This window comes from Schistocerca nitens, chromosome 8, assembly GCF_023898315.1.
Source record: "Schistocerca nitens isolate TAMUIC-IGC-003100 chromosome 8, iqSchNite1.1, whole genome shotgun sequence".
NCBI classification, from domain to species: Eukaryota; Metazoa; Arthropoda; class Insecta; order Orthoptera; family Acrididae; genus Schistocerca; species Schistocerca nitens.
The window spans coordinates 618,873,693-619,017,871 of NC_064621.1; the positions used below are offsets into that span (position 1 = coordinate 618,873,693).

A 144,179-nucleotide genomic window follows, 5' to 3' on the forward strand; every position below is an offset into this window, starting at 1 on the left:
AGAGTAACAAGGTCTTTGCATGCCCTGTGGCCTAATATGATGCGCTGTTCTACATAATGATTTCGCCGTGCTAGTTGCAGCAAAATTTCTGGCACATTACTTTTGTTTCGAGCAACCTAGGTCCTACACAGCTGACGCTGGACAACACTGATGGTCATTAACATTACAACATCTTAAAGATGGCAAACTGGGATTATCTCTGCAGCATGCTTGGATACGTAAATGATTAGTGTTACACTGCAACAACACAAACCAGGTAAGAGTGATGTCATCTACATGTATACTAATACATATGTGTTGTTTCCACAAATCTCGTGATGTTCTTCACCGATTTATTTAATGGTTTTACACTCGGGCGGATCCATGCTACATTTTTTCTTAAATAGGGTTTCTGTTTAAATCGACTGCCAGTAAGAAAATACTATGTCATGCTCTGATCTTAAAATATGCGTCCACGTTTTCTTCCTCGCAGTCTGTTGTAACTACCATAACCGGACATTTGAACTATTAGACACAGTCTGGGGATCGACAACGTTCCAGTAAACCACTACGCAGTCTCAATGCTTTGACACGCTTTTGGCTATCACAGCTACGAGAAGTAATGTCACTGAAACGGCGACGCTCATGACAGGCTTGGCAACTGTAGACGTCGCTGTCACGTGTACTGGCTACCAATAATCGCAGGCGATTTAGTCAATAATTCTAAGCGAATTTAGTTCCCATTCATGCTTTCGTTTGCGATAAAAATGCTCAAGAACAGGAATTTAAGCACCTTGTAATTGACTAAAGATCAGAGTGTTTTTTGTATGGTCAGTTGTATGTTACCCTTTCATGAACTGGTACTTCAAGAAACACACACAGAATCAGAAAAAGGAAAAATTTCTATATTATGAAGTTTTGTTATTATTATATTGTGTACAAAAAAATTAAAAAAGCCTTAAAAACAACAAAAAATAGAAACGAAAACAAAGGAGTCTCTTTCATCAGTATTTTATACGCCTTTTTATAATTTAAAGTTCCACGACCTCAAAGGGGGTGTAGTCGCAACGAGATGCCAAAATCTGTGTCCAGACACAATTCGCAATTCAAATACATGTTTAGCAACTGGGAAGCATTGACGGGTTCGCTAGTTTAGTGTGTAAATTCAATTATACTGGACTGTTACAAGAATGCAAGCAACAGTGAATGGCAATGGATGAGCTTTTACAGGGCAGAGGTCGGGGAAAGATGTAACAAGGAACGTTGTATAAACCTCTAAAGACTAAAAAAAGTAAGATTGGTCCTGATTTAGGAAATGTGAGAATAGAACTCTCGAAATATGAAGGTGAAAAGGTAGTAAAATATTCGGGTGTAGTTTTGAACAAAATATAAGAAGACGATAAATAGACCCTACCTAGAGAGTGGAACATGTCTTTTATTTGTAACATATACTTGAAGTACAAAGACAAACAGGATACAGTGGTGCGCATAAAATTGTGTTATGAGAAATGCATATTGCTGCAGAGCATCTAAAAATTAGACTAAAATTGTCAGTGTGTTATAAATAAAAACAACGATGTGCTAGCAGACGGCATTTCCCGACGTAAGCGAGTAATCAGCCGAAAAATCACCGCCACTTATGATGCTTTAGCTCAATAAAGCGAAACGCGTCTGGTGAAAAAAATCACCCATTTTTGTAGTTGCAACGACGGATCAAAAATACCCTCATGAATTATTAAGCAACTACGGAGACTATGGCCACATAAATGAAGAAGCTATAAAAAGACAGGCAAGAAGACTTGTTGCAATTATAAGTGCTTTAGTGTTGATAACTTCAACAGCAAAAATTTGTTCTCTATATTCTCAAGGAAAATGTTGAATGGTATGTGATAAATTCCGCAGAGCCACAACGTACATCACCTTTGGATAACACCCACTGCCTTTGCTTATCCGTGGTACAGAACAGAGGTAGTAGCAGAGGAATGCACGTGACTTTTCAGGATTTGGAGAAAGATTGCAAAAAAATCCTAAATATCTGAAACTGCATCAACTATGAAGGGACTAAAAGTACGGGATGAATGGATTGATACAGTTATGAGGATGCTCGAAGAGGTAGAAGCAAAAGTAAAGATGGTAAGCGGAGTAATAGAAATCTCTAAAATCACTAAAGGTCTTAAGCAAGGTTTCAGCCCATCCCTATCACTTTTTGTCACACACACGGATGAAGCGTTGACGGGATGGTACAGAAATGCTCATGAAATGTCTGTGGGACAGGATAAAATGCTTTCACTACCCTTCGCAGATGACCAAATAATGTTCCCAAACTTCAAAAAAGAAATGGAAAGCATGCTGGATAAATTGGACAAGAAATACGGAAGATGGGGTGTAAAAACTAATCTCGAAAAGAAACATAGTAGTTAGACCGAATCATAGGTAATGTTTGACTCCAAAGAATATAACCGTGGCCTTATCCGCGAGCAACTCCTGCCAGTGGAGGCTTCTCACTCGTGGTGTGCCATCTTGCGGAAAATAGAAAAGGAGAGAGAGAGAGAGGGTGATAAATACGCGCGTATGATAAACGGGTTTATACCTCCTCTGTGTTATCACGGATGACGTGTCACTGATCTCATTTCTACTAAGATTACAGTACACCCGAGGTGCCAATTTGCTTCCACCGCCCTGAGTGGAAGGCGTAAGTTCTAAAAATGTACTCAATCTGCGGTCTTCCATAGTAGTTGTCCCCCGTGCACAAAACAGCACGTAGGACGCGAATCCGTTAATTTGAGGCTGTAACTCTTAGGGAGGAACAAATATCTTAGAAATGATTACACTACTGGCTATTAAAATTGCTACAGCACGAAGATGACGTGCTACAGACGCGAAATTTAACCGGCAGGAAAGAGATGCTATGATATGCAAATGATTAGCTTTTCAGAGCATTCACACATGGTTGCCTCCGGTGGCCACACCTACAACGTGCTTACATGAGGAAAGTTTCCAAATGGCGCGCACATTCTCCATTCTGCATCACAGACAGGAGCGCCTGCAAAGGTGTACTCAACGACGAACCTAGGGGCGCGAATGGCAAAACGTCATTATTTCGGATGAATCCAGGTTCTGTTTACAGCATCATGATGGTCGCATCAGTGTTTGGCGACATCGCTGTGTACGCATATTGGAAGCGTGTATTCGTTATCGCCATACTGGCGTATCACTCACCGTGATGGTATGGGGTGCCATTGGTTACACGTCTCGGTCACCTCTTGTTGGCACTGCCGGCACTTTGAACAGTGGACGTTACATTTCAGATGTGTTACGGCCCGTGGCTCTACCCTTCATTCGATCCCTGCGAAACCCTACATTTCAGCAGGATAATGCACGACCGCATATTGCAGGTCCTGTGCGGGCCTTTCTTGGATACAGAAAATGTCGACTGCTGTTCTGGCAAGCACATTCTCCAGATCTCTCACCAACTGAAAACGTCTGGTCAATGGTGGCCGAGCAACTGGCTTTCACAATACGCCAGTCACTACTCTTGATGAACTGTGGTATCGTGTGGAAGCTGCATGGGCAGCTGTACCTGTACACGCCATCCAAGCTCTGTTTGACTCAATGCACAGGCGTATCAAGGCAGTTATTACGGCCAGAGGTGCTTGATCTGGGTACTGATTTCTCAGGATCTATGCACCCAAATTACATGAAAATGTAATTACATGTCAGTTTTAGTATAATATATTTGTCCAATGAATACCCGTTTATCATCTGCATTTCTTCTTGGTGTAGCAATTTTAATGGCCAGTAGGGTAAATCTCCAATTTGTTTATATTGGACGCCAGTCACTTTTTATAAGCAGAACGCGAGGAACTGCACGATTACAGTCCACTTTAGAGTCACAAATAATTTCCATTCTTCAACAACCTAATTAACTACGTATTTCCGTAATTACTATCACACTGTTCTGAACTACATATCGAAATAACCAAATATTTCTAATGAAGTCTTAATCTGATGCCAAACCGCGGCAGAAAACATGTATGTCCTCTGACAGCCGAACCACTAAAGATCACAGTCGAACCACTTCGCCCACCATTCAAGTTAGGCTTGATCGGCCGTGCGGTTCTAGGCCCTACAGTCTGGAGCCGCGTGACCGCTACGGTCGCAGGTTCGAATCCTGCCTCGGGCATGGATGTGTGCGATGTCCTTAGGTTAGTTAGGTTTACGTAGTTCTACGTTCTAGGGGACTGATGACCACAGCAGTTAAGTCCCATAGTGCTCAGAGCCATTTTTTTTAGGCGTGATCCGAAGATCTCCGAAATGCTTCGTCTGCCTTTTCGTGTAGCACATGTTCATTATTGTGCAGGTTATTAACACTGTTGGTGTAATGGAATGATAGCAAGCTATGGAGAGATGCTTTAATATGAAATGCAAGCATATACACTGTTTCGTTTTTCGAATATTAATTATAGATGTTTACCATTTTGGCGTCCAACTTCCGAATGCAGCAGCCAATCGTGGAGAAGGACCACTAGTTAGGCAATCTTTCTCACGATCCCCGTACCGACCAAACCGTCTGTCATCGCTACGTGACACTACATTACGTCATCTTGTCACTGCTATCTTCTCAGCTGCATTAAGAAGAGCTTCTTGTACCTGAATATCATGGCTGTAAAACCAGGAATATTACAGTCTATAGTTATACAGCGTCAGGAAGCAAGTGCATCAAGAAGTGAGACTGAAGTCGATGTGTACGGAATGAAGGAACGGGAGGGTCTAAAAAGCGACGTCTGAAATAAATTTTTGTTGGTTGTAGACGAAAACAGCAAGTGGTCCGCGCACGGTCGTGCATAAATTGCCCTACATTATTGCGTCCCTTTCTGTAACAACTTATTGAAAGAAACAGAACTGTAAGAAATCCCGCACTTACATGCCTTACATAGGGATATAAAAAACATGAAATGAATACATTTTCGCCGGCCGGGGTGGCCGAGCAGTTCTAGGCGCTGGAACCGCGCGACAGCTACTGTTGGAGGTTCGACTCCTGCCTCGCGCATGGATGTGTGTGATGTCCTTAGGTTAGTTAGGTTTAAGTAGTTCTAAGTTCTAGCTAACACTTGGTTCAAGAATCACAAACGAAGTTTGTATACCTGGAAGAATCCTGGAGATACTAAAAGGTATCAGATAGATTATATAATGGTAAGACAGAGATTTAGGAACCAGGTTTTAAATTGTAAGACATTTCCAGGGGCAGATGTGGATTCTGACCACAATCTATTGGTTATGAACTGCAGATTGAAACTGAAGAAACTGCAAAAAGGTGGGAATTTATGGAGATGGGACCTGGATAAACTGAAAGAACCAGAGGTTGTAGAGAGTTTCAGGGAGAGCATAAGGGAACAATTGACAGGAATGGAGGAAAGAAATGCAGTAGAAGAAGAATGAGTAGCTCTGAGGGATGAAGTAGTGAAGGCAGCAGAGGATAAGTAGGTAAAAAGACGAGGGCTAATAGAAATCCGTGGGTAACAGAAGAAATATTGAATTTAATTGATGAAAGAAGAAAATATAAAAATGCCGTAAATGAAGCAGGCAAAAAGGAATACATACGTCTCATAAATGAGATCGACAGGAAGTGCAAAATGGCTAAGCAGAGATGGCTAGAGGACAAATGTAAGGATGTAGAGGCTTGTCTCACTATGGGTAAGACAGATACTGCCTACAGGAAAATTAAAGAGACCTTTGGAGAGAAGAGAACCACTTGCATGAATATCAAGAGCTCAGATGGCAACCCAGTTCTAAACAAAGAAGGGAAGGCAGAAAGGTGGAAGGAGTATATAGAGGGTTTATACAAGGGCGATGTACTTGAGGACAATATTATGGAAATGGAAGATGATGTAGATGAAGATGAAATGGGAGATAAGATACTGCGTGAAGAGTTTGACAGAGTACTGAAAGACCTGAGTCGAAACAAGGCCCCGGGAGTAGACAACATTCCATTAGAACTACTGATGGCCTTGAGAGAGCCAGTCATGACAAAACTCTACCATCTGGTGAGCAAGATGTATGAGACAGGCGAAATACCCACATACTTCAAGAAGAATATAATAATTCCAATCCCAAAGAAAGCAGGTGTTGACAGTTGTGAAAATTACCGAACTATCAGTTTAATAAGTCACAGCTGCAAAATACTAACACGAATTCTTTACAGACGAATGGAAAAACTGGTAGAAGCTGACCTCGGGGAAGATCAGTTTCGATTCCGTAGAAATGTTGGAACACGTGGGCAATACTAACGTTACGACTTATCTTAGAAGAAAGATTAAGAAAAGGCAAACCTACGTTTCTAGCATTTGTAGACTTAGAGAAAGCTTTTGACAACGTTAACTGGAATACCCTCTTTCAAATTCTGAAGGTGGCAGGGGTAAAATACAAGGAGCGAAAGGCTATTTACAATTTGTACAGAAACCAGGTGGCAGTTATAAGAGTCGAGGGGCATGAAGGGGAAGCAGTGGTTGGGAAAGGAGTGAGACAGGGTTGTAGCCTCTCCCCGATGTTATTCAATCTGTATATTGAGCAAGCAGTAAAGGAAACAAAAGAAAAATTCGGAGTAGGTATTAAAATTCATGGAGAAGAAGTAAAAACTTTGAGGTTCGCCGATGACATTGTAATTCTGTCAGAGACAGCAAAGGACTTGGAAGAGCAGTTGAACGGAATGGACAGTGTCTTGAAAGGAGGATATAAGATGAACATCAACAAAAGCAAAACGAGGATAATGGAATGTAGTCAAATTAAATCGGGTGATGCTGAGGGGATTAGATTAGGAAATGAGACACTTAAAGTAGTAAAGGAGTTTTGCTATTTGGGGAGTAAAATAACTGATGATGGTCGAAGTAGAGAGGATATAAAATGTAGACTGGCAATGGCAAGGAAATCGTTTCTGAAGAAGAGAACATTTGTTAACATCTAGTATAGATTTAAGTGTTAGGAAGTCGTTTCTGAAAGTATTTGTATGGAGTGTAGCCATGTATGGAAGTGAAACATGGACGATAACCAGTTTGGACAAGAAGAGAATAGAAGCTTTCGAAATGTGGTGCTACAGAAGAATGCTGAAGATTAGGTGGGTAGATCACGTAACTAATGAGGAGGTATTGAATAGGATTGGGGAGAAGAGAAGTTTGTGGCACAACTTGACTAGAAGAAGGGATCGGTTGGTAGGACATGTTTTGTGGCATCAAGGGATCACAAATTTAGCATTGGAGGGCAGCGTGGAGGGTAAAAATCGTAGAGGGAGACCAAGAGAACAATACACTAAGCAGATTCAGAAGGATGTAGATTGCAGTAGGTACTGGGAGATGAAGGAGCTTGCACAGCATAGAGTAGCATGGAGAGCTGCATCAAACCAGTCTCCGGACTGAAGACCACAACAACAACAACAAGTTCTAGGGGACTGATGACCTCAGATGTTAAGTCACATAGTGCTCAGAGCCATTTTTTGATTACAAGTGTGATTTACTGATATGATAAGTACATTGCGCAACACAATTAAATGATCACTTTTTCGGAACTCTGTGATGATCTTAGAAGTTAAGTCCCATAGTGCTCAGAGCCATTTGAATCAATAGATTTTCAACTGCCAAGATCACTAAAATCATAGTGAATAAAACCGTCCGCACTGGCTGTGAAAATACTTTTATTAAAACGTAACGACCCGTTTCGCTTCAGTGGAGGCGCATCTTCTGGTGACAGGTAATTTTTTTATTTTTTTGAACGGTTATTGTGTATCTTCACGTGATGAGTCATTTTTTAATTATTTTTTTAACTTTTATGGCGAGGCAGTGCGCGTGCCGACACCCAAGTCCTCCGTTCATCGTCAAGACTAAACCAAAGTAACACCGTAAACGGTTGTCTGTGATTATAGTGACTGGGATCGCGCAGCGCCATGCCCTGGGTTTAATCACAGATACCACTTTTGGTGTGCTATTGGTTTAATGTTTATGATAAACGATGGGGCTTGACTCCCTAAGCAGTCACTTTGCAGTGCCAAGACTGTTTAAAAAATAAAAAGAAACCTGTTAGCGGAAGATGCATCTCCAGTGATGCGAAACCTGTCGTGAGTTTTCAATAACAGTATTTTAACAACCACAGCGGAATATTTTATTCACCATTTGGATCTTTGGCACCGGTTGCCTCACCTCTAAAATAATATCGCTAAAATCATTTACTTGTATAGATTAACAGTTTCGGCAACTCTCTGTTGCCATATTCGGATCTGTGTTTACAACATTACACAGTCTTCTCCTTCAGTACAGTAAGTTTTGTTACACAATTTATGTCGATGAGCAATACTAGAAGTCAGCCTGTCAATTTAAAAAAAAAATAGTTATGTTCAGTCATGCTGCTGAGATGATTACAAGTAGTGATGAATTTGAGTACTTTTAATCCGCGCAATAACATGCGTGTGTATAGGGGTTATTTTAAAATTGACCTGCCGACTTCTGTTCTAGCTCACTATACCAACATGGACATATATGGTATACTGCCACTTACTGTACTGAAGAAGAAGACTGTACTGAAGGAGAAGAATTACGTGAACTTAGATCCGAAGATGCAACAGAGAATTGCTGGAATCGGTAATCTATATGAATAAAAGATTTTAGGGAGCTTGGCAATTTGAAAATTTGTTCAGTTCATAGTGCTACAGATAGCCCCCTGCGACTGACTATCTCAAAGGTGAGCAAGAAATAATATAAAAGCAATGTGTCGTGAAAGAATGGGATCTTTTAATGTTGTTTCTGGTGAAGGTTTCAAAGAACTAGGCGAAGAACTAATACATCTAGGTGTACATAATACAAAGTCAGCGGTTCACATGCCATAAAACATCCCTCTACTGTATGTAGACATTTCGAACACTAGGCTAATGCAATTCGAAACAGCGTAATGGTATAACGGAACTTATTAACAAAACACGTACTGCGACAGTTGACATATGAACGGATTTGCGCAATCAGGTGCGTTATTTGACGGTTACAGCCCATTAATCAAGCAAAGACTGGTCTCTTGTGGCTAATAATTTATTTACAACCAAATCCCCGGAAGTTGAGAAGAAAATACGAGGACGTGTTGAAAAACAATGCCTCCGAATATTTTGTTCTGTTCACAATATCACTTGAGGTACTAACCGCATGCGTATTACCCAGCAGAGTTTCCTGCTTTGCTGGCGAAGGTTGCAACCGTATACTGTTAGAGGGCTCAAAACATGCTGAAACGTGGCGGCGTGTAACGTAACTATGTGCTGGGGGGGGGGGGGTGAAAAACTCTCCGAAATCTGAGAGCATGAATTCGAAGAGTTCGTTAAGAGATGGATGGAGCACCTTCTCTTTCAGCACGGCAATGCTATACCACACACGAGCCTTGTGACATATGCAGCAATTCGTCGCCTTGGGTTCACTGCCGCCGATCATCCTCATGTGGTCCCGGCTTGTCCCCATCAGATTTTCATTTGTTTCCAAAATTAAATAACAGCTTCAAGGAATTCACTTTGCTAGTGCTGATGCTGTGCAAGAAAGGGTGAGATTGTGGATCCTTCAAGGAAGTCAGACATTCTACAGTGACGGTATCAACAAACTGGTCTCTCTTTGGGAGAAATGTGTTCGTCGCCAGGATTATTACGTAATAAATATGTAGACGTGAAGAACAAAGATGTAGAATGTTAAAAAAAGTTGGTTTTATTTTAAATACTTAAGAATTTTCACATAAGAAATTCGGAGGCACTACTTTTCAGCAGGCCATCGTATTATGAAAGAGAGAGGAAAGAGAATGGATGATTCGAATATTTCGCCGGGCATGTTGCAGTGGACAAATTTTGTTTATTTCTGTGCCAAGGATACGCACACAATAAAAGCTTCGGAAAAACCACGAAAGACTTCTTTGTGCTACACATTGCATTAACACAATGCTTAGCAACAATTTTCGATGAAAATAGGTTCTTGTTGAATGATGCCCCGAAAATTGTAGCAACAATAAATACCGCGAAAACCTTTAGACGGTCCACGAAGAAAAGTGGTCTCTTCTCGTCTCTGAATTCATCCCTGAAACAAGATTTCAGCAGTAGTTGGAACAGGTTGTATATGATGCTTGAGTCTTTACACACTCAGTGTAACGAAGTTGGTACTTCACTAACGGAAGGAATTCCACACACAGCTTGCAGTGATACAATAATGAGTTTGCGTGAAGATATATGATTTTCCTGGGAACGTTTTAAGTGGTCGACGATGAATTATGCGGCGTATTCGAAAAATAAGGTCCGATTAGGTGTAAATGGAAATCATTGTGAAAATCCGATGGAACTTTGCACAGACGTGTTGGGCAGTGTTTTTAGTGTGCATCTCGATCTCTTCACGTTGTTCTTTTCAGTTCAGAGCGCAAAGTGATCACATAGGAACGCCTAAACACTCAGTGTTCGATCCAAGTATTTGGATCTGGTGAGAGATTTCGCCTGAAGCTATGCAGCCCACATAAGACAAAAGTCATGTGTTTCTTTCTTCAACCAAAATTTTCAGTCGCATTCTGCAGGGACAATGAAGACGCTCCTTTAGCGTTTTCGATGGGAAGAGTTTAATCGCCCACAATACAACCCTTAACTGGTTCGGTCATCTCTGTTTAGATGAACCGCTGGCTACGAAGACAACATTTTGGCACAAACAACGAAAGGCAGACCAGCCTAGAGAACTGGCAGAAAGCAGCCTCCTGGAAAGTTTTAACATCGCCACGACAAAAGTCTAAGACTGAGCGTCGACTATTTAGAGAGGTAGATGGGATGTGTGGCTAACTGTTGCGAATAAAAAAATTTTTATTTTGAGTAGGGTTTTCAGTTCGCGACCGAACGGACCTTACTTTCCGAACAGCCCTCGCAGAACGTGAAAAAGAATGAAAAACCTGCAGTGTTGATGACATTGAGTGCGACGTTAGTCAAATTACTACTGTTACAAGTACAGATTCATTATGATACGAGGAAAAGATAGATTTTTAGTTAATTAGCGTAAATGTTGTATACTAGCGTGTATATATATATATATATATATATATATATATATATATATATATATATATATATATATATATATATATATATTAACAGAGACATTAGGAATTAAAAATAGAGTCCGGGCTTTTCTGTGAGACAAGATATCAGTTACTTCCAACATAAAATTGCTTCGTCCCTTTGGTTCTCTTTCTGTGATCTCAGTATATTTGACATAGATGAAAAACAGGAAATTCTTAGCTGAGTTCGGTAAATATGTGCACACTGTACAGGTAAAACGTTCAACCATTAAATTAATCGTTTTTTGATTTCCGTACCTCAATCGGTGAAAACGGCACCCTCATAGGATCACTTTGTAGTCCTTCTACATGTCTGTCTGTCTGTCCTACTGTTCACAGCCCCTTTTCTCAGGAACTCGTAGACGTACCAAACTGATTATTCCGTACTTTGTGGGCAGTTTTCCAACACAATAGCAATAACATGCCTGAACTTGTGCTCGTCCAGCGTCTTTGACAAATGCTGTTGGCAGGTTGAGTTTTCGGCCGCCTGTGTTGGTGATTTGTATTCACAGTTTACGCACTGCTGGGTTCGAACTGGAGACATTTCTACTATTAGTCATAGACACTATCCATAGACTACGGTGACACTTGCTCTTACTTTATTATCTTGGTTTGCGTTCTGTATGGGGGCTGACCGAGAATAATGTGAAGCCGTCGGCACACGGACCGTGCTGTCGAACAGCAACGTTGCGACTTGTGCACACGGTACGTGGGCCCCAAAGTGGTATACGCGATCGCAACGCGCTCCACCGGCAGTTTTGCGATATTTCTAGTTCGTAAATCACACTTTTTACTCAATGGGCGCGCGTAAAACTCCCACGTTCGCTCTATTAAAATGCGCATTTTCTCCACTGGCCACATGCTACTCACGTTGTTCTACTTGTAATATACTTCAATATCGATGTACATGTTTCAAGACAAAAAGGAAAGTACCACGCCCAACCAATAAGGACACGAGCTCATAAAATTTCCATTACAAACAGTGCGACACAAATTTGCAATAGTTCTCCACATAAGATAAACATTATTCTATCATTCCCACATTTTAGTAAAGCCCTACGGTCATTCTTACTTGATCACTATTTCTACCCAGTAGCAGAATCTTTACAACATGTGAATTACGAAACTTTAAAGAAAAAGGAACAAGATATCTTTATACAAGTAGCGCAGGCTGTCCCGTAGAATAAGCCCATCGAAGAAACTCACTCCTCAAAAAAAAAGGTAAAATTCTATTTACGAATATTGTAGTATATATTTACATTAAACTAATAGTAAAACATCAGAACTGATTAAAAACACGAATGTTAGGAAAAAAATATTTAGAAGTGGTGAGACGCGAACCGCCACTATATCACGCATGTCGTCGTCCATCATTAACGCTCCTCACTTCTGTTTTTTATATATAAATTTGTTCGGTACTCTTCGTTTCGCTTGGTCTGGGCGGATGTCACATTACATCCGTTGAAGTTGATCGTTGATTCCTTTACTCAGTTTTTTTATTATACAGGACAATCGGCCCTCTGACAGAACACGCTGAGCTTCCAAGCCGGCTGCTGATGTTTCTCATTATTTTATTGCAACGAATCACACAGTTAACAACGGGTTTTCGATTGATTCTCAATTTTCTGGTGCTCAGAAACGGCATATATACGTATAGGCTTGAACTGAATGCCAATATGGCACCTCAGAGCTCTGTGCTGAAGGGAGCTGGTGTGAATGTGACGTAGGTGGCGTTGTGCCACCTGATTGGTCAACGCTCAGAAGCACGCTCAGAATATCTGACATGCCAGATATTGCTCTGCACGTTTGGAAAGACTCCCGAACGTGCTTTTTCCACGCTATGACGTCAGAAACTCGGCACCCTCAACACTCAAAGTTCGGATGCACGGTCCTTGTGCCGACGCCTTAGGCTCAGAAACGGAGGGGTCATTTCGTGAACTTCGAGTAGGCCGTTCGTCGGTTGTCTCAGAATTATGACACATTCATTCCTCTGCATATATCTCATTACAGAAAATGTTGTCGACAATATTAACTCACTCAGAAGAATCTGCAACATTAACTCATTGAACACTAGACGGGAAAAACGATTTGAACTTGGTCAACACTTTCTCAAGCATTGTACAGAACGGTATGCATTTTTCATCAGGTTTCACTTTCATGACGCTTCGGCAGAACTGAAAAAACTGTGTGATAATTTCAAGTTTTCAAATCCGATTCGAAAGTTTTCCTATTCTGTAGAGAAGATCTTCGCAGGAGTTGAGAATTTTTCTGTTTAATGCATTGTTTGCTGATATAATCTGCCTTCTCATGGTTTATTAACTTTTTAACTCTTTGTTGATAAATTTTCTGATCAGAATTCTGTAATCTACGTACAGACTTGTAAGATTCCTCGGAACATGATGAATAAACAAACAATGTGTATTATAAATAAAAAAGAAACCGATCATATCCGATTTCAAGAAGACTGGTGAACATTCACAGCAGATGACGTCGGAAGAGTATTATAGAGTAATAGTATGAAGTGATACGAAATCACGTGAAGTAAGTTGACTATTAGGGTAGATGAACTGAAGATTTATTCGAAGGAATCTGTAGAAGCGTAGTCTGTCTCTATTGGAAATACTAATTTCGAAATTAAACATCTCGACAGCTGAGATCGAAACGTTATGCTTATTGCGAAAACTGTGCGAATTTTATACAGAAGTTTCGAAGCAGTTCCAAAGGCTACTAAGAAATGGCGCTGTATTCACAAAAGGCAGTGTCTTGCCTATAAATAATGTGCCGTAGTTCAGAACCGTCTGTTCCACACCTGAAACGTGAAAGGAGGTTAGCGTACCGAAGTAAGAGGTTGATATCACGTATTCCATTGAACAACATGTTTTTCTGGTACACGAATACCACAGTTTAGAACACAGTCCTATGGGAACAAAGCGCAATTTTCAGTACCATTTAATGTTTCGGAAGGATCCGATGCGAAAACCATTCGCAAGGTTTTCTGCCAAGTTCCAAACGACAGCGATCTTGGCTGATGGTCGAAAGACAAATGTTGGCCCCAAGCAAATTGTAGTTACTCTCGAAAGTGTCGGCATAGTTTCTGGAATGATTCAGCGCAATCCGAGGATGTACGTCTGAGGACTTGCAGCAGAAACTTGATTAAAGCGTTCCAGCACGCAGAAAACACTGAGATAGAACTTGCGCATGTTCCCATTCAGAAACCAAAGCCACCAGGACATACTTGCATGATATACACGACAAAGGGCTGACTCTGGGATCGAAATTCTCAAAGCAATCGATAATGAAGGATTCAGTGTTCGCTGCATCCGGTGAACTGGGCGTAGGTACCCTAAGGCAACTTAATACGCTGCTGAGCAGTAGGGCTTGCCCATGAGCCAGGAAAGTAGCGTTCACAGCTGAAAACATGCACAATCTTTTATTTAAATAAAGTCAACAACTTATCACATCAGTAACACAGCTTTTAAAAACAAGTAAGAAATTAAGCAACTCGTGAAGTATTAACAAGGAAATGTGATCAGCAATTGACATCTTAAGCAATTATGAAACTAAGCAATTTGTCTAATGTTAACAGGTATTTGAAGTCACCAAAGCTGCATATTAATAATCAGAATCTTAACATTAACAAAATTTTGCAATTGACATTTAAACATAATATCTCCAACGACTGCAGTAGGATTGGTTACATAAGCAATGTATCACGTCCGAAGCTCACACGTGTTCAGAATCAGGACAAGTTATATTGCTACAATTCTTCTTCTTCTGTAGTGGTCAATCCAAGGATTGGTTTGCAACAGCTACAATGGCAGCTTGTCTCCATTCTGTGCGTCTTTCAGCTTTTCTTTTCATTTCTTTATAGGTGTCACATCCCACATCTTTCACGATTTGATCCATGTACCTCAGTCTTGGTCTTCCTCTTGGTCTTTTTCCCTCGACATATCCCTCTATGATTGTGTTCAGGAGTCCTTTATGCCTTAATAGATGGCCTGTAAATTGCACACTTCTTTTAACAATGAAACTCCAGAAGCTTCTCTTCTCACCTGCTCTTGCCAGAACCACTTCGTTTGTGACCTTGTCGATCCATTTTATTTTGAGCATGCGTCCATAGCACCACATTTCAAAAGAATTTAGCTTCTGCTGTTCCTCTGTCCCGAGAGTCCATGTTTCACACCTATAGCATGCCACACTCCACACATATGATTTCTAAAATCTTTTCCTGGTCTCAAGGCTGATGCTCTTAGATGTTAATACGTTTTTCTTCTTGTTAAAAGCTACAGTTCAGCACCACCATAAGGGGGATAACCCAACGAGTGTACTGGTGGATGGGGCAGGTCTCGTACAACGTGAACCACAACAGACTAATAACTAACCCCAGAAAACTATCAGCAGTGCACTGTTTTACAAAGCACGTCATATACTTCATTGTTTTACCATTTAAGAGTCAAACATAAATAAGTAAACAAACATCTACCCAACCAATGAATATGGTGATAAGCAATGAAGCATTTAACAACTGGCTAGCAAACTGGTTACAGAAATCAGAAAACCAATAAGGTTTTCGTGCCCCCAACATTAATTGGCAGACCGTTAGTTGTACTAATTATGCTGCGGGAACAGTCATTACACCTTATTTTGAAATGGAAGAAAATATAGCCATAATTAAGGAATCTGGCAGCTCTTACTAACATAACTTTCAAATAGATAAGCAACCGAAACCAAGGTTGGTTTACCAGGAAGCGCGTAACAATTACAGTGGACAAGCGCATTTTTATTTTAGCAAAACTTAACATAGAAAATCGCTTTGCTGGTCGAGTAACAACCCGACCAAAATGTTTTACAAATACTTAACTGAAATGATTACAGTGAAAAGATGCTCTGATGAAATTAGACGAACCCCACTAAAATGTCTTGCAAATACTTAACTAAACTGATTTCAGTGAAAGGCACTCTGATTAAGCTAGATTTCACTCTATTTAAGAGGAAGAACAACACACAGTTCAGCCCCGAACGATGCCCACGGTAAACCGCCGCAAATGTAACCAATTTAAACAGGCAGTTCTGATTAATATAGCTCCGCTATACCTGTAACACAGACCACTCAACCCCCACAAATTTCATAAAGAGTTTCGACTAATGTCTGTAATGAAACAGAGTTGCATCCATTAAAGTAAACTTCAGTTCTTTCAGAGTGAAACTCCATAAACAGCTAACATAGCATACCTTCTGGAAAGGAGAAACTAGACACAGCACTTGGACTTTAACAAAACAAGCTGCAGAAGCCACAGAAAGAGTCTCGCCAACATTTCTGATGAACCGTCAGCGAAGTGGCACTCAAAGTCTCCTCATGCTCGACACAGGCAAATTTCCACAGTCCCATTGACACCACAGCCAACCAACAATACCGTCTTCACAGGATGTGGTCTGTACTCTACAAAAGCTGTTTATTATCAGCTCAAGAGAGCGGAGGTAAACCGGCCTCGAGTCCCGAAAGTGCTCCTGCCAATGCGGCCTGCCAGTTCTGTCAACCTTCGTGCCGGTCACCACAAAAGATCGAGCTCCGCTACCGCGATCTAGCGATCGATTAATCGATGCGAGCCGGCACGGATCATCTGTTTCTCAGATGAAGCACACTTCCAGCTGAATGTATTCGTGAACAAACAAAACTGCTGACTTTGTGGCTCCAAAAATTGCCATTTTTGTGAAGCGCAACGTGTACTCTCTCTGTCTGCGCTACGGTATCCAGCAGAGGTACTATTATTGATTCATTTTTCGTGTGAGAAACGACCAGTAGTGAACGTTAAGTAGCAGTTTCTGAACAATTTCTCGCCTCAAGGCTGGAGTTAGAATATCGACCAGGCACCGAGTGGTTCATGCAAGATGGTGTCAAACCGCTTCGCAACGAACACATTTTGCTGCCTTTATGAATACTTCGGGAATAGAGACATTTCGCGAAATTTACTGGCACAGGGGTGGATCAGACTCCATACAGGTATATGCCCGAACTGGCTCCCAGCGACTACCCTTTGTGAGCACATTGAAAGACACTGTCCACCGGAACCATCCAACTACGCTGGATGAGCTTCGATCGGCGGTATTTGTGGCATCTGAATCCATTTTCGTTTCGACACTACAGAATGTGAAGTTCATTTGCCCATCTCAGCACTGCGGGTAGTGACATTTCGAACAGATTGTGATGTGATTGCAAAGTCTGGTTGCAAATGACTAATACAGAACCAGGTCCACAGCATACTGCAAGATCTGGTAGCATCTTTACGAACTTCTATACAAAATTCTTATGCCTCTCACAATAAACATGCCTGTTGTTGCCCTCGTCTATCGGTCTTAGTGTTCGAGATATTTAATTTTGAAATCAGGGACTCGCTCGCTGGACATCCTATAGCATACGAGACGGTTTGAGGTCAATACTAGATTATTTCTCCGACGTTTGTATTCCTTATCAACTAGGCATGGCAGATATCGAACGAATTCACAGACGCACTCCAATCATCATAACACGACTATGTAGCCGACACGAAAGAGTAAGAGAAATACTCGCGGAACTTAAATAGGAATCCTTGGGAGAAAGGCGACGTAGTTCTCGTGACGGCGTTTGGGTAAATTTAGAGTACCCATATCCGACGACGTCTGTGCGGCACTTTCACTGTAACCAACCAATGTATCGAATAGGTATAATCATAAAGAGATAAGAGGGAGGAGTGGGACGCGTACAGGGGGTAACAGACGGCCATTTGTCCGTCTCTCATTACACGAATAGAATAGGAAAGAATATTGATAATGTTGGTCCGAAGCACCATTCCCCACGCACTGCACAGTAACTTACGGGGTACTTACGTGCCTATTCATTAGGCACGGGGTACATAGCGTCACAGCATTATTTTTCACTCCTTCCTATTCGATTCGAGCATTGATCGTGGAAAGGAAGATTGTCGCTGTCCCTTCTGTATTAACCTGACTTCCTGTAATTGTAGCGTGGTGCTCAATGAGCAGAAACATGCTGGAGGCAGTTGTAGGTTTTTGAAACGTTTTTCTATGTGAGCTCTCGCAATTTTAAGAACTATCCATGTTACGTAACGTCTTTCTTGTAACGTCTTCACTGCAGTATGATGAATATTTCAGTGACACTTTCACGGTGACTAAGGAGATCCGTGAAGTATATTGCAGCTATTCTAAGAATCCTCTCTACTCCTTCCGCTAATCCAAGGTAGCAAGTCACAGACGGATGAATAAGGAGAACTGATCGACCTAATTTTTAACAAGTGACTGCTTTCCAGCATTATTTACACTTCCCTATGATAATCCAACGAAATGTTAGACATATGATTCCTACGTAGCAGTTTCATCCTACATCACCGAGGAACAAGACATCTACATATCTCAAAGTTCTGAATGATTGCACTGACTGACCGCCGATAGCGAAGTTAAGCGGCATGATGTCTTATTACCTATTGATGAGCGCTATAATGCACCTGTTTTTGTGTAGGAACATTTGCTAAAGTTCATACGAGGCACTGTTATTCTGGTAGTCTCTTTGAATTTCTAAGGCTCTCACATCCTTTTTCCCAACTGCGCTATCTGATCATATTTCTGACGGATGTGTCCACCTTCCGCCTTTAAGAAATTCTCTGAAACTTCTTCATTAAACTGAGACATATGTTTGATGCTAACTCATTTGTTTGCAGATGAATACTCGTTTTATCTACGTTAGTTCGCAACTTTCTCCTCCTTTATTGTTACGTGCTCTAGCAATGTGCATCAAAGTTATCACGAATTCCTTTACTGTATCAAAATTATGGCTTCAAATTTTCACGTAAACTAAACTCTACCCTGTTACTCGGCCGTACTTACCTCTTTCTTTGGTTTACTCTAACCACACATTATGTGGAACTCTGTCTAGCACATCAGGAAAGTCGAAAAACATAGCATTGCTAGTGTTGACTGAGGTACATGCTTTTCCAGTACAACAGTTACTCCACTAGAAAGGGAAAACCATGCAGAGACGATACTTTCACACAGATAACACAAGGGAGATGAGAATTTAGCCTGGAAACTCGCCTACCATTTATGAATAATGAAAAAGCGTCTGACAGAATTCACAGACATACGCTAATTGCTATAACGTAAAGAATAGGAATTCCTTAACATCTAGCACAAGCCGCAAAAAGCCGGTATCTGAATACCAAATTAGAATTGACATGCGTGATTACAAACGAAACAGGTATTAAGACAAAGGTTACCTTGTATCCCGCATAATTCACTATCTACACTGAAGAGTCAAAGGAACAGGTACATCTGCCTAATATCGTGAACACGCAGAGGTGCCGCAACCCGACGTGGCATGAACTCGACTGATGTCCGAAGCTGTGCTGGAGGGAACTGACACCGTGAATACCGTAGGGTTGTCCACAAATCCGTAAGAGTACGACGGTGTGGAGATCTTTTCTGAACAGCGACTTGCAAGGCATCCCAGATATGCTGAATAATGTTCATTTCTGGGAAGTATGGTGGCCAGCGGAAGTGCTTACACTCAGAAGAATGTTTCTAGCAATTATGGACTTTTGGGGTGTCATATTATCCTGCTGGAATATCCAAGTCCATCGGAATGCACAATGGACATGAACAGATGGATATAATCAGACAGGATGCTTATGACGTGTCACCTGTCAGAGTCATATCTAGACATATCAGGGGTCCCGTATAACTGCAACTGCACACGCCCCAAACCGTTACAGAGCCTCCACAAGCCAGAACAATCCCCTGCTGACACGCAGGGTTCATGGACACATAAGGCTGTCTCCATACCCGTACACGTCCATCCGCTCGATACAATATGGGACGACATGTCCCCAGTCATCAACAGTCCAACGTCGGTGTTGACGGGCCCTGTGTCATGCAGTCATCAAGGGTACACGGATCCGAAAGCCCATATCGATCATGTTTCGATGAATGGTTAGCACGCTGACATTTGTGGACAGCCTAGCACTGAAATCTGCAAAATGGCTCTGAGCACTATGGGACTTAACATCTGAGGTCATCAGTCCCCTGGAACATAGAACTACTTAAACCTAACTAACCTAAGGACATCACACACGTCCATGCCCGAGGCAGGATTCGAACCTGCGATCGTAGTGGTCGCGCGGTTCCAGACTTTAGCGCCTAGAACCGCTCGGTCACAAAAGCCGTTTATGAAATCTGCAACAATTTGCGGAAGGTTTGCACTTCTGTCACGTTGAACGATTCTCTTCGGTCGTCGTTGGTCCCATTCTTGCAGGATCCTTTTCCGGCCTCAGCGATGTCGGAGATTCGACGTTTTACGGGATTCTTGATGTTCACGGTACACTCGTGAAATGGCCGTGCGGGAAAATTCCCTCATCACTGTCTCTGAGATGCTGTGCCCATCGCCCTTGCGCGGACTATAACAACACGTTCAAACTGACTTAAGTCTTGATAAGCTGCCATTGCAGTAACTGTAACCAATCTAACAACAGCGCTAGACACTTGTGTTATGTGGGCGTTACCGATCGCAACGTGGCATTCTGCCTGTTTATATATCTCAGTATTTGAATACGCATGCCTATACGCCGCCAGAAATGCTTCCTAAACTAGCAATGGAATACAAAGCTTGGAGCAAGAGTGGTTTAGGGAAGACCAAGGAAGAGATGGTGTACGCCGACACAGTGATATAACCCGCAAATGGATTGCATTTTTTGTATTTCACCTATTGCCTTCACATCTGTTCAAATGGTTCAAATGGCTCTGAGCACTATGGGACTCAACTGCTGAGGTTATTAGTCGCCTAGAACTTAGAACTAGTTAAACCTAACTAACCTAAGCACATCACAAACATCCATGCCCGAGGCAGGATGCGAACCTGCGACCGTAGCGGTCTTGCGGTTCCAGACTGCAGCGCCTTTAACCGCACGGCCACTTCGGCCGGCTCCCTTCACATCTGTGGTATCTGGTGTCCATAACTACTACGGTTGTTCGAAATTGTTATTGGAGAATGAATTAGCCGTTGCTTTTCTCTGCTTTTAAATGTAGAATGCAACACGTTGTTGTTGTTGTTGTGGTCTGCAGTCCTGAGACTGGTTTCATGCAGCTATCCCTGCTACTCTATCCTGTGCAAGCTTCTTCATCTCCCAATACGTACTGCAGCCTACATCCTTCTGAATCTGTTTAGTGTATTCATCTCTTGGTCTCCCTCTACGATTTTTACCCTCCACCCTGCCCTCCAATACTAAATTGGTGATCCCTTGATGCCTCAGAACATGTCCTACCAAACGATCCCTTCTTCTATTCAAGTTGTGCCACAAACTCCTCTTCTCCCCAATCCTATTCAATACCTCCTCATTAGTTATGTCATCTACCCATTTAATTTTCAGAATTCTTCTGTAGCACCACATTTCAAAAGCTTCTATTCTCTTCTTGTCCAAACTATTTATCGTCCACGTCTCACTTCCATACATGGCTACACACCATACAAATAGTTTCAAAAACGACTTCCTGACACTTAAATCTACACTCGATGTTAACAAATTTCTCTTCATCAGAAACGTTTTCCTTGCAATTGCCAGTCTACATTTTATATGTTTATCCTGATGTAGCTTCACAGGACCCAATGGTGCGGAATTAGCTATATGCTGACTAAAGAAACGAAGTGTTTACTTCTAAATAAGAGGAAAAGCTCAGGGTGAAGATCCGACGGAGAGCAGTGAGCTTCGTTACAGGATCATTTAGTAATCGCGAAAGCGTTACGGAGATGATAAACAAACTCCAGTGGAATACTCTGCAGGAGAGACGCTCAGTAGCTCGGAACAGGCTTTTGTTGATGTTTCGAGAAGATACCTTCACCGAATAGTCAAGCAGTATATTCCTCCCTCCTACGTATATATCGCGAAGAGACCAAGAGGATAAAATCAGAGGGATTAGAGCCCACACAGAAGCATACCGACAATCTTCTTTCCACGAACAATACGAGACTGGAATAGAAGGGAGAACCGATAGAGGTACTCAAGGTACCCTCCGCCACACACCGTCAAGTGGCTTGCGGAGTACGGATATAGATGTAGATAGAGGTGAGAGAGAAACGGAGAGAGAAGAGAGAATCCACCAAACGGAAAAGGCACAGACACAGTGGCGTTCAGTGTAGCCGCTGTTGCATCAGAGTTTGCTAACTGGGCGCGAGACCGCCAGATATGACGACTCACCGTGCCGTCACGCGCAACGCAAGCAAGCAAGCAAAAAGGCGCGCCTGGCGCAGACGTGACGCGCTATAAATGTGCGAGCCGGGAGGACGCCGGCCAGTGCACGGCGCATGCGCGGAGCGGACATCCGCGACGGCCTGCGCTCCCTCAAACAAACGCCTCGCCTCACGTGGAGGCGTTCCTAAAACGGGCGGTTTTCACAGCGGGTGCGGAAATAGAACGCTCCCACATCGCAGACAAGTTGCAAGACTGCGGAAGTAAACCGTTGTAGGTCAGTGTAAAAATGTGCAACTATTTGAACGGAACAGGTAATGCTAGTCAGAGAGATTGCTATGAACCGAATTAACGTCACAAGGTGTGTGTCGAGAGTGATGAATACCTGTACCGTGGCTCATAGGAAGTGCAAGCGTCAGGATTCGCTGTTATCTGCTTTGGATAACGCGCTTGGAACCAGAGTAAACGACCAGTGGTGAACTGGTGTAGCACAGTCCGGTCTTCGCAGTAGCAGAAAACAATGTGGCGCCTCAGTGGATGGCCTTTTACGCTCCTCCTGTTGGGGCTCACGCTGCTGTTGTTGGTGGTCTTCTTGAGAGAGGTGAACGCCTACTGGCGCAAACTGGGAGTCCCCTACGTGGAACCGACGCTCGTCTTCGGCAACGCCGCTGGTCTCTTCTTCATGCGGGAGAGCTTCGCCGCTTTGATCGAGAACGTCTACCGCCGCCTCGAAGGGTGCCCTGTCGGAGGTTTCTACTTGATGACCCGACCGTATCTGCTGCTCAGAGATCCCGAAGTCATCAAGAAGGTCAACCTGTGGGACGAGAGATATTTCCATGCCTGGTGAGCCAAAAGTGCCTTCTATGTTGCTCTGTCTCCTGACTAATTTCGCGATTCCCTGTGTCCATCCCTTCGTCTCTGTGTAGCCCACACTCCAGTAGCCTCGTTTACTTGTTATGTATATTCTAAAAGTTGATTCCCCTACAAATTGTATACTCAACAGCTCCCTCTGCCCACCATCATCATAATCGTCAAGATTTAGCCCCTAGATCTAGTTCCTTCTTCAAGGTAAATTGTACTTTATTCTGGTGAGAGGTACTCTCGTGAGAGGTGTTCTTACCTTCTGTCATCCTATGGATCAACGCGTTAGCATAATCATTGGCATTCGGTTATTGCCTACTCCTATAATATACTTTTTCCATTTAAATTTGCTGTCCTGCGGTCTACTGTTTATATTTAATACTTCCAGTTCCTTCTGTTTGTCACTAACACTTATTATTATTAGTTTTGTATAACTTTTTCTACAGCTGTGTGTAGCCTTCCACAGATCATAAAAATCTCACCTCGCCAGCTTCTCGTCTCCTCTTGATTGATTATTGTCTTGCACGATTTCCCCTGCCATGTGTTAACACATCGATAAGGTCGTAGAACTCTGTGTATTTAGTGTCCTACTTCTATAGTGTCATGTTAATTGCAGCTAGTAGATATTTCCCTAACATTGCTTACCTCAGTAGAGATTATTCAGCTCTTATGGCGAACGTGTGGACCAAAAACGGATAAAATTCTAAAGTTTTGTACTATGCAATCAGTTCCACAACCAGGTGTACGCCATAATTTAAAATGTAACGTCTGCAGCGACATCTTTCGTACTGGTCTCGAATCTGTACTCAATACGCTTTTGCACAGTGTGTAGACAAACAGTGTGAGAGCTGAATGCCTTGTTTTGTCGCTTGCAGTTTTGGATATTTGCACTTATTTACAGCCAATTTAAATGCTGGAAAAAGATACATTATTTATCAAAAATACCGTCTGAGGTCCATTAAGAAGCTGTTTGATGCGAACGAGGCAAACTAGGTGCGTCAAGAGGGTAATGATCCGAAACATCTCAGCCGTCTCTGTACAACATGTTAAAGTGACAACTTCTGTTAAAGTGACACGTTACACATCAGTACGAAATGTCGTATTCATGATCTATGTAACAAGGTTAATGTATGTGTGTGTGTATGTAAACAAGACAATAGTGCGTCCACCATGGATTGGTCTGAAATGTCTCCAGATGCAAATCCGATCGGAAATGTTTCGTCGTATATTTAGATGAAGCTTAAGGATAGAGGGTACTTTTCCGGCTCAGTATTATGTAAAAATCAACACCTGTTTCCTTCAGGCACTGTTTATAAAGTGTATGTTTTACAGGTTTTTTGTTAATATCAGGTAATGCAGCACACTTTCTAAACAAATTAGAAGTATTCCGAATATTTTTTAACCTGCTTAGAGTTATTAAAAAAGACAAAGAAATTGACGCAATTTCATTCCAAAATGCTTTCTCAAATTGAGGTACCATTTAATCCAGTGTTATACATTTGGAGGAGAGCAAATTTTTGCCAGATCTGCATGACATGATGGCTATTTAGTCCCACCTATTATTTATATTACAAGGATAAAAAATATCACATCTTACATTTTAATTTTTATAATTTTTTGCTAATAAAGATGTTATTTTTTCTATAATTTGGTTGATTCTGTAATAAAGCTTAGGTCTAATACGTAACTATGAACTATTCCAAGCTACAGAAAAAATTACAGCAATGCTTTATAAACTATAGGAAGTATATGTACCTGAATTCTGAAAAATACAACTTGCGGGAAATAGCAAATGAAGATGTAAGTCCAATTAAACTGTACCTCAGATATTTCTGAAGCATAGTCTTATAGTCTTCATCCTGCAGCATTTCCTCATCTTGAAGCTTCCTCTTGGAATTCCTTTTAGCACTTATTGCTTCTTTGGTAACTTGAAGAGCGAATCTTTCAGCTTCATGCACCTGTTGTCCGTCACACTCAAGATATTGATCTTCCATATTAGAGTCACATTTTACGCCTAAATTTCTCAGGATTTCCATCCTTGCTATCACTCCATCACTGAAACATATCACGGCATCTAATACACCGTCTTTTAATGTATTTAGTCCTAAAAAAAATATTCTTCGGTAATATTTCCCATATGCAGTGGTTGAAATTCTCATTACTAAGCAAAACAGGGTCACTCAGGTCTCCAAAAATGGGCTTTATTTCATTCATAACAGGCTCAGGAAGAGAATGCTTATGGTGGTATATTTGACCACTTCTTTTTTTTTTTTTCTTTTTGGTAACCACACCAAGAATCTGCTCCTTTAGGGCAAAGTCCGTGAACAGGGTGGTCATCTGTGGATATATTATGAAAGTACGTGGCCCATACAGCTTTTCACATTGCTGTAACATCTTTCAGAGGTGCAGTTCGTCTAATCGCCAGCCCATAATAACTCTAAAGAAGGTCTGTTTCAGTTTCTGTAAATCTGCCTCGGCCAGAGAGAGATTTCCCATCAGATATCAACTTTACTTTCATTTCTCTTCGTAGCTTCCTCAGTCTAGCACCCATCCTCTTTTGCACATGTCCACAACACTCCAGTTTTGATACCAAGGTATCACCATAAACATTGAACTTATTCATTTTATTGAAAGCTTTAGAGTCCCCATCGCCTAGGTACTTCGTGTATCTAACGTTATAAATGGGCAGCAACCTCTGAAATATTTTTAGAGCTCCATCACACTGCAGAACTCCACTGTAACCATCATAATTCTTAGAATACTAATGTTCAATATGGGCTTCAGTGTTACCATGGCAGGTATTGCAGTACTTAGGTAAGCACTCAACAACAACAACTTTTCCATTCTTCAGAGAAGTAGCACTTGCAACACTATCCAAAGGAACAATGTCCTCGACGTTGCCATGTCCCATCAAGTGCTACAGCAGTGTCCCTGGTTCACTAATATTTACAGTTTCTTCTACTACACGTTTCATAGCTGCTTTAGACACAACCGTCAAGGCACCTAAAAGTACTTTTATGTACTTCCTGAACCTACTGGGAGGAGGAGGAAGGTCCATCAAACCACAAAGCGTTTTAGTAGCTCTTTTCCTTTTCCTGTTGCACGCATTGCATGCACTAACTTCAAATTCACTTCGCATGAATTGCGCACAATGTTCGAAGTCATTTTCGAGGTAGATTTATTGTAGGATCTACACAGAAAAACTAATTTTGATGCTGAACCCTTCCTGCTGCTTTGTTGTTCAGTTATTTCCAGACAGCCTACACAATCACATTGTTTACATTTCGCCACTTCCTTTATCAAAGAGGATAAGATGCACACATCAACAACAACAAATCGACTACAAACAGCGTCATTGTTAACATAAAAATTTTAATCACCAGGAAGCGTGACATGTGGGAGTTCCTTCCTTGAAGAACTAATACATAGGTTACTTTCAACAGTGTCGCTTGCTTTGTTTGTGAACTGGTTACCACGGAATTTCCTTTCATTGAATTTCTTGATGGGTGGCATAGTTCGTGTTTATTGCACACTAAAGGATATGTACTTCCAAAAATATATGTAGCACTTGGGCAACAAACATTCAGCAACACGTGAACAAACTGCTTCACCGAAGATAATAATTTACACACTAGAAACCTGCATTGTTACCAACATTTGCAATGTATCATGCGTATAATGAACTCTAAAATTTGGTATATATAGGTCATTTTTCTTTTGAAACCCTATAATGTATATATCAATATAATCAGGTTTTATAAAGTCATAAAGACTTGAATTTTTCCATCATTTATAAGTAACCTCTATCCTTAAAGGAAATACATACATACTTTCAAGCAGCCTCCATATAAAATCAGGACAATAGGGAGACTGTCACCGAAATAATATGCAGAAAATCTCGTGAAAAGCATGGCAAAAATGTGCCAAGATATAACCGATAGTGGCGGCGATTGGATTAACTATTAGGTTATTGTGCAATTAATAACAACATGTATTTTCATGTAAACATATATTTACAATAGTCTCTTTTACTTCATACAGACAACGGCGTACACCTCACTGTGGCACTGACTGCAGTCCTTGATAAGTACATCTCGATTGACATGGTGAGGGATGGAAAGATACCAACAGCGGTCGAACAACCGTGTTATAAAGTTACTCTGCAAGCAAAGCAAATTTCATCTCCGATTTAGACGAAGTCTGAACCCAGTAGGCAAACAAAAGCTGAATGAAGCAAAAATGAGCGTAAAGAGAGCAATGCTAGAAGTATCCAATAAATTTGAAAGTAAATATATGACAAACAATGTAAATAAATATGCTTAGAAGTTCTTGCAGTACGGAAAGATATTAAGATGATAGAAATCACCTGTTCAATCTCTTGGGACTATACTGGCACTGAAAGAAAATGTAGCAGGGAGTAAGCCGAGATACTGAATTAACTCTTCTGAAACTGTTTCGCCGCGGAATGTCGTATTATTGCTCCCTTTTTGTACTGTCCCACGAATACTGATATCGCAATATGCAGATAAGTAGTCGCAGAACAAAATACTGAACCGAGTCTGCTCGATTGTGTAAAGGCAGTTGCACCGGAAGACATACCTTTGAGGCTCAGCAGAGATTACACAAAGGTCCTAGCACCTTCTGGCAGCGTTTTATCGTACGCAGTTCGGGCAATAAACAATACCTAGCGATTGCAAATTTGCGCACGCGATCCCTGTTTCCAAGAGGGGCCGTCTGGCAGACATGCGTAATTGTAGGTCTACATCGCTGTAGTGTGGGAGACCAGTCTTCGGCACTGATAGCTCAGTAGCGTCATTCCGTTGCCTAGCGACCGCAGAAAACCACCCAATGACCTACTGCTCACGAGCATGTAGCACGAGACACGATATCGCACTGTTAAATCTGATGCGCGGGTGGCTGAAACGTACCTCTGAGTGCCTTAACATGTAACCGGTACTGTTGTTCCGTCGTTCGCCTCACTATATGTCATTGGTTGTTGGTGCTTTCGTGTGTTATTCGCTTCTGTTAAATTTGAAACCATGTCGAGCTAGAGGAACGGTGGAGGCCCATCACGTGAAGTGAAACGCAGGAATAAAGCTTGCTACACAGTCAGGTGGTTTTCACAGCGGGTGCGGAAATAGAACGCTCCCACATCGCAGACAAGTTACAAGGCTGCGGAAGTAAACCGTTGTAGGTCAGTGTAAAAATGTGCAACTATTTGAACGGAACAGGTAATGCTACTCAGCGAGATGGATGTGAACCGAATTAACGTCACAAGGTGTGTGTCGAGAGTGATGAATACCTGTACCGTGCCTCATAGGAAGTGCAAGCGTCAGGATTCGCTGTTATCTGCTTTGGATAACGCGCTTGGAACCAGAGTAAACGACCAGTGGTGAACTGGTGTAGCACAGTCCGGTCTTCGCAGTAGCAGAAAACAATGTGGCACCTCAGTGGATGGCCTTTGACGCTCTTCCTGTTGGGGCTCACGCTGCTGTTGTTGGTGGTCTTCTTGAGAGAGGTGAACGCCTACTGGCGCAAACTGGGAGTCCCCTACGTGGAACCGACGCTCCTCTACGGCAACGCCGCTGGTCTCTTCTTCATGCGGGAGAGTTTCGCCGCTTTGATTGAGAACGTCTACCGCCGCCTCGAAATTTTGCTATTTAGGGAGTAAAATAACTGATGATGGTCGAAGTAGAGAGGATATAAAATGTAGACTGGCAATGGCAAGGAAATCGTTTCTGAAGAAGAGAAATTTGTTAACATCGAGTATAGATTTAAGTGTCAGGAAGTCGTTTCTGAAAGTATTTGTATGGAGTGTAGCCATGTATGGAAGTGAAACATGGACGATAACCAGTTTGGACAAGAAGAGAATAGAAGCTTTCGAAATGTGGTGCTACAGAAGAATGCTGAAGATAAGGTGGGTAGATCACGTAACTAATGAGGAGGTATTGAATAGGATTGGGGAGAAGAGAAGTTTGTGGCACAACTTGACTAGAAGAAGGGATCGGTTGGTAGGACATGTTTTGAGGCATCAAGGGATCACAAATTTAGCATTGGAGGGCAGCGTGGAGGGTAAAAATCGTAGAGGGAGACCAAGAGATGAATACACTAAGCAGATTCAGAAGGATGTAGTTTGCAGTAGGTACTGGGAGATGAAGATGCTTGCACAGGATAGAGTAGCATGGAGAGCTGCATCAAACCAGTCTCAGGACTGAAGACTACAACAACAACAACAACACAGTCAGGTCAGTAAACTGGAGAGTTCGCTGACGGATTACTTTGACAAAGAAAAAAGGAAAAACTTGGAGCCTTCATCTGCTGTCGAAGAGGTTGCTAAAGGCACGTTCTGGAAGTAAAGACACTGTTGTAAGGATAGCCAAAGAACAGTACCATTTGACTGTGATGAGAATGGCTTAAAAAGACTGTAGACACCAGGGAAAAAATGGTCGATAAAAAAGCAAGTGACAGCTTCTGGAGATTTCCAGAAAGGTGCTACCGTCGCCATATACACTGAAGAGCCAAATAAACTGGTACACCTCCTCAAAATCGTGTAGAATTCCCGCGAACACGCAGAAGTATCGCAACGCGACGTGGGATGGACTCGACTAATGTCTAAAGTCGTGCTGGAGGGAACTGAAACCATGAATACTGCAGGGCTGTCCATAAAACCGTAATAGCATGAGCGGGTGGAGATCTCTTCTGAACAGCATAAAGCAAGCCACTTAGATATGCTCAATAATGTTCAAGTTTGGGCATATTGGTGGCCAGCGGATGTGTATAAACTCAGAAGAGTGTTCCTGGAGTCACTCTGTAGCAATTCTGGACGTGTGGGGTGTCGCATCGCCCTGCTGGAATTGTCCAAATCTGTGGGAATGCAGAATGAACTTGGATGCAGGTGATCAGACAGGATGCTTACGTACCTGTCAGCTGTCAGAGTCGTATCTAGACGTGTCAGCGTCCCACATCACTCCAACAGCACACGCCCCACACCATTACAGAGCCTCCACCTGCTTGAACAGTCCCCTGCTGACATGCAGGGTTCATGGATTCATGAGGTTGTCTCCATACTGGTACACGTCCATCCGCTCGATGCAATTTGAAACGAGACTCGTCCGACCAGGCAACATGTTTCCAGTGATCAACAGTCCAGTGTTGGTGTTGATTGGTCCAGACGAGGCGTAAAGCTTTGTGTCGTGCAGTCATCAAGGGTACACGAGTGGGCCCATATCGAACATCTTTCGTTGAATGGTTCGCACACTGACACTAGGTGATGGTCCAGCAGCGAAATCTGCAACAGTTTGCGGAAGTGTTGCACTTCTGTCAAGTTGAGCGACTCTTTTCAGTAGTAGTTAGTCCCGTTTTTGCAGGATCTTTTTCCGGCCTCCGCGATGTCGGAGATTTGGTGTTTTACCGGATTCCTGATATTCATGGTACACTCGTTAAATGGTCGTACTGGAAATTCCTCACTTCGTCGCTGCCTCGGAGATGATGTGTCCCATCGCCCGTGCGCCGACTATAAACCACGTTCAAACTCACTTAAATCTTGATAACCTGCCATTGTAGCAGCAGTAACCGATCTAACAACTGCGCCAGACACGTGATGTCTTATGTGGGCGTTGTCGACCGCAGAGCCTTATTCTGTCTGTTTACATATCTCTGTATTTGAATACAGATGTCTATACCAGTTTCTACGGGGCTTCAGTGTATATGGCTGATATATAGTACGGAACATCCCAACTATCTAAATTGCTCGTATCGCTTCAGAGAGATATATCTTTTAAAGGCAGTAAATTTTTATTGCGTCCAGCGCTCAAAGACATAGGCTTCAGCTATTCGTTAATTAACGGACCTAAAGCATTAATGGAAAGGTCAGATGTTGCAGCATGGTGTTGGAGATTGCGCAGAGTCATGGCTGTGGCATTCGAAAGTATATTGTGGCGAGGTGAAACTTTGATTAATGACCGAGCGAGGTGGCGCAGTGGTTAGACACTGGACTCGCATTCGGGAGGACGACGGTTCAATCCCGCGTCCGGCCATCCTCATTTAGGTTTTCCGTGATTTCCCTAAATCGCTCCAGGCAAATGCCGGGATGGTTCCTTTGAAAGGGCACGGCCGACTTCCTTCACCGTCCTTCCCTAATCCGATGAGACCGATGACCTCGCTGTCTGGTCTCCTTCCCCGAAACAACCAACCAACCTTTGATTAATGCCAGCCATGGAATGGGTCGACGCTGGTGTGATGGAACGCCTGAATGGACAATGGTAAAAACTATTCGAAAAGGAGGGCGGATTATTGCTTTATATGGATGTACACGATCGGTTTTGTGCCAAACTGCCTGTTGTTATGGAAGCAGGGAGTAGGGGCCAGAAATAATTACTCGTGGAGTCGCTTGATTGAGTATACAGCACAAGGTCAAATTTATTTTTCGAATTGCGCAATAGAAATCTCAAGTACAAATTGCATATTTAGTGCCACGTAATGACTGCATGTTAATATAAGAATAACTAACAGGATGAAGCTACTAAAAATTGAATTTCTGCAGAAAAATCTTATCAAAAGACAATTTCCAACCTTTAAGAGCCGCAAAATAGTTTCTGATAATCAAAGACAACAGGATGTTTAGACAATAATCTTTAAAAAGAAGAAATCCAGAATCCAAAATTATTACTTTCATAAAACAATAGTACAATCATCTTTATTTATCCTCCTGACACAACGAACCTTGTTAACAGAAGCCATTGCTCTTTCTATACAGGTCAGAACCCCGTAGCTGAACACTGTTAACAGAAATACAGAAATCTGTAAGGAATACAAAATGATGCTTCCCTTCTGTTGTGGCACACCAAAACCGCTGCCACTATCCTGTCCATTAACTCAGCAGCATAGAATGTGTACATAGCATGTTTTGCTTTTACAGTGGAGTTTATTGGCAAAGACCGTGCCCTCATATACATAGGACTTAGACACGGGTTTCATAAGCCTGCAATGGGTATATGTTCCATACTGGGAACAGCAACATTTCATCAGCTGAACAAATAATATGCAAACACACGTAATGATGTTAGTGGCGTCAGATTACTATCAAAGCTATTAGAGAAAAACCAGTCTGTTACTTTGGCCCCTTATCAGGATATCTTTAGCGTTCCACTTAAAACACCACTGACACATAACAAAGGACTGACCGCTTTTAAATTCAGCAACTTGTTTCTTAACCACAAACCGTACTCGGTATTTCACAAGAGAAGGACCGTGAGAAGCAGCGGTGGACAGTTCCCAGAGCCTTCTTCAGTAAACTAAGAGGAGCAGTACAGTTATTCCTTAATTCAAACGTCGGCTTGCTATGTGCTTACTTCGCCACAAAATGCAACTGTCACGTTTACCGGCAAAGCATCGATACTTCTGCAAGGACACTGTTTGAGCAGCGCTCCAGACACACCACTTGTTGCCGGCAGTTCTCTCGACTCGCCATCCACGCCACGTCCGCCACACTTCCGGCTTGCCCCACTCCAGTCAACCACCGCGCCGGAGATACTCCCAGAGTTCCCAGCCCGGAGACAGATCATTGCCCCTTGATGTGACTGCCGATAAGTGCCAACATGGAGTGACGGTAACGTTTCGTTTCAAAAACACAGGCAATTGCCATGAAGAGATGAAAAACTTAGATCCTCAGAAGTGTATCCAGACATTGCTTATGACAAACGTGACGAGGCATCGGTGACTGTTATGTCAAGTGGCACATGTCATTCCGCTGTTCACGGTAAAACACCAACTTCAGGAACAACATTATTTTGTAGTTGAGAAGTGCATCTTAAAGCAGATTTGAGGAAGGCTGAGCTGTCCGAAGTTGAGGCACAAAAGAAGCCACAGTTTTCAACATTCGTAACCCATGAGAAAGGCACAGACATGAAATGTCTGGATGCACTGTCACGACACCGTTATCGTCTCCGTGCCACTGAAGGGGATATGTGCGCACATAAAAAAATTATTAATAACTTTTTGCTAACAACAAAAATTTTCCACGAAAGATTTGTAATTAGAGCGTCCTCGAGAACTCTGGAAACGACTTTCTAAGTAGGTATTGTAACTAAAGTGTATGGGTTTTCGCAATTCCGTTAGTTTGATTGTGACCTTCGAGCAATCCTCGGCAGTTGCACACATACAGTAGATTCCAAATGCAGGTAAAATACTCCAATGGACAGAGCAAAAAATATCGCATCCCGAGAAGACTGCTTCAAAGTGCAGTCCATTGTACATCAACGGTTTTCCTCGTCAGTATTTGCCCGAATTATGCGTCACGCGTCGTTTTCTGCCAAACTGTGCGTGCATGTATAACAAGCTTGTTTTCCATGTAAATTTGTATACTAATTGTAGAAATACAGCGTTTATAACGTACACAAAATCCCAAGATACCCACTGCTTCCCCTTATTTATGATATCACAGAGCCAAGCGTATATCGTCAACTGCAAAATAATAAATGTATCGAATTTTACACATGAAGTCATCGTGTACACCTTACAATCCCTTCCTGGAAATTTATTTGTAATCCCTAATTTTTCTTTGCCTTTATTTTTCTCGCCTTTTAAGAAAATGTTGGTAAATTCAATAGACTGAACATTATTTCGATTTATTTGCAGTATAAGAAACATGTTGTTTTCGTGGTATTCAGTTGATGCAACTCTCCATGCTACTCTATTCTGTGCAAGTTTCTTCATCTCGCAGTACCTACTGCAACCTATATCCGTCTTAATCTGTTTAGTGCATTCATCTCTTGGTCTCCCTCTACGATTTTTACCCTCCACGCTGCAATCCAATACTAAATTGGTGATCCCTTGATGCCTCAGAATATGTCCTACCAACCGATCCTTTCTTCTGGTCAATTTGTGCCACAAATTTCTCTTCTCCCCAATTTTACTCAGTACCTTATCATTACTTATGTCATCTACCCATCTAATCTTCAACTTTCTTCTATAGCACCACATTTCGAAAACTTCTATTCCCTTCTTGTCTAAACTATTTGTCGTCCATGTTTCACTTCCGTACATGGCTATATTCCATACAAATTCTTTCAGAAATGACTTCCTGACACTTAAATCTATACTGGATGTTAACAAATTTCTCTTCTTCACAAACGCTTTCCTTGCTATTGCCACTCCACATTTTATATCCTCTTTACTTCGACCATCATCAATTATTTTTTCCCCAAATAGCAAAATTCATTTACTACTTTAAACGTCTCATTTCCTAATCTAATTCCCTCTGCATCACCCGATTTAATTCGACTGCATTCCATTATCCTCTTTTTGCTTTTGTTCACGTTCGTCTTATATCCTCCTTTCAAGACAGTGTCCATTGCGCCCATCTGCCCTTCCAAGTCCTTTGCTGTCTCTGCAGAATTACAATGTCATCGGCGAACCTCAAAGTTTTTATTTCCTTTCCGTGGATTTTCATTCCCACTCCGAATTTTTCTTTTGTTTCCTTTTCTGCTTGCTCAGTATACAGATTGAATAACGTCGGGGATAGGCTACAACCGTGTCTCACTCCCTTCCTAACCACTGATTCCCTTTCATGCCCCTCGACTCTTATAACTGCCATCTGGTTTCTGTACAAATTGTAAATAGCCTTTTGCTTAATGTATCTGACCCCTGCCACCTTTAGAATTTGAAGGAGAGTATTCCAGTCAACATTGTCAAAAGCTTCCTCAAAGTCTACAAATGCTAGAAACGTTGGTTTGAATTTCTTTAATTTATTTTCTAAATTAAGTCGTAGGGCCAGTATTGACTCACATGTTCCAACATTTCTACGGAATCCAAACTGATCTTCCGTGAGGTCGGCTACTACCAGTTTTTCCATTCGCGTTAGTATTTTTCAGGTGTGACTTATTAAACTGATAGTTCGGTAATTTTAACATCTGTCAACACCTGCTTTCTTTGGGATTGGAATTATTATATTCGTCTTGAAGTCTGAGGGTATTTCGCCTGTTTCATACATCTTGCTCACCAGATGGTATAGTCAGGACTGGCTCTCCCAAGGCTGTCAGTAGTTCTAATGGAACGTTGTCTACTCCCGGAACCTTGTTTCGACTCAGGTCTTTCAGTGCTCTGTCAAACTCTTCACGCAGTATCATATCTCCCATTCCATTTTCATCTACATCCTCTTCCATTTTCATAATTTTGTCCTCAAGAACGTCGCCCTTGTATAGACCCTCTATATACTCCTTCCACCTTTCTACTTTCCCTTCTTTCCTTAGATCTGAGTTTCCCTCAGAGCTCTTGTTTTTCATGCAAGTGGTTCTCTTTTCTCCAAAGGTCTCTTTAATTTTCTTGTAGGCAGTATCTATTTTACCCTTAGTGATATACGCCTCTACATTCTTATATTTGTCCTCAAGCCATCCCTGCTTAGCCATTTTGCACTTCGTGTCAATCTCATTTTTGAGACGTTTGTCTTCCTTTTTGCCTGCTTCATTAACTGAATCTTTGTATTTTCTCCTTTCATCAGTGAAATTCAGTATCTCTTCTGTTACCCAAGTATTTCTATTAACCCTCGTCTTTTTACCTATTTGATCCTCCGCTGCCTTCACTATTTCATCTCATAAAGCTACCCATTCTCCTTCCACTGTATTTCTTTCACCCGTTCTTGTCAATCGTTCCATAATGCTCTCTCTGAAACTCTCAACAACCTCTGGTTCTATCAGTTTATCCAGGTCCCATATTCTTAAATTCTCACATTTTTGCAGTGTCTTCAGTTTTAATCTACAGTTCATAACCAATAAATTGTGGTCACAGTCCACATCTGCCCCTGGAATTGTCTTACAGTTTAAAACCTGATTCCTAAATCTCTGTCTTACCATTATAAAATCTATCTGAAACCTTCCAGTATCTCCAGCCTTCTCCCATGTGTACAACCTTCTTTCATGATTCTTGAACCAAGTGTTAGCTATGATTATGTTATGCTCTGTGCAAAATTCTACCAGGCGGCTTCCTCTTTCATTCCTTACCCCCATTGGATATTCACCTACTACGTTCCTTCCTTTTCCTACTATCTAATTCCAGTCACCTATGACTATTAAATTTTCGTCTCCCTTCACTGTCTGAATAATTTCTTTTACCTCATCATACAGTTCATCCGTCTCTTCGCCATCTGCGGAGCTAGTGGGTATATAAACTTGTACTACTGTGGTAGGCGTGGGCTTCGTAAGTAACATAAAAATAAAATAAAAAGAATCTGCTCAGGGGCTCTACACAACTGACTTTGGAATAGCTTTCTGTACCCTTTCCGTAACTTGAACCTCTGCTTAGTACCTAAGCTCTCATATACTGAGGTCACAAGTCATGGGATACCTCCTAATATTGGGTCGAACTTGCTTTTGCCATGCTTAGTACAGCAACTCGAACGTGGCATGGAGTCAACAAGTCGTTGGAAAACCCCTGCAGAAATATTGTGGCATGCTACCTCTACTGCGAAAGTTTTGCCAGTGCAGGACCTTGTACACGAAATGACCTCCCGATGATGACCCATAAGTGGTCTATGAGTGGGTAAATAATTCGCTCGAACTGTACAGATTGTTCTTCAAACCAATTCACGAACAATTGTGGCCGGGTGACATGGCGCATTGTCATCCTTAAATATTCTATCGTTGTTTGGGAACACGACATCCATGAATGCCAGGAAATGATTTCCAAGTAGCCGAGAATAACCGTTTCCGGTCGGTGATAGGTTCAGCTTGACCAGAAGATTCAGCCCATTCCATGTAAACACAGAGCCACCAGCAGCTCGCACAGTGTCTTGTTGACAACTTGCATCCTTGGCTTCACGGGTTCTGCGCCTCGCTCGAACCCTACAGTCAGCTCTTACCAAGTGCAGTCGAGGTTCATCTGACCAGCCACCGGTGATCCGGTCGTCTAGGGTTCAACCGCTGCGGTTACAAGCCCACGAGCGCCGCTGCAGACGGTGTCGTGCTTTTCGCAAAGGCACTTGCGTCGGTCGTCTGCTGCCACAGCCCATTAACGCCGAATTTCGCCGCACTGCCCTAACGAATGCGTTCATCGTACGTCCCACATATATTTCTGCTGTTATTTCACGTAGTGTTGTTTATCTGTTAGCTCTGACGTCTCTACGTAAACGCCGCTGCTCTCTGTATTTAAGTGATGGCTGTCGGCCACTGTGTGCTCCGTGCTGAAAATTAATGCCTGAAATGTGGTGTTCTCGGTTCACTCTGCGCACTGTGGATCTCGGAAAACTGAATTCTTTGATGATTTCCGAAATACAGGGTGAAAAGTATTTAAATCGACAAACTCTGGGAGGTTGTAGGGGACTTCAAAACAAATATTTTTCCCTAATGTCATTTTTTCCTATGAGAAGTATTTAAACCGGTAGAGGAAGATTTCTCTGGCGACAAACTAATTAAGCCAACAAAAAAGTCCAGAGGGGACATACCTGGGGATCGAGCAGGCCGTGGTACAGGACCACCTCTCCCAATCCACGTGTCTGGGAACCGTCGGTCCAGGAATCGACGCGCACGACGACTGAAATGTGCCGGCGCCCCGTCATGTTGGAACCACATGCGTTGTCTTGTAGGGAGCGGGACATTTTCCAGCAACTCTGGAAATGCTCAGAAAATTGTAATAGTGCCTGCCATTTAATGGCCTAAGTAGCGGATACGGCCCAGTTAGTCCCCAACAACACTGACCCACACATTAACGAAGAACCGCACTTCATGAGCGCCAGTAACTGTGGCATGTGGGTTATCCTCACTCCAAACATGCGAATTGTGCATGTTGAAGACTCCATCATGCCGGAACGTTGCTTCATTGGTAAACAACACAGAGGATGGAAATGTAGGATGCATTTCACACTGTCCCAGGTACCACTGCGAAAACTGTGCTCTGGGTGGATAATCAACTGGTTCCAGGTTGTAGATACGCTGTAAGTGAAATGGACGTAACAATTGCTCTCGAAGGACTGTTCTTACATTCGTCTGATTAGTCCCCATGTTACATGATTTTGCACGAGTGCTGATTGAAGGATCCCGCTCCACATGCTGCAAGACAGCTTCCTCAAATTGCAGCGTTCTTACCGTGCGACGGTGTCCCTGTCCAGGTAGTCTGCTAAATGACCCGGTCTCACGCAGACGTTGGTACACAGCAGCAAAGGTCGCATGATGCGGGGTAGGGCGATTAGGATATTGTTCTTGATAAACCCGCTGTACAGCTCGTCCGTTGTGGTGCGCTACATAGTACGCACCATGCATGTCGGTGTACTCACTCCAGGTGTATCGCTGCATTAGTAAACACAGACAATGCACTACTACACTGGTGGACAGCAGTTGCCTACAACTGAAGAGCGTAATACGGTCTCTAACAACTGCGGAGCGTAAAACGGCCTCCACCGGCTTAAATACTCCTCATAGGAAAAAATGACATTAGGGAAAAATATTTGTTTTGATGTCCCCTACAACCTCCCAGAGTTTGTCGAAATACTTTTCACCCTGTAGAACGTCGTATGCCTCTGGCTCCTACCATCATTCCCCGTTCAAGGTGTCTTACAAGGGGAGGCCGCCAATTGTGAAATTCAGATTCGATTCATACTGCGCATAATAAAAGCTCATGGCCAGAGGTGTAATGTGGCAAAGCACCAAGATGCACTTCTCAGCCGTTGTCGAGAAAATCGACAGTTAAAAGAAACCGCTGTGGTGAAATACTCTCTACGATTACTAGTTTTCTACAGCGTCGTGGCACAGCGATAAGCGCTCGGGTTCTTAATCCGAAGGTCGCCGGATCGAATCTCGCGCCATGCAACCTTTTTTTTAGTATATGTTTTTTGTAATTCACACACACACACACATATATATATATATATATATATCCCGGCAATCTGTTGCAACAATTATGCATATAATAAGTTGTTGAAAGTCGTTTGTCGTGGAAAAACTGGCGACTTCGAACATCATTATGTTTTCCGCAAACAAAGTTGTATTTCATAAATGTTATTAATTGTCCTCATAATGTTAACCACGTATGGTTAACGGAAGACGTAGAAACGATATTCCGAATCGAATACGTATAGCGTAAGTCAAACGTTCGAATTAGAATAGAGACCCCACGAACACAAATTTACTGTGGCAGGTATGAAATATAAACTCCGTTACTCGCTCGTTACACTAGAAGGTCAGATGTTGAATGGGCCGAAATGAGCCGCTGCGTAACAGCGTAGTTGCCTTCTAACTTCGAAAGAAGGTAGATGCGCTCCCTAGCGCGTCGAAAACACTGTTCGACATGGGTTCTATTTCTGATATTAAAGTTTGTGCTTCTAGACCATTTTACCATGGGAAATTCAAATATGTGAACAAAATATCGTTGTCAGGGATACTTTTCATGTAATATGTATATATATGTATATTCACAATTTAAGGCATACACAGAGACGTTGTAGAGAAATACGGGTATGTTGCCGTATCCAATAGTGATAGAACGTGATAATTTCTTGTGCAACAGCAGGTGGGAAGAATCAGACATCATTAGGTTATCCCCCGCCACACCTATGTCAGTAAGACCACCTGAAACATCTCATTAACTCGAACGGCGACAGCCGGTCGCTGCCTCGGCAGTAAAGCTTCACGCCTCCTAGGGGCAGGTGCATCGAGTTTACAACAGTGGTGTTAGCCGCAATTTGTGTCAGTCTTAACGAGTGGGTGTTTTGGCTGACAAGTAACTGTCTGTCATATTTCCGAGCACTGTTGAATCTTTTAGTTCCTGTGTGTAAACTGATTGAGCCTGGTGCTGAAGGTAAAACGACTGCTTGTTTTTACACATCAGCGTTCCTCTAGTTCCCTACTACTAATTTCATACAGGGGTATTACCAGAGTGGTATTTTTAAATTTGCACAAATGCCACGTCGTCGTGGATGTTGATATAACCCGGACAACTTCTGCTACATCTGTGGGAAGTTCACTTTTGCCAGAAATAGGAAGAAAATTTCTTCAGTCATGAAGAAAGCATACAAACACTACTTTGGAGTAGAGGTAGGAGACCAAGATGAAGAATGGGCACCACATTTCTGTTGTGCTACATGTTACTGCAAACTAATTCAGTGGTGGAAAGGTAAAGAGAATGTGGCGTTGTTTGCTGTTCCCAAGGTGTGGAGGGAGCCTAAGGACCATGTTACTGATTGTTATTTCTGTCTAAAAAAATTCAGGGTTTTACAAACAAAAAGTCGAAGAGGCACATTGTTTACCCAGATCTGCCTTCAGCGAGAATGCCAGTGCAGCATTCCGACAACCTTCCAGTACCTTCAAGAGCCCGAGGTCAAATTCCGAGTGACAGTGAAATACAGTAAGTAGTACTGAAGAAATCACAGATGATGATTCTTTATATCACTGCACAAGTGAGTCATCGCCACATTTGTTAACACAGGCAGATTTAAATGATTTAGTACGTCATCTAGGACTAAGTAAACAAAAGGCGCAGCTGCTTGGTTCAAGATTACAAGAGTATAATCTACTGCACCAAAGTACCAAAATCAGTGTGTTCAGGCACAGAGAACATGCCTTTATTTCTTATTTTTCAACTGACGAAGCACTGACATTTTGCAAAGACGTTGCTGGCCTGATGAAAGTGCTGAACTTCACTTATATTTCACAGGAGTGGAGACTTTTCATAGATGCACCGAAAACAAGTCTGAAGGGTGTTTTGCTCCACAACGGAAATAAAATACCCTCTGTTCCAGTAGCTTACGCTAGTTTGACAAAAGAGAATTACAAATTCGTACAAAGGAGCTAAATTCATTAAAATACAATGAACACAAATGGAAAATATGTGCAGATTTCAAGGTAATTGCTATGGTACTGGGAATGCAACAAGGCTACACAAAGTATGCCTGTTTTCTTTGCGTGTGAGATAGTCGAGACCGAAATTCTGACTACGTGAAAACGAAATGGCCTAGGCGAAGATGGAAAGTTGGCGAAAAGAATGTACAACGTGAAAGTCTGGTAGCTCCTGAATATATACTACTTCCACCACTTCACATCAAACTTCGCCTGATGAAACAATTCGTGAAGGCCATGGATCCAACAGGCTGTGGGTTTGCATATCTAGCTACCAAATTCCCCCATCTTTCAGCTGCAAAAATAAAGGAAGATGTATGTGTGGGCCCACAAATCAGGGAGCTGCAGAAAGATGCAAATTTTGAAGCATGTTTAACTGATAAAGAAAAAACCGTATGGGACTGTTTCAAGATGGTGTCGGAAAACTTCCTTGGAAGAAGAAGAGCTACTAAGTACAAAGCAATGGTGAAGGATATGATCAAAGCATATCAGGATTTGTGGTGCAATATGTCTTTGAAGGTACATATGATGGACTCTCATCTGGACTACTTCACAGAGAGCTGTAGTGTCGTATCGGATGAACATGGGGAAAGATTCCATAAAGACATTTCTACCATAGAAAGGCGCTATGAAGGGAAGTGGGTACCTTCTATGTTAGCAGATTATTGCTGGAATATCATTCGAGAGAAGAAAGATTCACAATACAAGAGAAAAAAGTGATGTGCATTACAATGCAGTGGCTCATTGTTTGTCAATTTTCTGTAATTTCTCATGTCAAATAAATGCTTTAATGTGTATACACAAAGGTTATTGTGTTATATGTTAGATCCCACCCTCCATTAATGTGATGAACTTATAACATCATAAAAATGTGCATTTGTTTGTCGAATTTCACCTCACGTTTGCTGCACTATATCAGGAACTGAAAAGAGAAATAAAATTGCGATTACTCATAAACTATCCCTGACAGAAAAAAACCAAAAACAGTTTTCAATTCAGCACTCAAAATACAACTAGGATCACAATATTTTTTATCAGAAATAGAAAAAAAGGTTTTTTTTGTAGAACAGTGAAATCAGTGCGGACGTGAGAGCGATCCGCCTTCACCAACATGCATAAGCAATATATATATATATTACAAAAAACTAAAAATAAAAAAAATGCGTGGCGCGAGATTCGATCCGGCGACCTTTGGATTACGAACCCGAGCGCTTACCGCTGCGCCACGACGCTGTGGAAAATTATTAATCGTAGAGAGTATTTCACCGCAGCGGTTTCTTTTAACTGTCGATTTTCTCGACAACGGCCGAGAAGTGCATCTTGGTGCTTTGCCACATTACACCTCTGGCCATGAGCTTTTATTATGCGCAGTATGAAGCGAACCTGAATTTCACAATTGGCGGCCTCCCCTTGTAAGTTCCGATCGTGTGGCCATATTCACGTCCGAAATCTTTTCACACGAGCCGCCTGAGTACAAGCGACAGCCCCACGATTGCACTGTTCTTTCATAGCTTGTGCACCCGATACTTTAACCATCTCTATATGTGCGTATCACTATCCCGTAACTTGTTACATCAGTGTAAATGGCGCATGCCATGCATTTAATTTTTAAACCCGTGGCAACCTGGAGCTCCCTCTGTTATCACTTTCATTTACGGCCAAGCCCTGGATATACCACACATTTTGACGAAAACGGCGTTGAAGAGTGGGCGCGTCCTCTTCTCCGTGGTTTTCAAACCTTTAATTGCTCATTTAAAGTGAACTTCCTTTAGTTACCGTAACAGATTTGTCGAAATTACTGCTTACCTTCTTGTAATTGTCACAAATTCAATAGGCCGAATGGAATTAATCTTAGAATTATGCGGGTGCAGACGTTTATGCAACCGATTGTGCATCTTGTTAGAACTTGCAACAGGCATCCAATAGAAATTAAAAGAAAAAAATCTTGCCATTGTAGCGCCGTAGTTTCTCGGACCGTACCTGAGGAGCACCCTATAATTCTCGATGTTGTTTTATCGGATGTACTTAACGGATTCTCTGACGTTCGCAAAGCTCACAGGTCTCGTGGCACCTTCGATTGCTACCACAGGTCAGCTCAGGTCAGGTAAATGTTCCTTATAGCATAATACAGGGTGATTCAAAAAGAATACCACAACTTTAGGAATTTAAAACTCTGCAACGACAAAAGGCAGAGCTAAGCACTATCTGTCGGCGAATTAAGGGAGCTATAAAGTTTCATTTAGTTGTGCATTTGTTCGCTTGAGGCGCTGTTGACTAGGCGTCAGCGTCAGTTGATGCTAAGATGGCGACCGCTCAACAGAAAGCTTTTTGTGTTATTGAGTACGGCAGAAGTGAATCGACGACAGTTGTTCAGCGTGCATTTCGAACGAAGTATGGTGTTAAACCTCCTGATTGGTGGTGTATTAAACGTTGGTATAAACAGTTTACAGAGGATGGGTGTTTGTGCAAAGGGAAAAGTACTGGACGGCCGAGAACGAGTGATGAAAATGTAGCACGCATCCAGCAAGCATTTGTTCGCAGCCCAGGAAAATCGACTCGCAGAGCTAGCAGAGAGCTGCAAATTCCACAATCAACTGTATGGAGAGTCCTACGAAAAAGATTAGTTATGAAACCTTATCGTCTGAAATTGGTTCAAGCACTGTCTGCAGCTGATAAGATGAAAAGAATTGATTTCTGTGATTTTATCCTTGCTCAAATGGAAACAGATGAACCTTTCGTTTCAAAGATTGTGTTTAGTGATGAAGCAACTTTCAACACTAACGGGAGAGTCAACCGTCACAATGTCTGTATATGGGGCACTGAGAATCCGCGGGAAACAACTCAGTATGAACGTGACTCGCCTAAGGTGAACGTTTTCTGTGCCATTTCAGCCAATAAAGTTTTTGGTCCCTTTTTCTTCGAAGGTGCTACTGTAACTGGACTACAGTATCTGCAGATGTTAGAGAATTGGCTGTTCCCTCAGCTCGAACAAGAAGCACAATTCATATTTCAGCAGGATGGAGCGCCACTACATTGGCACTTATCTGTCCGTAACTACCTGAACGTCAACTACCCGTGGCGATGGATCGGCCGCCAGGCAGCCTGTGACAGAGCACTTCATCACTGGCCTCCAAGAAGCTCTGATCTTACCCCCTGCGATTTTTTCTTATGGGGGTATGTTAAGGCTATGGTGTTTCGGCCACCTCTCCCAGCCACCATTGATGATTTGAAACTAGAAATAACAGCAGCTATCCAAACTGTTACGCCTGATATGCTACAGAGAGTGTGATACGAGTTGGAGTATCGGGTTGATATTGCTCGAGTGTCTGGAGGGGGCCATATTGAACATCTCTGAACTTGTTTTTGAGTGAAAAAAAACCTTTTTAAATACTCTTTGTAATGATGTATAACAGACGGTTATATTATGTTTCTTTCATTAAATACACATTTTTAAAGTTGTGGTATTCTTTTTGTATCACCCTGTACCTTGGTCGGTGTAGCGGTGTATGTTTCGAGCACATGTTCGCCTAGATTAGCAAAAAACGTGACTCACTCTATCAGACGACATGTTTCCATTGACCCTAGGCCGAGTTTCGGCGATCCCCTGCCCAGTGACATCGGTACTGACGGGGCTTTCGGTTTACGTAGGTACACGGATGTTCAACAATCTGTGCTAAACGGTGCGTTCCGAAACACTTATGCGAGCACCAGCATTTTAATACAGTGACATTTCTGCCTTAGATCGTCACCTATCTGTATTTGGAGAACAGGCGATCACCCAACCCCTATGTTCTGTGACGAAGTTGACGCCCAGCGGCTTGCTTCAGTACCAGATTCCACTGTCCTTCAACCACTTTCCGTAGATGCTTTCGAGAGTAGCACTCGAACGTCTGATTAGCTTCGCTGATACCGACATGCTCGTCATAAGTAGCGGACCGTAACAATCACCCTTCCTCAGTCTCGCTCAAGTTGATTTTCCCATTTGCTGCTCGTATTGTCACGAGGGCTGATCTGTGCTGTCCACCAAACACCACTCAATCTCGCACCAAACAGTGGTTATGATATCTGGCACATCCATCTTTGTTAATGTAAGTGGGTGCTCTATATCCAGATTGTACCTCGTTTCAAGCACGAATTGTTACGGAACTATTCATTACTTCACTTTTAAACGCAGATGTGTCAGCAGATTGGTGGAAAGAGTACATTAGAGACGTCTATGAGGAGGAGGAATTGTTAGAAGAAGAAATAAGAGCCTGTAGGGATAACATAGCGCGTCCAGTACAACATGTACAAGAATCAAGAGAGAACAATAATACTGGATGACGAAGAACGAAGTTATAGGCTGAAGAGGTTGTAAGAGAGGATTTCAGTCTTTCGCAACTGCTATTCAATCTATACATTGAAGAAGAAATAACGGCGGTTAAATAGTGCGATTAAACGTTGTGGTGAAAAGGTGCCAATGATAAGATTCGCTGATGACGTTGCTATGCTCAGTGAATCTGAAAAAAAGTAACAGGATCTATTGAATGGAATGTACAATCCAGCTAGTACTGAATAAGAAATGACATTAAACTGGAATACGAGAAAGTAATTGAAATGTGGAAGGTATGAGAATGGCGAGAAACCTAATATGAAATTTGGTGATCGTGAATTAAACGAAGTTAACGAATTCTGCTGCCTTGGAAGCAAAATTATCCCTGACGGACGAGACAATAAGGACATAAATAGCAGCCTAGAACAGAGAAAGAGGGCCTTCCACGTTAATGGCCCCAGAAGTTGGCCTTAATTTCAAGAAGAAATTCTTCAGAATGTACGTTTGGAGCTCACCGTTGTATGGTTATTACTATATCATGGATAGTGGGAATACCGTGACAGAAGAGAATTGGAGCGTCAGAGACGTACCTCCAAAGAATAATGTTGAAAAGTCGATGGACTGAAAGATGGGATATGCTTAGGTTCTCCACAGAATGGGTGACAGGAGGGATACGTGAAAAACACTGACTAGAAGAAGGGAGAGGATGATAGAACATGTGTTAAGAAAATAGCGCTTCACAACAAAATATGTAGGACAATGCTACAGAATTTCTACTACGAAGTCCTTAGAAATCCTCCGTACAGTCACAGTTCTCTACCCATGCGATTTCCATAATTCTGAAGCTCTGCAGAAAGATATTCGTGACCGTCGACTTGCTTCCCACGAAGAGCTGGTTATGTCATTGTTTGGTACGCAACTGTAAATATTTTTCCGTGAATGCATTGGCCGTCTTATCGCAGAGTGTGATAAATACAATTACGGAAAAGAATCACAAGACCAATAAAATACACAAACGAAAGTTGGTAGGCTTGTTTCTATATTCTGAAAAGTGTCTATCCAATTTTCGCGCCAATCGCGAGGGAGTGGCGCCATTAACGTCACTATTACGATGCAAATCAGGTTTTCTTTAAATGTACGCTATATCTGTCTTGAGCGTTAATTCCCTTTGAGATTGAACGTGGTCAGTTGATGTTAGTCACTAACACTTTCATGATGACAAAGAGGCCATTATAGCACCTCACTGAGCTTGAACGTGTGGTATTCCGCCCACTCGTGTAATATATTCTGGTACCGAGCACCGCTGAATTTGAATCCCCGCCAGACGTCATGGACGTCGAAGACCCCTAGAGGTCTCTGCACCGTCGCGCCGTAAGCTGTGGCGGCGCGCGCCTCCTCGCCCGCATTTACTGTGAGGGCGCCACAGCGGAGCACGTGGTTGCAGCGGCCAATAGCGGTGTCCCCGATCGAGTACTTAAGCGCCTGCCTGTCGCTCAGCTTATCTCCTATCGCCCTCACCCCCACCCTTAAGTACCTTGGCGTCACCCGTGACCGTCGCCTCTCCTGGACCTCCCACCTCCGGACAATCCAAGCCAAGGCACGCTCCCGACTCCGTCTCCTCAAGCTCCTTTCTGGCTGCACATGGGGTCTTCACCCCTCTACCATCCTCCATACCTATAAATCCCTCATCCGCCCTATCCTCTGCTACACCCACCTAGCCTGGATCTCTGCTCCCCCTACCTTTTACAAATCCCTTCAGATCCTAGAACACCATGCTCTTCACCTCACCTATTGCATACATCTCCCCTCCCCCACGCAAATCCTGTATGACCTTCTTCTGTTCCCCCACCTCCTCCTTTTCCTCGAACGGATACAGATCCTCTACACCTCCCGTAAACTCGATCCTCCTCACCCGCTGTTCCCTCGCATCCTCTCCCGCCCCGTCCGCTGCCGCGCCTGTATTCCCGTGTTCCACCCGGTCTCCATCTCTCCACCCTCCTTACCCTCTCCCAAGGTGGCTTCCGCCAGGTCCCCCTTCCTGATGATGCCCTCCTCCCCTCCATCTACCCCTCTTACCAAGTTTGATACTCCCTCCCTCTTCCTGAGTCTGTTCCTATGGGCACCCTCTCTCCCTTCTCTCCCCCTTCCCACCCTCCTCCCTTTGTCCCCAATCCTCCCCCGGGTTTCCCCTATCTCCATACCTTCATTCCTCCTACCATCTTCTCTGCCATTGGCATCTTTGCTCTCCCCTCTCCCCCCCCCCCCCTTCTCCACCTCTCTGCAGGTCCCCGGACTCGCATACGTTAAGTCGACATTCGCGCGCCGAAGACCATCGCCATCAGTTTCTCGTGTGTGTGCCATTGTGTTTGTGTTTTAGTGTACTTCGCCGTCACGCTCCTTCGTTCACCTGTGTCGTCTACATCGTCAGTGTTTGTGCGCAGTGCCCACAGTTTTTAGTGTGTTTTCGTCGAGTGTGAACGACTTCGTGTTCTTTGTTTCTGTGTTTACTATTTTTTGCACCCTGCTTTGTTCAGTATCTTATGTGTCTCCTTTGTATTTTCATTGTCAACTTGTGGCTGAAGAGCAGCGAAGTATGCTGCTGCAAACACACCTTATGTAAGGTGTTTAAATAACAATGAAGAAAAAAAGCTCAGCTTATCCTGTGCCACTGGCATCTACACACTCCCCTCTCCCTCTCCCCTGACCTTTTTTCTCCTTTTGGCCCGTCCCCGGACTCGTACATGTATAGTGAACTTTCGCGCGTCGGAGATCATCTCCTAGCGTTTGCGTGTGCCGTCGTGTTCGTGCTCAAGTGTTCCAGTGTTTAATCATTTGTGCTCCAACGTTCGCGTGTGTAATCTGTCATCTCTGTGCGAGTCAATGTGTCTGAACATTTTTATTTTGGACTCTGCGCCCATGATCGGCTCCGTGTGTTTTAATTTTGTATGTCTACGTTTGTATATCCACCATGTCTGTTCTGCGATTGTCTTATTTTGTATCATTAGTTTCATCTGTGCGGAGCGGTTCTAGGTGCTTCAGACTGGAACCGCGCGACTGCTATGGTCGCAGGTTCGTATCCTGCCTCGGGCATGGATGTGTGTGATGTCCTTATGTTGGTTAGGTTTAAGTAGTTCTAAGTTCTAGGGGACTGATGACCTCAAATATTAAGTCCCATAGTGCTCAGAGCCTAACCAAGGTTTGAGCAAAGTCTACAAAGAAGCCATGGATTACCTCCGATGATAGTGCTCAGAGCCATTTGAACCATTTTATCTGTGGGCAAAGAGCGGCGTAGTATGCCGCTGCTGGACTACCTGTATCAGGTGTGAAATTAACAATATAAAAAAAGCTCAGCCTGACAGTCTAACCTCGCGTGCGTCTCACGACATATCGCCTCGCATTAGGCAGCGTGTTGACTTTAGTGCTTTCTTTACGAGTCGACGTGGTTTTTTTTTTTTTAGTCTTTATTTCCAAATCTTAATAGTTATACAATTTTTAACCTACTACCTTATATGATTAGTGGGCCCAGGCAGTTATACAATGGTTAGAGTTGCAGCTAATCTAAGTTAAAATTAAGTAACAAGTTAGTTTGTAAGCTACAGAATAAGTGCAATGGGCAAGTTGATTTAATTAGTTATATGTAAATTAGTTAACATAACTATTAACTAACTACTAATGCCCACAGCGCTATATATGTGGCAGCTAAAAGTATAAAGCTACTTATAGAGCCTTGCTCATTGAGCTAAACCCAATGAATGTGCCCCTGACACTGGGCAGGCCAAGATTTTGATCGCTGCAGGTTCCTAGAAACAGTACCTAAAACTACACTCCTGGAAATTGAAATAAGAACACCGTGAATTCATTGTCCCAGGAAGGGGAAACTTTATTGACACATTCCTGGGGTCAGATACATCACATGATCACACTGACAGAACCACAGGCACATAGACACAGGCAACAGAGCATGCACAATGTCGGCACTAGTACAGTGTATATCCACCTTTCGCAGCAATGCAGGCTGCTATTCTCCCATGGAGACGATCGCAGAGATGCTGGATGTAGTCCTGTGGAACGGCTTGCCATGCCATTTCCACCTGGCGCCTCAGTTGGACCAGCGTTCGTGCTGGACGTGCAGACCGCGTGAGACGACGCTTCATCCAGTCCCAAACATGCTCAATGGGGGACAGATCCGGAGATCTTGCTGGCCAGGGTAGTTGACTTACACCTTCTAGAGCACGTTGGGTGGCACGGGATACATGCGGACGTGCATTGTCCTGTTGGAACAGCAAGTTCCCTTGCCGGTCTAGGAATGGTAGAACGATGGGTTCGATGACGGTTTGGATGTACCGTGCACTATTCAGTGTCCCCTCGACGATCACCAGTGGTGTACGGCCAGTGTAGGAGATCGCTCCCCACACCATGATGCCGGGTGTTGGCCCTGTGTGCCTCGGTCGTATGCAGTCCTGATTGTGGCGCTCACCTGCACGGCGCCAAACACGCATACGACCATCATTGGCACCAAGGCAGAAGCGACTCTCATCGCTGAAGACGACACGTCTCCATTCGTCCCTCCATTCACGCCTGTCGCGACACCACTGGAGGAGGGCTGCACGATGTTGGGGCGTGAGCGGAAGACGGCCTAACGGTGTGCGGGACCGTAGCCCAGCTTCATGGAGACGGTTGCGAATGGTCCTCGCCGATACCCCACGAGCAACAGTGTCCCTAATTTGCTGGGAAGTGGCGGTGCGGTCCCCTACGGCACTGCGTAGGATCCTACGGTCTAGGCGTGCATCCGTGCGTCGCTGCGGTCCGGTCCCAGGTCGACGGGCACGTGCACCTTCCGCCGACCACTGGCGACAACATCGATGTACTGTGGAGACCTCACGCCCCACGTGTTGAGCAATTCGGCGGTACGTCCACCCGGCCTCCCGCATGCCCACTATACGCCCTCGCTCAAAGTCCGTCAACTGCACATACGGTTCACGTCCACGCTGTCGCGGCATGCTACCAGTGTTAAAGACTGCGATGGAGCTCCGTATGGCACGGCAAACTGGCTGACACTGACGGCGGCGGTGCACAAATGCTGCGCAGCTAGCGCCATTCGACGGCCAACACCGCGGTTCCTGGTGTGTCCGCTGTGCCGTGCGTGTGATCATTGCTTGTACAGCCCTCTCGCAGTGTCCGGAGCAAGTATGGTGGGTCTGACACACCGGTGTCAATGTGTTCTTTTTTCCATTTCCAGGAGTGTATGTCCTACAACTAAACCTATCCCAAAGTCCTGTGGATTGGTTGTCTTGTTTGGTTCGTGACTGTGTTGTCTGTTCTTGTTTTGTGTCGTGTGGTCCTCCGTTGGTCGTGTCCGTCCTCTCCCGTTGTGTTGTTGTTCGCGGGCCGCTCCGCGGGTCCCGTCGCGTTTCAGTCACTACTACCCCGCGACCGTTCCGGTCGCCGTTACAACATATAGTGTGCCAATGATACTGGTTTCCCAGATAGCTAAGCAACAATTCAAGTATATCACAATAACGATTTTTATTACAATAAAGTAGGTTGACAATACTCAACTTGGCGTCTTTACAGAGATTAGTCGCAAGCAATTGGCGACATGCAAATAATCAATGTCCTACAATGTATGCAATTTTCATGCAAGTAAATGATGCTGTTCACAACTCACGGTTCGTCTTCCAGTGCGGCTCTTCTAGTGGGGCTCCTTTAGTGCCGCCGGCTCTTCTAGTGCAGCTCTTCTAATGCGGCCGAGGCTACACGGCACGTCGCTTTTATTCTCTTCGTGTAGAGGCCGCTCCTGTCTTGGTACATCCTAGTCAGCGTGGTATAGACTGACGTCGTCTCACAGCCCTCTGTGCTGTATCGTTCGTGTCGGCGCTTGTCGTTATGCCAGACATCCCCCCCCCCCCCACCCAATGCGACGCACCGTCGTCGTGTAGGGAGATCGTCAAGGGGTGGGAAGGTAGGAGCGTCAGCGCATTGCTGGACCGGAAGCTGTGGCTGCAAGGGACGTTAAGCTTCCGGCGGTACCCAGCCACTCACCCCTCGCTCTGGCAGAAACGTCACCCGGAAAACGGCCAGAAGGGTACGGGTAAACCTCCTGATGCCATAAACCAGATGAAGAAGGCGGTGTGGGCGGGTCCAGCTCCACCGGTGGAACGAGAGGAGGCGAAGACTCGCTCTCCCTGGCGTCGTCCCGTGGTGCCGTGAAGACGCCATCTGGTGGCTGCTGTCGCTGTGCTGTCCTCTGGATCCGTGCATCTGGGACAAGAGGCACAGAGGGATCACCGTGCAATGAGAGTTGTTGTTGTTGTGGTCTTCAGTCCTGAGACTGGTTTGATGCAGCTCTCCATGCTACTCTATTCTGTGCAAGCTTCTTCATCTCCCAGTACCTACTGCAACCTACATCCTTCTGAATCTGCTTAATGTATTCATCTCTTGGTCTCCCTCTACGATTTTTACCCTCCACGCTGCCCCCAATACTAAATTGGTGATCCCTTGATGCCTCAGAACATGTCCTACCAACAGATCACTTCTTCTGGTCAAGCTGTGCCACAAAGTTCTCATTAGTTATGTGATCTACCCATCTAATCTTCAGCATTCTTCTGTAGCACCACATTTCGAAAGCTTCTATTCTCTTCTTGTCCAAACTATTTATCGTCCATGTTTCACTTCCATACATGGCTACACTCCATACAAATACTTTCAGAAACGACTTCCTGACACTTAAATCTATACTCCATGTTAACAAATTTCCCTTTCATGTCCCTCGACTCTTATATCTGCCATCTGGTTTCTGTACAAATTGTAAATAGCCTTTCGCTCCCTGTATTTTACCCCTGCCACCTTTAGAATTTGGAAGAGAGTATTCCAGTCAATATTGTCCAAAGCTTTCTCTAAGTCTACAAATGCTAGAAACGTAGGTTTGCCTTTCCTTAATCTTTCTTCTAAGATGAGTCGTTAGGTCAGTATTGCCTCACGTGTTCCAGTATTTCTACGGAATCCAAACTGATCTTCCCAGAGGTCAGCTTCTACCAGTTTTTCCATTCGGATGTAAAGAATTCGTGTTAGTATTTTGCAGCTGTGGCTTATTAAACTGATAGTTCGGTAATTTTCACATCTGTCAACACCTGCTTTCTTTGGGATTGGGATTATTATATTCTTCTTGAAGTCTGAGGGTATTTCGCCTGTCTCATGCATCTTGCTCACCAGATGGTAGAGTTTTGTCAGGAGTGGCTCTCCCAAGGCTGTCAGTAGTTCCAATGGAATGTTGTCTACTCCGGGGGCCTTGTTTCGACTCAGGTCTTTCAGTGCTCTGTCAAACTATTCACGCAGTATCGTATCTCCCATTTCATCTTCATCTACATCCTCTTCCATTTCCATAAAATTGTCCTCAACTACATCGCCGTTGTATAGACCCTCTATATACTCCTTCCACCTTTCTGCTTTCCCTTCTTTGCTTAGAACAGGGTTTCCATATGAGCTCTTGATGTTCATACAGGTGGTTCTCTTATGTCCAAAGGTCTCTTTAATTTTCCTGTAGGCAGTATCTATCTTACCCCTAGTGAGATAAGCCTCTACATCTTTACATTTGTCCTCTAGCCATCCCTGCTTAGCCATTTTGCACTTCCTGTCGATATCATTTTTGAGACGTTTGTATTCCTTTTTGCCTGCTTCATTTACTGCATTTTTTATTTTCTCCTTTCATCAGTTAAATTCAATATTTCTTCTCTTACCCAAGGATTTCTACTAGCCCTCGTCTTTTCACCTACTTGATCCTCTGCTGCCTGCACTACTTCATCCCTCAAAGCTACCCATTCTTCTTCTACTGTATTTCTTTCCCCCATTCCTGTCAATTGTTCCCTTATGCTCTCCCTGAAACTCTGTACAACCACTTGTTCTTTCAGTTTATCCAGGTCCCATCTCCTTAAGTTCCCACCTTTTTGCAGTTTCTTCAGTTTTAATCTACAGGTCATAACCAATAGATTGTGGTCAGAGTCCACATCTGCCCCTGGAAATGTCTTACAATTTAAAACCTGGTTCCTAAATCTCTGTCTTACCATTATATAATCTATCTGATACCTTTTAGTATCTCCAGGGTTCTTTCATGTATACAACCTTCTTTCATGATTCTTAAACCAAGTGTTAGCTATGATTAAGTTGTGCTCTGTGCAAAATTCTACCAGGCGGCTTCCTCTTTCATTTCTTAGCCCCAATCCATATTCACCTACTACGTTTCCTTCTCTCCCTTTTCCTACTACCGAATTCCAGTCACCCATGACAAGGCCATTACAAGGCCAGATAAGTCAATCATCCAGTTGCCCTTGCAGCTACTGAAAAGGCTGCTGCCCCTCTTCAGGAACCACACGTTTGTCTGGCCTCTCAACAGATACCCCACCGTTGTGGTTGCACCTACGGTACGGCTATCTGTATCGCTAAGGCACGCAAGCCTCCCCACCAACGGTAAGGTCCATGGTTCATGGGGGGAGGACAGTGGCGAAGTTGATTGTGATGTCGCCGCTGCAAGCCATCTACACCTGATATAAGATGCACTACTGGCCATTAAAATTGCTACACCACGGAGATGACGTGCTACAGACGCAAAATTTGCCCGACAGGAAGAAGATGTTGTGATATGCAAATCATTAGCTTTTCAGACCATTCACATAAGACTGGCGCCGGTGGCGACACCTACAACGTGCTGATATGAGGAAAGTTTCCAACCGGTTTCTCATACACAACCAGCAGTTGGCCGGCGTTGCCTGCTCAAACGTTGTTGTGATGCCTCGTGTAAGGAGGAGAAATGCGTACCATCACGTTTCGGACTTTGATAAAGATCGGATTGTAGCCTATCGCGATTGCGGTTTATCGTATCGCGACATTGCTGCTCGCGTTGGTCGAGATCCAATGACTGGTAGCAGAATATGGATTCGGTGGGTTCAGGAGGGTAATACGGAACGCCGTGCTGGATCCCAACGGCCTCGTATCACTAGCAGTCGAGACGACAGGCATCTTATGCGCATGGCTGTAACGGATCGTGCAGCCACGTCTCGATCCCTGAGTCAACAGATGGGGACGTTTGCAAGACAACAACTATCTGCACGACCAGTTCGACGACGTTTGCAGCAGCATGGACTATCAGCTCGGAGACCATGGCTCCGTTTACCCTTGACGCTGCATGACAGACAGGAGCGCCTGCGATGGTGTACTCAACGACGAACCTGGGTGCACGAATGGCAAAACGTCATTCTTTCGGATGAATGCAGTTTCGTTTTACAGTATCATGACGGTCGCATCCGTGTTTGGCGACATCGAGCTGAGTTCACATTTGAAGTGTGTATTCGTCATCACCTGGCGTGATGGTATGGGGATGCCATTGGTTACATGTCTCTGTCACATCTTGTTCGCACTGTCGGCACTTTGAACAGTGTGTTACGACCCGTGGCTCTACCTTTCATTCGATCCCTGCGAAACCCTACATTTCAGCAGGATAATGCACGACCGCATGTTGCAGGTACTGTACGGGCCTTTCTGGATACAGAAAATGTTCGACTCATGCCCTGGCCAGCACATTCTCCAGTTCTCTCACCAATTGAAAACGTCTGGTCAATGGTGGCTGAGCAACTGGCTTATCACAACACGCCAGTTACTACTCTGCATGAACTGTGGTATCGAGTTGAAGCTGCATGGGCAGCTGTACCAGTACACGACCACCAAGCTCTGTTTGACTCAATGCCCAGGCGTATCAAGGCCGTTATTACGACCCGAGGTGGTTGTTCTGGTTACTGATATCTCAGGATCTATGCACCCAAATTGCGCGAAAATGTAATCAATATTCTAGTATAATATTTGTGTCCAATGAATACCCATTTATCATCTGTATTTCTTCTTGGTGTAGCAACTTTAATGGCCAGTAGTGTACATGCAAGCGCCAAGTCGACGGACGATCCCCCCTCGCGCCCATCGTCTGCTGCCGCTAAAAACCCTGTCATGGACCATATCAGGCGGCGCGAAGCGGTACTCGCGGCCATCCTTTAGCGCCGGATGCTGAGCAGGGTGGAGCAGGTGGAGCAGCGTCCGATGGCGGCGGCCGTGAAGCAATTCCGCCGGCGGTGGTCCATCTCGTGGGCGCGAACGATAGCAGGCGAGAAACAGTTGCAGTGCTTCATCCCTGGTGTGTCCGAAGTGAAGTTTGGCCATCTGCTACTTGAAGTTTCTGGCAAAATGTTCCGCTTCACCGTTTGACTGTGGATGGGACGATGCACTGGTTTGAAGCCGTAAGCAATTGCGTTCGTAGAGTGTTTCAGTTTCATTTGACGTGAACTGAGGGCCGTTGTCTCATGTCATGACGTCAGGTAAACCCTCGAGCCAAACAATAGAGGACAACAACTGAATTGCGCTACATGACGTCGATTTCACTGGTGCAGAAAAAGGGAACTTTCCTATACGAGTCAACCACAATCAACCAACGAGTGTTCCAAAAGGTCCCGCAAAGTCTACGTGCACACGTTGCCATAGTGATCGCGACTTAGGCCAAGCAGAAAATTTTGTGACGGAGCCGACTGATTTTCTGCACATGCGTGACACTGTGACGTCATCTGTTCCATTTGGGTACCCATATCCTGCCAAGTACAGTGTCGACGCGCTAACTATTTCGCGCCAAACTCCTTGGTGTAGTAACTGCAACAGTTCTTTTTGCAAAGCTCTAGGCTTCAACACACACGGCTGTTCACTGTCATTTTGAATCAGAATCAAATCTTTCTGTATACCGCACTACACAGTTGTTGATGCTATGCAAGGAACGAGGCCATGATGTGCGAATGTATGTTAGCAAAATATTCAAATCTGAATCAGCGCCGCGCGGGATTAACCGAGCGGTCTCGGGCGCTACAGTCATGGACTGTGCGGCCGATCCGGGCGGAGGTTCGAGTCCTCCCTCGGGCATGGGTGTGTGTGTTAGTCCTTAGGATAATTTAGGTTAAGTAGTGTGTAAGATTAGGGACTGATGACCTTAGCATTTAAGTCCCATAAGATTTCACACACATTTGAACATTTTTGTTCTGAATCAGCTTTCGTGGCATGTGCAATTTTCCTATAGTTCAGCAGTAAAGACTGAAGCAATTCAGAATCCTCGACATCGATGTGACAAGATGCAGCAGATGCGTCGATGTCGGTATCAGGGCCAAATGGAAGACGTAAAAGTGAGTCCGCATTACCACGCTGAGGTGTCGGACGATACGCAATCTTGTACTGGTACTGAGACAACAACAACGCCCATCTTTGCAGTTTTTGGGCAGTTCGTACAGGAACCGATTTCGCGGGTGAAACAAGGACTGCAAAAGCTTTTGATCAGTTACTGAGTAGAATTTTCTGCCGTATAAATTATTGTGGAATTTGGTGACACCATACACAAGAGCCAAAGTCATTTTTAAATTTGGGAATAGTTGCACTGTGCTCTGGACAACGCATATGATGCGAAAGCAATAGGTCAGTCTTTATCACCTATTCTGTGTGAAAACACTGCACCGATCCCGTAAGAGGAAGCGTCAACTTGCAATAAACAGGTGTGTCAGGATCAAAATGAACTGAGCATCGATCACTGAGCAATGCATTTTTAAGTTTATGATAAGCTACTTGGCACTCGTATGTCCAAACAAAGGGGACATTCCTGCGATGAAAGCGATGCTATTGAGCTGCGATTTGTGTACCATTCGGTATGAACCGAATATAATAGTTCATATTCCCTAAGACTGACTGCCATTCTGTGATATTGCTAGCAACTGTCAAATCTCGTATGGCTAACAAATGCGACTGAAGAGGATGTACACTTTGACTGTTTATGACATGACCAAGATACTGTAACTCAGGTTTAAAAAGATCACACTTGTCCAGTGTACACTTTAGTCCTGCACCAAATAACACACTAAACAAAGCACGCAAAATTGCAAAGTGTTCTTCAGGTGTACGACCTGCTACGACGCTTGGACAGTCAGCTGTTCCAAATACCGTTGGAGCAACGCAAATATTTAAACAAATCCAAATGAGTTTTTCCTACACACGCTATTTGACATTCTTCATCGAGCAGTATCTGAAGATATGCGTGGCACAAATCAGTTTTTGAGAAATAGCGTCTAGCGAGTAATCTGTCCATGAGATCCTCTGGGCGTGGCAGTGGATAAGTATCAATCGCAGTTTGAGTGTTGGCTGTAAACATGAATTCAAGACAGAGGCGAATGTAACCTGAAGCTTTGGGAAGCTAAATCAGTGGACTTGCCCACAGACTAGCTTGTATGGGCGCAATAGCTCGGGTATCCTACAGTTCTTCAAGTTCAGCAGGAACTTTGTCTCTTAATGCAATGGGAATAGTTCTGTCCCGGCAAAATTTCGGCTGAGCATTGTCTTTAAGAGTAATATGTGTGACAAAATTGTTGGCCTTTGCCTAATCCTTCACAAAAGAGCTCTGGGATTTGTTTTAGCATGCTAGCTACACTGTCTTTTGCATGGAATGGGGACACTGACGACACATTGTCCTGAATGTTAAAGGCAAAGACATCAAATCAATCATAACCAAATATATTCTCACAATCACGCGATTGTAGCACTCACTATAAGTACGCTTTCTGAGAACCGGACTGTCTTGCCCATTATAAGCCGTCGTCATTTGTGTGCTAGTTTTAGACATACATATGTGAAGATTTAGCAGTGTGACAGAGGCACCGGTGTCCAACTGAAATTTCCCACATTTACCACAAAGAAGCAAATGTGCAAAAAGTTTGTTGGACTAGTGTATTACTGAAGAAACTGCTCACTTGCTGGTTTTCCTAATGCCTGTTGCAAACTTTAAGTATACTGCATTAATGACAAGGGCCTTGTGACTAGATTTCTGTGAGTGGGTCGAATTCTTATATCTGTTCCTTTGCAAACATGCAGAGTGTACATGTCCTTTCCTGCCACAAGCGTAACACTGAAGTTGTCGGGAGTGGCAGTTTTGCGCAGTGAATAACACTGAGGGCAAGACTTAATTCTGTTCGCCTGTGTAGCCGCCTGTTTAGCGAGCTGCCTACGCGGCGTGGAGCGTTGTTTACTCGGCGTGGCGAGCGCATGCTGCTGTTGAAAGGGTCAATCGCAAACAAGGGACTCAACCCGACGTATTGATGGCTGCTCAGATTTATCAGCTGACAGGGCAACTGAATCGTACTGATCTAGTATTTGCACTACCTGCAGAAATAATGGACTGGATTGTTACAAAATTTGTCCTCTGAGTTTGACATCAGGTATATTGTACACGATGGCATCACGCTACATAGCCTCTGAATATAAAGCAGTACAAGTGCATTTGGATTTGTATTTCCTCATCATACCCTGCGAATGTGTTACCCACGAATGATAAATCTGTTTTGGCCGTTTTTTGCAATTAAAGAATTCATACCCAGCTGCTGCTACATTCACTTGTTGGTCACAATAGTTAGTTAGCGAATCAAATTAAATGGTTCAAATGGTTCTTAGCACTATGGGACTGAACATCTGAGGTCATCAGTCCCCTATAACTTAGAAATACTTAAACATAACTAACCTAAGGACATCACACACATCCATGCCCGAGGCAGGATTCAAACCTGCGACCGTAGCGGTCGCGCGGTTCCAGACTGAAGCACCTAGAACCGCTCGCCCACACCGGCCGGCAGTTAGCGAATCCAAAACCTATTCATGCCAAAGTTCACTCTGAGTGATGTTAGAAAATCGCTTTTCAGTTAATCGGAACACTACACTTTCTACTGTGGATAATAGATAGAAAAGTTTCACAGAACCTGGTACGTTTTGAGCGATTATGTGTTCTTCAAATTGTTGCAAAAACTTGAGCCATTCCTCTTCACCAAACTGGCGAAAATGAAGTATAGCAGCTGTAGGTGGTGCTTGTTCCGTCAGGCACGCAGGTGGCTGTGGCACCTTAGCAGGGATAGGATAGGTGGGGTGAGCATTTTGGAAGAGACAAATGCAAGAAATAGACAAGACAAGCAAGAAAAATAGGTACAAAACAAAGAACATTTCTGCAACGCCCACCTGAAAACACTGATTATCAAAAAGAGACTTGAACAGTGATTTATTTTGAAAGAATATTCTTAAGAATTTATTTTATTTACTAGCGATTCATCAAGAACATTAACACATTTAATCACACTATGTAAGCATGGAAGTAGTTGCCAGGGAGTAACTGATGAAATCATAACCAAATTCCTTTTAACAAATGAGAATTTTACTCACTTTAATAGTGCCTAAAAGCATTTTTAAGGGAAACAGATTTAAAATTATAATCAGAAAGCACCCTCTAAATATCAAAGTTACAATTTATACAGAGAGAGGAAGAAACAAGTTTGCTGTATGAGCTTTCGGGCAGAGAACCTTCCCGCTCCCTTTCGACACGGACGTAGTTACGACAGCTCACAACAGTCTCTGAAATACTACACTGGTGCAAATCTGCAACACACCAGATAACTTTAAACTAAGAGTTATAACAATTTACACAAGCACACAAACTATTCACCCCCCGTAGGAGGGATGGAAAAGGTACAAAACACTAACAATTAAAATATTAACCTTGCCACCGAAGGTGCAACTTGATTTTAACTTGTAAGAAAAATCTTACGGTGAAAGGGTGGCAACATTATATACTAAAATAATCATTTAAATAAAGGCCCATGAAATGCACTCCTGGAAATTGAATTAAGAACACCGTGAATTCATTGTCCCAGGAAGGGGAAACTTTATTGACACATTCCTGGGGTCAGATACATCACATGATCACACTGACAGAACCACAGGCACATAGACACAGGTAACAGAGCATGCACAATGTCGGCACTAGTACAGTGTATATCCACCTTTCGCAGCAATGCAGGCTGCTATTCTCCCATGGAGACGATCGTAGAGATGCTGGATGTAGTCCTGTGGAACGGCTTGCCATGCCATTTCCACCTGGCGCCTCAGTTGGACCAGCGTTCGTGCTGGACGTGCAGACCGCGTGAGACGACGCTTCATCCAGTCCCAAACATGCTCAATGGGGGACAGATCCGGAGATCTTGCTGGCCAGGGTAGTTGACTTACACCTTCTAGAGCACATTGGGTGGCACGGGATACATGCGGACGTGCATTGTCCTGTTGGAACAGCAAGTTCCCTTGCCGGTCTAGGAATGGTAGAACGATGGGTTCGATGACGGTTTGGATGTACCGTGCACTATTCAGTGTCCCCTCGACGATCACCAGTGGTGTACGGCCAGTGTAGGAGATCGCTCCCCACACCATGATGCCGGGTGTTGGCCCTGTGTGCCTCGGTCGTATGCAGTCCTGATTGTGGCGCTCACCTGCACGGCGCCAAACACGCATACGACCATCATTGGCACCAAGGCAGAAGCGACTCTCATCGCTGAAGACGACACGTCTCCATTCGTCCCTCCATTCACGCCTGTCGCGACACCACTGGAGGCGGGCTGCACGATATTGGGGCGTGAGCGGAAGACGGCCTAACGGTGTGCGGGACCGTAGCCCAGCTTCATGGAGACGGTTGCGAATGGTCCTCGCCGATACCCCAGGAGCAACAGTGTCCCTAATTTGCTGGGAAGTGGCGGTGCAGTCCCCTACGGCACTGCGTAGGATCCTACGGTCGTGGCGTGCATCCGTGCGTCGCTGCGGTCCGGTCCCAGGTCGACGGGCACGTGCACCTTCCGCCCACCACTGGCGACAACATCGATGTACTGTGGGGACCTCACGCCCCACGTGTTGAGCAATTCGGCGGTACGTCCACCCGGCCTCCCGCATGCCCACTATACGCCCTCGCTCAAAGTCCGTCAACTGCACATACGGTTCACGTCCACGCTGTCGCGGCATGCTACCAGTGTTAAAGACTGCGATGGAGCTCCGTATGCCACGGCAAACTGGCTGACACTGACGGCGGCGGTGCACAAATGCTGCCGCAGCTAGCGCCATTCGACGGCCAACACCGCGGTTCCTGGTGTGTCCGCTGTGCCGTGCGTGTGATCATTGCTTGTACAGCCCTCTCGCAGTGTCCGGAGCAAGTATGGTGGGTCTGACACACCGGTGTCAATGTGTTCTTTTTTGCATTTCCAGGAGTGTACAATCTTATATAAAATTCTACACGGTTGGCCAAACAATGGTTAAAATGCTCTACAGTACACAGATACCGCCTCTCAAGTTCACAGGCAATAATATCAGAGTTTCCAAAGATCAAAACATATTTCAGGTATTTGGTCGTTACACTCCGAGCAATAAATTCGTTAACACACCGAATTCGGCAAGCATGACAGAGGCAGCTACTAACGTACGGTAGATTTATAGGGAGATTACCGAACAACCCGAACTGTAGGTTGCCATATACGTCAAAAGTTATCATTGTGCAAAAAGTATAGAAACAAAAAAGTTTTGTGTAGAGAAACATATAGAAGCATGTGCCTGTGACCTTAAATTAAATAAAGGCACATTTATAATTGTAACTGTATATAGGTCCCTATCAGGAAATTTTCATCTATTTCTGAAAAATTTGGACTCCTTGTTGTGCTATCTGTCAGACAGGGGGAAGCAAATTATTATTTGTGGGGACTTCAATGTAGATTCTCTGAAAGAGGGTAATAGGAAAAATGACCTTGAAGTATTACTCGGTTCTTTCAATTTGACACCCGTAATTGATTTTCCTACTCGGGTGGTAAAGGATAGCAGCTCACTGATAGATAACTTCTTTATAGACCAAGATAAGTTTAACCAGATAAATGCTCAGCCTGTTTGAGAATGGTCTTTCTGATCATGGTGCACAGCTAGTTACAATATATGACATAGCTCCATTCAGCAATACTAAACAGTCCTCCAAAGTAGTACGTTCAGTCAACGATTTAACAATTGCAAATTTCAGGGAAAGCCTACAGCAGTTAGACTGGGATGAGGTGTACCGTGAACCTGATGCCAATTTAAAATATAATTTATTTCATGACATTTTTGTAAATGCATTTGAAAACTGCTTCCCCAAGAAAATAGTTAAATATACTCGTAATAAACCTTGTAACAAACCATGGCTTACTAAGGGTATAAAAATATCTTGTAACCGGAAAAGGGAAATGTATCTGACAGCAAGAAAGAGTAGTGACCTAGAAACTATCAAAAATTATAAAAACTACTGTGTTATATCAAGAAAAGTTATTAAAAAATCCAGGAGTATGTGTATCATGTCTGAAATCAGCAACTCTGATAATAAAATTAAAACAATTTGGAATATTATTAAAAGAGAAACAGGTCAACCAAGCGCAGAGGAAGACAGTATTACCATCAAATTGAATGAAAACTTTACGAACAAAATGTCAGAAGTTGAAAATATTTTTAATAATCATTTTCTAAATGTTGTGGATATAGTAGGATCCAGGTGTTCATTAGAAGATGCTAGGCTGTTAATGGAAGAGGCCATACCTATGCAATTTGATACAATTGAAATCTCACCCACTTCTCCCTCTGAAATTAGGAAAATAATAAACTTGCTTAAAAGCAAAATCTCACATGGAATTGATGGCATTTCCAGCAAAATACTAAAAGCTTGTTCTCAACAGATAAGTAAGATTCTCAGCCACCTGTGTAATAGCTCTCTGGAACAGGGCATTTTCCCTGATAGACTGAAATATGCTATTGTTATACCTTTGCATAAAAAGGGGGATAGATCTGATGTCAACAATTACCGTCCAATCTCCCTTCTAACAGCTTTATCCCAAATTTTTGTGAAAGTAATGTATTCAAGAGTAGCTTCACATATCTGTAAAAATGAAGTAATAACAAAATGTCAGTTTGGTTTCCAGAAAGGTTTCTCAACAGAAAATGCCATATATGCTTTCACCAGTCAAATTTTGAATGATCTGAATAACCGAACACCACCCATTGGAATTTTTTGTGATCTCTCAAAGGCTTTTGATTGTGTAAATCATGAAATTCTGCTAGACAAGCTCAAGTATTGTGGCATGAGTGGGACAGTGCACAAATGGTTTAATTCGTACCTAACTGGAAGAGTGCAGAAAGTTAAAATAAGTAGTTCTCGTAACATGCAAAGATCAGCACATTCCTCAAACTGGGGAACTATCAAGAATGGGGTTCCACAAGAGTCAGTCTTGGGTCCTTTGTTGTTCTTATTATATATCAATGACTTGCCATTCTATATTCATGAAGAGGCAAAGTTAGTTCTCTTTGCTGATGATACAAGTATAGTAATCACACCTGACAAACAAGAATTAACTGATGAAATTGTCAATACTGTCTTTCAGAAAATTACTAAGTGGTTCCTTGTAAACGGACTCTCACTGAATTTTGATAAGACACAGTACATACAGTTCCATACAGTGAATGGTATGACGCCATTAATAAATATAGACCTTAATCAGAAGCATATAGCTAAGGTAGAATATTCCAAATTTTTAGGTGTGTCCATTGATGAGAGATTAAATTGGAAGAAACACATCGATGATCTGCTGAAACGTTTCAGTTCAGCTACTTATGCAATAAGGGTCATTGCAAATTTTGGTGATAAACATCTTAGTAAATCAGCTTACTACGCCTATTTTCACTCACTGCTTTCATATGGCATCATATTTTGGGGTAATTCATCACTGAGGAATAAAGTATTTATTGCACAAAAGCGTGTAATCAGAATAATAGCTGGAGTCCACCCAAGATCATCCTGCAGACATTTATTTAAGGATCTAGGGATATTCACAGTAGCTTCTCAGTATATGTACTCTCTTATGAAATTTGTTATTAACAACCAAACCCAATTCAAAAGTAATAGCAGTGTGCATAACTACAATACTAGGAGAAAGGATGATCTTCACTATTCAAGATTAAATCTAACTTTGGCACAGAAAGGGGTGAATTATACTGGCACTAAAGTCTTTGGTCACTTACCAAATACTATCAAAAGTCTGACAGATAACCAACAAGTATTTAAGAAGAAATTAAAAGAATTTCTGAATGACAACTCCTTCTACTCTATAGAGGAATTTTTAGATGTAAATTAAGAAAAAAAGAAAAATATTAAAAAAAATAAAAATAAAAAAATAAAGAAAAACATACAAACACAAAAAATAAAGTTGTTATATTAACTTAAGTATGTTGTTAAATTAACCTATTTATGTCATGTATTGGAAAATTCGACTCGTTCCACATCATTACGAAATATCGTATTCATGATCCATGGAACTAGTATTAATCTAATCTAATCTAATCTAATCTAATCTAATCTAAATTTCTAACCCGCCCCTACTCCACAAGGGAAAAACGGACCACCCAATTTATAAACAATCACCTTCCTGCGGGTGGGCAAACTGAGAAGATTGGTGGGACGACCCCAAAGCAAAACGGCTGGTGACCTCACCAAGAAAACAAGTAGAATTTAACAAGAGTAAATCAAACAACATATCACCAATCACTTAACTTCTAATAAACTGCGATTTCTCGAGAAGACCTGGCGCAGCACCCCCAAATCGCTCTCCCGAACCGTCCGCTGCCAGCCACTTCAAAGGACGCAGGAAGGCGCGCCGATCTCCCGTCTCACGGCGTCGCAGCTCGCACCGGCCAGACTGATGTCGTGGGTTGACTCCTGTTGCTCTCGTGTCGACCGCGAAGTCACTACCCCTCGCTATACGCCGCGGCCCACTGGACCCACGTGGCGGCCTCACATGCGCCGACGCTCAAGACGGACACGTCATCTCATGTCTCTGTGCGCGACCGACCAACCGATCTATCCAGCCGCCAATGACCATTGCCTTAGCAAACTCGAGCAGACTGGCGGCCTAACGCGCAGACTCGGATGCAGGAACTAAGCCCCGAGCGGGCGACCACTCGCTGACTTCTCTTACTGGCGGAGTGGCGGGCTTTAAAGGTTGATAACGAACGACAGACATACTAGCACTCCGAACGACGGACAGACACTAACTGCCTAACAAATGCGGACGAGAGACAGACCCAGACTGACTGACTGGCGAGCTCATAGCGCCCCTTAAATGCACGTGAACGGGCAACCTATCCCCTTTCCCACCAGAGGGAGACACCAAAGCTGCGATTGCCACAGCGACGCCACCGCCAGAAACGGAGGGCGCCCTCTTCAAAATAGCAATTTTACCACTGCTCAAGACTGTTAAAGCAAGTAAACTCCGCTGCAAAGAAAAGACGAGAGAATTAAGGCGCCAGCAATACAAAAAAAAATATTCCGTGGCAACGAGTCATGGCATATGTTTGTAAATCCTCACTGCCAATGTGGACTTCTGCCCACACGTGTAATATAGGGTGCCTATGATGCTGCTTTCTCGGAGAGCTAAACAACAATTCAAGCAAATCATATTCATGGTTTTTGTTACAATAGAGTAGATTAACAATACTTAACGTGGCGTCTTTAAAAAGACTGGTCGCAAGCAAATGGTGACATGCAAATAATCAATATGCTTCAATGCATACAATTTTCATGCAAGTAAATGATACTGTTCACAAGTCACAGGTCTCCTTCCAGTGCGGCTCTTCTAGTGTGGCTCTTCTAGAGCAGTCGGCTCTTAGTGTGGCTCTTCTTGTGGTGTCACCGCCAGACACCACACTTGCTAGGTGGTAGCCTTTAAATCGGCCGCGGTCCGTTAGTATACGTCGGACCCGCGTGTCGCCACTGTCAGTGATTGCAGACCTACGCCACCACACGGCAGGTCTAGAGAGACTTACTAGCACTCGCCCCAGTAGTACAGCTGACTTAGCCAGAGATGGATCACTGACAACTACGCTCTCATTTGCCGAGACGATAGTTAGCATAGCCTTCAGGTACGTAATTTGCTACGACCTAGCAAGGCGCCATAGCATTTGATAATTAATATTGTGAAGCATGTACCGTAACGAGAGATGTTCTACAATTGTGGATTAAAGTTAAGTATTATATCAACTACGTACTTTATTTGCTACTATTAATTCCGTTAACTGTTCCAGACCTCACGCCAGTCAGCGTGTAATTAAACGCGTGCATTTCGGCCTCCTCTAGCGACACAGTGTTGGCTCTTCTGCCAACACTTCACTTCTAATGCGGCCGCTCTTCGTGTAGAGGCCGCTTCTGTTGTGGCGACGTCCTAGCCAGCGTGCTGTTGGCTGACGTCATCTCACAGCCCTCTCTGCTGTATCGGTCTCTTCTTCTTCGTGCCGGCACTTGTCATTACGCTGGAACAGAGCAAGGTCGTGTAATAGGGCTACGAGCAGCTGAACGTTCCTAGGGCCGATTTTACAGGAAGAATGGACAGACATGCGGCCACTGTACGTGACTGCTGGCCACGGTCGTCACAGGGATGTACGACTGCAAGAACACCGTGCTCTGAATAGCCACATAACACTACCGAGAGGGAACACCATCGTGTACAGCATCTAGCTCTGGCACATCGTACTGCATCTGCAGCAGGAATTTGAACAGCCGTTGCGACCACAGTGACATAACGAACTGTTTTGTTTCAGAATTACCTCAAGGACACCTCAGAGCCAGAAGCACTGTAGGGAGCTTTCCACGGATCCAAAACCACCGCCATTTGCGACTTCAGTGGTTTCAAGCGAGGGCTCATTAGAGGGCAGGGTGGAGGTCTGTTGTGTTTTATTATGAAAGCTGATCCTGTCTGAGTGCCAGTTATGACCATGATGGAGGCCACTAGAGGGCTACACACACTGATGACACTCTCTTAAGCACTACCCTAAATTGGCATCTACACTCCTGGAAATTGAAATAAGAACACCGTGAATTCATTGTCCCAGGAAGGGGAAACTTTATTGACACATTCCTGGGGTCAGATACATCACATGATCACACTGACTGAACCACAGGCACATAGACACAGGCATGCACAATGTCGGCACTAGTACAGTGTATATCCACCTTTCGCAGCAATGCAGGCTGCTATTCTCCCATGGAGACGATCGTAGAGATGCTGGATGTAGTCCTGTGGAACGGCTTGCCATGCCATTTCCACCTGGCGCCTCAGTTGGACCAGCGTTCGTGCTGGACGTGCAGACCGCGTGAGACGACGCCTCATCCAGTCCCAAACATGCTCATTGGGGGACAGATCCGGAGATCTTGCTGGCCAGGGTAGTTGACTTACACCTTCTAGAGCACGTTGGGTGGCACGGGATACATGCGGACGTGCATTGTCCTGTTGGAACTGCAAATTCCCTTGCCGGTCTAGGAATGGTAGAACGATGGGTTCGATGACGGTTTGGGTGTACCGTGCACTATTCAGTGTCCCCTCGACGATCACCAGTGGTGTAAGGCCAGTGTAGGAGATCGCTCCCCACACCATGATGCCGGGTGTTGGCCCTGTGTGCCTCGGTCGTATGCAGTCCTGATTGTGGCGCTCACCTGCACGGCGCCAAACACGCATACGACCATCATTGGCACCAAGGCAGAAGCGACTCTCATCGCTGAAGACGACACGTCTCCATTCGTCCCTCCATTCACGCCTGTCGCGACACCACTGGAGGCGGGCTGCACGATGTTGGGGCGTGAGCGGAAGACGGCCTAACGGTGTGCGGGACCGTAGCCCAGCTTCATGGAGACGGTTGCGAATGGTCCTCGCCGATACCCCAGGAGCAACAGTGTCCCTAATTTGCTGGGAAGTGGCGGTGCGGTCCCCTGCGGCACTGCGTAGGATCCTACGGTCTTGGCGTGCATCCGTGCGTCGCTGCGGTCCGGTCCCAGGTCGACGGGCACGTGCACCTTCCGCCGACCACTGGCGACAACATCGATGTACTGTGGAGACCTCACGCCCCACGTGTTGAGCAATTCGGCGGTACGTCCACCCGGCCTCCCGCATGCCCACTATACGCCCTCGCTCAAAGTCCGTCAACTGCACATACGGTTCACGTCCACGCTGTCGCGGCATGCTACCAGTGTTAAAGGCTGCGATGGAGCTCCGTATGCCACTGCAAACTGGCTGACACTGACGGCGGCGGTGCACAAATGCTGCGCAGCTAGCGCCATTCGACGGCCAACACCGCGGTTCCTGGTGTGTCCGCTGTGCCGTGCGTGTGATCATTGCTTGTACAGCCCTCTCGCAGTGTCCGGAGCAAGTATGGTGGGTCTGACACACCGGCGTCAATGTGTTCTTTTTTCCATTTCCAGGAGTGTACATCGTCTAGAGGAATACGTGCAATCGTGGACGAGGTGAATGTGGTCGTCATCATGTTTCCATAGGATAATTTCTCCAGGGTAGACTCATGCGACAGAAGCAATCCGTCTACTACATTCATCAACCTCGTCCGGTCCTCTGATGACAATGACATCAGTGTAATACCATCTTTCTGAGATTTCAGATAATCGCAAAAGTTCTGGCAACCGAACGATAATTGTGAACAGGAATCTTCAAAGTTCGTCAAACAATTCAAAATGGCGAATATGTATGTCCCTAAGGGTCCATCGGTGGCTCCCAACTGGCAGTGTAATCTCGTAGTGATCCAGATGAAGATTTTCAGCGTTCGACTCGTCACGTGTGCTTGAACCGGGGTGAAGATCGTTTGGAAGATGTCGGCCAGGGTCTCCATCAGAGGTCTGCAAGCAACGTATCACCGAAATCAACATCTTCCTCCTCTGAATCACTTACAGCATCTAATGCTCCACCACAACGTACACTTCTGAATAATGGCTTATTAACGCAAAACATACACCAATGGCCATACATAGTTATATGTGGTGGGCAAACTACCCCATTTACAAAATGTGGTCTGTTAGTAACTAAATGAATTTTCATGTTTTCAATAATATCAGACAGTTTCGATGTTCTCCATCTACACATCATTGACGTTAAACAATTTTCACGAATATGAAATATTAAGTGTTTGTATTCCATTTCATAAAAACACACTTTAATTTTAAATCTTGATTGCCAGACATTGCATTTACCAAAGTTGGCAAGTGTCATTAAGCATAATGTATACCATGGAATTGGTACACCATTTTTAATTTTACCTGCTGCTTGAATAGCGTCGGCTACAATATCAGGTATCATTGGAACATTTATACTACTAGCAAAAATATAACATTCTGGAAATCTATAATTGGTAGGGATATAATTCATTTTAGGTACTCTATATGTTAACAGTATATCATCTTCAACAGTAGATGGCAATTCTAATTTTAAAGCATCTAATGCATTTTCCAGGTGACCACATACTGCTACTTTGGCCAAATTATATAGCGTTTCCATTATTCAGAAATGTACTTACAAATGTGGTATTGTTGCTGCTGCTCGTAGATGTCGACGTTATCGGTTCAGAGGACATGATGTGCTGTGCTCCAAATCATCCTCCTTATATACTAAAATTCGGGTACAGCCGGTTAAAACAAATCCTGTTATCAACACGTGTCGGGCAACCTTTTGCTGGCGTGGGTGCTTGCTCAGATAACTGTCCTAAAAGGACAAATTATCTCGGCAGGACAGTGACGCCACCATCGCGACCTTGGGACCCCGGGGGCCCCTTTTTTTATCAGTTGCTGACCCTCATGAATCGAAACGTGACTGCGTCGCGTCGTTTCATGATTCGAGGGTCTGATTGACTGTGACAGCAGGAGGACTCTCATGGTTATCCAATGCACCATGACTGCAAAATTGTCGTTCAGTCTCGTGAGTCGACCTGATGTGTAACTATTCAAGAACAGCTTTACAGAGGGTGTTTTCCAACAGGATAACGTTCGCCCACATACCGCTGTTGTAACCGAACATGCTCTACAATGGGCGACACGGTGCTTTGGCTGGCTAAGCCACCAGATCAGTTTCCAATTACGGGATATCTTCGGTCGACAACTCTATCGTCATCCAGAACCAGCATTAACTGAGCCTGTACTGATCGATCAAGTGCAATAGGCACTGCCATCTGCCATCTGTAAAGCACAATGCATGCACGTCTGCAGCGTTTTCGCTGGTTATTAATGTACAGGCATTTCACACTTGAGTTGGCTTATATCGCGCTTACATTAACCTGCGTTATTGCAGTTTAATCACTTGCATTAGTTACCTGGACAGCCGGCCGCGGTGGTCTCGCGGTTCTAGGCGCGCAGTCCGGAACCGTGCGACTACTACGGTCGCAGGTTCGAATCCTGCCTCGGGCATGGACGTGTGTGATGTCCTTAGGTTAGTTAGGTTTAAGTAGTTCTAAGTTATAGGGGACTGATAACCACAGCAGTTGAGTCCCATAGTGCTAAGAGCCAGAGTTGCCTGGACAAACATATTCCCGAAATTTCCTTACTCTACTGTTGGTGATGCGAGTTTTTCACGCCAATGTATATCGACAATTTTACTTCCGAAATTATCAACAGTTTACGCTATTTACGCTACTGGCCATTACAATTGCTAAACCACGAAGATGACGTGCTACAGACGCGAAATTTAACCGACAGGAATAAGATGCTACGATATGCAAATGATTAGCTTTTCAGAGCACTGACACACGGTTGGTGCCGGTGGCGACACCTACAACGTGCTTACATGAGGAAAGTTTCCAACCGATTTCTCGTACACAAACAGCAGTTGACCGGAGTTGCCTGGTGAAACGTTGTTGTGATGCCTCGTGTAAGGAGGAGAGATGCGTACCATAACATTTCCGACTTTGATAAAGGTCCGATTGTAGCCTATCGCGATTGCGGTTTATCGTATCCCGACATTGCTGCTCGCGTTGGTCGAGATCCAATGACTGTTAGCATGATATGGAATCGGTGGGTTCAGGAGGGTAATACGATACGCCGTGCTGGATCCCAACGGCCTCGTATCACTAGCAGTCGAGATGACAGGCATCTTATCCGCATGGCCGTAACGGATCGTGGAGCCACGTCTCGATCCCTGAGTCAACAGATGGGCACGTTTGCAAGACAACAACCATCTGCACGACCAGTTCGACGACGTTTGCACAGCATGGACTATCAGCTCGGATACCCTTGACGCTGCATCACAGACAGGAGCGCCGACGAGGGTGTACTCAACGAAGAACCTGGTTGCGCGAATGCAAAACATTATTCGGATGAATCCACATTCTGTTTAGAGCATCATGACGGTCGCACCCGTGTTTGGCGACATCGCGGTGAATGCACTTTGGAAGCATATATTAATCATCGCCATACTGGTGTATCACCCGGCGTGATGGTATGGGGTGTCATTGGCTACACGTCTCGTTCACCTCTTGTTCGCATTGACGGCACTTTTAACAGTGGACGTTACATTTCAGATGTGTTACTACCCGTGGTTCTACCCTTCATTCGATCCTTGCGAAACCCTACATTGCAGCAGCATAATGCACGACCGCATGTTGAAGGTCCTGTACGGGCCTTCCCGCATACAGAAAATGTTCGACTGCTGCCTTGGCCAGCACATTCTCCAGATCTGTCGCCAACTGAAAACGGCTGGTCAATGGTGGCCGAGCAACTGACTCGTCACAATACGCCAGTCGCTGCTCTTGATGAACTGTGTTATCGTGTTGGAGCTGCATGGGCAGCTGTACCTGTACACGCCATCCAAGCTCTGTTTGACTCAATGCGCAGGCGTATCAAGGCCGTTATTACGGCCAGAGGTGGTTGTTCTGGGCAGTGATTTCTCAGGATGTATGCGGCCAAATTGAGTGAAAATGTAATCACGTGTCAGTTCTAGTATAATATACCTGTCCAATGAATACCCGTTTATCATCTGCGTTTCCTCTTGGTGCAGCAATTTTAATGGCCAGTAGTGTACTTTTGTCGCCTCTTTCGACATTATTTGAATGTCTCTTACAGCACAAAGTACGACGAAAGGTCTAGGTATTGGATAGGTCGTGTCCCTGAAACAACAGCTGCAAGTGTCGTCGTTGTTGCGACAGCTCGGCGCAGGTGCGCTACTGCGGCTTCCGGCCGGCCTCGCACGAGGTGCTGCGAGACACCGCGGTCCACGCCGAGGTGCGCCGGCGCATCGGGCTCGTCTTCGGGCCGGAGCGCACGCGGCGCGTCTTCTGCCTGCTGGAGGGGTGCGTGTCGTGCGTGCTGCAGCGCCTGCAGGCGGCCTGCCGCGGCGCGCCCGGACCCGTCGAGCTGCGCCCGCACCGCGTCTTCGCCGGCTACGCCACCGACGTCATCGGACGCTGCGCCTTCGGTGTCGAGTGCGGCGCCATCGACGACCCGAGCTCGCAGTTCCTGCGCATCGGCATGGAGGTACGAGCAGCGCCAGCGCTACTAGCTCCCGTTAACCAGTGGCAGTCGTCGTAGTACATTGGGATGAAGGTCTCCTATCGACCAGTAGCAGTTGCGAAAGTATCAGCACATTGGGATGAGATATGCCTGGACACACAACTACTAGCTCTCACTGAATGTAGCAGTAGTAGCATCATGCGAGTTCTAGCACATTGGGAAGAAAGTAAGCCTGGAGGCATCACTACTTGCTCTTATAGATCAACAGAAATAGTAGCATTTACAGAAGTTTCAGCACGGCGAGATGATGTATGCCTGAACACACTACTGTTTGATTCATTGACCTGTAGCAGTACAAGTATTTATGGGTGTCTCAGGATATTGGTAAAGAGGCATGCCCGGAAACTTCACTACTTCCCCCTATCTATGAAGAGCAGTAGTAGCATTTACAGAAGCATCAGCACGGCGAAATGATGTATGCCTGAACATACTACTACTTGACTCACTGACCGGTAGCAGTAGTAGTATTTGTGGATGTCTCAGGATATTGGTAAGCAGGCACGCCCAGAAGCTCCACTACTTGCCCTTATCTACCAATATCAGTAGTAGCATTAACAGAGGCCTCAGCACTGCAAGATGATGTATGACAGAACACACTACTACTTGACTCATTCACCAGTAGCAGTAGTAGTATTTATGGATGACTCAGGATATTGATAAGGAGGCATGCCCGGAAGCTCCACTACTTGCCGTTATCTACCAATAGCTTTAGTAGCATTCACAGAAGCCTCAGCACGGCGAGATGATGTATGCCCGCACACACTACTACTTGACTCATGGACCAGTAGCAGTAGTAGTATTTATGGATGACTCAGGATATTGGTAAGGGGGCATGCCCGGAAGCTCCACTACTTGCCGTTTTCTACCAATAGCTTTAGTAGCATTCACAGAAGCCTCAGCACGGCGAGATGATGTATGCCCGCACACACTACTACTTGACTCATGGACCAGTAGCAGTAGTAGTATTTATGGATGACTCAGGATATTGGTAAGGGGGCATGCCTGGAAGCTCCACTACTTGCTGTTATCTACCAATAGCATTAGTAGTATTTACAGAAGCCTCAGCACAGTGACATGATGTGTGCCTGAGCACACTACTACTTGATTCATTGACCAGTAGCAGTAGTAGTATTTATGGATGACTCAGGATATTGGTAAGGGGGCATGCCTGGAAGCTCCACTACTTGCTGTTATCTACCAATAGCATTAGTAGTATTTACAGAAGCCTCAGCACGGTGACATGATGTGTGCCTGAGCACACTACTACTTGATTCATTGACCAGTAGCAGTAATAGTATTTATGGATGACTCAGGATATTGGTAAGGGGGCATGCCTGGAAGCTCCACTACTTGCTGTTATCTACCAATAGCATTAGTAGTATTTACAGAAGCCTCAGCACGGTGACATGATGTGTGCCTGAGCACACTACTACTTGATTCATTGACCAGTAGCAGTAGTAGTATTTATGGATGACTCAGGATATTGGTAAGGAGGCATGCCCGGAAGCTCCACTACTTGCCGTTATCTACCAATAGCATTAGCAGCATTCACAGAAGTCTCAGCACGGTGACATGATGTGTGCCTGAGCACACTACTACTTGATTCATTGACCAGTAGCAGTAATAGTATTTATGGATGACTCAGGATATTGGTAAGGGGGCATGCCTGGAAGCTACGCTACTTGCTGTTATCTACCAATAGCATTAGTAGTATTTACAGAAGCCTCAGCACAGTGACATGATGTGTGCCTGAGCACACTACTACTTGATTCATTGACCAGTAGCAGTAGTAGTATTTATGGATGACTCAGGATATTGGTAAGAGGGCATGCCTGGAAGCTCCACTACTTGCTGTTATCTACCAATAGCATTAGTAGTATTTACAGAAGCCTCAGCACAGTGACATGGTGTGTGCCTGAACACACTACTACTTGATTCATTGACCAGTAGCAGTAGTAGTATTTATGGATGACTCAGGATATTGGTAAGGGGGCATGCCTGGAAGCTCCACTACTTGCTGTTATCTACCAATAGCATTAGTAGTATTTACAGAAGCCTCAGCACAGTGACATGATGTGTGCCTGAGCACACTACTACTTGATTCATTGACCAGTAGCAGTAGTAGTATTTATGGATGACTCAGGATATTGGTAAGGGTCATGCCTGGAAGCTCCACTACTTGCTGTTATCTACCAATAGCATTAGTAGTATTTACAGAAGCCTCAGCACGGTGACATGATGTGTGCCTGAGCACACTACTACTTGATTCATTGACCAGTAGCAGTAGTAGTATTTATGGATGACTCAGGATATTGGTAAGGAGGCACGCCCGGAAGCTCCACTACTTGCCGTTATCGACCAATAGCATTAGTAGCATTCACAGAAGTCTCAGCACGGTGACGTGATGTGTGCCTGAACACACTACTACTTGATTCATTGACCAGTAGCAGTAGTAGTATTTATGGATGACTCAGGATATTGGTAAGGGGGCATGCCTGGAAGCTCCACTACTTGCTGTTATCTACCAATAGCATTAGTAGTATTTACAGAAGCCTCAGCACAGTGACGTGGTGTGTGCCTGAGCACACTACTACTTGATTCATTGACCAGTAGCAGTAGTAGTATTTATGGATGACTCAGGATATTGGTAAGGGGGCCTGCCTGGAAGCTCCACTACTTGCTGTTATCTACCAATAGCATTAATAGTATTTACAGAAGCCTCAGCACGGTGACGTGATGTGTGCCTGAGCACACTACTACTTGATTCATTGACCAGTAGCAGTAATAGTATTTATGGATGACTCAGGATATTGGTAAGGGGGCATGCCTGGAAGCTCCACTACTTGCTGTTATCTACCAATAGCATTAGTAGTATTTACAGAAGCCTCAGCACAGTGACATGGTGTGTGCCTGAGCACACTACTACTTGATTCATTGACCAGTAGCAGTAGTAGTATTTATGGATGACTCAGGATATTGGTAAGGGGGCCTGCCTGGAAGCTCCACTACTTGCTGTTATCTACCAATAGCATTAGTAGTATTTACAGAAGCCTCAGCACAGTGACATGATGTTTGCCTGAGCACACTACTACTTGATTCATTGACCAGTAGCAGTAGTAGTATTTATGGATGACTCAGGATATTGGTTAGGGGGCATGGCTGGAAGCTCCACTACTTGCTGTTATCTACCAATAGCATTAGTAGTATTTACAGAAGCCCCAGCACAGTGACATGATGTGTGCCTGAGCACACTACTACTTGATTCATTGACCAGTAGCAGTAATAGTATTTATGGATGACTCAGGATATTGGTAAGGGGGCCTGCCTGGAAGCTCCACTACTTGCTGTTATCTACCAATAGCATTAGTAGTATTTACAGAAGCCTCAGCACAGTGACATGATGTGTGCCTGAGCACACTACTACTTGATTCATTGACCAGTAGCAGTAGTAGTATTTATGGATGACTCAGGATATTGGTAAGGGGGCATGGCTGGAAGCTCCACTACTTGCCGTTATCTACCAATAGCATTAGTAGTATTTACAGAAGCCTCAGCACAGTGACATGATGTGTGCCTGAGCACACTACTACTTGGTTCATTGACCAGTAGCAGTAGTAGTATTTATGGATGACTCAGGATATTGGTAAGGGGGCCTGCCTGGAAGCTCCACTACTTGCTGTTATCTACCAATAGCATTAGTAGTATTTACAGAAGCCTCAGCACAGTGACATGGTGTGTGCCTGAGCACACTACTACTTGATTCATTGACCAGTAGCAGTAGTAGTATTTATGGATGACTCAGGATATTGGTAAGGGGGCCTGCCTGGAAGCTCCACTACTTGCTGTTATCTACCAATAGCATTAGTAGTATTTACAGAAGCCTCAGCACGGTGACGTGATGTGTGCCTGAGCACACTACTACTTGATTCATTGACCAGTAGCAGTAGTAGTATTTATGGATGACTCAGGATATTGGTAAGGGGGCATGGCTGGAAGCTCCACTACTTGCCGTTATCTACCAATAGCATTAGTAGCATTCACATAAGCCTAGCACGGTGACATAATGTGTGCCTGAGCACACTGCTACTTCACTAATTGACCAGAAGCAGTGGCACTATTTACGGAAGTCCCAGATTATTGGGAAGGAGGCATGCCTGGAGGCACCGCTACTTGCCATCATCAACCAGTAGCACTAGTAGCATTTACGGAAGTCTCAGCATATTTGGATGACATGTACCTAGTTGCACCACTACCTGACCTCATTATTCAGTACCAATAATAGCATCTGTGGAAGTCTCAGCCCGTCGGGCTAAAGGGTGCCTCTAGGCGCCACTACTCTCCGTCATTACCTGTAGCTGTAGAATCACTTACTGTGTCTCAGCACACTGGAGTGGAGGTATGCCTTTAGCCATCACTACTCACCCTCACTGACCAGCAGCAGTTGTGGCATTTGTGTAGTTTCAGCACAGCAGGATGAGGGATACCAACATGCACCACTGCAGCGCAAGATAAGACACTGAATATGTGAAACGTTGGTACATTGGTAATCGGTGTAAACGCCAGATTGTTGAACGCAACCATGCCAACGTACATGCAATGTTCTGTACAGGTGACAGATGTCCGTTTGTGGGAGAGAGATCCATTCCTGTTGCACTTGGTCAGTCAATACAGGGACCGTTAATGCTTCTTGTGGATGACAATGAATTTGTCATTCAGTGATGTGCCATATGTGCTCGATTGGAGACAGATCTGGTGACTGACATGCCAAGGCAATGTATCGACTCTCTGTAGAGGACGTTGAGTTACAACAACGGCATGTGGGCGAGCTTTATCCTGGTGGAAAACAACTCTGGAAAGCTGTTCTTGAATGGAAGCTCAACAGGCTGAATCGCCAGACTGACATATCGAGCAGTAACAGTAGTAGCATTTACGTAGGTCCTAGCACATTCGGATATATGTACACCTGGATGCACCACTACTTGCTTTCATGGAGCTAGAGTAGTAGTCATGGTGGTACTACCCAAAAACTGGTGTGGAGGCAGCATAGTGTGGAGGCCGCATTACTTGGCCTCATTAACAAGTATCAGTAGTTATGGTACTTACAGAATGCTGGAAGGGAGGTACACACCCGTTTACGGCTCATTCCATCTTAACAACCTCTATTAGAATTCTTAGTGGTCTTAACATATGCACATAATTATGCCCTAAGGCTAACTGCCCTCACTAATTAGTAGCAAGTATAATAGTAGTCGTGGACATCATCGTAATGGAGGAACATCCAGAGGCTACTTGTCCTGATTAACCAGTAACAGTAGAATTAACTTTTCGAATTCTTGTACATTGGGATGGAGCTACACACAAGTCTACCCACCCTCTATATTCAGCAGAAGTACTAGTGGTTTTGATAGCTCCTGTGCATCATGATTGAGGTTCATCTGTAGTCACCAATACTTACCCTAAGTAACCAGTAGTAATAGTAGTATTTTTAATACAACATTCCCTAGGCCCACCTAATATTGAGACACATACATGTGCACCAAACCTATCTCTCAGAGAGAGAGAGAGAGAGAGAGAGAGAGAGAGAGAATATAATTAATAATAAGTCAATCTAGAGATCCTGGACCTTTTCCTAATGAGCAACCCATAGGTGAATTCACCTTTGAGCAGCCAATTGTATTTAGAGCTTTATTGAATTATAATTGCATTTCAGATCCTTAAAAAAATCTGGGGAGAATGTATTTAACTCATTCTTGTAGCAGTGGGGGACAGTAATCTGAAACCGGACTGCAGCTGCTGCTAACTGGGACAAGTTATTACTTTGCTGATAATGGCTACAGTCTTTCGAAACTCTCCAGATTTTACATTCTTATTTCTCAAACAGGCGTAGGGAGACAACGAGGAACACTCTCCGACCACGGTACGAACTGAGACAGAGTCTGATAGAAGAAGACGGGTTCAGTACAGTTTTCAACAACCAGAAGTCATGGGTCCCCGCCCCTCCCAATCTTCGGCTGTGGCTCTAAGTTTTGGTGTCGGAAGCTGCCTAAACAATAGTAATTCCAACACTATAAAAGCGGAGCCAAACCACCCCATTCCCTTTAGCTTCGATTCGGAACCAGAACCGCCCCCAATACGCCAGTGCAAACACGTATGGCTCCAGGTGTTTCCTCCCTAGCAGAGGGCCGCAGTTTTCCTGGTCAGTACACTGAGCAGAACGCCATATCACTCACGTGCAAATGCACCAGTCCTTACTCAGATTGCAGGACTGCGTCACACTTCAGCCTAGAGCTGGGAGCGCAACAATGTGATAAGAAATCACAAAAAATGGTTCAAATGGCTCTGAGCACTATGGGACTCAACTGCTGTGGTCATAAGTCCCCTAGAACTTAGAACTACTTAAACCTAACTAACCTAAGGACAGCACACAACACCCAGCCATCACGAGGCAGAGAAAATCCCTGACCCCGCCGGGAATCGAACCCGGGAACCCGGGCGTGGGAAGCAAGAACGCTACCGCACGACCACGAGATGCGGGCTAAGAAATCACATCACCCACCTGCCTTGCCACCTCGTTTAGTCTGTCATCGGGTTCTGTAGTCCCTCCAGCACAGGACCAGTCACGGCTTGCCAAACAGCACGCGAGACTGTGTCTGGGCTGCGTGCACGTTGAGTCTCAGCTTTGCTCGGTCATTCTCGGAAGTACCCGGTACAGAGCGACATTTTAGTTAGTATTGTGGTGTGGCAGTTTTCGAAAGCCCAACTCTCTTCGGTAGATTCGTGGTGTTAGCGCTGTTTACCCATCGTTGTATGTTTATGGTATGAAAGACGCATTCTAGCGGTCTAGCGTAAGACTCCTTTAAAACTGAATGGGAGTGACAGTAGAGAGGGACGAGATTTATCGATGTCTGTTATGCAGTCACATAAACAACAGGTGCTGTAGATTTCCTGTGAAAGGACATTACAGTGCCATGCAGAAAGATTTCAATGATTTAGATTACAATGAAAGAGTAAAAAACTGCGATTGTTAGACGGGACTTATTGTTCTGTACATCAAGAAGCCCTTTGTGATAAATTTTCAGATATTTAGCACGTGAAGAAATTGGTGGTACAAATAATAAAATTTTTGAAGTCACGTACATTATTCCACTGTCAAGTGCAACAGTTTTTGATGACACTGGACTAAGGACATAGAATCATTCTCTCTCTCTCTCTCTCTCTCTCTCTCTCTATATATATATATATATATATATATATATATATATATATATATATATATATATATATATATGGTACGGCCAAACTTTCAGGAAACATTCCTCACACACAAAGAAAGAAAATATGTTATGTGGACATGTGTGCAGAAACGCTTAATTTCCATGCTAGGGCTCATTTCATTACTCCTCTTCAAATCACATTAATCATGGAATGGAAACACACAACAACAGAACGTACCAGCGTGACTTCAAACACTGTGTTACAGGAAATGTTCAAAATGTCTTCTGTTAGCGACGATACATGCTTCCACCCTCCGTCGCATAGAATCCCTGGTGCGCTGATGCAGCCCTGGAGAATGGCGGAATACGAGCACGAAGAGTCTCTACATTTGGTACCGGGGTTGCGTAGACAAGAGCTTTCAAATGACCCCATTAATGAAAGTCAAGAGGGTTGAGGTCAGGAGAACGTGGAGGCCATGGAATTGGTCCGCCTCTACCAATCCATCGGTCACCGAATCTGTTGTTGAGAAGCGCACGAACACTTCGACTGAAATGTGCAGGAGCTCCATCGTGCATGAACCGCATGTTGTGTCGTACTTGTAAAGACACATGTTCTAGCAGCACAGGTGGAGTATCCCGTATGAAATCATGATAACGTGCTCCATTGACCATAGGCGGAAGAACATGGGACCCAATCAAGACATCACCAACAATGCCTGCCCAAACGTTCACAGAAAATCTGTGTTGATGACGTGATTGCACAATCGCGTGCGGATTCTCATCAGCCCACACATGTTGATGGTGAAAATTTACAATTTGATCACGTTGGAATGAAGCCTCATCCGTAAAGAGAACATTTGCACTGAAATGAGGATTTACACATTGTTGGATGAACCATTCGCAGAAGTGTACCCGTGGAGGCCAATCAGCTGCTGATAGTGCCTGCACACGCAGTACATGGTACGGAAACAACTGGTTCTCCCATAGAACTCTCCATACAGTGACTTGGTCAATGTTACCTTGTACAGCAGCAACTTCTCTGACGCTGACATCAGGGTTATCGTCAACTGCACGAAGAACTGCCTGGTCCATTGCAGGTGTCCTCGTCGTTCTAGGTCTTCCCCAGTCGCGAGTCATAGGCTGGAATGTTCCGTGCTCCCTAAGACGCCGATCAATTGCTTCGAACGTCTTCCTGTCGGGACACCTTCGTTCTGGAAATCTGTCTCGATACAAACGTACCGCGCCACGGCTATTGCCCCGCGCTAATCCATACATCAAATGGGCATCTGCCAACTCTGCATCTGTAAACATTGCACTGACTGCAAAACAACGTTTGTGATGAACACTAACCTGTTGATGCTACATACTGATGTGTTTGATGCTAGTACTGTAGAGCAATGAGTCGCATGTCAACACAAACACCGAAGTCAACATTACCTTCCTTCAATTGGGCCAACTGGCGGTGAATCGAGGAAGTACAGTACATACTGACGGAACTAAAATGGAAATTAAGCGTTTCCGGACACATGTCCACATAACATCTTTTCTTTATTTGTGTGTGAGGATGTTTCTTGAAAGTTTGGCCGTACCTTTTTGTAACACCATATATATATATATATATATATATATATATATATATATATATATATGTGTGTGTGTGTGTGTGTGTGTGTGTGTGTGTGTATTTTCAGTGATAGTAACATACACAGATATGCAGATATAAATATAATACAAAAATAAAGGATGTTAAAATACATGACGTCATTCATTTACAAAATCTTCGAGGTGATAGCAGAACAGAAGCCAGCAAAATAGTAATACTAACAAGAAAGCAACGTTAGACAATGTGAAGAAGTTCTTAACAAATGTATTGAAGCTGTTAACGTAATTTTAAGCTAAGCTGTGGAAAAGTGCGATACATCTTATAAAAGATTTTACTGGGCTATGCCAATGTGCGAACTTCCCTAAAGTGCCGCGTAAGTTAATCACAGAAAATATTACATACGGTATACAACTGACATGAGATATGATTCTGAGTATTAGTGAAAGAGGCCGGAAAACTGGTGCTCGAAATCAACTTGAGCTTTTGGTTACAGCAGACTCTGGCGTAACACAGAATTCTGATTAATAATTTAAAATGCCCATTAGGTGCTCAGAGTCAAATTGACCTCAAATATGACAAATTGACAAGACCACGTAGAATACCGGCTAAATGAGGAGGTACCAAGCGCGGCAAAGTCAGTGACAAGATTCGCTCACGCTTAAAATCTAACATTTGAACGAATTCAAGTTCTGCACGTAAAAATGCCAACTCTTGGTGGTGGAAGTCTAGGTAAGTTAAGTTACAGACTTGGCTAAGCCAAGCTACAATACAGCTCCCACAAGTGGGTTGGAATACAAATTGTGAAAGAAACGGAAACAAAGAGTTGTGATATAAAAAGCCATAACAGGCATATTGAAATTATAATATATTGTAAAAAATAATAAAAAATATAATACTTTATGAGGCCACTGTCTATTCCCAGTGTATGGTTATATCTGTAAATTTCCCAATAGGTGTAGTTTCTTTCATCTAGGTACTTTCATGTTTTATCGAATGTCTGTTATTTTATGCTTCGTATTTTTTGTATGCAGTCCAAACACAGTTTTGTTTTGTGTACTAGTATGCTCATAGGATCTAGTACTGACGGATAGTCTGGTCTGCACAGTACAATGTAAAGTTTGTTACAGTCCTCACACTCCAATCTGTATACTCAAAACCAAAACCTCTCCTTACTTCGTCTACGTGATAGCGCAATTTTAATATCCAAGTATTACATTTATTACAAGGTGGTTTCACATTGGGTTTTCGAAAACTGTGCTCAGTTTGGTCAGAGATTTTCCCTCCATATGTCATTTGTCATTACCACATACTTCATTTCACCAGTATTTACTCTTACGTTTTTGGTAGTGGTTTCGACCTGTAAATGTCTTTTCTTTAATTTCCTATAGCCTTTATTAACTACTTCTCCGCTGTAGCCGTTAGCGACTGCAGTTTGTTTCAAGATGATTAACTCTTTGTTTACATTAACCGAGTAAACAGAAAGTTTCAAGAGACTTTATATCGTAGCGAAGAAGAAACTCATATCTTCGGCGAGGCACGAATTAGCATTTGTAATGACGTCACAAGTTTGTTGGTGCCCCATTGATGCAAAAATTAAGTTTACCATCTCGTTTACTACTTGTTACTTCTAAGAAATTTATGGCGTGATTTCGTTCCAATAGTAATGTAAATTTCATCTTGGGCAACATGCTATTTAGGTCAGCAATGAATCTCAGTTTAGGTTCCTTTGAGCAATATTAATAGATTATCAACGTACCTTCTATAATATATCTTTTCTCCTCCATTGCTTTATGTATGTTAAAAAATTTATCCTCCGGATTGTTGAAAAGAATTTTAGCTCATGTGTCTGCCAAACTGTAACTCATTGCCAGGCCTTCTGCGTGGTAATTGATTTTATTATTAAATTCAGAATACTTTTAACTGAGAGACAAGTCAAGCAGTTCAATAAGCTTTATTATTTCGCCAATAAAGATATTTAGTACTGATTAGGTTTTCTTTAACTATATTGACATATTCTTGTTTAGATATATTACTGTTGAAGTTAGTTATGTCAAAAGACGCTAAGATACAATCTTTAGGGATTGTAGTATTAGGAAGAAATTATAATACTTCATAACTGTCGTTTGCACTAGTACAGTTTGTCAAAGTGTATGAATCTCTCAATTTTTTATTTACTAATTATTGAGATTGTAATTTGGAGAAGTTCTGTTACCAATAACTGAACGTATAGATTTAATTTTTTAATAGTCTTAATTTGCGAATTTAACTGTGGCACAGATACTTCCGTCATTTTAATACTTTGCCGGACGCGGTGGTCTAGCGGTTCTAGGCGCGCAGTCCGGAACCGCGCGACTGCTACGGTCGCAGGTTCGAATCCTGCCTCGGGCATGGATGTGTGTGATGTCCTTAGGTTAGTTAGGTTTAAGTAGTTCTAAGTTCTAGGGGACTGATGACCTCAGAAGTTAAGTCCCATAGTGCTCAGAACCATTTGAACCATTTGAATACTTTTCTTTTCTTTATCTGGGAAGAGGAAACTGGAACCATCGCTTTTCTTCTTTAGTGTATGTTCAAATGTAGGTGTGGGGTCTTCTTTGACTTCAGTTGTATTAATGATCACAGAGAAATTTTCAATTTTTGCTATGTAATCATGATCTTGGATACTATCGATTCGTTACACTTGTTTACTTGCTTCTACAATGGCCTTAGCATCATGGAATTTGTCATTTACACATCTTAATATTAGTTCATCTTAATTCCATTACTGATAATATTTGACTTCATTTATTATGATTTCACTAATTTTTAAAACTACAATTGTTGCCTGATAGTCAGTCATTTTTGTCTCTTATGGAGCAATTTTCGTATCAATTATAATTTCCTTAAGTCCATTTCGTATGACATTTTTCCTGGATATACACGATAAACCTTTCGATAATATTGCCTGCTGATCGTCTGAGAAAGGAATGTTACTGATGTTTATTACTCATTACGGAAATTTGTGCTTTACAGCTGGGATAGCGTCGGGTTTTTGATTAGAAATATGACAAATCTTTAATTCTTTTTTCATGACTAATTTGAGTTGGTATTGAATGATTGTTGACACTGTTACAAACTGCTCGCCTCATATTGTGCAACTCAACTTTTATTAATTGGTTTTTTTAAATTTTTTGTAGTTCTGTAGCTATCCCTTTATCAGACTCTCTTTTCTGTAGCTAGTCATAAAATTTCAGACTTAGCCTTAATTTTTTTTGCAACTAAAGTGGTGCTATTAATTTTCACTTTAGCATAGTTAGGAATTACATGCAACAGTGAACATCTCTTATTAAGAATTACGTGTAGACGATTTTTAACAATCTTCATTTGTAATTTAAAAAACTTCTCCTTTCTTCTGGATCGCTAATGTACTGTATTTACCCGACTTTTTTCTATGCTTTATCTGATGTATTTGACAACTTTGTGCATTGCTGATACAGTTATGGCTGAGAGGGGAACGTTATTTAGGTCTATGACGGTGGAGCGCTTCCCTGTATATATTACTTTTAATTTCACAATTTACCGTTATGTTTTCAACGGAAAATTGGCAATATGCCACAAGTAGGGGCTTTAAATTCACGTTTCAGACGTTATGGATAACTGAGTTAAAGTTGTTCCTAAATTACATATGATAATGGCACTGAAGAGCCAAAGAAACCTGTGCACCTGACTAATATCGTGTAGTGCCCCAACGAGCATGACGAATTGCTGCAACATGACGTGGCACGGACTCGACTAATGTCTGGAGTAGTGCTTGAGGGAACTGACACCATCAGTCCTGCATGGCTGTCCATAAATCCGTAAGACTACGAGGGGGTGGAGATCTCTTCTGAACAGCACGTTGCAAGACATGTTCAATAACGTTAATGTCTGGGGAGTTTGGTGGCCAGCGAAAGTGTTTAAACTCAGAAGTGTTCCTGGAGCCGCTCTGTATCTATTGTGGTCGTGTGGGGTGTCGCATTATCTTGCTGGAATTGCCCAAGTCCGTCGGAATCACAATGGACATGAATGGATGCAGGTGATCAGACAGGATGCTCACATACGTGTTACCTGTCAGAGTCGTATCTAGACGTACCAGGGGTCCCATATCACTCCAACTGCACACGGCCACACCATTACACAGCCTCCACCAGCTTGAACTGCCCCCTCCAGAGATACATGGCCATTGGACTCATGAGGTTGTCTGGGGAGTTTGGTGGCCAGCGAAAGTGTTTAAACTCAAAAGAGTGTTCCTGGAGCCGCTTTGTATCTATTGTGGTCGTGTGGGGTGTCGCATTACCTTGCTGGAATTGCCCAAGTCCGTCGGAATCACAATGGACATGAATGGATGCAGGTGATCAGACAGGATGCTCACGTACGTGTTACCTGTCAGAGTCGTATCTAGAGGTACCAGGGGTCCCATATCACTCCAACAGCACACGGCCACACCATTACACAGCCTCCACCAGCTTGAACTGCCCCCTCCAGAGATACAGGGCCGTTGGACTCATGAGGTTGTCTCCATAGCCGTACACATCCATCAGCTTGTTACAATTTGAATCGAGACTCGCCAACATGGTTCCAGTCATCAACATCCAATGTCGGTGTTGACAGTCCCAGGTGAGGCGAAAAGCATTTTGTCATGCAGTCATCAAGGGCACACGAGTGGGCCTTCAGTTCCGAAAGCCTAATCGACCACGTTTCGTTGAATGTTTAGCACGCTGACACTTGTTGACGGCCCAGCATTGAAATCTGCAACAATTTGCGGAAGGGTTGCACTTCTGTCACTTTGAACGATTCTCTTCAGTAGTCGTTGGTCCCGTTCTTGCAGGATCTTTCTCTGGGCGGAGCCATGTCGGAGATTTGACGTTAAATCTGATTCCTGATATTCACGGCACACTCGGGAAAATCTCCACTTCATCGCTACCTCAGATATGCTGCGTCCCATTGCTCGTGCACGGACTGTAACGCCTCGTTAAAACTCAGATTTTGATAAACTGACACTGTAGCAGCAGTAACCGACCTAACAACTGCACCGGACACTTGTTGTCTTATACAGGCGTTGCCGATCGCAGCGCCGTATTCTGCCTGATTACATATCTCTTTATTTGAATACACATGCCTATACCAGACGCTTCAGTGTACAAACCCTGTGACAAATTTGTAACACAAATCTGAAGATGGCAATCTAACATTGCTGAAACTAGTATTATCTGGTGTACTTAACATCTCTGTGATACAATTATGGCTTAAATTTAAGTGTAGTATTGCATGGGAGTGTCTCTTCTGTGAGTTTAGATACATGTTTTCAGTTGACGGGTGGCAGTGTGACACACGTATATGATGATATGAAGATGTCACTATAACTTTGCTGAAACTACACTACTGGCTATTAAAACTGCTGCACCAAGAAGAAATTCAGATGATAAACGGGTATTCATTGGACAAATATGTTGTACTAGAACTAACATGTGATTACATTTTCACGCAATATGGGTGCGTAGATCCTGAGAAATCAGCACCCAGAACAACCACCTCTGGCCGTAATAACGGCCTTGATACACCTGGGCATTGAGTCAAACAGAACTTGGATGTCGTGTACAGGTACAGCTGCCCATGCAGCTTCAACACGATACCACAGTTCATCGAGAGTAGTGACTGGCGTATTGTGACGAGCCAGTTGCTCGGCCACCATTGACCAGACGTTTTCAATTGGTGAGAGGTCTGGAGAATGTGCTGACCAGGGCAGCAGTCGAACATTTTCTGTATCTCGAAAGGACTATACACGACCTGCAACATGCGGTCATGCATTATCGTGCTGAAATGTAGGGTTTCGCAGGGATCGAATGAAGGGTAGAGCCACTGGTCGTAACACATCTGAAATGTAACGTCCACTGTTCAAAGAGCCGTCAATACGAACACGAGGTGACAGAGACGTGTAATCAATGTGCGTTCACAACGATGTCGCCAAACACGGATGCGACCATCATGATGCTGTAAACAGAACCTGGATTCATCCTAAAAAATTACGTTTTGCCATTCGAGCACCCAGGTTTGTCGTTGAGTACACCATCGCAGGCGCTCCTGTCCATGATGCAGCGTCAGTGGTAACCGCAGCCATGGTCTCCGAGCTGATAGTCCATGCTACTGCAAAAGTCGTCCAACTGTTCGTGCAGATGGTTGTCGTCTTGCAAACGGCCCCATCTGTTGATTCAGGGATCGAGACTTGGCTGCACGATCCGTTACAGGCATGCGGATAAGATGCCTGTCATGTCGACTGCTAGTGATACGGGGCCGTTGGGATCCAGCACGGCGTTCCGTATAACCCTCTTGAACCCACGGATTCCATATTCTGCTAACAGTCATTGGATCTCGACCAACGCAAGTAGCAATGTCGCGATACGATGAACCGCAATCGCGATAGGTTACAATGCGACTTTTATCAAAGTCGGGAACGAGATGGTACGCATTCCTCCTCCTTACACGAGGCATCACAACAACGTTTCACCAGGCAACGCCGGTCAACTGCTGCTTGTGTATGAGAAATCGGTTGGAAACTTTCCTCATGTCAGCACGTTGTAGGTGTCGCCACCGGCGCCAACCTTGTGTGAATGCTCTGAAAAGCTAATTATTTGCATATCACAGCGTCTGTAACACGTCATCTTCGTGGTGTAACAGTTTTAACGGGCAGTAGTGTAGTTATCAGGATGTGTATGAAATGCGATCTGGGCAGTAGACCTTCTACTTGGGAAGCCTTTATTGTACATTAATTGTGTTTCTTCTCTCTGAACGTGAATTCTCCCCCGCCTCTCCTGACCTCGCCGCTATTCTCCAGGTGTCGCAGCCCTCTCGCTGGGACCCTCTTCTGCCGTGCCTGCGGCCGCTGCTGCTACCCCTGCGGTACCTGCTTCCGCGCTGCACCATCATCTCGGAGGGCCATCAGCTGTTCCAGCGGCTCTTCCGCGAGACCGTGAGGCACCGCGAGCGGCACGGCATCGAGTGCGATGACGTCATCCAGCTGCTGCTGCAGATCAAGAATGGCGGACTCGTGTCACCGTGCAGCAGTCCTGCCCGTAAGTCGTTCTTACTGAGTCCTCTAGCGCTAAGCCTCCGCCCCCCCCCCCCCCACATGATCCACATGATTTTCACACCACCACTTATCACCGTCTCGTTCGTACAACTGACTCACAAAAATACGCAGGTCTGCTGAAAAGTAATGACTCCATGTTTTTTATTCTGTTCTCAGTATCGGTTAAGACATAGATGTCATGCTTTGTACTCGGTTGGGGAATTCAGATATCCAGAAATGGAATGGAATGTTCGATATACGTTACGTCATTAAATTAGATTGACCCAATAACTACGAGATCCTAGTGCGTGGGAAGTATGTTACGAAAAAAAAGGAATGCATATTTACAGGAAAATTTGCGTATGTAGATTTTATATCCGAATATCCAGATGGAAAGAATCCTAAAATTTCCTCAGTAATGGTCGTCACAGATGTGGTATAAGCTAAGAATCCGAATACAATTCCACTTGCTACATGCTCATTGACATTAATATTTCCATGAATATCTATATAGGAGAATGCTTAATAAACTAGTAGGGTTGCTGTAGTGTAGATCGTAAAACACAATAGGGTACAGGACTTCGGTATATAAATTGTTGGTCTCCGGATTTGCAGATGTCGAAATGTGCTGCAGATTTCAATTATGTGTTCTTAACAATAAAACGTGTGCTAAAATATTCGTCGCTGGTGTTCAGTCAAGAAAGTCATGTTCTAAAAATCATCGACAGCTGCTAAGAGATTGCTCATTTGCGGATTCCGTCTTGATTCTTAAGGAAGTTTTAGTTTTCCGAAATGTCGTAGCACACAAGCAAAAAGAGTGTTTCATAATTCGAAAACAGCTCTATTTCAGTGATGTAAAAATGTAATTATATTACTTGCGCCTCTTCGACGCCCCTCCTTGAATTCAGAAAAGCTTGGAAGCTTTCGTTCCTTCTGCTGGTAGGGAGGGCAGGTCTTTCTCATAATCTATATAGATTTTAAGAGCTTCTGTTTAGCCTTAGATGCTTTTCCTCTTTTGAGCGATTTTAATTGGTTTTCTATTCCACGATTACTTATCTCAATTACTCCCATTTCGGTGTTCGTGCAGTGATTGAAACGACGAAGGAAAACAGAATCTTCTGCAGTGTACTAATTTCGGACGTCTGAGTTCAGTATTTTTGTCCTCCATCTTCCGTTCCGGTAGCATTATGGTAACTGAGCGACCGACAGATAACTCTGATTCTCTTACTAATAAAGAAAAATCATTACCTCTTAGTTATTTTCGTCAAATTAGTCGGTAAAATTTTACTTTAGAATTTAGTGAATGCTTCTCGCACTATCTCATTAGCCTATTTTGTCTTAGTTTGGCGTTTGCTTATTAGTATTGCTTTGACTTCGCTTAAATCTGTTTGATGCTTCCTTCGCTGTGTCAGAAACTTTTTAACGCGGCTATTTTGACAGGGAATGCTGAAAAGTTGTGACTCCAAATCTGTTTTCTGTTCTCAAATTTCTTTTCTGTTCTCGAATTCCCATCACATCACCTTGTTAAGCGCTGTCTGGCTGGGCTAGGATGGGTGACCATCCGATCTGCGGTGCGCTGTAGGCAAGTGGGGTACACTCAACCCTTCTGAGGCAAACTGAGGAGCTACTTGATAGAGAAGTAGCGGCTCCGGAATCGGAAACCGACATACGAGCGGGAGAGCGGTGTACTGACCACATGCCCCCCCCCCCCCCCCCCCCCCCCGTGTCCGCTTCGGGTAACGCCTTTGGTCTGAGGACAACACGGCGGCCGGTCGGTAGCGCTGGGTCTGCCAGGGCCTGTGGACGGTATTTACGAGTTACGTTTTAAGTTCTCTAAATCGGTTTCGATATTACATGTCACGCACATTATTCACTAGCCCTTCCCTCATCACTGCACGAGTCGCAACTTTCTGCCGCTAGAGGGCTCCGAATTGTAGACTGTAACAGGGCGGTTTATCAAGAAACTACGACGGTGTGTGAGAAACTGCGTGCTGTATTCGAGTTTCTAGCCGCAGGAAACGTGCCTCCAATTGAAATTTTAGGCGAATAAAAGATGCGTACGGTAATGATTGTATCGACATGAGTAATATGCCAATGTGGGTTGTTCACGCTCGTAATGAAGGAGATGGTGGTGCTAATCGCATCGTGTATAACAGCGCTCGGAGTGTTTCCGAAACTTAAAGAACACATTCGTGGTCTTCACTTTCATAGTGATGCAGCAATGCAAGTGGAGGTCAGGTTGTTGTTCGGTCAAAAATGTCAAAAGTTCTACAGTGACGCTATCGGCAAACTAGTCTCTCATTGGGAGAAATGTGCACATCGCCACGGTGACTGTGTCGAGAAGTGAAAGCCTGAAGAATAAATACGTAGAATGTTAATAAAGGCTGTTTTATATAAAAATCTTTAAGAGTTTTCACGTAAGAAATTCGGAGTCATCACTTTTTCAGCACGCCCTCGCAGGTAGGGCTAATCCTATAATCTGACATGGAAAGATGATCAAGGACTGAAAACTACTAAAACGAACACTTGCAACACCTGCAATACATGGTGTTTGTCAACCTCCAACATTCTGATGGCGTGTATCGTCTCATATGACAATGATTCCGAAACGTAGCTCTGTCAGATTTATGCTTATTGTCGTTTGCGGATCGTCCCCCTATAACTTCTACTACACCGAACACTTACCGATTTCTTACACTATTCGCAATCTTGACACCTACCACCAAATTATTTCGTCCCTAACATTCGTATTCTCCCATACCTGCACCACGAAATCTTTCCAGCTTTACGTATACCGACACTCCACATCCTAATTCAACGAAAGTTTATCCGCCTACCCCAACCAGGTCACTAAACGTGCCTCAAGATGTACCCATGTTCCTACGGGCTCTTACCTCACCTTTAAACTTGAAGTGATTATGCTTTCTTATGTAACTATTATTAATAACTTCTATTTCTCTGGCAGTAAAGATGGTTAACACTTATATGAGTAGATCGACTCCTCCCCCCACCTCTCCCCGTCGACTGGAATGATGCTGACGTAATAACAATGAAGTGAAAACAAAAATACGTCGTTAGGCCTAACACCAACCCAAAAATCTACTCTTATCATAGCTTGAATAATAGTTCACGCACTCTCCTTTCATCACTAAGAAACCTGCTATGAGGGTACAAATGTGTCAACAGGTCCCACGTTTACCACATTTATTTAGCTAAGATCAAGATTTCGAGACATTAATGTCTCGCGCAGTTTCGTTAAGCCTATGCAAGACGGTCTTCCTCTACTGGATACTTGTTTTGTTAATGCCACATTGTTATTTAGTAAACATTTAAAATGATCATTCTAAGAATTTAAATACAAGAAAGGATAGCAGTAATTAAAAAAGGAGCGAAGTAGGTCTGTATCCTGCTGCCCGTCTTATTCAGTCTATAGCTTGCTCGTGCGGAAATTGGTAGTATGGAGACATTTGGAAAGGGGATTGATATTGACAAACAAGAAAAAGAGTCTATGGTTTGAGAATGCTGATATCCGTGGTACATGTCCATAGACTGAATCTTCTCTTAGCAGTAAGATGTGAGTCTGCGCGTGATGCCCAGATAGGGCTCATGTACTGCCAGCGATGACAGTAGCTGATAGGCATCACATAATGCCATGTTCTTCTAGGAACAGAAGTTCTCGCAGAAAAAGTTTCCCCATCTATAGTATCGCTCTTCTTAGCGTTATGAAAAAGTTCGTCTCGCCATATTCTTCAGCTAACCGGTTATGAAAAAATTCCACTCGACATGTCCTTCAGCTAACTGCTTAGTTCTAATATTTATTATCAACAATCAAATTACCTGATAACAACTTTTCTATGATAAAAGCATTCCTGTGTGCTCTTTGCCAACGTTTACTTTACCAATATCTGTGAATTCCAAAAGCAACAGAACTACAAATTTTACAAGGTACCTTCGGTCACCTCCTATGTTATACAGGATGTACATAAAGTACGGGAACACTTTCAATTATTTATTGCACAAGAACCAAACGTTGTACAGATATCATACATATGTCAATTTGAAGTGAAACCTACGGTCGCCTGTTCGAATCCTGCCTCGGGCATGGGTGTGTGTCATGTCCTTCAGTTAGTTAGGTTTAAGTAGTTCTACGTTCTAGGGGACTGATGACCTCAGAAATTAAGTCCCGTAGTGCTCAGAGCCATTTGAACCATTTGAAGAGAAGCCCTGTAGGGCTTTTATCATATATACCGCCACAGCGTAGTTTGGTAATTTGCCGATAGTCAGTGATAGTCGCAAAGATGGCGAGTTCAGGTGAGGCGCGAGCTTTCTGTGTGTTGGAGTTCGACAAAAACAAGTGTGCTACAGCTGTTTAGCGGATGTTTAGAACCAAGTACGGTAAGAAGCCACCAACAAGGAAGGCCATTTACCACTGCCACAACAGCTTCGTTGCGGCGGGTTGCTGGTGCCCGGAAAAGAGAAGCGGACGTCCCAGTGTGAGTGAACTGAATGTGGAGCGTGTACGAGAGTCATTCATAACCAGTCCAGAGAAATCAGTCTGTCTCCCGTGAACTCGTAATGGGTCCAGTGACAGTGCGGAAAGTCCTGCGACAGGAGTTGTCCAAGAAAGCATTGAAATTAGACTTAGTGCAGAAGTTCCATGACGATGACAAAGACAAGCGTTTTGAGTTCTGTTCGCAGTTGCAACAACTGAATGTGGATGGGGATGGCATTGTTTATAACTTAATTACTTAATAACTTAATAACTTAATTTTTAGCTACGAAGCCACTTTTCACACTATTGGAAAAGTGAACAGGCGTAATTATCGAATCTGGGGCCGAAGCATCCACACGCATGCATTGAATTTGAGCGTGATGCCCCAAAGGTAAATATTTTTTGTGCCTTGTCACGTCGAAAACTGCACGGGCCATTCTTTTTCGCCGATAGCACTGTCACTGGATATTTCTACTTGGACATGTTGCAGCAATGGCCGATGCCTCAAACGCAATCGGACTCTCCGTTCATCTTTCAGCAGGTTAGGGCTCCATCCCATTTTCATCGTGAAGCTCGGACGTGCCACAGAAAGCTGTTTCATGAAATGGCCTCCCCAATCACCAGATCTCACTCCGTACGACTTTTCTTCTGTGGGAACATACACTCCTGGAAATTGAAATAAGAACACCGTGAATTCATTGTCCCAGGAAGGGGAAACTTTATTGACACATTCCTGGGGTCAGATACATCACATGATCACACTGACAGAACCACAGGCACATAGACACAGGCAACAGAGCATGCACAATGTCGGCACTAGTACAGTGTATATCCACCTTTCGCAGCAATGCAGGCTGCTATTCTCCCATGGAGACGATCGTACAGATGCTGGATGTAGTCCTGTGGAACGGCTTGCCATGCCATTTCCACCTGGCGCCTCAGTTGGACCAGCGTTCGTGCTGGACGTGCAGACCGCGTGAGACGACGCTCAATGGGGGACAGATCCGGAGATCTTGCTGGCCAGGGTAGTTGACTTACACCTTCTAGAGCACGTTGGGTGGCACGGGATACATGCGGACGTGCATTGTCCTATTGGAACAGCAAGTTCCCTTTCCGGTCTAGGAATGGTAGAACGATGGGTTCGATGACGGTTTGGATGTACCGTGCACTATTCAGTGTCCCCTCGACGATCACCAGTGGTGTACGGCCAGTGTAGGAGATCGCTCCCCACACCATGATGCCGGGTGTTGGCCCTGTGTGCCTCGGTCGTATGCAGTCCTGATTGTGGCGCTCACCTGCACGGCGCCAAACACGCACACGACCATCATTCGCACCACGGCAGAAGCGACTCTCATCGCGGAAGATGACACGTCTCCATTCGTCCCTCCATTCACGCCTGTCGCGACACCACTGGAGGCTGGCTGCACGATGTTGGGGCGTGAGCGGAAGACGGCCTAACGGTGTGCGGGACCGTAGCCCAGCTTCATGGAGACGGTTGCGAATGGTCCTCGCCGATACCCCAGGAGCAACAGTGTCCCTAATTTGCTGGGAAGTGGCGGTGCGGTCCCCTACGGCACTGCGTAGGATCCTACGGTCTTGGCGTGCATCCGTGCGTCGCTGCGGTCCGGTCCCAGGTCGACGGGCACGTGCACCTTCCGCCGACCACTGGCGACAACATCGATGTACTGTGGAGACCTCACGCCCCACGTGTTGAGCAATTCGGCGGTACGTCCACCCGGCCTCCCGCATGCCCACTATACGCCCTCGCTCAAAGTCTGTCAACTGCACATACGGTTCACGTCCACGCTGTCGCGGCATGCTACCAGTGGTAAAGACTGCGATGGAGCTCCGTATGCCACGGCAAACTGGCTGACACTGACGGCGGCGGTGCACAAATGCTGCGCAGCTAGCGCCATTCGACGGCCAACACCGCGGTTCCTGGTGTGTCCGCTGTGCCGTGCGTGTGATCATTGCTTGTACAGCCCTCTCGCAGTGTCCGGAGCAAGTATGGTGGTTCTGACACACCGGTGTCAATGTGTTCTTTTTTCCATTTCCAGGAGTGTATTAAAGATCTGGTGTATGTACCGCCTCTACCACGTGATGTAGCAGAGCTCCGGGACAGAATACGGGAAGCGAATGCCACAGTCGACGATGCAATGCTGAGACGTGTATAGGAAGAATTCGATTACCGTATTGACGTCTGCCGGGTGACTCATGGATTGCATATCGAATGTTTGTAAAAAAAGACTTTCAGAGTTTCTCTTCAGAATGCAGTACGTATGACATCTGTACAATGTTCAGTTCTTGTGCAGGCTTTCTCTGCATTCTGTACTAACATCAGTGACCTTGCAGGCAGAAATAAGCCACTGGTCGGTGCCAACTCTCCAGAGTTAGTACAAGAACTGTGTTCCCTCTCTCCCGCTGCCACAACAGCTTGCATGGTTCCTTCCTAGCATCATACACTAAGACGAGAAAAGCCAGAGGTTAGCGACATGCGCATGTAGAAATGGCGGTAGTACCGATACACTGGGTACAAAACGGCAGTGCATTGGCGCTCAGGTGACTGACTTCAAATGGCTTCAAGCGTGATTATGGACGCACTACGGGAATTAAAGACGTTGACTGCTGAATGATAACTGGAGCTAGACACATGTTACATTCTGTATCTGTAATCGTTACGGAAGTCGATATTCCCAGGTCCACAGTGTCAAGACTGTGCGGAGACTACCACATTTCAGGAATTACGTATCATAACGGACAACGCCGTGGCCGACGGCCTTCACTTAACGACCGAGAGCAGCGGCGTTTGCGCAGACTTGTCAGTGCTATCAGACAAGCAACATTACATAGACTAACCGCAGAAATCCGTGTGAGACGTAGGACAAACGTATCCATTAGGAAATTTGGTGTGAATGTGCTATAGCAGCAGACGACCGACGCGATAGTCGTTGCTAACAGCACGACATCGCGTGCAGCTAATCTCTTGGGTTCGTGCCCATATTGTTTGGACGGTAGACGACTGGAAAACAGTGACCCGTTCACATGAGTCTCGATTTAAATTGATAAGAGGTGATGGTAGGGATCGAGTGTGGCGCAGACCCCACGAAGATATGGACCTAAGTTGTGAAAAATGTACTGTGAAAGTTGGTGGTGGCTCCATAATGGCGTGGACTGCGTTTACATGGAATGGATTAAGTTTTTGATCCAACTGAACCGATCGTTGACTGGAAATGGTTATGTTCGGCTACCATTTTCAGCCATTCATGGCTGCCATTCACGTTCCCAAATAACAACGTCATGTCAGCGGCCACATTTGATTCATGTGAAGAACATTGTGGATATGCGATCTGAAGTTTTCCTGGCGTATTTCCAATTTGAACAGTTATCGGGTATCCGACCGGGTAGCGTCGTTATTTCTCCACAATATTTCGGCAGACGTACACGCTGCCATCTTCAGGTGGTACCTGACGAATGCTGTGCTGTTCCTCTCGGCGCCCTATATATACTACCCGTTACCCCTTCCACCGTTCCTCCCCTGGCGTCTACGGTGCGGCCGGCGCGGCGGCTACTGGAGGTGGTGGGGGAAGCGGCCCCTGGGTCTGAACTGGGGTCTCCCTGCTGCCGCCGTCGGGGGCGGTCCTCGATCTCTGGGACCGCATCTTTCTCTCCAGGCTGAGTGCGGGGTTCCATGCCTGAATAATTTGAAGGCCGCTGTCTTTATTAATTAAATCGTCCTGTAGTCGGATTTCGATGGCCTCTTTAGTAACGCATTCCCAGAAGTAGGAGGACTGACAGAGAATTTTTGTTTTTTCATAGTCGATAGTATAGCCAGTCTTTATACAATGGTCAGCCACGGCTGATTTAGTGGCCTGGCGTTATTCGGTATGGCTCTTCTACAGTGCGGACTGTCTCCCCAATGTATGATTTTCCGCACTGACAGGGAAATTGATAAACGCCTGGTTTTCTAAGGCCTAGGTCATCTTTCACTGAACCCAGTAGAGTCAAGGTTTTTGCGGGGGGTCGGAATACACATTTCACATTGTGTTTCCTCAGGATTCTACCGAATTTTCTTGAGGTGTTCCCGACTGGGACACAGTGTATACAGAAAACCTACACACACAGATTTGTACCTAAATGCCTTCAGTTGCCACCACAACTCCCAGTGTGAAGGCGTTTTGCGCACACTTGTTCTCAGGGCACGATAGATCTGCGATCAGAACAGCCTTCCAGCAGAGCTGCAGCACCTCGAGACAACATTCCGGAAAAATGGGTACAACAGAAGCAAATAAGACACGCACTCAGACAGACTGCACCAAGAGAACAAGAAGAAGAAACAGAAGAACACAAGTCATTGGCGTGCATTCCGTTTGTGGATAATTCGAGTGAATGATGTGGCCACCCAAATAGTCAGATATGAATCCCATAGAACAAATATGGGAAATAATCGACACGTCAGTTCGAGCAGAAAATCCTGCACCGGGAACACTTAGTTGTGGTCGGCTATGCAGACGTCATGGCTCAATACTTCTGCAGGGGCTTCCACCGACTTGTGGAGTCCATGCCAGGTTGAGTTGCTGCACTACTACGGGCAAAACGAGGTCAGACGTGGTATTAGAAGGTATCATACGAGCTTTGTCACCTCAGTGTACCGTGCGCCAAGAGTAACAACGTCCCATCAGTCCCAACAAGACTAAGAAAATCGCGCACTCCTTCTTTCTGTGCGTAGTACGTTTCTTCTTCATCCTATTTGGTATAGGTCTAACATACTTCAGTAATATATTACAGTCTGTCGCACGAGTGTTTGGTAAGATACTTACTGGTTTCTTCCAGTATCTTACCAATGAACTGAAGACTGCTCTCTCCCCCCTCTCCCATCACCGCTTTACCAATAGCTGAACATTTACATTACGTTTCTAAATGTTCGTACATAAATCTCAACTTCTGTTCTGTCCACGTTACACCAACGAAGAGCTTGGGCTGTACTGTAGATACATTCAGTTCTAGAAATATGTTTAACCTTCTGTTACAGTAACACTGAGAATGCTTTCTAGTGTGACTCTATTCACAAGCTAGACCACAGCAGTCGTAGCTCAAAATAATACCGGTTCTAGATAAAAAAAAGATAATCCCATTGGGAGGCTGATATATAGCTGTCTCCATTGGGCAAGTTCCTCTCATGCTGAGCTAATATTTATGTTAAAGCTCGATTTTACAGCGGAAATTTCACCGAGTGCTTCCTTCTCATCTTTGCTTATATTACCTGTGTACAACCTGGTCCTTTTAAGTTTCAACATATTCCCACACCAGAATTCAGGTATCCACTTGTTTCGCCTCTTCCCACCTACATGCAAATCTAAATAAACGCGTTTACCGCACATTCCCACCTTATGACACCGTCATGAAAACTTATAATAGAGTTCGCGGAAATTTTGCGGTGCTATGTCTTGTAAATGATCCTATAAGCTACAAAATTTAAAAAAGTTATTCTTCTCAATAAATCAGGAGATAAGTCACATATTGTTTTCCTGTGACATTTCACAAAATAATTTTAATTGCCGTTTTACCTGTTTGTTAATTTGAAATATAAAATTTAGACACAATATTTTCTGCTAATCTCACAATTAATTAAGATATTTGCCTCTCTTTCGATGGATACATCGGACATATGCAGGCTCAGGGTCTGCATCATTGACCGCTGGTAACAAAAACTACTGTACAAATATTTATTTCAACATCAGTCTAGACCAACACATTTCAAACGAGAAGTATTGTTAATTTGTGTGTAGACTTTTACAGTCGGTGGCAAATTAAATAAAATCCTTTGACCATTAAGCCGCATCACTAAAATTATTATTAAAACCGACGTTTCGACCGTCTTCTTCAGGAATCTGTGCTGCCATTTCTGGTAATGGTCCTTCCTATACACCTACGTATTTAGCTTGCCAAGCGATAACCGATGTTACTATACGAAGTTTAAAAACTCGACGGCAAGGCTTCGTGAATGGTTTCCTCGCACAACAAGAAGATGACTGTGTCAACATAACTATGGATGTGCATTGTTTTTCGAGCATGTTACTGTTACGCATTCCACGCTGACAAGTGCCTTTTGCCGGAGGGAAATATGCGAGGCCGGTAACAAGTATTACAGAAGTAAACAAACCCTGAATCAATGTTATGTGGGCCTGAATAGCCTTCAGCTAGTGCAGAGGAAGTACAGTGACACCCGTATAACACGTAGCTGTCTTGACATCCGTTGTTAGTAATTCTGGTGGGCAGTCTGCCCTGAAGTGACACATAAATACGAGGATCATTACATGTATCCGTAGGCGTCAGCAAAGGTGTGTATGGCGTTGTTTGTAATTGCCTGTGCCCTTGGTTTGTAGTCTAGAAACGTACGCGAACCAAGATCTTGCGACAATACCTCAGATGTATTGTTTGGTGGATGGCAGTGCACTTGTGCGAGGAACGCAGCTCAATGAGCAGATTACAGGACCGAAAGACATTTGAAGGAATTCATTGCCGCCTCTCTGAATACAGGAGTTACACAAGCCCACTATGCAGCGGGGGTCGACCAGAACGTTAAACACCAGATGATGAGGAAGTTCTACTCAGCGCTGTGGAATAAATTACTGGAATCAGCACAAGGTGATTAGGTTTGTAGAGGAATGCGCCGCACGTGAAGATCTGGAGACATTTGTGTGAAAACGTGCTGCATCCATACAATCTGCAGCTGGTACAAGCCTCTGTCTCCTGTGGATTATCCTCCAAGAGTAACGTTCTGCCAGTGGTTTCTGGCAAAGTGTTATGTCGCCCAACTTTGCAACTGTTGTTTTATCCATTTACGAGGACGGAATCGATAGTTTGCATAAGCATCACGTGTGGGCGGATACAAATCGCCGTGCAAGTATCCAATCGTCTCAGCAGCAGAGATTCTCCATTAACATCTGGGCAGCCATTGTTGGCGAATGCTTGTTGGGACCGTAAATCGTGCCAGGGAGATTTACTGGACAGAACTACACAGATTTATTGCATACTGCATTGTCTGAGTAGTGCATCTTGTCGACAATTGTACCTCAAGCACGATAGTGCTCTTGCACTTTTCAGTCTACCTCAAGGCACCTAAATGCTCAATTTCGTTGTGCTTTGTGTAGGTGCGTGTGGATCGATTTCTTGGTCATCCCATTCGCGCGATTTAAACACCTGGACTTCCACCTATTGGGACACATAAAATCTCTCATTGTGTTAGACTGCTGTTGTGGATGATCCTGCTCTCATTCACACATTTCGGCAGCCTCTGAGACAGTACGGACTACACGAGGCATTTTTCTTGATGCGCGGAATTCAGTAACCTGTATTCACTTTCAACATTTCCTCTGATACGTAATCAGAGTGTATCAGATGGTGTTACAGACGTACAGCGCAGTTGGTAGGAACTGAAGGTTGAATAACTCTTTAAGATGCATTTTCTGATCCATGTTGATGCAGCCTCTTTTCTTCTTGTTACGAAGGCTATTCGGAAAGTGAGGTCCGATAGATCGCGAAAAGCACACCGAGAAAAAGTTTTTATTTCCAACAGTTTTTTACACCTTCCAACTACTTCTTTACATAGTCGCCACTGCGACTTAAACATTTGCCGTATTCAATCAACTGTGGACAAAGCCCGACCAACAGGCATTACATGCATTGACCAAAAATGATAGTGCATTGAGAATGCCTAGTTTCTAGCCGAAATCCAGATCTGCCCATAAAAAATTCCAAAGAATGACCCATAGCTGAAATCTATTATTTACAAAAAAATTTGTCGTAGCGTTGTACCAACTCTCCAATACCCTCGTCATAGAAGGCAGCCGCCCGTGCTTCCCGCAATTTCCACACGTGCAGTTTGTCGTCTGTGCCGAGATGTTTTCTTCGTAGTCAGTGGTTTATGGGAGCCAAGTCTAAGATATATGGTAGCTGATGAAACAGTTTACATCGAAAACGCTGCACAGGCGTCCACGGTGTCCCTACATTGTACAGCCGAGAACTGTCATGAAGCAGCAAATTTATGACAGGTACCTTACGTATGGTTGCAATCAGGCGAAAACTCGCAGTAGACACCTGTACTTTGCGGAGACATTATTGTTCTACTCATCTCTACATTCTCAGTGTGTGGTCAGGAAAGAGTGCCGGCCGGAGTGGCCGAGCGGTTCTAGGCGCCACAGTCCGGAACCGCGCGACCGCTACGGTCGCAGGTTCGAATCCTGCCTCGGGTATGTATGTGTGTGATGTCCTTACGTTAGTTAGGTTTAAGTAGTTCTAAGTTGTAGGGGACTGAAGACCTCAGAACTTAAGTCCCATAATCCTCAGAGCCATTTCAACCATTTTCAGTAAAGAGCGAAGTGAGACGATCGACAGGCATACTACATCATTATCTACATGGATTATCTGCAAATCACATTTAAGTGCCTGGCAGAGGGTTCATCGAACCACCTTCACAATTCTGTATTATACTAATCTCGTACAGCGTGCGGAAAGAACGAACACCTATATCTTTCAGTACGAGCTCCAAAATTTCCCTTATTGTATCATGGTTATCGTTTCTTCCTATGTAGGCCGGTGTCAACAACGTATTTTCGAATTCCTAGGAGAAAGTTGGTGGTTGGAATTTCGTGAGAAGATTCCTCCGCAACGAGAAACGCCTTTGGTTTAATGATGTCTATCCGAATGCCTGTATCGCGGTAATAGAGAACGTGCTGCCCTTGTTTGAACTTTTTCAATGTACACCGTCATTCGCAACTGGTAAGGATCCCACAACACACAGCAGTATTCTAAAATAGGACGGACAAGCGTAGTGTAAACATATTAGAGATACTGCCCAACACAACTATGTAAAGAAAGCTTCTACGGTTTTTTACTGTCGTTTCCATTTCGCGATCTCTCAGAACTTAGTTTACGAATAGGCCACTTATACTCTACTGGCCATGAAAATTGCTACACCAACAAGAAATGCAGTTGATAAACGGGTATTCATTGGACAAATGTATTATACTAGAACCGACATGTGATTCCATTTTCACGCAATTTGGGTGCATAGATACTGAGAAATCAGTACCCAGAACAACCACCTCTGACCTGATACGCCTGGGCATTGAGTCAAACACAGCTTGGATAGCGTGTACATGTACAGCTGCCCATACAGCTTCAACACGATACCACAGTTCATCAAGAGTAGTGACTGGCGTATTGTGACGAGACAGTTGCTCGGCCACCATTGACCAGACGTTTTCAATTGGTGAGAGATCTGGAGAATGTGCTGGCCAGGGCAGCAGTCGAACATTTTCCGTATCCAGAAAGGCCCGTACAGGACCTGCAACATGCGGTCGTGTATTATCCTGCTGAAATGAAGGGTTTCGCAGGGATTGAATGAAGGGTAGAGCCACGGGTCGTAACACATCTGTAATATAACGTACATTGTTCAAAGTGCCGTCAGTGCGAACAAGAGGTGACCGAGACGTGTAACCAATGGCACCCCATACCATCACCCCGAGCGATACTCCAGTATGACGATGGTGAATACACGCTTCCAATGTGCGTTCACCGCGACGTCGCCAAACACGGATGCGACCATTATGATGCTGTAAACAGAACCTGGATTCATCCGAAATATGTCGTTATGCCATTCGTGCACCCAGGTTCGTCGTTGAGTACACCATCGCAGGCGCTCCTGTCTGTCATGCAGCGTCAAGGGCAACCGCAGCCATGGTCTCCGAGCTGATAGTCCATGCTGCTGCAAACGTCGTCGAACTGTTCGTGCAGACGGTTGTTGTCTTGCAAACGGCTCCATCTGTTGACTGAGGGTTCGAGACGTGGCTGCACGATCCGTTACAGCCATGCGGATAAGATGCCTGTCATCTCGACTGCTAGTGATTAGGGGCTTTTGGGATCCAGTACGGCGTACCGTACTACTCTCCTGAAGCCACCGATTCCATATTCTGCTAACAGTCATTGGATCTCGACCAACGCGATCAGCAATGTCGCGATACGATAATCCGCAATCGGTATAGGCTATAGTCCGACCTTTGTCAAAGTCGGAAACGAGATGGTACGCATTTCTCCTCCTTACACGAGGCATCACAACAACGTTTCACCAGGCAACGCCGGTCAACTGCTATTTGTGTATGAGAAATCGGTTGGAAACTTTCCTCGTGTCAGCACGTTGTAGATGTCGCCACCAGCGCCAACCTTGTGTGAATGCTCTCAAAAGCTGATCATTTGCATATCACAGCATCTTCTTCCTGTCGGTTTAATTTGGCATCTGTAGCACGTTATCTTGGTGCTGTAGCAATTCTAATGGGCAGTAGTGTAGGAGGACCCATCCCTGAAGTTTTGCCGTAGAGTTTTCAAACATCCTGGCCAATGGAACGTCGTGGCACGACTCAGAATCATCCTGGCATATAGGCAGTTTGTACTGGAGGACCAGCGCTTTTTTGGACCTGAAAAGGACCATTGCAAATGCGGTCGAAACGTCGGTTGTAATAGTTTCAAACAACCTGCAGGAGGCTGTTATTGACGTTTGGCATGCTGCTGATGTGTTGTACCGCGTGCCGCAGTACCCGACGCGACTGTGGACGAGGCGCTGGCCTACAAGCTGTTCGGGCTGTTCCTGGTGGGCTTCGAGATGACGTCGTCGGTGCTGAGCTTCTGCGCGTTCGAGCTGGCCGCCGACCAGGCCGTGCAGACGCGGGCGCGCCTCGAGGTGGACGCGGCGCTGCGCCGACACTCGGGTCGCCTCTCCTACGACGCGCTGCAGAGCACGCCCTACCTGGACGCCGTCATCACCGGTCAGTGCACGCCCTTTTATTTCCATCTAAGTTGGGTCGTTTCTGGGGAAGAGACCAAACAGCGAGGTCATCGGTCTCATCGGATTAGGGAAGGACGGGGAAGCAAGTCGGCCGTGCCCTTTCAAAGGAACCATCCCGGCATTTGCCTGGAGCGATTTAGGGAAATCACGGAAAACCTAAATCACGATGGCCGGACGCGGGATTGAACCGTCGTCCAGTGTGCTACCACTGCGCCACCTCGCTCGGTCCCCCTCCTCTAAGTCGTCAGTCCTCTAAATTTTTTGATGGACATCATCTCTCCACTTGTATAAACATCATGAGCTCAGATGGAAACCCAGTTCTAAGCAAAGAAGGGAAAGCAGAAAGGTGGAAGGAGTATATAGAGGGTCTATACAAGGGCGATGTACTTGAGGACAATATTATGGAAATGGAAGAGGATGTAGATGAAGATGAAATGGGAGATACGATACTGCGTGAAGAGTTTGGCAGAGCACTGAAAGACCTGAGTCGAAACAAGGCCCCCGGAGTAGACAACATTCCATTGGAACTACTGACGGCCTTGGGAGAGCCAGTCCTGACAAAACTCTACCATCTGGTGAGCAAGATGTATGAAACAGGCGAAATACCCTCAGACTTCAAGAAGAATATAATAATTCCAATCCCAAAGAAAGCAGGTGTTGACAGATGTGAGAATTACCGAACAATCAGTTTAATAAGCCACAGCTGCAAAATACTAACACGAATTCTTTACAGACGAATGGAAAAACTGGTAGAAGCCGACCTCGGGGAAGATCAGTTTGGATTCCGTAGAAATGTTGGAACACGTGAGGCAATACTGACCTTACGACTTATCTTAGAAGAAAGATTAAGGAAAGGCAAAGCTACGTTTCTAGCATTTGTAGACTTAGAGAAAGCTTTTGACAATGTTGACTGGAATACTCTCTTTCAAATTCTAAAGGAGGCAGGGGTAAAATACAGGGAGCGAAAGGCTATTTACAATTTGTACAGAAACCAGATGGCAGTTATAAGAGTCGAGGGACATGAAAGGCAAGCAGTGGTTGGGAAGGGAGTAAGATAGGGTTGTAGCCTCTCCCCGATGTTATTCAATCTGTATATTGAGCAAGCAGTAAAGGAAACAAAAGAAAAATTCGGAGTAGGTATTAAAATCCATGGAGAAGAAATAAAAAGTTTGAGGTTCGCCGATGACATTGTAATTCTGTCAGAGACAGCAAAGGACTTGGAAGAGCAGTTGAACGGAATGGATGGTGTCTTGAAGGGAGGATATAAGATGAGCATCAACAAAAGCAAAACGAGGATAATGGAATGTAGTCGAATTAAGTCGGGTGATGTTGAGGGTATTAGATTAGGAAATGAGACACTTAAAGTAGTAAAGGAGTTTTGCTATTTGGGGAGCAAAATAACTGATGATGGTCGAAGTAGAGAGGATATAAAATATAGACTGGCAATGGCAAGGAAAGCGTTTCTGAAGAAGAGAAATTTGTTAACATCGAGTATTGATTTAAGTGTCAGGAAGTCATTTCTGAAAGTATTTGTATGGAGTGTAGCCATGTATGGAAGTGAAACATGGTCGATAAATAGTTTGGACAAGAAGAGAATAGAAGCTTTCGAAATGTGGTGCTACAGAAGAATGGTGAAGATTAGATGGGTAGATCACATAACTAATGAGGAGGTACTGAATAGGATTGGGGAGAAGAGGAGTTTGTGGCACAACTTGACCAGAAGAAGGGATCGGTTGGTAGGACATGTTCTGAGGCATCAAGGGATCACCAATTTAGTATTGGAGGGCAGCGTGGAGGGTAAAAATCGTAGGGGGAGACCAAGAGATGCATACACTAAGCAGATTCAGAAGGATGTAGGTTGCAGTAGGTACTGGGAGATGAAGAAGCTTGTACAGGATAGAGTAGCATGGAGAGCTGCATCAAACCAGACCCGGGGAAATTTCTCTCCTGTGCCACCCTTCCCATCTCGGAGTAGCCAGTTCCTCAATTATCTATTGCATGTATTCCAATAACTGTCATCACCTACAGTTATCAACTCTCTCTTGTGACATGGCAGGTATTCTCTAATGTCTTAGGGCACGTCCTGTCATCCTGTACATTCTGCCTGGCTTAGCCAGAATTCAGACTACCGCCAACCAGTGCTTCTTGTTGGGTTCAGCACAATTTTGACTTTCGCCCGACAGAACAGTATCTCGTTCTGAAGTTATTGCACTGTGTCGTCGCCTGGGTCGCATGGTTTACAGAGTGTACATTTTGGAAGCAGTGAAAGGGATCGGACTAGTACCCACAGACTGTAAAAATTATTTAATGGCAATGGTGCACATTCAGTCTCGTTGTCATTATCCACCTGTATATTGAAAAATATTGTGCTTTAAACACGCCAACATGAACATCTATGTCATTGTGGTATTTGTACGTTGACATTGTTCACTCCAACAATGTTGTTGTTGTGGTCTTCAGTCCTGAGACTGGTTTGATGCAGCTCTCCATGCTACTCTATCTTGTGCAAGCTTCTTCGTCTCCCAGTATTTACTGCAACCAACATCCTTCTGAATCTGCTTAGTGTATTCATCTCTTCGTCTCCCTGTACGATTTATACCCTCCACTCTGCCCTCCAATGCTACATTTGTGATCCCTTGATGCCTCAGAACATGCCTACCAACCGGTCCCTTCTTCTTGTCAAGTTGTGCCACAAACCCCTCTTCTCCCCAATTCTATTCAATACCTGCTCATTAGTTATGTGATCTACCCATCTAATCTTCAGCATTCTTCTGTAGCACCAGATTTCGAAAGCTTCTATTCTCTTCTTGTCCAGACTATCTACTGTCCATGTTTCACTTCCATACATGGCTACACTACATACAAATACTTTCAGAAATGACTTCCTGACACTTAAATCTATACTCGATGTTAGTAAATATCTCTTCTTCAGAAACGCTTTCCTTGCCATTGCCAGTCTATATTTTATATCCTCTGTACTTCGATCATCATCAGTTATTTTGCTCCCCAAATAGTAAAACTCCTTTACTACTTTAAGTGTCTCATTTCCTAATCTAATTCCCTCAGCATCATCCGACTTAATTCGACTACATTCCATTATCCTCGTTTTGCTTTTGTCGATGTTCATCTTATATCCTCCTTTCAAGACACTGTCCATTCCGTTCAACTGCTCTTCCAAGTCCTTTGCTGTCTCTGACAGAATTACAATGCCATCGGCGAACCTCAAAGTTTTTACTTCTTCTCCATGAATTTTAATACCTACTCCGAATTTTTCTTTTGTTTCCTTCACTTCTTGCTCAATATACACATTGAATAACATCGGGGAGAGGCTACAACCCTCTCTTACTACCACTGCTTCCCTTTCATGTCCCTCGATTCTTATAACTGCCATCTGGTTTCTGTACGAATTGTAAATAGCCTTTCGCTCCCTGTATTTTACCCCTGCCTCCTTTAGAATTTGAAAGAGAGTATTCCAGTCAACATTGTCAAAGGCTTTCTCGAAGTCTACAAATGCTAGAAATGTAGGTTTGCCTTTCCTTAATTTTTCTTCTAAGGTAAGCCGTAAGGTCAGTATTGCCTCACGTGTTGCAACATTCCTATGGAATCCAAACTGATCTTCACAGAGGTCGGCTTCTTCCAGTTTTTCCATTCGTCTGTAAAGAATTAGCGTTAGTATTTTGCAGCTGTGACTTATTAAACTGATAGCTCGGTAATTTGCACATCTGTCAACACCTGCTTTCTTTGGGATTGGAATTATTATATTCTTCTTGACGTCTGAGGGTATTTCAGCATGAAGCTAAGTACATCATGACAAGGACATACGTTATTCATACCGTTACCGATGAAGATAGTGTTTATTGCATATACTGTTATCCACGTGAACATTCTGTCTTTTTAAGATGTCACCATCAGGTAACAGTATACCCGGCAAGGTAGCCGAGGGCGCTAACGCGCTGCTTCCTGGACTCGGGAAGGTGCGCCGGCCCCGGAACGAATCCGCCCGGCGGTTTGTCGACGAGGGCCGGTGTACTGGCTAGCCTGGATGTGGTTTTTAGGCGGTTTTCCACTTCCCGCTAGGTGAATACCGGGCTGGTCCCTCCGTTCCGCCTCAGTTACACAGCTCGCAGACATCTGAACACATTGACACTATGCCATGGATTCCACCGGACACAGACAGTTGCGGTGCACTAATTTGTCCCGGGGGGTACGGGGTGGCGGCAGGAAGGGCATCCGGCGACCCCTAACACATTAACATGCCACATTCGATTAACCATGGCCGACCCTGCGTAACCGCGGGACAAGGAGCAAGCGACAGAATGGAATAGAACCATCACGATGTACTGTCTTTTAATTTTGACAAATTCTACCATTTAAAACGCTCAGCACACACTGAGGTGACAGGAGTCAAGAAATAGCGACATGCACATATACGGATGGCGGTAGTATCACACGAGGTATGAAAGGACAGTGCATTGGCAGACCTGTCATTTGTACTCTCGTGATTCTTGTGAAAAGACGTCCGACGTGATTATGACCACACGACGGGAATTAGTAGAAGCTCAACACTCAATGGTAGTTGGAACTGGATGCAATGGGACATTCTATTTTTGAGCCGGCCGCGGTGGTCTCGCGGTTCTAGGCGCGCAGTCCGTAACCGCGCGACTGCTACGGTCGCAGGTTCGAATCCTGCCTCGGGCATGGATGTGTGTGATGTCCTTAGGTTCGTTAGGTTTAAGTAATTCTAAGTTCTAGGGGACTGATGACCACAGCTGTTAAGTCCCATAGTGCTCAGAGCCATTTGAAACATTCTATTTCGGAAATCGTTAGGGAATTCAGTATTCCGAGCTTCGAGGTGTCGAGACTGTGCCTAGAATACCAAATTTCACGCATTTCCTCTCACCACGGACAACGCAGTGATCGACGGCCTCCAATTAACGACTGAAAGCAGCGGCTTTTGTGTAGAGATGTCAGTGTTAACAGAAAAACAAATCTCTCTGCAATAACCGTAGAAATACTTAGGTTGGAACTTAAATAGTGGCAACATTGTTGTGGAGACACTATGCAATGGTATCTAAAGGGTGTTTGAAAAATGACCGGTATATTTGAAACGGCAATACAAACTAAACGAGCAGCGATAGAAATACACCGTTTGTTGCAATATGCTTGGGACAACAGTACATTTTCAGGCAGACAAACTTTCGAAATTACAGTAGTTGCAATTGTCAACAACAGATGGCGCTGCGGTCTGGGAAACTCTATAGTACGATATTTTCCACATATCCACCATGCTTAGCAATAATATGGCGTAGTCTCTGAATAAAATAACCCGAAACCTTTGACAACGTGTCTGGCGGAATGGCTTCACATGCAGATGAGATGTACTGCTTCAGCTGTTCAATTGTTTCTGGATTCTGGCGGTACACCTGGTCTTTCAAGTGTCCCCACAGAAAGAAGTCACAGGGGTTCATGTCTGGCGAATAGGGAGGCCAATCCACGCCGCCTCCTGTATGTTTCGGATAGCCCAAAGCAATCACACGATCATCGAAATATTCATTCAGGAAATTAAAGACGTCGGCCGTGCGATGTGGCCGGGCACCATCTTGCATAAACCACGAGGTGTTCGCAGTGTCGTCTAAGGCAGTTTGTACCGCCACAAATTCACGAAGAATGTCCAGATAGCGTGATGCAGTAATCGTTTCGGATCTGAAAAATGGGCCAATGATTCCTTTGGAAGAAATGGCGGCCCAGACCAGTACTTTTCGAGGATGCAGGGACGATGGGACTGCAACATGGGGCTTTTCGGTTCCCCATATGCGCCAGTTCTGTTTATTGACGAAGCCGTCCAGGTAAAAATAAGCTTCGTCAGTAAACCAAATGCTGCCCACATGCATATCGCCGTCATCAATCCTGTGCACTATATCGTTAGCGAATGTCTCTCGTGCAGCATTGGTAGCGGCGCTGAGGGGTTGCCGCGTTTGAATTTTGTATGGATAGAGGTGTAAACTCTGGTGCATGAGACGATACGTGGACGTTGGCGTCATTTGGACCGCAGCTGCAACACGGCGAACGGAAACCCGAGGCCGCTGTTGGATCACCTGCTGCACTAGCTGCGCGTTGCCCTCTGTGGTTGCCGTACGCGGTCGCCCTACCTTTCCAGCACGTTCATCCGTCACGTTCCCAGTCCGTTGAAATTTTTCAAACAGATCCTTTATTGTATCGCTTTTCGGTCCTTTGGTTACATTAAACCTCCGTTGAAAACTTCGTCTTGTTGCAACAACACTGTGTTCTAGGCGGTGGAATTCCAACACCAGAAAAATCCTCTGTTCTAAGGAATAAACCATGTTGTCCACAGCACACTTGCACGTTGTGAACAGCACACGCTTACAGCAGAAAGACGACGCACAGAATGGCGCACCCACAGACTGCGTTGTCTTCTATATCTTTCACATCACTTGCAGCGCCATCTGTTGTTGAAAATTGTAACTACTGTAATTTCGAAAGTTTGTCCGCCTGAAAATGTACTGTTGTCCCAAGCATATTGCAACAAACGGTGTATTTCTATCGCTGCTCGTTTAGTTTTTATTGCCGTTTCAAATATACCGGTCATTTTTGAAACACCCTGTACTATTGCCGGTGACAGCACAAGTTGTTGACGTACGTACCTTACCTCCGAGCAAATGGACGCGCCCGTCCAACGTCACCGGCGTGCGCACAGTCGAGGGAAACGCAGTCACTTGTGAGCGACCGGTCTAACGTAACGGTGTTACTACGTTTTCGAAACAGGAACAACGGAGTGGGATCAAGATTGAATGTGCCAGAGGTCGTACAGCACGACAGTGTCATCAAGGTCTTCAAGAGTCGTGCGGGGAATCGGCATTGCCGTACAAAACAGTGCCACGTTGGGTAAAGGCCTTCAACGAAGGTCGGCAAACTGGCAGACGTGCATCGGGCAGATCGTCCTAGCGTCTCTGAAGAAGAAGTGAGTGCTGTTGTCACGTTCGTGGAGAGTGGTCGAGGCCATACGATTCGTGAGCTCGCCCACGAAACAGGATTAGTGCATACGGCTGTGATTCGCATCCTCAAGGAACGCCTGGGTATGCGAAAGATAGCATCAAGTTGGGTTCCGCATGACTTGACGGAAATGCAGAAATGGATGCGTCACGACGGTGCTCAGGCGCACTTAGAGCGCTATGAGCGCGAAGGAGAGGCTTTATTACGCCGTATCGTAACACTGGATGAGACGTGGGCCACATCGTACGAGCTAAAACTGAAACGCCAATCCAACGAATGGCGTCATTATGGGTCGCAGCGAAATTCCAAAGTGCGTCAGAGCCCCAGTATGGTGAAAATTATGGTGATTCTCGTGTACGGAATAGTGTTATCCTAACGCATTACGTTCATCCACGGCAGACCGTAAATGCACAGTATTATTGTTCGTTTATGGAGCATCACCTGCTACCAGCTGTGCGAGAGAAGCGGCGGCACTTTCTGCGCAACCCACCTATCATTTTGCACGGCAATGCACGGGCGCATACAGCGCAAGTTATAGCTGCCCCGTCCGGTCGATGGGACAGCGAAGTACTGTACCATCCACCATACTCCCCGGACTTAAGTCCTTGTGACTTTGATTTGATTCCGAAGATGAAGGAATCACTTCGTGGCATTCACTTCAGAACTGTTCCAGAGATTCGACAGGCAGTAGACCGCTCCATTCGGACCATCAACATAACAGACTCTACTAACGGTGTACTACGCCTTCCACATCGCTGGCAACGTGTTCTACACAACGCTGGTGACAACTCTGAAAGACAGTAACAGGTGCAAACATGTAACACTTTTGTATCGGTTGTGAATAAATACACTCCTGGAAATGGAAAAAAGAACACATTGACACCGGTGTGTCAGACCCACCATACTTGCTCCGGACACTGCGAGAGGGCTGTACAAGCAATGATCACACGCACGGCACAGCGGACACACCAGGAACCGCGGTGTTGGCCGTCGAATGGCGCTAGCTGCGCAGCATTTGTGCACCGCCGCCGTCAGTGTCAGCCAGTTTGCCGTGGCATACGGAGCTCCATCGCAGTCTTTAACACTGGTAGCATGCCGCGACAGCGTGGACGTGAACCGTATGTGCAGTTGACGGACTTTGAGCGAGGGCGTATAGTGGGCATGCGGGAGGCCGGGTGGACGTACCGCTGAATTGCTCAACACGTGGGGCGTGAGGTCTCCACAGTACATCGATGTTGTCGCCAGTGGTCGGCGGAAGGTGTACGTGCCCATCGACCTGGGACCGGACCGCAGCGACGCACGGATGCACGCCAAGACCGTAGTATCCTACGCACCGCCACTTCCCAGCAAATTAGGGACACTGTTGCTCCTGGGGTATCGGCGAGGACCATTCGCAACCGTCTCCAAGAAGCTGGGCTACGGTCCCGCACACCGTTAGGCCGTCTTCCGCTCACGCCCCAACATCGTGCAGCCCGCCTCCAGTGGTGTCGCGACAGGCGTGAATGGAGGGACGAATGGAGACGTGTCGTCTTCAGCGATGAGAGTCGCTTCTGCCTTGGTGCCAATGATGGTCGTATGCGTGTTTGGCGCCGTGCAGGTGAGCGCCACAATCAGGACTGCATACGACCGAGGCACACAGGGCCAACACCCGGCATCATGGTGTGGGGAGCGATCTCCTACACTGGCCGTACACCACTGGTGATCGTCGAGGGGACACTGAATAGTGCACGGTACATCCAAACCGTCATCGAACCCATCGTTCTACCATTCCTAGACCGGCAAGGGAACTTGCTGTTCCAACAGGACAATGCACGTCCGCATGTATCCCGTGCCACCCAACGTGCTCTAGAAGGTGTAAGTCAACTACCGTGGCCAGCAAGATCTCCGGATCTGTCCCCCATTGAGCATGTTTTGGACTGGATGAAGCGTCGTCTCACGCGGTCTGCACGTCCAGCACGAACGCTGGTCCAACTGAGGCGCCAGGTGGAAATGGCATGGCAAGCCGTTCCACAGGACTACATCCAGCATCTCTACGATCGTCTCCATGGGAGAATAGCAGCCTGCATTGCTGCGAAAGGTGGATATACACTGTACTAGTGCCGACATTGTGCATGCTCTGTTGCCTGTGTCTATGTGCCTGTGGTTCTGTCAGTGTGATCATGTGATGTATCTGACCCCAGGAATGTGTCAATAAAGTTTCCCCTTCCTGGGACAATGAATTCACGGTGTTCTTATTTCAATTTCCAGGAGTGTAGTTGCCACTATTTAAGTTCCAACCCTCGTAAATCTTGGGCGTACGACGAAAGTATCCGTTAGGACAGTCCGGCAAAATTTGGCGTTAATAGACTGTGGCAGCAGACGACTGACGCGAGAACCTTCGCTAACAGTTCGAGATCGCTTCTGCGGGGCCAGTGACCATCTCGGTTGACGCCCAGACCAACGGAAAGCCGTCACCTGCTCAGATGAGTCCCAATTTCAGTTGGTAAGAGCTGATGGTGCCGTTAGAGTGTGGCTCAGACCCAACGAAGCCAAGGAACCAAGCTGTCAACAAAGCACTCTCCATAATGGCGTGGGCTGCGTTTACACGCAATGGACTATCCTCTGGTCCAACAGAAGCCATCATTGACTGGATCGTGGCTATATTCGACTACATGGAAACCATTCTGAGCCAGTAATAGACTTCTTGTACCCAAAAAAACTGTGGAATGTTTATGGATGACAATGTGTTACGTCAACAGGCCACAGTTGTTCGCGTTTGGTTTGAACAACGTTGTGGACAATTCGAGCGAATGACGTGCCCACCCATGTTGACCAACATGAATCTCATCGAAAATTTATGGGATATAATCGAGTTCAGTTCGTGCAGAAACTCCTGCACCTGGAACACTTCCACCATTATGAACGGCTGTGGAAGCAGCATGGCTCAGTATTTCTGCAGGGGACTTCGAACGACTTTTTTGAGTCCACGCCTCGTCGAGGTGCTGCACTACACTGGAAAAAACGAGATCCGACACGGTATTAACAGTTATCGCATAACCTGTCACATAAGTGTGCAAATAAGACTATGATATACATACTCGTCACTTGATTTTTACATTTGACCTATGCTAAAGCACTGTTTCTTTCAGTGTTCCACTTGGTAATGGCCATAAGGCTGAAATAGTATCGGTGCAAATAAATCAGTTTTACGCTCTTCTAAAAAGTTCTAGGTGATTGTAAACCTCAACAGCGAGAAGTTATACAAGAAAAGCGAATTAAAGATCAGAGAGAGAAAATGAGAACTTTGAAATTTTGCACTAACGTAGCAATTCTATCAGAGGCAGCAGGGTACTTGGAAACTCAGTTAAACGCTGAAGGTTATTATAAGTAGAAGTTAATCAAGGATAAAAGGGATAATTGAGTTAAATCTGGTGATGCTGAAGAAATATGACTGGGTAATCCTATTTGGGCATGAAAGTAAGTAATTATGTGCGAAGCAAGGATCAAAGGAACCACGGACTGGCAATAGCGAGAAAGCTTTTCTTAACCAAATGTTATTATTACATCTAATGTCAATTTAATTTTAGGAAAAAAGAGGTTTCATTTAATGACAACGGTGCTTCTGATTTTGATTGATACAATCACTTTTAAGATTTGGACCCACAATGTCCATATTCAGAAGCTACATAGGGCAAAAAGTAAAGAACAAAAATTAACCCGGAATCAAATAATAATAACAGTAATAAAAATTTAAACCTAAAACCATTATTTTAGAGTTAGATCTGCTTGTCAATTCATGTTCAGTAACAATATCTGTCGTTCATACCTCTTGATCATGAGCGGAAACTGCTTAACAAATGTTAATGCATTGTCAAAATGAACGTGATACTAAAAACTGTGGAACTATATAGCTACACCAAAGTACACTATTTCCCCTGCTACGCTTTTCTGTTTCTTTTCCTACTACTTCAGCTCCCAAGACGGTTGTCACAAAAAGTGATGATCTCAATAAAAACCAGAAGCCAACAAACTCAATTGGTAGGAAGTCTTTTCCGAAATGACTGTTTGTCGCCTAGTGTTGAAGGGAACTAGGCTATCGGGATTAAAGGGGTGGAGTGATTGAATGAGCTTGTTTGTCATACTTTACGTAAAACATTTATTGAAACTTTTATTAAATCTAACATTAACCCATTTCAACATGCCAATGCCGCCTTACATGGACCCACAACTCAAAGTAATATGAATCTGATAACAAGCCAAAGTGATTTAAAACACTTAAGCATTCACTTGTATGAATCCCTTGAGAAAACTGTTCAGCAAATAACCTTTCATCAAGACAGCTTTAGGCAAAATATCTATCAAGTATTTAAAGAGTTTTGCCAGTAGCAGTGAATTAAAAAAATGCTTACAATATTAGAAAAAAAAGAAACCCTGTCACATAACTCAATAGACAAAAAATCTTATCCGAATAAAGAATTAAAGTCTCTAAGGAACATATACCTCAGTTAAGACAGGCTGACAAGTGCTGCTTCATTGGAAAAGATGAAATTTAACACCAGACAACACCTACACGTAGCTATAACTACCACAGAAAACTCTTAATCATGTGGTTCTCTTCCGCATATTATTACGGAAACATATGAACGAGACTGCTTAGAGACAGTTATAGCAATCATAAGAACACCTGTATTTGAACACATTAATCTAACATTAGAAAATGCTATTATTATAGATATAATTCATTCAAGACAATACGACTATAAAGCATAAACATCGATGGCTTCCCTTGTTCACTGCAAGCTAATCCGGGATCGCTCTCCTTCCCACGTGTGGCAGGCATTTAGCACATGTACTTTTCACATTGCAGCTATTTTAGCCTACGTTTCTATGAAGGACACTGTAAACTTAATCCCTTGTAATTACTATTGACTTCTTATTTTCTTGCTCTTTAAAACAGGTGGAACGGTTCTGCACACTATAATGTGAATCTAAAATAAAATTACGGTTAACATGTGTAGCAGTGTGACTCAGTTGAGGTATAAGGATTACCCCCCGCAGGCATCTGTTTATCGTTTGTGTTTAGTGATACGCTGCAAACGCTCCAGCACGAAATACTACGTCGAATACGGTACGTTATCATGCATTGATAGAGCGGCACACTTGATGCATTCCTCTCTGAGGAACACGTCTTGTACTGGGTGTGAGATTTTCATTTAGACTTTTCTCTCAGAAGGGATTATGTAAGTCTAGTTGGTGGGATTTTCGGATCTCATGTCTGCACAGTACTGCTACGTAAAAGGAATCCTGTCCAACATGAAGTTCCAAATTTCCGCTAGACTAGTTCACTGTAATAACAGCGACTCCTTTCTTCGTTTCTCCCAGTATTTGCTGTCTCATATTCAATGAAAGTCGTTTTTCTACCTGGATCGGGATGATTTTTATGTGTAACGGTGACTGTTTTAGCCCCTTTTTTGCTTCATGGAATTAACGTGTAAAGTCACGCAAAAAATTGTTCCAAGTACCATTTTCCTGCACGCCATGTGTCAGATGGCGTCGTGGTTTATACAAACATTAAGGATTCCAAGGTTGTTCAAGTAAAAATCTTTTTGATCCAGGAAAATACTTATTCCAAGAAATTTCATGTGGTGCAAAATCAAAATGACATTTTTATGTCCTCCATATAAATTACTATTTAAAAATTATAATTTTTCATAGGGCCACGCAGCAATTCCTGGTGGCCCCATCTTAATTGACGTGATAACGAGGGATTGTGACTTTGATTCATTCACGAAATGATCTCTCTTGGTGTTTCCGCGTAGCCTCGTTCATTCGTGTCGGCTCTTATGAGGACTTCGAGTAGATCCCTACATTCGTATGCGTATTATGCAGCCTCAGATCCCGTTGTTGTTACTGTGGACATTTTCCGTTATCGTTTTCAGTATAGGGCTAAGTAACACCGCTCATTCAGCGACACTCCAGCTTTGCACTTATACACTGCTGGCCACCGTAAATGCAACACCCTGAAGGAAGCATCCGAATCAAGTGAAATTTACACCATGGGTTTGCAACGATGAGATATGCAACTGATTAGAATTTCAGCGCAGACGCACATCACGCGCGCCTGTGGCGCCACCTCATAGCGCCATTTAAGCTTTGTCGATTTCGACGAGTGTACGTTCGGCACGTGTGTTTACCTTGTGGTTGTTTCACAAGACGTTCAGTTATGCCTCGTAGACAACAGCGAACATCGTTTGATCAAGTATCCGAGTTCGACAGAGGAAGGATAGTGGCTTACCGAGATTGTGGATTATCATACAGAGAAATCGCTAGTCGTGTTGGACGAAACCAAACAACTGTAATGCGCATATGTGACCGTTGGATGCAGGAGGGTACGACGGACCGACGTGGTCGATCGCATTCACCTCGGTGCACCACTGCACGTGCTGATAGGCAAATTGTGCGCATGGCAGTGACGGATCGCTCAGTGACATCCCGAACGATAGCACAGCACATTGCGTCTGTAACGCATCATCCAGTGTCTGCGCGTACCATTCGACGCCGTTTACAGCAGAGTGGTCTGTCCGCAAGACGTCCATTGCTTAGTCTACCATTGACGCAGAACCACAGACGTCTCCGTCGCCAATGGTGTGATGACAGACGGATGTGGACGGCAGAATGGAATGACGTTGTCTTTACTGACGAGGCACGCTTCTGTCTGCAGCACCACGATGGTCGGATTCGAGTGTGGAGACACCGTGGAGAGAGGATGCTGGACAGCTGCATTATGCACCGCCACACTGGTCTTGCACCGGGTAGTATGGTATGGGGCGGTATTGGATATTACTCTCGCACGCCTCTAGTACGCATTGCCGGTACTTTAAATAGCCGGCGCTACATATCCGAGGTGCTGGAGCCAGTTGTCCTTCCTTACATTCAGGGCTCGGCCACAGCCATATTTCAGCAGGATAATGCGCGACCACACGTGGCACGCATTGTCCAAAGGTTCTTCGTCAATAACCAGATTGAAGTGCTTCCCTGGCCGGCTCGCCCTCCGGATCTTTCACCGATAGAAAACATGTGGTCCATGGTTGCTCAACGAGTGACCCAGATTACATCCCCAGCTGCCACACCAGATGATCTTTGGCAACGTGTGGAAGCCGCTTGGGCTGCTGTACCCCAGGAACACATCCAACGTCTCTTTGACTCAATGCCGAGACGTGTGGCAGCGGTGATCTCCAACAATGGCGGCTACTCTGGCTACTGATTCTGGCAGGAACCACATGTCACAGACGTCTGTAAACGTAATCATTTGATACTTGGTCAACATGTTATCTACAAAATAGATTTTGTTGTGCTACCTCTTGTCTTTCTTGGTGTTGCATTTACGGTGGCCAGCAGTGTACTTTGCACCTTATTTCCTTATTTTCTTCGGTTTACGGTGTATGACCTTCTCATTACTCGGTGGTTCGATGTCTAAATCACTTGAGGACTGATCATAATTGAGAAAACCATCCTGAAGTAATGTAGCGCCAATGTTTCAACTGCAGTCTGAGTCTGACTAACAGCCACTGTCTTATTGTAAATAGGTCTTAGGAGTTTAGGGACCGATCGCACACAGCTGCCAAACAGTTCCCATTTTCAAAAAGCTACGAGCTTATGGGTTCTTTCCTGATTTTCTATGCAAACTTTAAATGTGATCTACGGTTTCACTCATGAGAAAATAGTGCCAAGATGTGGACTGGAGTCGCGAAGTAATGCAAGTCCCAACAGTTGGGGTATACGGCCAGTTGCAACCCAGAAATCGACTCGTGCAAACGCTGTAGGCTCGCGTCCTGGAGACAAAAAAAAATTGTTCAAATGGCTCTGAGCACTATGGGACTTAACATCTGAGGTCATCAGTCCCCTAGAACCTAGAACTAGTTAAACCTAACTAACCTAAGGACATCACACACATCCATGCCCCAGGCAGGATTGGCACCTGCGACCGTAGCGGTCGCGCGGTTCCGGACTGAAGCGCCTAGAACCGCTCGGCCAGACCGGCCGGCTCCTGGAGGCAGAGCTCCTCCTGAACCATTCAGGCTGGCCAGCTTTGCACTGCCGCCCGCTGTGCCGCTCTCAGCCCGCTACCTGTTGGCTGCCGCCATCGTCTCTTCCCTATCATGCCACTCCGTCGTAGTGACGCACATTACATACAAAATTCAATCCATCTTTACCAGTCTTTCAACATTAAAAAAAAAGTGTCGTAATAAATCGCTCTCCAGCGCTGATCAAACTGACATCTGACAGTTTCTCTTCTGACAGTTTCTCATAAAATATTACTTATAGTAAAGAAAGCCCGCTGGTTGCAATGGATTTTATAGTCGAATTGACCATGGTTTCGACTCCTAAACTAAGAGAGTCTTCATCAGAATTTATACTACATACATAAGAAGTTGAGCGGAACAGTTCTCGTCATACAATTTTAACGCCAAAAAGGCCACGTCACATAATAAAACATCCTACGTAAAGTTTTGATGTCATTTCTAGTTAAAAATTTAAGATTGCCGCTAAGGGCTGCTTGTGTATACTGAAACAAGTGGCATCAGCCGATCCCGCCGTGGACATGTCGCACGATGGGAATATCGTTACATCCACTCTTGGCCCTATTTCGCCCCTTTCGTTTGACGCCTCTGCGATGGAGGCCAAAACCGTGACGCCCACCGTTGATATCACGCGAGTTTCTTCTGACTGGTCGCGGAAAACATTTCAGACGCACTTCAACTCACAGTCGACACATAAAGACATCACGGGGTGGTATACATGGTGTCAATAAAACCACCCCTTTCCTTTGGGCTCTGATTCCCACACATTTCGCGGTCGAAAACGACAGTTTGCTGTGCGACGACCAGCTGGGCGACGTTCTTGACAATCTTTGACACTGCTGACATCCCTCGCACTATTCAACCATTTTTTAAGGACATCTTGGGCCTGCAACTCCAATGAACATGATGAAACTCCTTCGGAGTGTGGCTTGACAACAACTTTTTCTCTGGTGAACTGGTTGGAACCAGGGGGGACCGTAAAAAAGAACATTCGAAGAAATGAGAAAGTCATCCACAACAGCTAACGGTGCTTATACTTCTTCACAGTTATTTCGCGCCCTCCTGTCGCGTGTTGACGGGGGTGTGCGACGTTTAAATAGCAAAGCGCCCCTCTGAGACTGTAATTCAGTAACACCCGCGGTGCCACCCACACACCTACATTGATCATTTTCAAAACGTACATCGACAGAGAAAACCTGTGACGAATTCATAGATGGCTACAAGCAGGAAATCCCTAGACACTCTTCCGACTCTCCACGACCGCTCGCAGGTGCTAGAGCTACAGGGACGTAGGACTTCATCATTGTAGAGATACGAGGGCAGTTCAATAAGTAATGCAACACATTTTTTTTCTCGGCCAATTTTGGTTGAAAAAACCGGAAATTTCTTGTGGAATATTTTCAAACATTCCCGCTTCGTCTCGTATAGTTTCATTGACTTTCGACAGGTGGCAGCGCTGTACGGAGCTGTTAAAATGGCGTCTGTAACGGATGTGCGTTGCAAACAACGGGCAGTGATCGGGTTTCTTTTGGCGGAAAACCAGGGCATCTCAGATATTCATAGGCGCTTGCAGAATGTCTACGGCGATCTGGCAGTGGACAAAAGCACGGTGATTCGTTGGGCAAAGCGTGTGTCATCATCGCCGCAAGGTCAAGCAAGACTGTCTGATCTCCCGCGTGCGGGCCGGCCGTGCACAGCTGTGACTCCTGCAATGGCGGAGCGTGCGAACACACTCGTTCGAGATGATCGACGGATCACCATCAAACAACTCAGTGCTCAACTAGACATCTCTGTTGGTAGTGCTGTCACAATTGTTCACCAGTTGGGATATTCAAAGGTTTGTTCCCGCTGGGTCCCTCGTTGTCTAACCGAACACCATAAAGAGCAAAGGAGAACCATCTGTGCGGAATTGCTTGCTCGTCATGTGGCTGAGGGTGACAATTTCTTGTCAAAGATTGTTACAGGCGATGAAACATGGGTTCATCACTTCGAACCTGAAACAAAACGGCAATCAATGGAGTGGCGCCACACCCACTCCCCTACCAAGAAAAAGTTTAAAGCCATACTCTCAGCCGGTAAAGTCATGGTTACAGTCTTCTGGGACGCTGAAGGGGTTATTCTGTTCGATGTCCTTCCCCATTGTCAAACGATCAACTCTGAAGTGTATTGTGCTACTCTTCAGAAATTGAAGAAACGACTTCAGCGAGTTCGTAGGCACAAAAATCAGAACGAACTTCTCCTTCTTCATGACAACTCAAGACCTCACACAATTCTTCGCACCCGAGAGGAGCTCACAAAACTTCAGTGGACTGTTCTTCCTCATGCACCCTACAGCCCCGATCTCGCACCGTCGGATTTCCATATGTTTGGCCCAATGAAGGACGCAATCCGTGGGACGCACTACGCGGATGATGAAGAAGTTATTGATGCAGTACGACGTTGGCTCCGACATCGACCAGTGGAATGGTACCGTGCAGGCATACAGGCCCTCATTTCAAGGTGGCGTAAGGCCGTAACATTGAATGGAGATTACGTTGAAAAATAGTGTTGTGTAGCTAAAAGACTGGGGAATAACCTGGTGTATTTCAATGCTGAATAAAACAACCCCTGTTTCAGAAAAAAATGTGTTGCATTACTTATTGAACTGCCCTCGTACATTTTCAGTGTGCTCAACAAAGGTGAGTGGGTGGAACTGAGGGACGTAGCCGAACTGCGCGGTCTCAGAGGGAACCTTCGCCGTTTTGTTCACACATGCGTCAGTGTCGCAGTTCTCTGTAACTCGCAACAGCAGGGTAGCGTAACGGAAGGGCTATTATTTTTCTGTCGTGTGACTAGGGCCTCCCGTCGGGTAAACCGTTCTCCTGGTGCAAGTGTTCCGATTTGACGCCACTTCGGCGACTTGCGCGTCGAAATGGAAGGGCTGAAAAAAGCATAAATACGCTTTGCTGTTTCGGATAGCGTTCACATTTCGTCGAATAACTACGAACGGTCCCAGCTGGTTCTAGCATCTACACAACAGCAAGAATTTCTGTCACGCTACGCTCAAAAGCAGTGCGATCACATCTAGTGGGGTTGCGGGCTTTCGCGTACCTCGTAAATTGTAAATACTCTTTTCTATTTGTTTATTTTGGTTTTTGTTTTTGTTATTGTTCGCGTAATAGCGCACATACGAAAAGAGCCGCGAAATACCTTTTAGTAATGCTGTGCCAAGAATTTCTTTATAATCATTAATTTTCAACAAAACAGAATATATTGGGTTCTTATTGTTCTGTATCTGGCTTTCTATTAAAGGAACATTTTTGGTTACTGTAACTCACTATAAAAATCAACATATCTTCCCTACTTTATAGTTATTGAAAATGAAAATTGCTTTGTTGTGAAATACTGATGTTACAGTTCGCAAAGATTGTTCAACATTTTGCAGTGGATTTTTGTTAAGCGTAAAACACCAATAATTACCACGACTAGCACAAGAACATGAGACTATTGTCGGAGAAAAATACGTTTTCACTATAAGGTTTGCCAGACCAGAACTAAGCACAGCAAAATTCCTATTATGTTACGAAGGTAAATTATCTCTTTTGTACTGTTAGCAATATATTATCAGCAGCCCGCGTCAACCTGCAAAACACATCATAAAATCTGCTGCTCTGCTCTGCAAGTCCGGAAGCTGAAAGAGATGATTTTATTTCACTATTACCTTCCCGCTTCTTTGCGGTATGATCGATTTCTTTTAATGCAGTTTGAATGCGCCGCGGCAGCGGCTTGTTCGTTCGTAGCGCAGCTCTGCACCACGGATAATATTTAAATAACTGAAAAATGTCTCAACAGGATGGGATAATAGGCAAGCAAGCTATAACAATTAATAATGCAAGTTTCATTTAAATAACTCTATTTAAACATTCAAATATGTTAACTTATCTACAATACACACCTTTTTTAAAAATGAGTACGTAATGGCGTACATCGATTAACCATGACAAAAGAAGACTACGTTAGCGTGTACAACTGCGACACAGGCTATCTTACTCCCGTAACTTCAAGAAGAAGACAGAGAAATTAATGTTCATTCTGTATTATTTATACTAGTGACATTGTTCATCTTTGTATGATATTTATCGTCTGTGCGGTTTCAGTACTCGCCGACACAGATATTATCTAAAATAAATAATAATAATAAAAAAATACATAATTCCATACAATAACAGAATACGATGCACAATATTTTCTCTTTACTGCAAAATATGTCTTTTGCTAAGGGACGTTACAGGGCCCACGATGTCCTTACAGAAACGCGGAATCACCCGTGGGGGGACTGGGTGCCAGTAATGAGAAAAGGTATCAAGAACGTCCACCTGTTGCTCATCGCACTGCAGATAGTGGTTTCCGCCTTGAAATGTAAGGCTCTGAGCACACTATGGGACTTCTGAGGTCATCAGTCCCCTGGAACATAGCACTACTTAAACCCAACTAACCTAAGTACATCTCACACATCCATGCTGGAGGCAGGATTCGAACAGGCGACCGTGGCGGTCTCGCGGTTCCAGACTGAAGCGCCTAGAACCGCTCGGCCACTTCGGCCGGCGAAATTTAAGGGAGCCGAAGCCCAAAAAATATGGGTACTTTTATTGACGAACCTTTACATCAACCCCTGAGGCCTTTTCCTGTCGATTCTGAGCGGCGGTGTGTCTGAAATGCTTTTCGCCAGCAACTGTAAGAAAACCGCTCCTATTGAACGCTAGGTGTCGCGGTTCTGATCTCCATCGCAGAGGCTTCACAAAAAGAGGTGAAATGTGGGCTATAGTGGCTGTGACTACCTTCCCATCGTGTGATACGTCCACAGTAGCATTAGGAAGCGCTGTGGTGAAATTTGTTGCAAATTTGACATCGTTAATCCACCGTACAGCTCACATACAACTGCTGAGCCTTTAGAGTTTTTCCCTCATGTGTCGACACCTTGCTGTTTGGAGCGTCGCCGAGCCCAAAGATGACGTCGAAGGGCGCCAGGCTTTTGCATCATTGCATGGATAGATCACAGTCATCTTTGAGCCACATTTGAAACTTGTACGTCGCAATGCGATATCATCACCGAGTTCCGAAAAAGTGATCATTTAATCGTATTGCGCAATGTACTTATCGTGTCACTAAATAACACTTGTCTTCAGCTAACTCGTACAGATATCCGGCTGTATCAAATTTTGGTGACAGGTAATATAGTGATGGCATACACTGATCAGCCAGAACATTACGACCACCTGCCTAATACCGGTATGTCCACCTCTGGCACTGATAACAACGGCGACGTGTCGAGGCATGGAAGCAATGAGGTCTCGTCACATTGCTGGGGGGATTTGGCACCACTGTGGAATGGTTTCGCTCATACCTGACGTCTGGTCAGGAATGCGTGATGTGCGGCGCCACAAAGTCACAGCGGTGACACGTGGTATCAGGCGCCCCCCCCCCCCCCCCCCCCCAGTGTACTGTACTATTTTCACTGTACATTTTGTCCTGCTGCAAATACCACATGTTCGTCAATGACTTACAGTTGAATCTAAGTGAAAAACAAACTCTTAAGAAAGTTATCGAGAATCTCAATACCGACCTAGATGTACTATCAGAATGGTCTCAGGACAGAGCGTTGAAGCTCAACTCCCCCAAATCCAAAGCAGTACTGGTTGGTCATCCTAGGCTTATCGGGAATTTTTTACCATCTTTAACCCTAAATGGGACAAATATCAACTCCTCTTCTTCAGCAAAACGTTTAGAAGGAATATCAGATCAAAATCTAAATTAGACTGACCATGTAACTGCATTGTGCAAGAAGGCATCAGCATCTTTGAACGCCATACAAAAATATAAAAAGCTCATCTCATTTTAACTGAAAATGAAACTTTATAAAAACTTAAATTTGCAATTAGTAAGGCCTTTGTCTGGAGAGATCACGACTCCTGGAACTGGTTGTGAAAGCCTGTGTTTGTTACTTCCGTGATGTTATACTCTTTTATCACATTTAACCGTAATATGCACTGCTATCCTGGCTGCGTACAGACAAGTGTAAAGATTTCCATGGACTCTGTCTCCTGTAGTGTCTTATTGTCAATGTACATCCTCGATCTTAATGCTCTTGCCAGAACAACATGGCGGAAACACTTGTTACCATCAGAACAGAATCCTTTCTGTCCCTCTCCATCATTTAGCCACTTCCTCCAAGTTCTTCTCCGTAGCGGGAATCCGACTATGGAGTAACCTTCCTCATTATGTTAGAGAACTGAATAACATCTCCAGCTTCAGACAATAGTAAATGACGTATCTACTGAAGCAGAAATAATGATTACCATTGTCCTCGTGTACAATCGTTACCCTTGTGCATCTTTCTTTCCAACCAGACCTTTCTCATTTCCTAGCGTTCTTAATTAGTGGAGTCTCCTATTCTCCTTAAATTTCCTGCCCCCTGAACTCCTTTATCACAAAACATAGATTTGGTATACCTACTCATGTAAATCGTTTTCATATCTGGCAGTATCATTATTATCATTATTCAAATGCTTCAAATGGCTCTGAGCATTATGGGACACAATTGCTGAGGTTATGAGTCCCCTAGAACTTAGAACTACTTAAATCTAGCGAACCTAAGGACATCACACATATCCATGCCCGAGGCAGGATTCGAACTTCCGACCGTAGCTGTCGCGAGGTTCCACACTGTAGCGCCTAGAACCGCTCGGCCACCTCGGCCGGCTATAATAATAATAATAATTATTATTATTATTAGTGGCAGTAGCAGCAGTGGTACAAGTGCTGCCAGTATTCATGTTGTCACTATAGACACTGAAATCATTTTAATACTACGAGGGCGACTCGTTTATTAAGGTCGGATTGGTTGTGATGCGGCAACCGTAATGCAAATCCGATGAAGCTTCATGTGTCAGCTGTGTCTCTAATGTGCTTCCCGATAGCATCACGTACAACTTGCCAGATTCTAAACGCAGAGTGAGAACGTAGAGATGCTTGGAAAATAGTGTCTCCCTCTAAGTAAGAGTGCATGCTGACTGATTTCTCCTTATGTCATGTAGCCCACACAACTTAACAGTCGTGCATTTTCTTCATCGTGACAATTCTCCTGTGCACTGCAAGGGCAATGAGAACGCTCCCGCAGCGTTTCCTATGGGAAGAGTTTCATCAACCACCATAGAGCCCGGACTTGGCATCCTCTGCGGTTAATCTCTGCTCACATCAGCCAATGGCCATCAAGACATTTTGGCACAGACATAGAGACTGTAGAGCAGCGCAGAGAATCGGTGTAAAGTACTGTGACGAAGGTATTGGAAAGCTGGTATAAGGCTACGGCAAATATCTAAGTGGTTGAGATATAACCCTTCCACTAGTATTGTAATTTAGTATGGTTCTACCTAAATAACAGAAAACCCTGTCTCTACGTTGCCACGTATAACCCTCTTACTAAATTTTGTTTATTTTCCAAATAAAGTACACAATGGGAGGATAGTCCTGTCAATAGGGAAAGCTGATCTACAGAGTTACGTTTTTTACAAGATTTGACAGTGTGCTGTGTCTAATTGATAAGTAAATCAGACTATTCATTTCTTTTCCTAAGACCTTACCAAACAGTTTCATAGAAACGCAGTATGAATAATACACTCCTGGAAATTGAAATAAGAACACCGTGAATTCATTGTCCCAGGAAGGGGAAACTTTATTGACACATTCCTGGGGTCAGATACATCACATGATCACACTGACAGAACCACAGGCACGTAGACACAGGCAACAGAGCATGCACAATGTCGGCACTAGTACAGTGTATATCCACCTTTCGCAGCAATGCAGGCTGCTATTCTCCCATGGAGACGATCGTAGAGATGCTGGATGTAGTCCTGTGGAACGGCTTGCCATGCCATTTCCACCTGGCGCCTCAGTTGGACCAGCGTTCGTGCTGGACGTGCAGACCGCGTGAGACGACGCTTCATCCAGTCCCAAACTTGCTCAATGGGGGACAGATCCGGAGATCTTGCTGGCCACGGTAGTTGACCTACACCTTCTAGAGCACGCTGGGTGGCACGGGATACATGCGGACGTGCATTGTCCTGTTGGAACTGCAAGTTCCCTTGCCGGTCTAGGAATGGTAGAACGATGGGTTCGATGACGGTTTGGATGTACCGTGCACTATTCAGTGTCCCCTCGACGATCACCAGTGGTGTACGGCCAGTGTAGGAGATCGCTCCCCACACCATGATGCTGGGTGTTGGCCCTGTGTGCCTCGGTCGTATGCAGTCCTGATTGTGGCGCTCACCTGCACGGCGCCAAACACGCATACGACCATCATTGGCACCAAGGCAGAAGCGACTCTCATCGCTGAAGACGACACGTCTCCATTCGTCCCTCCATTCACGCCTGTCGCGACACCACTGGAGGCGGGCTGCACGATGTTGGGGCGTGAGCGGAAGACGGCCTAACGGTGTGCGGGACCGTAGCCCAGCTTCATGGAGACGGTTGCGAATGGTCCTCGCCGATACCCCAGGAGCAACAGTGTCCCTAATTTGCTGGGAAGTGGCGGTGCGGTCCCCTACGGCACTGCGTAGGATCCTACGGTCTTGGCGTGCATCCGTGCGTCGCTGCTGTCCGGTCCCAGGTCGACGGGCACGTGCACCTTCCGCCGACCACTGGCGACAACATCGATGTACTGTGGAGACCTCACGCCCCACGTGTTGAGCAATTCGGCGGTACGTCCACCCGGCCTCCCGCATGCCCACTATACGCCCTCGCTCAAAGTCCGTCAACTGCACATACGGTTCACGTCCACGCTGTCGCGGCATGCTACCAGTGTTAAAGACTGCGATGGAGCTCCGTATGCCACGGCAAACTGGCTGACACTGACGGCGGCGGTGCACAAATGCTGCGCAGGTAGCGCCATTCGACGGCCAACACCGCGGTTCCTGGTGTGTCCGCTGTGCCGTGCGTGTGATCATTGCTTGTACAGCCCTCTCGCAGTGTCCGGAGCAAGTATGGTGGGTCTGACACACCGGTGTCAATGTGTTCTTTTTTCCATTTCCAGGGGTGTATTACAATGAAGCTAGGACAACTCAGTTCCTTTTGTGGTTTAAAACATGTACTAATGGTCGCCAGCCTATCTGGGCAATGAAACAGGGAAGTACTGGAAAAGCGGAAATACGAATTTTGCCTACATTCTTGCTACTTGCTTCTTCAAATAGATGTTACACCATGAAAACAATGTTGGACTACACCTTTATATATTACGTTTTTGAAAGAGAAAAAGTCCATTAGATAACTTCAAGGGAGCTACAAAAATTTGGCCAGGGGGGACCTTTAGAAAAACACTTCCCATAATTCACAAACTAAAACACTAAAACACTTAGATACTAAAGAGCACACTTTTTATACTGAACATTTCTTACTGGAATTTACTATCAAAAGCTAGCTCTGTATAGACATTTAACAGATTCTAGTAAATAGGCTTTCCTCTGATTGAATTTTACGCAAGCTATCTTTTACTATTACATTTTGCAATAGTTAAGAATTTTTTTTCGTTGTTTGGGCACAATAAACACTTTAAATGGTGCCCCTTTATATTACCTTGCCAGTTCACAAGTCTGTAAAACAGGATACTAGGATTAATCAAACACCAGGAAGGAACCCTATATAGGTGTATGATTAGGTTGAAATAACAGGGTGAACCAGTTACTTTAAAGTTCAAGAATGATTGTTAAAACACGGTTTAAATTAATGGTTCACGCTGTACAAAAGTAAAAATACAAAAGAACTTATATGGTGACCGTAAGCTCGGGTGTGGCGAACAGTTACGACGGCTACACTATCCACAGTACGGCCTGCAGGTATCTTTCCGTGTGGGCTCTATTTCTCTTCTTGGCGTCGTTCAGTTTTACATACAGTAGCCCAAAAACTGGCATCTATGCAGTAAGCCGTTTGCAGTCTCGATCCGAGGAATTTTGTGCGAATTTGCAGGCAAAGCTTGTCCTGCTCCTCTGCGTTGTTGCCTCAATCACTGCTGCCTGCAGACTGTGTGACTTACTTCCCGCGCTTGCTTTAGGTAGCGCACCAGTTCAGCTCTTCCACTCCCCAGAGCCACTTTCGTTTTAAACTAAAGCACGCTGGCTTTTACATAACACCTATTTCTTACATTCTTCATAAGCGTGACTATTTCTTAAATTGTCAAATTTACATCAACATGAACAATTTATACACACAAATATTTTGAAATAGAAAATTTCATCAGAAAATTATTTAACGTAATAAATAATTTACATAGTATTTTACACAAATTAGTCACATACAACGCAAAGAACTTAAAACTCCAGTATAGCACACTTTACTTTACATCTACAGAAAATATAGTACCAATATGCGAAAATTTTAAGGGCAAAGGAAAAATTATAAAAGATGTAGATGATATATAAACAAATACTATAATAGAGAGACAACGTATATAAGTATATGGAAGGTGAAGCTGACTGCTGGAAACAGAAAAAAAACTTTAATTTTAACTGTAGTTAATGATCGGAGCTTAATAATAGAATAGCCATTGAACTTGCCGTATTAAAGCTGTTGTGTCATAGGTAACAAAATGCAAATCAGGTGCTGTATATGTGAAATCCTTGTCTTTTGTTTAAAACGAAAGTGGCTCTGGGGAGTGGAAAAGGAGACAAGGGTGAACTGGCGCGCTACCTAAAGCAGGCGCGGGAAGTAAGCCACAGAGTCACTAGGCAGCAGTGATTGAGCCAGCAACATAGAGGAGCAGGAGAAACTTCGCTTGAAAATTCGTACAAAATTGCTCGGATTGATACTGCAAACGGCTTACGGCATAAATGCGAGTTTTTGGGCTACTGTATGTAAAGATCAACGACGCCAAGAAGAGAAATGTGGCCCACACGGCAAGATACTTGCAGGCCTTACTGTGGATAGTGTAGCCGTCACAACTGTTCGCCACACCCAAGCCTACGGCCACCAGATAACTGTTTTTGTACTTTTACTTTTGTACAGCGTGAACCATTAATTTAAACCGTGTTTTAATGCTCATTCTTGAACTTTAAAGAAACTGGTTCCCCCAGTTTTTTCATCCAAATCATACACCTATATAGGGTTCCTTCCTGGTGGTTAATTAATCTGAGTATCCTGTTTTAGTGGCCTAGCGGTTCTAGGCGCTACAGTCTGGAACCGCGTGACCGCTACGGTCGCAGGTTCGAATCCTGCCTCTGGCATGGATGTGTGTGATGTCCTTAGGTTAGTTAGGTTTAAGTAGTTCTAAGTTTTAGGGGACTGATGACCTTACAAGTTAAGTCACATAGTGCTCAGACCCATTTGAACCATTTGATATTAAGGGGCACCATTTAAAGTGTTTTCTGTGTCTAAACAATGAAAAAATTTTCTTAACTCTTGCAAAGTATAATAGTAAAAGTGGCTAATTACCCTAATCAGATCAGGTGACATGAATAGATAAGTAAATAAAAAAAAAGTGGCAAGCACCGTCAGCCATGTACTTCACAGTAGTTTAGAGAATGGATGGAGATGTAGATGTAGTGGAAGATGTGTCTAGCTAGATGTAAGAATGGCTTCATGGGCCGCCCTTGCCGTGGGTAAATATCTAATTAGCGTGGGAGGCAATAAATTAGAGCGGCCCGGTGGTGTTTGTTTGCTCTGCCCACACAGAGACGCTGCGGCTGTACCCGCCGATGGGCGTGGCGTGCCGGCAGGTGGCGGCGCCGTACGAGGTGCCGGGGCCGGGGGCGGCGGGGGCGGCGTGCCTGCGGCCGGGCGACTGCGTGTGCGTGTCGGTGGCGCAGCTGCAGAGGGACGCCGCACACTTCCCGCAGCCGCTCGCCTTCCGGCCGGAGCGCTTCTTGTGCGGGCGGCAGCAGGCGCCGGAGCACCAGTCCGGAGGCGGCGGCGGCGGCGGCGGTGGCGGCGGTGGCGACGGCGACGGCTGCTACCTGGCGCTCGGCTGGGGCGCCAGGCCTTGCGTGGGTGAGTGCCCGCCGCCACTAAGCGCGCTCTGCAGCGGTTCCCATCGCTCCGAGTCCCCTAGGGCTCAGTTTTGAGTCCTACACTATCTTTTTAAGTTTCTTGTATCAATCTGTTCATAGGCTTCAATTTTCCGTCATATTCCTCTACGTAGAGCTAACTGAAACGTCCCCTTAGAAAAATTATTGAATGACTGTGCTGGTAAACCCCTTAGGTTATTTGATTTTCAAACGGCTGAGCAGAACTGAACGTACTCAGACATTTCGCACTTTACTAAACTGACACACAATATTTTTAGCGCAACGCAATCTGACTTTAAAAAATCCCTACAAAAGAATGGCCCTGACTAACAATAACCTATACCTCACTTACCTCATAAAAATCTTCGTTACTCAAGCTACTGCAATACAGCGAGCGCCACTACTGCCAGCTAAATAAAAGATTCAAGCTACTGAAGGCACTAACTACTTCTAGGCCTAGTTAGCAAATGAAAGATTTTGATAAAGAACCAAACAATGTATTTACCTTAATAGTGTTCAATAGTCATTATATATATATATATATATATATATATATATATATATATATATATATATATATATATATATATATATATATATCAGTTCGTGACATCCAGTCTTACAAATTTACTCTTTCTGATGGACACACGTCCAGATCGTCCGCTCTCAAAATTCTGCGATCTCTCTCCCACACATCCACCACTGCTGTCGTCTCACCTCCAACTGCGCAACGCTACGCGCTGTTAACAGCCAACTGCCCAACACTGCAATAGCAAATTCCAACAATGCAAAGCAGCCACAGACTGCACACAGCACAGTCAGTGATTTTCATATAGAGCGCTACATGGCGTTACCAACATAAAAACCTAAACAGCCTGCTTACATATCATTACATCTCTGAATAACTATCATGCCCAACATTTTCTATAATCTATTTTGCATGTACAAATTTTGCTCCATGCTAGGGTACTGCAGGTGCGTGTTCGATCGATGTGATTTCGGTTGGTTGCAGTGTAGTAGAGAGAGGGCGAACTGACTTCACATCTTTAGCCCAGCACGGTATGTAATTGGAACATAGAGCAATGGAAATCCAGAGAAGAAAACAGCTCTCATTTCAAATATTGTGCTACCGTTAAAAAATTCACAGGGAACATGACATACGAAATGAAGAAGTATGAAAGAAGATTAGATGAGCAAAGAAGTCTCTCGAAGACCTTATGAAAATAAGGGAGAGTTTAATGGAGATTTACCAGGAAATCTAGAAATAGATAACCAGTTGCCACCCGACTGGAAGAGCCACACTAAAGCACTGCACCTCCCTAATGGTCTTTTCTCTGTTTCTTTTTAAACGATGTTCTTTGCTACAAGTACGTCGTCCACTGCGTCAACATTCAAGCCTTACTTTGGGCAGGTCAGATGGCCTAACAAATGCCTAGATTATGGCTTATTATTTGTTTCCCTTAACTTTCCACTATTTTCCTAACTTTCTTCAACCTCCATTATTTTTTCTTCGAAGTAAAAGTTGAACGACAGTGGTGATAAGCCGCAATTCTGGTTTATATCCTTCTTAACACGAAATTACCTTCCATTTTTTTTTACATTTTTACTATCCCTTGTTGGTTTTGTAGATGTTTTAGTATATACGACGGCAGTTCAATAAGTAATGCAACACATTTTTTTCACGGCCAATTTTGGTTGAAAAAACCGGAAATTTCTTTTGGAATATTTTCAAACATTCCCGCTTCGTCTCGTATAGTTTCATTGACTTCCGTCAGGTGGCAGCGCTGTACGGAGCTGTTAAAATGGCGTCTGTAACGGATGTGCGTTGCAAACAACAGGCAGTGATCGAGTTTCTTTTGGCGAAAAACCAGGGCATCTCAGATATTCATAGGCGCTTGCAGAATGTCTACGGTGATCTGGCAGTGGACAAAAGCACAGTGAGTCGTTGGGCAAAGCGTGTGTCATCATCGCCGCAAGGTCAAGCAAGACTGTCTGATCTCCTGCGTGCGGGCCGGCCGTGCACAGCTGTGACTCCTGCAATGGCGGAGCGTGCGAACACACTCGTTCGAGATGATCGACGGATCACCATCAAACAACTCAGTGCTCAACTTGACATCTCTGTTGGTAGTGCTGTCACAATTGTTCACCAGTTGGGATATTCAAAGGTTTGTTCCCGCTGGGTCCCTCGTTGTCTAACCGAACACCATAAAGAGCAAAGGAGAACCTTCTGTGCGGAATTGCTTGCTCGTCATGTGGCTGAGGGTGACAATTTCCTGTCAAAGATTGTTACAGGCGATGAAACATGGGTTCATCACTTCGAACCTGAAACAAAACGGCAATCAATGGAGTCGTGCCACACCCTCTCCCCTACCAAGATAAAGTTTAAAGCCATACCCTCAGCCGGTAAAGTCATGGTTACAGTCTTCTGGGGCGCTGAAGGGGTTATTCTGTTCGATGTCCTTCCCCATGGTCAAACGATCAACTCTGAAGTGTATTGTGCTACTCTTCAGAAATTGAAGAAACGACTTCAGCGTGTTCGTAGGCACAAAAATCAGAACGAACTTCTCCTTCTTCATGACAACGCAAGACCTCACACAAGTCTTCGCACCCGAGAGGAGCTCACAAAACTTCAGTGGACTGTTCTTCCTCATGCACCCTACAGCCCCGATCTCGCACCGTCGGATTTCCATATGTTTGGCCCAATGAAGGACGCAATCCGTGGGACGCACTACGCGGATGATGAAGAAGTTATTGATGCAGTACGATGTTGGCTCCGACACCGACCAGTGGAATGGTACCGTGCAGGCATACAGGCCCTCATTTCAAGGTGGCGTAAGGCCGTAGCATTGAATGGAGATTACGTTGAAAAATAGTGTTGTGTAGCTAAAAGATTGGGGAATAACCTGGTATATTTCAATGCTGAATAAAACAACCCCTGTTTCAGAAAAAAATGCGTTGCATTACTTATTGAACTGCCCTCGTATGTCCGTAACCCTACTGGATCCTTCATCTGTATCTAAATTTTGTATGAATCGTGGTATTTTTTTTTTCGAACTTATAGTGTCCAAGGATTTCTCAAGGTTAACAAATATCAACATTATATCCACATTTCCCTCTTTTTGCCTTCCACAGTCGAGTACATTCTTTAGTACTAAACATATTTTCGTTTCTTTCCTATCTTCCCATTTTATTGAGATCAATTCTTTGCAGGCACGACTTCTCAATCTAACTGTCTAATAATTTTCGTATTGTTTCTGATCTTCATACTTTGTAATGGTAACGCACTTCTGAAAACTTCATGATGAATCATTCGTCCCATTGACATTTGACTCCAACGTAATTAAACTTCAAGTTTCTGCATCTCTCACAGATTTCAGTAACTATGACAATATATCATCGAATCCAGATGGTTTGTTTGTGCTTCACCTAGTGCTCTGTCACACTCAGACCGCTCTTCTCGATCATATATTTCTGCTTCTTCATTTACTCTTCATTTTGTGCCATGCATCGGGTTCGTTATTTTCCACTGTTAAGACCTTCGATGTAATATTCCCATCGTTACAGCCTTTCATCTGTATTTAATACAGATTTTCCATTGGCATCTCATTGTTTAACATTTATATATTTTACTTCTTCAGAATTGTGTAACATATTTCTGTACTACACTTTTCATTTGTATTAGTTAAGAGCACATCAAGAGTTCCATTTCTGCACGGGTACATCTTTAGACGCTAGTGCAATGCACGTAGCTATGTACAGACAGAAATAGCTCAGGCATGACACAAATTTCGTAGAACTCAAAGAATACGCAGTGCTTTCATTGATCAGCTTAGTTGGTTTGGACCGGCCACTGTGGCCGAGCGGCTCTAGGCTCTTAAGTACGGAGCCGCGCTGCTGCAGCGGTCGCAGGTTCAGTCCTGCCTCGGACATGGATGTGTGTGTGATGTCCGTAGGTTAGTTAGGTTTAAGTAGTTCTAAGTCTAGGGGGCTAATGACCTCTGATGTTAAGCCATATAGTGCTCAGGGCCATTTGAACCACTTTTTAGCTGGTTTGAAACTTTCTCACAGATCAAAATTATGTGCTGGGGCTTTACCCACACAGCCACACAGTTTGAATCTGCCACGAAGTTTCGAATTAGCGCACACTCAGCTCCAGAGTTTTGGGATCATATGTAGTACCTGCACTTTTGATCCACCACTTTGGTAGGAGCCCCTCACACATCTTGTCTTTTGAATATATTGACGGTGAACGTGACTGGGTCACCCTTACCGTAATTGCCTGCGAAGGAACTCTCACTTTCGTCTAAGTGGCACACCTAGCGTCCTGGATGACAATGAATACTCTCCGCCAAACGCGTAACTTATTCCTTCGTCAGTATCGTACATGTAGTAAAAATGAAATTATCTTGCATAAGGTTGCATCACTTTTTGAACACCCTGCAGTAAATGGACCCACAGGCCCGATACAACAGCAATCGCTACAGGTCCGCCTTCTGTCTTTGCTGCAGGGAAGCACTTCGCTTTGGTGGAGATGAAGGCGGTGTTGGCAGCCCTGCTGTCGCGCTTCGAGCTGTACCCGAGCCTGCGCTCCGGCCGCAGGCCTGCCAACCCTGAGGGCGCCGGCCGCAACCTGTGGGTGCGCGTCACACCGAGGATCTGGTACAGTGACGACTGACGTCGAGGTCTGCCAACTCTGCGAGTGCAGACCAGACCTCTGGGTGTGAGTGACGCCCAGATGGGACACCGATGGATGAAGCCATACCTGACACCCTCAAGGGACCAAGCCACGACTTGTGGGTGCCACAGAAGCCAGGGATATGGCACATCGACCGCTGCCAGCTCTGAGAACGATGACAGCGACCTCCTGGTGCTGGTCATGCACTGCATCTGGTACTTCAAAAGATTATGTCCAGGCCAGCCTGTTTTAGTGGCGACAACATTGGTACACCTGAGTACACTTGTTGAGCCACACCGATGATGACATTATTTGACCACTGCAGAACTGTTACTCTCACCAGAAAAGTACCTGGGCCTAACGGCAAAAAGACTCGTTTTTCCATGACATGCAATGTTCTTCGGTTTTTTAGTATGATACCTGCAGTAGCGCGCAGAGGACGTATTAACGCTTGTGTCTGACAGTCATTGTAACGAGGTTATCCTGAACATAGATCTGAGAGGACCTTAATAAAAAAATATACCTTTAAACCTTAATCTCTTTAGATCCAAGAGTTGTTGCCGCACCTTTCACAGTTCCTGTTATTTTAACTGTGCCACATTTTATACTTTGGGGTAAAGTAAAAGTGCCACAATTGATGAAATGTAATAGGAAGACAGTCTGCAGTGCAGAACGTGCAGTTGAACATCTTCCATTAGAAAATTCCTTGTATTCCCTGTTGGCACCAAGTTAAAAATTGTGAGTTATTAAGAGCTCAAGGTAAGTTCAGTCCACAACATATGGTAAACACGCCAATGAGCAGGAGGTTAAATCATTATCACAAGTGGCATAAAAATCTAAGCCACCAAGCTGCATTATATTTACTGAGAAATGGTTGTAAAGTAACTCAGCATCATGAAACAAGACTAAATTATCGATATTTCTAACCAAATGGTAAGATCAAGTTTACTGGATGTAATCTTTCGCATACTATCTAATAACGTTTCATGTATGAGGGAGTCACACTTATCAAATCATCTGACACAAAGCCAGCATTCCCAGATTTTCACTTATCACAGTTTCGTGCTACGCAGCTTAATATCCTCTTGTACAAATAAAATATGCTGTCACCTCATAAAGAAAGGTTTCTCGCTGTTAGCATCATGGTGCTCATGGGTATGAGTTTGTGCCACAGCGGATACTCGTCACAATGCCGATTTCACAAAGTTAATAAAACTGTTTCTAGCTTCAATGTACTCTATCAAGGCGTTCCTGCTCATCCGACCTGTGCCTAAATTTTCAACATAACTGCCCAGTATTATCAACCGAGCACGGGCGAAGTATCCAAAACCCATTGTCTGTAACACTGGCTGTCACAGCGTGGACGCCTTTTGCGTCGCTAGTGACACCGCAGCATGGGGAACTGGCTGTTGTGTTTTTAGTCCGTAGTCTTACAAATGTGGGTGAGCTTTCTCATGGGCTGCTTCATCTACGATAAACCACCTGCTTTTCTCGTTCTGAACTGCTGGTCAGCAGGTCTGTACTGTCCAGAGGAAACGTTTGCTGACAAGGGAACCTCCCCATCGCACCCCCCTCAGATTTAGTTATAAGTTGGCACAGTGGATAGGCCTTGAAAAACTGAACACAGATCAATCGAGAAAACAGGAAGAAGTTGTGTGGAATTATGAAAAAAACTAAGCAAAATATACAAACTGAGTAGTCCATGTGCAAGATACGCAACATCTAGGAGTGTCCGAGTTCAGGAGCGCCGTGGTCCCGTGGTTAGCGTGAGCAACTGCGGAACGAGAGGTTCTGGGTTAAAATCCTCCCTAGAGTGAAAAGTTTACTTTCTTTATTTTTGCAAAGTTATGATCTGTCCGTTCGTTCATTGACGTCTCTGTTCAGTGTAATAAGTTTAGTGTCTGTGTTTTGCGACCGCACCGCAAAACCGTGCGATTAGTAGCCGAAAGGACGTGCCTGTCCAATGGAAACCGAAAACATTTGATTGCAAGGTCATAGGTGAACCGATTCCTCCACAGGAAAACACGTCTGATATATTCTATACGACGCTGGTGCCGGCATGTGCGTCACATGACAGGAATATGTTGTCGACCCACTTAACTTGTACACTTGGTGAATGGGTAAAAAGATTCTTCTACCTTGCCCAATTTAGGTTTTCTTGTGGATGTGCTAATCACTCCCAAAAAAAGTGTGAAAACATAAGAGTTTGACACATAAACTGCAACAAATGAATGCAACAGTTTCACAGTCGCACAGTTTTGTCTGTGCTCTGTCAAAACATATGTTTTTAACGTTTTCAATTTTTTCCGTGTGTAGACCGTCAAATCCTGCATATGTCCAAGCAAATCTGAACATGTCCTGGAATTTTGGAGAGCGAAGTTGATTATATGTGAGTGCCTGAACTTTGATAATTGTCTGAAAATAAAAAATTAAAATTTCTCCCGAGGGAAGACTTGAACCACGGACCTATCGTTCCGCAGCTGCACACGCTAACCACGGGACCACGGCGCTCCTGAGCTCACATTCTCTTTGATGTTGCCTATCTTACACATGGACTACTCAGTTTGTATATTTTGCTTATTTTTTTCATAGTTCCACGTAACTTCTTCGTGTTTTCTCGATTGATCTGTGTTCAGTTTTTCAAGGCCTATCCACTGTACCAACTTATAACTAATTCTGAGGGGGGTGCGATGGGGAGGTTCCCTTGTGAGATACCTGGCAGTTAAACAACAATTCCTCGCAATGCGTCGCCGGAACAGATCCATGAGAGTAAAAAAAATCACGAAATGATATCGGTCTGTCTCCTCACAGCAAGTCAGTGCGCTCACACACATGCACAAACACACACACAAACACACACACACAATTCCAGGACGGCAGAACTGACAGCACGCCCTCAGAGGAGATCGGTCTCTTGAATACGATCATACACATAACTGCGACAGTTTCTCAAAGGATGACTTGGATTCCGAGATAAAGCATCCTGAAGTTTGTGTTCTGAAATAACAGTCTGGGACTCAGCATATTGAGTTTAGTTGTCTCAAGAAAACAGAAACGCCAAAATGTGCCTAAATCATTACACGATTCTCAGACACATACTACTGTTCACCGGACCTCTTCTTCCGTAGCTTAAAAGCCCTGGATAGATTCTATAAGAGAAATAGTTTCCTAATCATTTATTTTTTATAATCTTTGACGATTTTACTACGCTGCATCTTAGAGGAAAAGTGCAAGTACAGAATTTCAATGTACTTTTAAATTATAAACATATTGGTGAAATTATTTACTCGTAAAGAAGACTCCTTTTCTCAGTAAATTCTTAACTTTTAACAAACTGTGTTGTTGTATTTGTACAGTAAGGTTCTTAGCGTAACAGGAGGAAATGAGTTGTTCTGTAATGACACTCTGTGTTAACTACAAATTATGTCATAATGTAATGGAATCTTTAAAATACATAAAAATAATAAATACTATTTTTATAAAAGTAAAACGATCGTCCAATTTTGTTCCTAACGTTTCTATAGGGGATACATGTAGGAAAGTTGGTAGGCTCCTAGGCACACAAGACGTAAGCTCTATCTTTCGGTTAACCAAAAAAAACGGTAGTCGTTACGCCTGTTTGAGAAAAGTTAACGTACCTCTACTTTACAACACTCGTTGCCATTCTGGAGAAACTACATCGGGGAACCAGTACACACAATTTCCAAGCGAAATGCAGAGCACAAACGGGACAGTAAAACATTGTGTTTTAAAACGTCACTAGACGCTACAGTCAGGAACCGCGCGACCGCTACGGTCGCAGGTTCGAATCCTGCCTCGGGCATGGATGTGTGTGATGTCCTTAGGTTAGTTAGGTTTAAATAGTTCTAAGTTCTAGGGGACTGATGACCTCATAAGTTAAGTCCCATAGTGCTCAGAGCCATTTGAACCATTTTTTTAAAACATATCCTGAACACAGCCTCACAAATAAACATGTAATTAAATTTTACACCAAATATCTTTCCGAAATTTTCAATCTACTGTGACTGTTTCATAAGGGACAATGTACAGCAATGCATTAACCCGAGACATCAGCCAAAATGTGCGTGGTTCATGGAAGTGGGCTCTCGACCGTGGGAGGGATAAGAGAAAGCAGCCCAGTTGTTTCCGATCCAGCGGGCGCCACTGTCTTCACAGACCTCGTCATGCCTTGCGGCATGACGACAGCCTTTTCATTCTGACGACGTCTGCGGATATTATCGCCGAAAGCTCGAGCATTTATTCGATTCTTACGTGTTACAGGTGGCGATATTTTTTTTACAGTGGTTCGTTTGAACGCCAAGGTGACCCCTTAAAATAAATGGAAAGTCTGGAAGTAATGTTAGACCTGCGGAGACAGAAGGTTCACCTTTGACGGAAAAACAGAAGTGGAAATAAATCATCTACTGATATGTTGTCAACCGTCCCTGTGAGTCTGTGGACCACATACCTCAGCCCACGTCGCAGGGTTTGCCGGTTCCGAGATTGCAGTCTATGGGCAAGGCTCCTCCAGTGTACACACCAACCGCAATGGCAGTTTGGCTTTAGTGAATACGTAAATACTTCAAGAGGAGCACCGTCCCACTCATGGAAAAGTAGCCCTAATATAGAAATTGAATACGAAAAGGCTCCAGTGCCAAATAATATTCATACCAAAAACGCGAAAATTGTTCCACTCGTAACCGTACGGCTTAAGGCTTCATTAATACTGGCCCTAGTGTCCAGCTAGCTGCAAAAGTAGTACAGGGTGTAACCTCCCCCTCACTTATCGACCTTAATGACAGTGAAAAATTAAACCGCGTGTACCTAATGGATATTTGGGAAAAGCAATCGTCACCGAGGTTAATTTGTCGGTAAAGAGGGACGAAAGGGTTACATCTAAGTGAAAGGAAAAATGCTAATGAAACTGGTGGAAATTAATTTTGAAATAGGGGTAAAGTTAATAAAGAAAGTAAATATGCGGCCGTTACGTTAACAATCAACTAGCGGTAATTAGATATTTGAGATTTGGGGGAAATTACGGTCGCCACTCCTAAGGACAATTACTATAGTAACTGAAAAAGAAAGATTATTACACATATAATTAGCACTAGAAGCGTGGCAACTGAAGGTTGACACGTGTAGTGTGAAAACTGAAAGTTTGTCAGAAATAATAAATTTCGCTACACTCTGACTTAATTTAGCAAAAGAATTAATAAAACCGGAAAATCGAAAGTTAATTTAGTGACTGAAGTTAATAGTGAGCTTTCTTTCTGAAGCACATCGAAATTCAGTACAATACGGTTAGTCTTGGACTACCTCAACAATCATTTCAGAAGCTACTTGAATCTACGCAATTTAGAAATAAGAGATTTAACTTTGAACTTGTTTTAAACGATTCTGAACAATTAACAATAGTAAAATTTAGTACGTACCAAGCTGAGCTGCAGTCACAGGTAAGCTAAAATATGGTAACAAAACTAGCACTCTTAATTTGTGCTTGTGTAATCTAAGTATTGTAGCCAGCTATGAATACTTTAACTGAACTTTGAAATTAAAGCAGTGAAATGGAATTATGCTGGCGTTTGAATTTCAACGACACTCGGGTTCATTTCGGAAAAGGAAGGGACCCTGCTTGGTAATGCAAATGGGACAATGAGCAACAAAGGTTCATGCTAAGTAGCTGTAATTTTGTGATGCAACAATTTTAAAAGTTTGAAAAGCTGAGGTCTGCCATACAGTTCTAAAACCTTACGTGCTTCCAGTCTTCCTTGTTGGTTGATTGAAGGTTTGAAGCCGTCGATCGAGGACGTGGCGACAGTCACTCATTGTCGGCCGTCGCTGTTGCAGAAGCTGGATGCTGGCGCGCCTTCTTCTCGACACGGTCACCAGACGAAACGGGCTCTTGATGTGCGCCAGCTAATGCTTCCCGTCCGCGACACCATGTCAGAAACTATCACCGCAAGTCGAGCGCAATTACATGCTGCCAAACCCCGAAAGCGCGGCAACTCGCGGGAGCTTCACACCACACACCTGCTCCACTCGCTACTCCAGCCAGACTCTTCTCTGCTCTGCCCGCGCTCCACGCGGCAGAGTTCACTACCAAAGATCCTAAACACTTTGGTTCTCCACACGACCTATCGATGTATTCGTTCGATAGTATAGTTTTCCCTAGGCCAGACCCAGCGTAAAAATACAAATAATCTTTACACAACAAACCAATTATACATCGACATAAATGCATATATATACAAATAGTAAAACAATTACAATATACAAAGACACAGAAACGTCATATATTCAGGTAACAAAATAAGGAAAAAAAATTATAGTACAATAGATGTAAATACCAGGGTATGCATTTCCGGCGTTACAAGGGTACGGGATAGTGGGAGGGCAAGCTCTGGGACTAACACACTTGTGAACATTAAGGAAAGACGGCTGAGCGACAGGGAGGGAGGTTAATAGAGTTAATCAGTACCAATTCTTGTCTTTGTGAAAGGGAAAAGTAGTGATGACGCTGTCTAGAAGTTATTGGAACAATAGAAACATGTGATAAAAATACCAAACTGTGGTACTAATGAACATCGCGGGCGCACTTTTACGATTTATGGCGGTCCGCATTGTTCCGCGGGTCCGAGAACTACAGATAAGCCTGTCTCTGTACTACAGTTTCACCAACTGTTGTAGGATAGAGAATGGACGGACTGTGCACAAAAAGTTAATAAATTTGAAAGATGCCTATTAAATAGCCACTTTCAGTATTCAGTTTCATTATTTCTTTACTTCGCGAAATAGTTGTCGCAGCATTGGTGCAAAGATGATTCAGTACCCAGTATCGGCTACAAACACGGTATCGTTATAGGTTTAGTCTGTGAGGATTTTGGAAGCATGCTTTGCAGTGCTTACAGTAGTACAGGTCAGAGGACAGGGGTTCAAACAAATTCTGTTGGCTGCTGCTCTGTTGGCTGGTCTGGTGTCGACAGCAATGAGGCGAGGATGTTTATTGTCGAATGTGGCTAGTCGCTGAGCTGTTGTCTGGTGAGATGCTTCAACTTCTTGGGGTCATCCGTAGGCAATTGCCTGTCTGCAGAGTTATTCCGTTAACCATTCTTGAGATGCCTACTTTCGGTGGATAATTTTCACTTATTCACTTTATGAAATCCTGGAGTTAAGTATCACATGCCTTTGCTAATCCATTGGGTCTTGGAGACGTCACAAGCCATGAGGCTTGGTATTGGATACGACTTTCTTTCAGTTTTAGCGTATTAAATTATTCGTACCGTGAAGCGAAACTTCGTTTGTATGATGATTATGCAACTGCATTTACGTAACACGTGCTGTTTGTGGTCTTTGTTACTGTATTTGTTATTACACGTATTATTCTGTTCATTTGTTTTAACAAGCAATTTATATGGAGTCGTACATAAACATTTTCTGTTTTTGTTTTCACTGGTAGTGTATTTATTGCCTAACTGCATTACCGAGACCGGTACTTTGCAGCAATTATACTATCGCTCAATGCAATATATAGCCTTTTGCTGCACTGGTTCATTCATTCTACGATTACCACTTTGCTATGAGAGGGAGTGAAGTGAAAACCAAACACCTGCCACAAAGGTATCATGGAATAGCTCGGTTCATAGCTGGTTACCACTTACAGCAAGACATTTATTTCACGGCCAGACGAGACAATCAATCAGTTCCTGTTCCGTGCGAAGAGATTTCGGGATTGCAGCCGGTCGTCGCAAACTTCACTCCATAATATTTCAACTAGACGCCTGCCATTCACCTTCAGGCGAGCCATCGAAGACTGACGAACACAGGTCACTGGTCATTGGTCACGATCATAATGACAAAACCAGAGCTCGTCTGTACGGAGGATAAGCATACTGACGAAGACATTCTCCGCTCCGTCTTATATGTCTTGCCACGCATGTGCCACAGTCACGGTGACAGAAGGACATTACCCGGCGGCAGCGCCCTCGCTGATGGAACTGCAACGATCAGCTGTCGTCGGCGTTGCCGCTCCTTGCAGTCATAGAATTATTCTGGCGTCTTCGTCTGGAGAAAATCTCGGAGATGACGGGATTCCCTTCATTATCCAACTGATAGCCGCTGTCGCCGTATCAATGGATTCTCCGCGAAGCGTATTTCAAGCGATTCCTTTATAATGAAGTACCAACAAGATGTCACTGTGGCCAAAATTAACATTTTGTCATTCTCCACTGAATGTCCGTTCGAGATACAGTTGAAGACTTTCTGGAATGCGGAAGGCGAGTGCAAAGTTTATGCCCTGTGCAACGTTCTTCCACTGCGCGTGTTTTTGTTCTGTATAAGCCATACACACTGGCAAGGAATATTGTAGATTCACCCCTTCCACAATAACAAGTTATCCTTCACTGATTTCAGCAGCTTCGAAATCTTAGATGGTGGGCGGAAAATCGCTTTCACCTGAAAATTACTAAGAATTCTTGCTATTTTCAAGGAAATATTTCACAATTCGTGTTTCACTGAATACGGTCGGCCGCTGATGGATCCACAGCCTCATCCACTCTTGAACTTCCTCGTCCGACTGGAACAGACATCCACGCATGTCTTTCTTCAGTTCACCAAAGACGTGAAAACCACGTG

At 44.3% G+C, this 144,179-nt stretch overlaps 1 protein-coding gene across 1 annotated transcript; it reads left to right on the forward strand.

Annotated features, from left to right (window-relative positions):
* The first annotated feature begins 22,420 nt into the window (after nucleotides 1–22,420).
* On the forward strand, nucleotides 22,421–107,686 carry LOC126199696 (cytochrome P450 6a2-like). The gene is made up of 5 exons (XM_049936622.1): nucleotides 22,421–23,144; nucleotides 72,177–72,504; nucleotides 88,205–88,442; nucleotides 103,520–103,750; nucleotides 107,670–107,686. The coding sequence occupies exons 1-5, from the start codon at nucleotides 22,822–22,824 to the stop codon at nucleotides 107,684–107,686; spliced, it is 1,137 nt and encodes a 378-aa protein (XP_049792579.1). The 5' UTR covers nucleotides 22,421–22,821.
* Nucleotides 107,687–144,179: the final 36,493 nt, after the last annotated feature.

What these genes read in the sequence shown, in the direction of transcription:
- LOC126199696 (XM_049936622.1), top strand. Translation starts at nt 22,822, where the DNA reads ATGTGGCGCCTCAGTGGATGGCCTTTTACGCTCCTCCTGTTGGGGCTC. An exon ending in GAGAGATATTTCCATGCCTG is followed by an intron (nt 23,145 to 72,176) that starts GTGAGCCAAAAG and finishes TTGTTGCGACAG; the next exon opens with CTCGGCGCAGGTGCGCTACT. An exon ending in ACCGTGCAGCAGTCCTGCCC is followed by an intron (nt 88,443 to 103,519) that starts GTAAGTCGTTCT and finishes CGCGTGCCGCAG; the next exon opens with TACCCGACGCGACTGTGGAC.